The sequence below is a fragment of the Siphateles boraxobius genome, unplaced genomic scaffold (assembly GCF_051911475.1).
Source record: "Siphateles boraxobius isolate OS27281-9 unplaced genomic scaffold, OSU_SipBor_1 37, whole genome shotgun sequence".
In the NCBI taxonomy this organism is placed as follows: Eukaryota; Metazoa; Chordata; class Actinopteri; order Cypriniformes; family Leuciscidae; genus Siphateles; species Siphateles boraxobius.
The window spans coordinates 2,714,547-2,847,723 of record NW_027508997.1 but is presented as its reverse complement, the minus strand read 5'-3'; the positions used below and the strand labels follow the sequence as shown (position 1 = coordinate 2,847,723).

The 133,177-nt window shown below is 37.4% G+C and overlaps 3 protein-coding genes across 11 annotated transcripts; 1 reads left to right on the top strand and 2 right to left on the bottom strand.

The window, feature by feature from the left end:
• Nucleotides 1-12,964: 12,964 nt before the first annotated feature.
• On the bottom strand, nucleotides 12,965-28,052 carry pitx3 (paired-like homeodomain 3). Of its 2 annotated transcripts, none has more exons than XM_077196994.1 (4): nucleotides 27,956-28,052; nucleotides 20,775-20,901; nucleotides 18,215-18,420; nucleotides 12,965-14,320 (listed from the first exon to the last, which is right to left on the bottom strand). In XM_077196994.1, the coding sequence occupies exons 1-4, from the start codon at nucleotides 28,010-28,012 to the stop codon at nucleotides 13,754-13,756; spliced, it is 957 nt and encodes a 318-aa protein (XP_077053109.1). In that variant the 5' UTR covers nucleotides 28,013-28,052; the 3' UTR covers nucleotides 12,965-13,753. The 2 variants fall into 2 exon arrangements, with proteins under 2 accessions (XP_077053109.1, XP_077053110.1); XM_077196995.1 differs by lacking the exon at nucleotides 27,956-28,052 and adding an exon at nucleotides 27,006-27,347.
• Nucleotides 28,053-28,334: 282 nt separating this feature from the next.
• On the top strand, nucleotides 28,335-115,238 carry gbf1 (golgi brefeldin A resistant guanine nucleotide exchange factor 1). Of its 5 annotated transcripts, none has more exons than XM_077196993.1 (40): nucleotides 28,335-28,474; nucleotides 39,393-39,495; nucleotides 40,575-40,641; nucleotides 74,203-74,334; nucleotides 83,504-83,622; nucleotides 84,304-84,412; nucleotides 85,334-85,394; nucleotides 89,069-89,123; nucleotides 92,860-93,004; nucleotides 93,298-93,512; nucleotides 93,594-93,762; nucleotides 94,823-95,034; nucleotides 95,749-95,847; nucleotides 95,933-96,127; nucleotides 96,665-96,857; nucleotides 96,995-97,135; nucleotides 97,264-97,352; nucleotides 97,456-97,658; nucleotides 98,312-98,435; nucleotides 99,127-99,252; nucleotides 102,294-102,376; nucleotides 103,295-103,531; nucleotides 103,691-103,784; nucleotides 103,882-104,058; nucleotides 104,256-104,320; nucleotides 105,000-105,117; nucleotides 105,248-105,319; nucleotides 105,427-105,521; nucleotides 105,619-105,772; nucleotides 105,960-106,185; nucleotides 106,308-106,456; nucleotides 106,594-106,843; nucleotides 108,545-108,735; nucleotides 109,784-109,934; nucleotides 110,127-110,257; nucleotides 110,376-110,477; nucleotides 110,596-110,709; nucleotides 112,367-112,544; nucleotides 112,630-112,797; nucleotides 113,222-115,238. In XM_077196993.1, the coding sequence occupies exons 2-40, from the start codon at nucleotides 39,400-39,402 to the stop codon at nucleotides 113,452-113,454; spliced, it is 5,538 nt and encodes a 1,845-aa protein (XP_077053108.1). In that variant the 5' UTR covers nucleotides 28,335-28,474; nucleotides 39,393-39,399; the 3' UTR covers nucleotides 113,455-115,238. The 5 variants fall into 5 exon arrangements, with proteins under 5 accessions (XP_077053108.1, XP_077053107.1, XP_077053106.1 ...); XM_077196992.1 differs by having other exon boundaries at nucleotides 28,340-28,474; nucleotides 108,545-108,747; XM_077196991.1 differs by having other exon boundaries at nucleotides 28,340-28,474; nucleotides 94,763-95,034; nucleotides 108,545-108,747.
• Nucleotides 115,239-118,459: 3,221 nt separating this feature from the next.
• On the bottom strand, nucleotides 118,460-126,031 carry macroh2a2 (macroH2A.2 histone). 4 transcript variants are annotated; one of them, XM_077196986.1, is made up of 11 exons: nucleotides 125,811-126,027; nucleotides 124,662-124,720; nucleotides 122,908-122,942; nucleotides 122,618-122,799; nucleotides 122,050-122,156; nucleotides 121,566-121,754; nucleotides 121,386-121,493; nucleotides 120,855-120,954; nucleotides 120,049-120,138; nucleotides 119,367-119,541; nucleotides 118,460-119,135 (listed from the first exon to the last, which is right to left on the bottom strand). In XM_077196986.1, the coding sequence occupies exons 4-11, from the start codon at nucleotides 122,787-122,789 to the stop codon at nucleotides 118,970-118,972; spliced, it is 1,107 nt and encodes a 368-aa protein (XP_077053101.1). In that variant the 5' UTR covers nucleotides 122,790-122,799; nucleotides 122,908-122,942; nucleotides 124,662-124,720; nucleotides 125,811-126,027; the 3' UTR covers nucleotides 118,460-118,969. The 4 variants fall into 4 exon arrangements, with proteins under 4 accessions (XP_077053101.1, XP_077053102.1, XP_077053100.1 ...); XM_077196987.1 differs by having other exon boundaries at nucleotides 124,662-124,717; nucleotides 125,811-125,997; XM_077196985.1 differs by lacking the exon at nucleotides 124,662-124,720 and having other exon boundaries at nucleotides 125,811-126,031.
• Nucleotides 126,032-133,177: the final 7,146 nt, after the last annotated feature.

Below are 133,177 nucleotides of genomic sequence, written 5' to 3'. Positions count from 1 at the left end.
AGAAGAAATAGATGGAGGTGGAGGTCCAGTTCACAAACACCCAAAGGGCTTCCATCTCCTTTTTCATAATTGTGACTTTTTTCTGATAATTATGACATAAAATTTACTGTTTGTGCCATAATTTAGGCTCTTTTTGTCATAATTAGGACTTTTCATGTACTTTTAACTTTTTATGTCATAAATATGATTTACCTAGTATGTCATAATTATGATTTACCAAAGTATGATTTTATGTGGCAGAAATGGGCTTCCATGTGCCTATATTAGCACACTGTCTGTTCAAAGTGGAAGTGGTGATTTACCAGTCTTTACAGTGTCAAAGGCCCTTATAAGGCAAGTCATGTCACTCGTGGCTATTTCAGCAGGCTCTTTTAGACGCACATGGGTGTTTCTGAATGGTTAGTGGATACATGTTGTAGAGTTACATTGATTCTAGAACTGGTTACACTGTTGTCGCTTGCGAAAACCAAATGGTGTCGCCGCCGTTGGTGGAAACGTGCAGATTAAAGGGCGGTAATATTATAGTGAGATCTCCTTCCTACACCAGAAGGGGAGCGAAATCTGATCGGCTTAATTTATGATATGCTTGCAGAAAAATGCTTACCCTAGGTTGTCACTTTTCACGTTTTCTGGGTTGGTAGATGCACCGGGGACCCGATTATAGCACTTAATCGGAAAAAGTCAGATTTTCATGATATGTTCCCTTTTAAATTCTTCAAAGCTGTTCACCAAGCTTAGATTAAATTTCATTTTTAAAAACACCAATGAAATCTGAACCTCAGTGAAATTTCAGAACACAGAGCTTCTAAAGGCAGCGACCTATTGGTGATTGGCTCTTTTATATAGAAGGCGGGACTTATTCCTTCATATTGAGTGTTGTACTTTCACGCATTCATAGGAAAAAATGAGTGCGCTGTCTTTTCATATCTAGTCTTTGACAGTGTGGGAACAGCAGACTTTATAGGTGTGAGCTAGATTAAGCAATAACACCCAAAAGCGTTTATGAGGGGTGCAAAATGGAGTCAATGAAGTCATGCTCAGTATCTACTTCACAGTTTGATTGGGACGCCTCCCAAGCCGAGGATAACAGTATAATTAACAGGGACAGCTGCAGATACGGTCCCTCTGTCAGCAGCCACAGCAGACACCGTCCACTCGGCCTGGGCCCAAATCAACTTCTAAAACCATAGAAATCGTTCACAGCCATATCAGTGTCTTGTGCTACAACAGGTGGTCCCTGAAGTTCACAATTCAACCTCCCCCCTTGTCTCGAGTTTGCTGCCTACCGCTGTGGACACTCGCATTTGTTATCGAACAACTCACAAACATCCTCTGCTTGGTTTGTATTTTTCAGGCCAAGATAAAATCCCACTTACGGACCCAAACATGTCTCTGTCAGAGCAGCAGTATCACGTAAAACCTTTGGGGCTTTGGAAGCTGTCGCTGTAAGTGCTTATAGGCTCTCGGATGGTTGTCTCGGGTACCTGGTAAAGGAATGGAGTGAAAATAACAGGGAGAGGGAGATAAACAGAATGAAGGGATGAATGGAAAAGAGGAAGAAGGATCAGAGAATGGGTCAGTGGGATTTGTCTTGTTTTCTCACACCATGAGTTAACCAGCATGCGTCTAAAGAGCTTCAGCTATGTAGCTTTGGCTCCTTAAGTCTTTCTCATCGACCGGATCAAACAGAACAGATTCAGCTGTGGCCTCCAATCCCGTCCCGCTGGAACTGCACAAATGTTGCCACTTGAGCCGCGATGTCACTATCACCCCCATCCGCTAACCCTCTCCAGCTGATTTCAAAAGAAACCTGCTGTCTGTTTGAACCAGTGGTAGAGAACTCTCTGGTGTCCTGGTATCTTGCTAAAAATGATTCAGGCAGTTGTGTGCACATACGCATGACAGTGCTTGATCGTTGGTATTTAATGTTTGGGATAGAGTACAGTAGCCTATATAAAAGTACAGGGAACTTTCCTAAAGAGTCAATAAAGCTTATGTCATTTGGCAGTAAAATTCCACTGTGTTGTTAAGAATTGAATATATCTCTAATTGTTTTGTTTTACGTCCCTGTATCATAAATTATATTGCAGATTTTCTTAAAAGTCTTCTTAACCTCAAATAATTTTAGGCAAATGCTATTTGGGAGAACATGTTTTGTAATGTCCAAGTATATTCCTGTCCACAAGTCTAAATGTTGTGATGTTATTTCCATCAAGAGGTGCATCAATTTTTGCTCAAGATCTTGTATTGACAATGCAGGAGTCCAGCACTCTGTAAAGTCTCCTCCAGCATATCCCAAAGACTTTCAATAAATTCAAGGTCTGGACTCAGAGGTGCCAATTCTTGTGTGAAAATTATTCTTCATGCTCCCGCCAACCATTCCTTATAATTCCAGCCTGATAAATCTTGTCATTGTCATCCTGGAATATGGCCATGAAACATCTTTCTACATGGTTGTTTAAGAAATGAAAAGCTACACTCAACAATTAGGGTTAGAAGAACTGTTGCCAAACATGCTAGATTTGCTATAATAATGATTCAGGCAAAGACTCTTAAGAATTTGCCTATTTAAATGCAAGCAGCGACTTTATTTTTTTGGCAGTGTGAGTGTGCATATATATAGTATACAATCATGTCTTTTTTTAAAAGCATGCCAAGATGCACTACACAAAGTTGGTTGAGAGAACGAACGGAGCGAGCAGTGCTGGAATACAGATATGTAAATATAAAGTTATGTAAGTATATAATGATAATAAAGAATGAGTAGGTGAAAAAATAGAATAGAATGGACTAGATTAAATATGGCTTTATTTAATCAAGTGAAAGCTGTGTGTGAAGCCATTGTGTATTGCGACCTTGTGTGATGTGCTGTTTACTGTCTGTGAATTTCATTCTGATGACAGATGTTTCAATCTGAATGGTGTCTGCTATGGAAGCCCATAAATACTTCACAAGACTATATGATGTACGTCTACTGCCAAAACATTTGAAGGTATGATTTAATCATTCAACATGCAGCCATCCATTCATAGTGTAATTGTGAGGATGTCTAGTTTCAGCTTGTCTTAAATATTGAGATCATGTGAGTTTCATCTGCTGTCATGTTATAGGCTGTCTGAGTGTAGTGTCCGCCCACCAGTTTCCCAGTCCACGCAGATGTACAACCCCAAATCAGAAAAAGTTGGGACATTTTGTAAAATGCAATAAAATCAAGAATCTGTTATTTGCTCATTCTTTTTAACCTTTTATTAGCTGACAAAAGTACAAAGAAACGTTTTCCAATGTTTTCACTGACCAACATAATTGTGTTTTGTAAATATGAACACATTTTGATTTTGATGGCTGCAACACACCCCAAAAAAGTTGGGACAGAGACCAAATAAAAGTGAAAAGATTATCCAACTCTTTTGAAACAGTCCACAATGAGCAGGCAAATTGGTAATAGTTGAGGGTATCGTGTTTGGGTGTAAAAGTGCTTCTCAGTCTTTTTAAGCAAAGATGGGTCATGGCTCATCACTTTGTGCCAAATATCATGAGAGAATAGGATAGTTGCACGTGGCCGCCATGTTGGATTTACGATCAGCGAGTGTGCGGTTGGACACTTCCGGTCTCGCTTTACGCCGGTGCAGGGAGCCGGAGAAAGCCCAAAATGAATCAATTATATCACTTAAAATACCTTATATTACTATCACACGAGCAAATGGCAACTAAATGCAGGATGCATAGTCCGATTAATGAATGAAATACAACTGTTCACGAACAGAAGATTGTCTTGGACTCATGCTGCACGCAATGAGAATTATGCCTACTGTCAATATAGAGTTACAACTACGATTAGAGTTGTTTGAATAAAATACCGAATAAAGTTACCAAATAAAGTAATGCCGACTACAGATCCGGGTGTTTTGGGTCGGGTTGATTAACGTACGTCATCCGGATCTTCTGCCCGTACCGCAGCGGCAACGGGGAATGCATGAAAGCTGACTTTGTTGTAACGTGACGAAACGTAACGACACACAACAATGAAGTGCTGAGGCTGTCACCCTCAGAAAGGCAAGTCGCCTCTCTTGAATCCTAAAAATTGCGTGCAGCATGAGTCCAAGACAATCTTCTGCTCGTGAACAGTTGTATTTCATTCATTAATCTGACTATGCATCCGTGCATTTAATTGCCATTTGCTCGTGTAATAGTAATATATATCTTAGTAGTATTTTAAGTGATATAATTGAATCATTTTGGGCTTTCTCCGGCTCCCTGCACCGGCGTAAAGCGAGACCGGAAGTGTCCAACCGTACACTCGCTGATCGTAAATCCAACATGGCGGCCACGCGCAACTAGCCTATTGTCAAACAATTAAAAAATCACATTTCTCAATGCAAGATTGCAAAGCATTTATGCCTTTCATCATCTTCCATACATAATATTGTCAAAAGATTCAGGGAATCCAGAGAAATCTCAGTCCCTGTTGGGTAAGGCAGTAGACCTCTGTTGAATGTGCGTGACCTTTGAGCCCTCAGATGGCATTGCACAAGATACCATCATGCTACTCTGTCAAATACAGGCACATGTGCTCAGGAGTAATTTGGAAAACCGTTTTCACTGAACACAGTCTGACGCTGCATCAAGAAATGCCACTTGAATCTCTGTTACGCAAGGAGAAAGCTTTACATCAGTTCTATGTGGAGATGCCGGCGAGTTCTCTGGGCCTGAGCTCATCTCAGATGGTCTAGAAGAAAGTGGGAATGTGTGCTGTGGTCAGATGAGTCCATGTTTCAGCTTGTTTTGGGGAGAAAATGGACATCGAGTTCTCAGTCCCAAAGACGAAAGGGACCAACCAGACTTCCACCAGCGACAGGTGCAAAAGCAAACATCTGTGCTGGTATTGAGGTGCATCATTGCAAACGGTATGGATAACTTGCATTATTGTGAAGGTACCATTGACATGGAGGCATATATATATTTGGATTGTACAGAGACATAAACTGCCATCAAGATGACATCTTTCCTGGGAAGCAAGACAAGGCCAGGCCTCATTCTGCACGTGCTAAAACTGAGTTGTTTCTAGAAACTCTGCACCATAGAAGGGATGTGCGTGCCTGTTTACTGCAGTCCAGATATGTCTCTTATGGAAAATGTATGACCCATCATGAAAAGGAGAATCAGGCAACGATGACCACAGACTGTTGAGCGGCTGTCTTGTATCAGACAAGATTGGGCAAATATTCCACTAGCAAAACTCCAACAATTAGTATCCTCAACTCCCTAATGATTAAAAAGTGTAATTAAAAGGAAAGGTGAAGTGACACAGTGGTAAACATGTCTCTGTCCCAACTTTTTTGGGGGTGTGTTACAGCCATCAAAATCAAAATTTGTTCATATTTACAAAATACAATTATGTTGGTCAGTGAAAACATTGGAAAACTTTTCTTTGTACTTTTGTCAGTTAAAAAAAGGTTAAAAAGAATGAACAAATAACAGATTCTTGATTTTATTGCATTTTACAAAATGTCCCAACTTTTTCTGATTTGGGGTTGTAGTTCACATGCACATCTTAGGCTGTCAACATGAGCTGAGTGTCAGACGAGTGCATTTAAATACGAAAGCTCCCTGTCCAACGTAAGTCCATATACCTTAAAAATCCTCAGGCCAGTTCTCATCAACTTTTTCAATATTTCCATAGATTAGAAATCTGGTCCATCTGATTGGCCTGTAATTGAATGCATGGGTAAGTTGTTTGTCTGCTGAAATGTCCTAGAAATCACCTATAGAGTTCCTAGAAGTCATAAAAATGTTGTTGGATTGAAACAATGATTCCAACATAGGTTTTCTAATCCGAAAAAACTGCAGCCACTTCTGAAACAAAAGAACAATTTAGTTTCTTCAAGCAAAATCAACTAAAAAAAATCAAAAGTTGTATGTTAACATTAATTAATGCACTGTAATCTAACATGAACAATGAAAAGCTGAATTTTTATTTACTAACATTAACAAAGATTAATAAATGTTGTAAGACATGTATTGCTCATTGTTAGTTCATGTTTGTTAATGGAACAAATGAAACCTTATTGTAAAGTTTTACCAATTTTGTATTTAAACTGAACTTTAGAGTGCTTTTTGACCCACTTAAGTAGGTCTTACGTGCATAGTTATATGTAATTCCATAATTACTCTATTGTCTTTGAAATATGGTTAAATTGAATGCATGTATATAGTAAACTTTAATGTCATTTCTAGTGTAACTTCAAATTTAATATTGATGTGAATAACATAGGCTTTAAATTGTAATAATATTTAACAATATTTCTGCTTTTACTGTATTATATATTCTTGTATAATATACAGCCTTGGAGAGCAGAAAATAATTCTTTTAAAAAAAAAAAGCAAATATTACTAAAAAACAAACTTTTTAACAGTAGATATGTAGCCTACTTGAAAATGTATACTGCATGAGAATGCATTGTTTTAATGCATAAGTGTTATTTCCAAAAAAATCAATCAATGGCAAACTGCTGGATAATTCCTATATAATTACAGTATTACGAACTTGCAGCTATTTGAAAAGTTAGTATATGAAATGCTCACAACATTAACTATATGTGAGACTGGAGGAATGACTAGTAAAGCACACAGACAGAGTGTCATTAACTCTCATTACCAGTAGATGGCAGCAGAGTGCATTAAGCACACATGCTCTCTTTCTATAGCCTATCTCTCTGGACTTCTTGCGCATTTTTAAAATTAATAATTAATACAATAAAAAACATACACAACAGATGCGTGTGATTCATAAACAAATTATTGTTTATGACGCATAGTTTATAGAAAGTTTTCATTCTTGCACATGGGACTCATTTTTATTAGACGTCAGCAGGCTTAAATCATGTAGGCCAAATGAATGAAGATGGATGGCTTAATTATTATGTCTTTGTTATTGTAAGTGCCATAATGAATGTCTACACTCATATAACACTAATTATTAGCAAACTGACAATATTAAACCAAAGTAAAACAATTGAGGCGTAGGCTGTAATTTCTACTAGATTAGATGCCTAAATGGCTTTCTGTAATTGGTTCTCAAGCCCAAGATAATCCTATTTAAAAATGCCCTCAAGGTATTCTTGTCTCTGTGAGATGCCTGTGCAAGTACTGGTTTATGAAAGGTGTCTGCTGCATTGTAGGACAAATGGGTGAGGCCAATAACTCTGAAGAGACTCAGTGCTTTACCGGATGGATAGCCACAATAGATCTTGATGTTGGCATATTTTACTAGTTTGGAAGATGACAATACGCCAGTATTTAGGCCGTCACTCATATGTGTTTGTCTGTGTGTCTGTGTGTGTGTGTGTGTATATATATATATATATATATATATATATATATATATATATATATATATATATATATATATATATATAATACACTTTAGAGTGCTTTTTATACCCACATAAGTAGGCTAACTACTGTCTTTGTACTGTACTGACAAGCAATTATTATAAACTAAAATATTACGCTTATGTATTGAAATATATTTGTAATTATACATTTGAAACAATGAAGTATATTAACTTAAAATATAATAAGTTCAAATGGAATTTCGAATAACACAATACAGTTAAAATTATGATCACGTAAATGTACTTTATCCGTTTCAAGACATGAAAATAAGTTTACTTCTTTAAAACATGACAAAAGATTATTATACGTAAGGATTTAAAGGTGTACTTAAAGGAATAGTTCACCCAAAATCCTGTCATCATTTACTCACCCTCAAGTTGTTCTAAACCTGTATGAGTTTCTTTCTTCTCTGCTGAACACAAAAGAAGATATTTGGAGGAATGTCGGTAATCAAACAGTTGATGGACCTCATTGACTCCCATAGTATGGAAAACAAATCGGTTTGGTTACCCACAGCAGAGGAAAGAAACTCATACAGGTTTGGAACAACTTGAGGGTGATTAAATGATGGCAGAATTTATCCCTTGAAGTGTGTTAAGAATCATAGGCCTTAAAGTGTATTCTTAAGTACACTCAAATGGCCTTTTATTTGATTAATATTATATTATCTGCAACTGCAAGTATTGTTTTTTGAAAATATACTTTAAAGTTTTGAAGAACACCACAAGCGCACATTCAGTACAATTAAGCACACTTCTTCTTCACAGGGGGGCACTTATGCTAAAGGGAAGAGTGCAAGATAATAGCAGCTTCTTCAGGATTTACCTCTGGAATTTTAATCCTGCTAATGTATTACAGTGGGGGGTTTGGACTTCAGCACAGACGCGGTCTTGAGGGCAGAAAGGTTTTCTTATCTAGAGGAGGAGTGATTCGATCAGTACTTCAGCTGCTAATGATGCTTGTGTAATCCACATGTGTTTGTGTAATCCACACAAGATAAATCGCTGAATCAGGACAACTTTCAGTTCTTTTGTTGCATGCTTGAGTTTTGCAAAATTATTAGGTGTTTTTCGTCGTCGTCATGGAAACATCAGTAATGCTGCCTATTCAGATGGGACAGGAGGGAGAGTGAAACTGCTAGTTATTGTGAGGGAACAGATCTTTGCTGGTATCCTCCCTGGGTGTGAGACATTGTGTGGTCTGTGTGTTTACTCCTGCCTCAGGCATCGGTGTGTGGGGTTGCTCAGACTATTTCTTTTTTGTAACCATTTTCTAAGCTGTGTCTGATAAGATGCAAAAAGCAATTGCGACTAATCATGTAATGGCAGATTAGCACCTGCTAACACCGTCGTTAATTGGGATAAAATATTTTGGATGTGCTTTATAGACTAAATGAATTTAGGCTGGAAGAAAGATCAGTCTCGAGGGTTTTTTTATACAGTCTGAGATACGGTGTGAACATCAGTATTCATTTATGATATACAGTGGTAAGAGAGAATTGTGTAAGGGTTAAAGAGTTCACAAAAAAAGAAAACAAAATTCTGTCATCATTTAATCATCCTCATGTCGTTTCAAACTTGTATGACTGGAACAATTATTGGTTGAACTATACTTTGTTGTGAATTATGCTAGCACATTGTTATTTTTCAAAAGAGCACTATACTTTAAATATATCAGTATATATTAGTGTTAACTGAATGTAATGCTATTGTAATTAAATGAAAATTAATTATTGATTAAATTGATACTAAATGTAATAACCTTAGACAAAGGGATTTTTTGGGCCGTAAAAATATGCCTTAAATTAAGTACAATCAACTTGGATGTTTAAGTCATTTAAACTTAAATTACATTAAACTCTCATTAAATAATAAGTTGAATCTTGTATAACTTATAAAAAAGGTTGAAAATTGTAAAAAATTTAAATTAAAAAAAGTTGGAAAAGTTAAAGCAAATTGTAAAAACATGTTGTCATAACTTATTGATCATATAATTTTTTATAGTGTGTGCAATTTCACAATTCTCATTGAAGTGTACTGCCCAATGTATACCAAAATATACTTTGTTCGAATTTTCTGTCTTTAAACACATTTGTGATCATGTTGCAAATTAGTAGCCTACATTTAAAAATATAAACTTTAAAAGTAATATCATTATCAAATAATGTTCAAGTACTTTATATGTGTAGTACGTTAATAAACACATCAAAATAAGTTAAAGCACAACAAAACAACAAATGTACTTTAAAGTAAAACTTTTAATTTGACATTATTATAAAGTGCATTTTTTGTGTGAAAAGTGTGAAACACAGCCATGACAGTGTACTCTTTAAGTAAACATAAGTGTGATTTATTTAATTAACATTATATTATCTTCAAGTATAAGTTTTTAAAAATAGACTTTTAAGATATGAAATGCACATTCAGTACAATGAAGCACACTTTTTTTCAATTAAGTTTCCCTTTAAGTGTGAATGTAAAATGATTTATGTTCCAAATGAAAATACTTAGTTTATAGTTTTGTTTTTACTTCACAAAAGAAATGCTAAGATATCATTAGGATACACCAGATAATTTTAGAAAGATTCCCATGAGTAGAAGAGAGTGTTTTCTCATTTTCAATATCAAATTTTATTGATGAACTTTCACAATTACAGGCAGATTTCAAACGTTCATTACACTTCTCATTTGCCAAGTCGTGCAAACAGGTCATGAAACAAAGTATTATTGAGACAAGAGAGGCTCCGTCTGTCTTTGATAAATTTGTCTTGTTAATAAGTCTGGAGAGTGAGCCTGGCAGACTTTAATTTTTTTAATCCTCAGTTGGAACATAGTATAAAAAGACATGACATTTCTTCAGTCTATCTGTCTGTCTGTTTTTATTTTCAATACTAATTATTATAACAAAGGCAACCTGTTCAGGCTTCAAATACGTTTATCCAATTTTCAGTTTTAATTTCGTCTTAGTGCCCCATGACATGAATTCACTGTACCACAGACTGAAAAAATGATCAAAACCTAATTAAACCAGCGACCTCCAACAGTATGTGCAATTATCCAATTGGGGCCGCTGTTCTTGATATGCCCTAACATCCTGACTGTCTTTATGTAAGTGTGTTAATAATAAGCTTTTCATTATTTCAAAATTAGTCAGCCTTTGTGTTACAAGTTTAATGATTCTCTGTTGTTCTTTAATGGTAGTTCACACTCGAAGTTACAAAAGTATTCGGTTTTATGATCGACAACAGTTGTGTTAAATTTGTAAACCCACTCTATTTTCACAAGCTTCATTTATTCACCTTTGTCTACTTTTATGAAAATTATATAACATCAGAAAACTGAAGTAACTAATATTGAAAAGAAGTGTGATCTGTTAATCATTTCATTTAGCGAACTGTTGAAAAATTTGTGAATGAATCTTAAGAGACAAATAAGGAATATAACAATGCCTATCCGAATGTATCTGAAAGTATCCAAATGTGTCGTTGTTGTTTTTTTGTCTCACTTCAAGGTAATTGTCTCTGCTCTTTTGCATGGTGTCATGCTTGAATAAAGGTCACATGCTTCAACAAAGGTCACATGCTTCAACACTCTTTGAGTCATTATTTGGGTGCAGTGCTTGGTTGAAAATGGATTAAGATGGAGTCCGTGCCATAGGACTTTATGACAGAGATAAATACAGTAGTCAACATTTGAAGTGGATCAAAAAAGTTCAGCAAAGTTGTCCTAAGTCATGAACGGGTATTGTTTTCAAAATTCATGTATAAATTCATGTTTTTTGATCCACTTCAAATTTTGACTGCTGTAATTATCTCAAACGTAAAATACTGTAATAATATGATGCTGACGAAACAGATTTGGCAAAAGCTCTTTGTGTTTACACTAGAGAATGTCGAATGTTTCTATTTACAATGTGTTTTGCAGCGGTGAGCAATGTAATCAGACATGTTTGTTGATCTCTTGAACCAATCAGGCGCGTTTAGGCCTAATTCAGTCAGAATCCTCTCACTGGTCAAAACGTGTTTTTTTAGTATTGAGACAAGTGACGGCTTTTAGGGATTATAAAGGGAGCGGAATTTCTAGGCTATATAAATCATTTAGAATTTGAATAAAAACTTTTTTTTTCATGTTGCTTAGAGGACCGACTCTGCAAATTTTCGGAAGTGACATCAATGATCTTGCAATAAATAAGTGATACACACATCAGGGACAAAAATATCCTATGTCAAAATAGATACGCATAAAGCAATGTAAATGCCGACAGGTTAATATAAAAATATATGTTCATATCGATAATTTTAAAATTCTATTCTAATTATTTGTAAAAGTATCGACTTATCTTAAATGTCTTACTTTACATTGCCATTCTTGCTGCGGTGGAGCCGTTGCTCACACATTGCTGCACTTTATAGAGAACCCTCAATAATTTCAGAAGCACCCTCAGTGATTTGATTCTGAAACTTGAAGTAGCATTGGATTCTCAGATTTTGATAGCATATGGTTTTGGATTATTGCAGGTCAAGCCCATTGTAAATATTTTTTTTCAGTCCATATCTGTTTTGAGGGGTAAACATAAGGGATCAGAGGATATTTACCCTCCAGTGAGATATTGATTTGGAGTGCTGAGTGTGGATCATCAGTGTGAGCTCACACCATTACCTCACATGGACAGACTGCACTGCTTTTACTTTGAGAGAAGATTCATTTTAATAGGATGCCTCACCCAAATCCTGTTTCGATGCTGATCCATCATGCCAGAAAGCTGTAATTATATATAATTTTCTCACTATTGTTTAATTTCACTGCATTGTATGTTTTTATTACACTAAACAATCATATTTGCATGTATCCAAACTGGTTTTACTTTCACTGTATTCGATGGCAATACCAGAGATCATTTACATTTTTTGTCCAACAGCTTATAAATAATACAGAATTATGTTTTTTGAAAATGTAAAGTTTTCTGTGGTGGGTTGGTTTAGGGGGTATAAAAATAATTATGTTTATGGAAAGTCCACATAAACCCAACGTGTTTGTGTGTTTGTGTGTGCTATAATGTAGTGTAATGTAATTTTGTCAAAGAAAAGTTTTTGTCCTGTATTTCATATGATGCATGTCTATTTTTGCAGCACATGTATTTCCCTTTATGAAGGAGAATATTTAGTCATTGTTGTATATATAGACAGAGTTGTAAACCCGAGCAATATAGCCCATTGCGACTCTCTGGAGGGATTCCTCTCATACACTTATGTAATCTTGGCAGCATTCCCTCAGAAGTACAAGGCACTGCACCAAGAATCCCCCCCCCCCCCCGTTACGAGATAGTGAGTAGTGCTTGATGGAAGCCCCTCGAAGACTGTAGGTCAAACAGATCAGTGACAGGCCAAAAAGAACATCTATATCTCTCTGTCTCCCGCTCTCCCGCGCTGTCACTTCTGTTGTATAATGTTGCCATGGATCTGAGGTTGCGTTGCTATGGTGTCACGAGGACTTTGTGTTTTCCCCCTTGGCCAATGTCACGAGCGAATCATTCAGATAGCGACTCGTATTTTCTTTCAAAGCATGGGTTATTCATAAAAACAAATAATCATTTATTTTATTTTTAATGAGACAAAGCAGGCTACACCAGAAAAAGCTTGTTTTATAACAACTGCACTCTTACATACATTATATTACAGTCATAGACTCCATTTTTTTAGAACACCACACAAATCTATTTACTCAATGGCTTTTTAGTTAATTCTTTTTTTTTTAAGTCCTAATTTTCAGAGTTTTTTCTTCTGTACCTCTTTTTCTTTTCACCTGAAACTACTCACTGCTAGGTTTAGTCTTGTCATCTTACAACAACCTTTGACCTCTCACCTTAGGCGAATGGAATTCACAACAAAGATTAAAATTCCGCGAGGAGGTACATCCGCTCGTGAGGAACATGCTCCTCTCATCATTAAAATACTACATTTCCAAGATATGTTTGTCACATACAATACAGAGTCCGCTATGTACACCGCCTCGCCTGTACCAATGGTGAGAGCAGGTATTCTGTTCGCTTTTGCAAGGTCTTCCCGTGAGTGCAGTGGAAGTGGTTAGGTCCTCTTTTGTCTCTAATCATGCAGCGGACAAAAGCTTTTAAACAGTTGGTCGGTTCAGCGTCAAAGTCTCGACATGTTTTGCACGAGTTCTTTGAGGCCTGGTCCATTGTGAGGCTCCTTTCCTCTTGAAGCTTATTCCTATTCTGTCCTTTCAGCAACCATAACAAGTTCATTGCGGGGTGATAATGCCTTGGAGTCAGATGTGGGGTTGGCTAGACAAGGGCTTGAAGTTCGGGTCTGGTTTTTTTTCGAGCGCTGGACGCCGGGACTTCATACTGGCCGGTCCACAGCATATTGGCAGGGGCTTAAGTTGGACACAGGGTTCTGCACGGTCGGGTAAGCGAAGTTGGCGTGCTGTTTGGCCTTGAGCCGGAGGCTGGCCAGACTGGAGTTACAGGTGTCTCTGTACATGTACGGGCTGGCCGTGGTGGCATAAGGGCAGGCGGCTGCTGACACCGCCGCAGAATTGAGGGTGGGGCTGTTCAGGTTGTTCAGGTTTCCCAGGTTATTGAGGCCTGAGCCCGGCACCCCTGCCACTGCCGAGGGCACCATTGAGGAGGCCATGTTCATGGAAGGGATGGAGCTGGGCGGGGAGAACATTGGCTGGGAGGACAGCGGGCTTACATTCATGGAGTTAAAGAAAGGAAAGCTTTTGGCTGATAAAGGGCTGCTGGCCAGGCTCTTAGTTGCCCAGTTGTTATATGAATAGCCCGAGTACATGTCTTCGTACGGCTGCATGAGTCCGTTGAACTGGGCGCCAAAGCCATTCTTACACAGCTCGGCTTGCTGGTTCCTCTCTCGCTTTCTCCATTTGGCGCGGCGGTTTTTAAACCACACCTGTTTAAAAGACAACGAGGAAGAGTTAGCACTGTCCACAGTTTGGGACATCATTTGTCATTGTAATTCAGGGCAATGGGTTACGCTTTATTTTAAGGTGTCATTGTTACAGTGTAATTATATATTGAAGTATTGAGTAATATTAAGCAACTACATGTACTTACTATAGGGTTAGGATTAGGTTTCGACTTGGGGTTAGTTGCATGTAATTATGCATAATTTACTGTTAATAGTATTGTAAGTACATGTAACATATGTAACAAGGACACTGTAAAATAAAGTGTTACCCTTTATTTTACAGTGTCCTTGTTACACATGTTACATGTGGCTACTGTGGTAATAATGGATAACTACATGCAACTAACCCCAAGTCAAAACCTAATCCTAACCCTAACCGTTTAGTAAGTACATGTAGTTAATTATTATTACTCAGTGCTTAAATGTATACTTACACTGTAACACGGACACCTCAAAATAAAGTGTAACCCAAAAATGTAACTTGAATGCCATATTCTTTATCACTCTAACATAAAATATGTAGGAAAGAGCTCAACTGAACTTTAAACACTCCTTTTCGTGAGACTTAAACAATAAAAAAGTTCCGCCAGGCAGAATTTAAGTGCTTCATTTATTAAACTAATTTATTCTCTTATTATGAGTTTCCCCAGTGAGAAATGTCATTAAAGAGCTTCCCTCACATTTAGTCAATTTTATATCCTATTTTTAGGGGATATTGGATGGATTAAAGTTTTAATGTGAAAAATTTAAATGAATTTATATCATTTAGCTCTCTGAGAAATTATAACGCTGTTTTCTTGTCGATCTTTTCCCTGTGAACGTGTTCACCGACTGTAATTAGTAAAGGAAAATAAGAAAACAAGAGCTCCTTTTAAATATTAGGTTTTATTAATGTAAATAACGTCCTTTATATACAATATGTAAATCATTTCTTTTAAAAGTAACATCCATAAGAAGCAGAGACAAATTATTTCTCCTTCCTTATTACATATTGTTGAAGTTAATAAGTTAAAGAAATATGATAAATACAAGCAATCAGAGGTATTATGACTCAAGTTAATACTTTATCACTTCTGAGAAGGAGTGTCTCCACATATTTCAAAAATACTCTCACAGTGATCGTACATTGCCGTATTTGTGCTTGTGTTGTAGTTGTGTTTATTTGGGAATATTTAATGACATATTTTATCCAGCATACTGTAAATGATACCAGTTTATATTGGGAGAGAGGGAATACCCTTGTCTGTGAATGTTCCACTGACACTTTGGCAATGGTGTTTAAGGCCTTCCAAAATAACTGTATGTCAAATATAGTTCAATGATCGGTGTGTTCCTTCTCTATATTTTTGGCATACATGCATATTATGGTACGAAACTTGGTAAAGGTTTTGGCACATGCTATGTGAACCAAAACAAAAATCAATGACATGATTCGAGAAGGTTAAATGGTCCTGAGAAAAATAGTCACACTTTTACTCCTTGCGGTCAAAAATTACCACCCTGGAAATAAATGGGAAACAAATATTTATAGTAAAACATATTTTGGAGAATATACATTTCATATAAAAATGCAAAATATTTTAAATAAGTTTACATCTGTGCTTCAAAGCATTCAAAATGTATGACAGTTTAAGTTGGAAATTTCATTTTCAGGTCTATGCCCGAAAAAAGTGGCTAACGGGTAATAAATGGACTATAACATTCATTTTATTGAAAAAAACTGAGCGCTATGTATGGACCATATATATGTAAGAGGTTATTTTGTATTGTTATTGTGTATTGTTGCATTTATTGTTTATGGAGTCCAAGAAAAATTCCCCCTCGCAGATATTAAAATGTATTTCAATTCCATTTCAATTTCAAAACCAGCAGTGGCAGCATCAAATGGAGAAGAAACCTTCACAGTCATGGTGGTCCATTTTTGAAGTATTCTGGGTCAAGCTAGCATTAGGTCAGGGCCATGATTTAGGGTTTGTGTGTTTATTAGGAGCACATACTTTATCAATTGCGTAAATCAAAATGACAGCAGAAGCATGCGGAATATGTGACATAAGGTTCCAGCTGGGATTACTGACATACATGCACAATTCAGGAGGCCACTGATAGACATTAGGAAAGGAGTATCTCTACCTCTGTTGTTCTTTCAAAATAACAACCAAGACTGTATGCTATGTGACCTTTCCTCTGGCCAATGTGAATTTGATCCATTAGATGTGCGCCAGACAAGGAGGTAGCGATTGTATTGTCATCCATCAGAATGGAAGCCCACCTGCTCTCTTTGTGTGCTTCACCGATCAAACTTCTGCTTTTTGTTGGGACAGAAGGTCACAAACTTTTTAGGTTCTTCTAAACGAACTATTGTTCATGTTACATCACCGATCTCAATATAGCAGTTTGCTGGTAACAGAAAAAATGCCGCAGCCAATACCAAAGCCGATGTCTTGTGTTCCTGAAAATACTGGAATAACCCAGGCAAGTGTCTCCTGACTCCATTTTTAAAGAGCCATTTAAATGTCTTAACCCACTGATGCTCTTCAGACATTTTTGTCCAAAACATTTTACATTTTATTTTATTTACTTCATTTGAAAGGCACAACATATGGTAAAGTGTTGGCACTTAAAAAATGGGTTGAATGAACACCAGAGGGTTAAATGATTGCATTATACTAATCAATGTGAGTTATTTCATTTTTTTTACTGATAAAGTATGTTTATGAGCTGTTTAATTCAAATCAAACTATTAAAACTAAATTAATTAAAATCTGTATAACTATGATCCCATGATGTAAACCTCTAAGAGGTTCTATATATGAAGCACCTGACAGAACCTTATAACCTTTTCTTCTAAGGGTGTAACGTCTTATCTTTGTCAGTCAGCGTGTCCACTCACAGTCATTTTGATTATTACATCAACAATTGTTTTTGAACCTCATAGAGCCATATATGGATTAACCATAACTGGGCAAGTGCCCAGGGGCACCACGTCCAGAGGGGCACCGTGCAAATATTTTTTCTCTTTTAAAACAAGCGATTCATTTTCAAACGTATTTCTAGCCTAGGCCTATATATACCCTTTCATCAGAATGTTCCAAATTCCCCTAATGTTTTGTTGAAAGTTTATTATTTTCATTATTTTATAATTTTTTTGTTTTTTTCTACCGCCATATTCACACTACTTCACGAGTTTCATTTCAACACCCATATCACACTACCATGACCACTGGCACGGAGCAGAGCGAGTGCTTTTGCAGGATGCTTTGTTTCAATTTATATCGCATCTTGAAGTGAAACAGATGTTTATTATTATGCCTGTAACAGTTGGGTTCACTAGATCTAAAATGTTTAATGTTGCATACTTGCAGCAGGTTGTCTATAACATTTGCGTTCACAAGTAATTTATCATTTATAGAGTACATTGCAAAAAGTGGTACCCTGATTTTGTAAGACTTTTTTCTACTTGAGCTAACATTGATGTAACCTTCTGTTGTCATATAAGTTTATTAATATGAATTACTTTTGAGTATAGTAAAATAATAATAATAATAACTGAATGTAAATTTTCACACGAAACATATTTTATTTATTTATTCTTAGCGGTTATTGGGGGTGGGGGGCACTCTAGGTGTCAGTGCCGAAAGTTGGGTTGATTTTGGTTGAAAATGAAAGTTGGGTTGATGTCAGAACCCAACATCAGATTGACGTCAACATCCGACATCGGACAGACGTTGGATTTTGGTTGGAAATGAAAGTTGGGTTGATGTCAGAACCCTTGGGATCACTCTTGGTGTTAATGCCCAGGGGCACCAAAGAGTCTTAATCCGCCACTGCTAAGAGCCCTACCTATCCGCAGTGGTTTAGTTTGTCAGGGACACGTACCCGTACTCTTGCTTCTGTGAGGTTGGTCCACACAGCGATCTCTTCTCGCGTGCTCATGTCAGGATAACGGTTTCTCTGAAAGGTGGCTTCGAGTTCCTGGAGCTGCTGGCTAGTAAAGTGTGTCCTTTGCCGGCGCTGTTTTTTCTTTAGAGAGCCGTCCTCTGGGTTTGACTCATCTGTGTGGTTCTGATGGGACTTCTCTGTATCTGTATGGGTCAGAGGCAAAAGCATTAATGAAACCGATACATATATGGTTAAGTCCCACAATTATCATGCTTAATCTTAAACATTTTGATGTAACTGATTACCAATTTATTCGGGTTTACAGTGCTAAACACAAAGGTCCTTAGTTTCTGTTTGCCTTGAAAGCAAGATCAAGATAAACTGCAGGGCCCAAAGTGTTTTTGTATGTGTGATGAAAATCCTCCCTCTTTGGTGTTCTGCAAATTGCAAATGGAAGACCCCACAGAAAGGGCTAAATTAGCCGGACACATAATCCTGGGATCAGCTATTAGTGACAGGGCAGGTTTGGGGCTGTTTGGCAAGAGCTTAACTCTCTTGGAGCAGTTCTAACTAATCAGCAAGCTTTCCAGGGCCTCTAGGAAAACCAATAAGACATCATGCTGCCATCTGTTAGTGCACAGATACCCTTTAACTCCTACAAAACACAAGTCCCTCCAAAATAAAACTTGAGAGTAACAACATTATAATATTTTTTGTTCAAGATTAATTGAATAAGTTTTCAATTAAATGAATGTATTGTAATCAACGAAATTTGGGTTTGCATTGTGTCCTTTCAGTGGTAGGCCGTGTATAAGTTAATGAGAGGATCCCGATACCGCTCATTTTCATCAGTCGCTTTGTTGTATTACTGTCCACTCTTTAAATGCATAGATTTGTCGTCAGTTGTAATTAGGTTGCCGTTTAGTCTGAATATAATATCGCGGAAATATTTTTATCCATCAACGAGATATGGATTTAAGAGTGCCGTCAGAAACTGTTGACTGTAATTAAACGTTTAACATTCGTTCAACATTTTTGTGTGATTGTGAACATATGTAGTTTAACCCCCCCCCCCCCCCCCAAAAAAAAATCATTAAATTAAATATAGTAAAATTCATATCTTATTTAGTTTTTTTAATCCTCAATGTTGTTCAGAGTGACTTTAATTTCATGTTTGTAGCCATGTTTTTAAATGAACACATTTTCAAACAATAGATAATGGTGATAATAATAATATATTTTCCTACTATTCAATTAAATACAGTGTAATTATAGCCTATTAATGAAGATTTAACATCTTTTTCATTACAAAGCATGCACTTTTCAGAAATGCGATATAGGCTATAAGCCTACTGCTTCTGAAAGAGTTAAGAATAAGCCTAAATAAAACCCGCAACATAGTCTATAAATAATTTAACAGCTTAATATAGTGTGCGTGTGTGTTTTCATTTTTTTTATTGAATCGATAATAAGTGGAAAAATATATTTTCCCATTGGCGGTTAATTTTTTTCTTCTTCGTTGTTTAGGCTATATTATAGAACGTTGGCTATCCGTTTTATGAAATTTAGATTTCAAAAAAATATTAACTTTCCATAACCAAGCAACCTGGGGCGATTTTTCCGGTTAGTGATATTAAGGCCTATTATCTGCTGATGGAAATTGGAATAAAACTTAAAATGCTGTGCGAATACAGACACACGTTTGGCAGTTTTCAGTGTAATAGCTACAATTCCCCAATGGATATAGCTATAAAACATTGTAAAAAAAAAAAAAAAAAACACACACGAAAACAATCAAATCGCTTTACTCATAATGTTAATGAATGTTTATGTTACATTTAACCGAATTTTTGCAACTGCCTGCGCGCTGACACTATAAAACTCAAACGCGGCAAGCTTGATAAGCCTAAAAACTGTATTTACCTGTTTTAAAGCAACAATAGGCCTATATAGACGCTTTTTCAGTTTGTAGCCTATAGGATTAAGCATACTCTTCTGTCGTGCAATGATGTGCATATCGTCTTCAGACCTTTTGCTCTTTCCGCAGGTGTTTAGGTTTATTCGCATTGGCCTGACTGTCATTTGGATACCAAATATGAGGCACAGGAATTAATCATTTATGCACCGTTCCTTCAGCACGTGACTGGCTAGCCGGGATGTTCTCCTTCAAATGGCGACTGTCATCAGTATAGCTACACGGTGCACATAGAAAGACAGTCTGTAAAAGGTGGATTCAAATAACCCAAGATTATTCAAAACTACAACCAAAAGATGCGGAGCTGGTAGGCCTATTACTAGCCCAATTCAACCTGAACACAGTGTGACATAAATACCCAACAGAACGTGCTCATGGGTAAGCATTAAATCATGCACTAAATTTGGACTGTCTAGCACAAAACTGAAATATGAGGGTTATCGTTCCGATTAACAGAAAACACGATAGCAAATTCTGTGCATATTATATATAGGCTACTATTATATAAACAGATTTGACTTTAAAATTACGTAAGCGTTAATGGACTTTTGTGAATTTATGATTAAACATGTAGGTACTGACCACTGTTGTCCTGGCCTTTGCATGCCGGCTCGTGCTGAGGAGTCCCGGAGTCAGAAAGAGACAGTGCCGGGCTACGGGCCTCACTGTCCGCTAGAAGGTTAAAATCCATCACCTCGACTGCCAGGCTCTGTGAACAGCACAGGGTCATATTTACATGAATGCTGATACCCCATATAGCTACACAAGCTCAAGCTAATACACATGAGACTGCATTGTTTGCTCAGATTCACTGCATGGGACGCAGCTCATTCTGACTTGTGATAATGTAATAAAATACACAAATCTCATTATATTCTTACATTTGTAATGTGCTTGTTATCATTAGATTTCCTTAAACAGACCTATAGGCTATTTTCACGACTGATTGGTGTCGCTTAGGAATAGTCTATCAAAAACTATTGAGTGAAAATTAACGCAACAACATGTATACTTACTGTAGGGTTTGGTTTAGGGTTGGTTGCATGTAATTATGCCTAATTTATAGTTATTACTATAGTAAATACATATAGCCTAACGTGTAACAAGGGCATATAAAAATAAAGTGTTACCACAAAATGATACACGATGAACGTGATACAATTCATAATTTTAATAATGTAGCAATTCAAAAAGTTGAATTGCTGCATTAAACGTTATTGGTGGCAAAGTCACAACCTGCAATAAGTTCATTACAATGTTTCAACAACCTTGGATATTATTAATTATGAAGAAAAATTATTACGAACCAATTTAACAGAATAGAAATTATTGCAATGTATTGCAAAAAGATGGAAACAAAGATGTTTTTCAACGCTCTACGACATGATGAAAAATATTTTACACTCAGACTGCCCGTATACACATTTTAAACAAACGTTATAGGCTATTTTAAACAATGCTAACAACAAACTAAACAATGATTTTGTCAATGCTTTCGCTAAATAGCCAGGCCTTTTAGGCCAATTTTTATTGTTAATTGCTTTTGATAATATTTTCCTGTTCAAAAAGTAAGCGAAACAGAGATGAAAAAAAGCCCAATTAAATCTAACCCCTCAAGACATAAACCTAAATAAATAAACCCCCTGCTAGAATAAATCAAACCGAATGTGCAATAAGAAGTGAAAATGAACAATTATTTGCATGTTTCATCATATCAAATGAGATGTAGCCTAGTAATAAAAGCCAGCGCATTTGCTTTGTGTTGCAAATGTCCAGGTTGTCAGGTAGGGTTCATCCGTTTACAGTACTGTATATAGCCTACTCCTACTCCTTACGTCTGGAAACGTTTTGGACTAGACACCGATCAATCAAAGTTCAAAATTACGTGAACCAAAAGCTTTAAATAGCAGCCTCGTAATAGAGCCTAAAATAACATCTCGTTTATTTATGTAACAGCAGCTACACCCCAGAGATATAGAAACATAATCACTCTCTTTGGAATCTGTAATGTGACGAAGCCAACGGCGCCGAAACTCGCGCGCCTAGGAGAGTTTACGGAACTGAATGACAACAGTCTACAAAACATGTGATTCCCTCTCTTTTTATTTCCCGCTTTCACCTCTCTTGAAGGATTCATAGACTGTTGGAGGTGTGAAGGTTTGACTGAAAGGCTATAACCTCGTAAATGAAACGAGATTTAAACTTAAAATAAAAATAAAATAATAATTTTACAATAATAATTTTATAATAATTGTACATTCTCATTTTTCTTCACATCTTAGAACTCCAAAGTAGCCTATTCTCTTGATTGAATTATTTTCTGTTGCCGTTTTAAATTAATAATATCTAATGATGAACTCACACAAAACACATAGGCCTACTGAAACCTATAGTTTCTCATTTTCCAGCATCAATCAAATAGCATATCTCATGGAAAACATGTTACCAGTTAAAGATTACGCAAATATATATTAACATATAGTTTAGCCAATGAGTCACATACATTTTTTCCAAAAAGCGCGTAATTCTTAAATTTCTACGTTTCCGAAATTATCATCAAAACATTCGTAAATAAACGAACGCATCGGACAACTACACTTGACTTGTGCAACTTCAGCAGATCTTTCTCTTTGCTTTCACAGAGATGAAAGCGCAATAAATATACTTTCATTCAATTAGAATATGGTTAAACAACTATAGAACGATATCTGCGCATGCACATGATAAGACTGCATTTACATGGCAGATCACAATGCATAATGTGGGCCTACTTTGATTAACACAACTAATTGCTATAAAAAGATAATATACTCTTTAAAATAAGAGGTTTATTGATTTCACATTATTCTGACTCTGCGATAGGCCTATAATTTTTTTAATCAAAAGAATAACAAGCTAAATGAGAGCCCTTACATCGCCACATTGGTTTATGCCATCGTACCATGGTTTAATGATGTTTTTGAAAATAATAAATATGATTAATAACTTTTCAGATCCATATCCATAAACCTGCTGAGGGGTTTAGGGAAAGTTTTGACCTTCAGCACCATATAGATCCGACAGCTCCAGTGTACGGACAGGTTGGCAAATCAGGCATTTCTCAATGTTATAAAACGTGATTTGTTTGTGATGACCGACTTTTCCATCATTAGAACTTGTGAGTAATTAACAATAGCGTCTCATTACGTCCGGCCAGATTAATTTAATAAGTTAGTGGAATGTTATATATGCACTTTTTGCTAAATATAGGCTATTCGTGATTATAAATGGAATAGCATAAATTCATCCATCTTTCTTTCTTAAATAGTCATGTACAATCAATAAAGGGCTGGCTTGGAACCCTCCATCCATTAGAAGAAACAAACAAGTGCATAGTGAAAATTCAGGAAGTGATCAGTATTCATGAGGTGACAGACCCTGCTCTGGGGAGATTATCAGTGGTGATAAATAACAGACCAACATGTTAGTATCACTGATTATCAACCTTTTCTACCAAAACACTGTTTACTTAGAAGCCTTTTTCAGAGTCCCTAATTGGGTTTGGTTACCAGATAACAACTACTAGGCTTAGGTCTAGATATAATACAACAAATCCTTAAAGAAATAAACATTTGGATAACAAAACAGGGTGTCCTGTTAAAACATAATGATTTGTTCTAATGTGTACAGGACAGCATGCCATTTGATTTGACATATTTGTGTGCTGTCTGTGGTGTAATTTGGCCTAAATGAACCAATTAGCAATCATTCATTAATCAACATTCTAAATGCTATATGTTCTAGCATACACTTTTACTTTCTTACTGCACTTTATTTATCAAAGAAAAGGTCAATTTTTAAGATACAATATCCTCATAATCACTTTTATCTTTAATCTAAAAAACAATTTAACTTGCCTTGTAAATGCAGCAGGTTTGTGGGGAGGCTATCACGAGAAAGCAGAATTACAATCAGAAATATACTGGTAAATGCTGTTATCTGTCAGGCAGCTGCATACTCAGATGCTGTTTCTTTTGCTGTAGCCTTGTTCCCAATGCAATAGACCTAAGCTGGTTATTTCATCCAGAGAATGGTGTCAATGAAACCCCCCACCCCAGCCAGGACTTGTGACATTATTACATTTCAAACTCTATCAAGGGTCCGATTGTGGGCCAACAAGGCTGATAGATTTCTTAAATGTAAAAAAATAATTGAGTGACCAAATGGGAAAGTGACCTGGCTTTTCTGACCTTGTCTAGGCTATATAATCAATTGTTCTAAGTAATGTTCAAAAGTTGTGTTTTATTTTCAAATTGTTAAAAGGCTAAAATGCACTAATAATACTAATTTTATAGGCTACATTTTCTTTGAAATAAAGTTTGACAAACTTTGTGTATCTCTTCGGTGGCACACACACATTTGTTGGGAAATGTAGGCTATATGCTGTCTTTGAGATATTGGTACTGACATGGCTCAGGGAATTCTTGTCAGTGAGGAGGCAGTTTATTTATATACACGACATCGATCTCATTAAAATATATATATCTAATAAGAGAAGAGATAATAGAGGTAAATCCTCTCGTTTTTCAGAAGATTGCTGGGTCCATCTGTTGGTTCGACAGAGGCAGACAGCATACATTTCCACGGGCTGCTGCATTATCGCAGGAATTATTCATAAACGCGTTTAGAATTAATTCCTTGGATTAAGAGTTGATTAAGATGTGTGTCACTTTGCTGTCTGAGAACTTATTAAGGACCCACTCGAGCCGGCGGCAGATGGAATTTCTACCCAATGTTTGTAGATGTTAATTTCTCCCCTCCTAACACCCATTTGCATTTGGCTGTGTATGTCAAAGCGCGGCTTTTCCTGCACGCACAGCTCCGAATATCCGTGTAGGAGATGCTCATCTCACTCACTATAAGATCGGGCATGTTTATTAGGCTACATTACGCGGTCCGCACGCGCTATTCGACTGAGATATTAATGTTTTTGGTAATGAAATTATGAAACATCACATCCACAAATATTCTTGATATTTGTTTGTTAGCAAAATGTTAAGAAAGTGAAGGCTATATAATAAACTTGGATGTTTAAGTCGTTTCAGTTTAAAGTAGGCTAAACTGACTTAAAAATGCAATGTTATAACATAAAAAGTTGCAAACTGCGTAACTTATTTTGACGAATTAAAGCAATGTAATAACATAGGCTATGTTGTCATAACTTATTGATCATATATTTTTTTATTGATGGCCGCAGCTGAAGCCGAAGTACACAGTCTTGTTTGTGTTTGTGTTTTATATCCCCACTGAAAGCAACATGAGAAGACATGACCAAACACAAGCGTCACGCACTGTTCTGCCTGTGTGGTTTAACCACACACATATGAACTGTTTAGATTGTTTTTTAAAAATAGGCCTATTAGTTATTTTGTTTAAACGATATTTAGCGGTTATGATTGACTTTTGAACGCTTGTTGTAGCCTATATGATAGCCTATAGGGTATAGGCTATTTATCATTTCTAATAAAAACATATTAGATTCACACTTATAAACGTCATAAACAAGAGAACTAGGTCTATTTAAATAAGCTATACTGAAATAAAATACAACTTAGACTAAATAAATAGGCTAAACGAAATGGAGCCTATTCCGATTAGTTTTCGTATTTTGATACACTGGCAAAAATGTTTCGGTCAATCTTGTTTGCCTATTTTGCCTCATGTAAATTTAGATAAACAGGTGCGTTTACTTGAGTATTTTTATTTTACATTTTCAGAAATGCCCCCAAACATTGGCTGAAGCTAGTAGGCTAATGTAGCCTATACGTAGAAATTGTTGCATGTCATAGTTCCTTTATTCCAATTTTATAAAGCGAGCTGTTTTAAAATATTATCTGAATATTTTTTATTCGTTTTCACACGAAATAACTGAGCTCAGTGCGCGCGGGTATCTTGGCTTTGGAGCACATATTATCAGTTTGAATAGGCTATATTGCATTAACATTTTGACTAATACTATTTTGACTTATAGAGGCTATAGTCTATAACAATCCCGGAAAAACGTGGTAAAATGATATGCAGCAATATAAAAAGAGAAATTCAAAGATATCGAGGTTTTATTGTAGGCCTAGTTTTTGTAATACAATTCGAGTTAAACAAAAATTTTCAAATAAGATGTATAGGCTAACCAAAGGTTTTACTAACCACCGCCAATTCTTCAATTAAATTTATAGCTGAAGGCACAAATTGGCTAACTTAACTTACAATCAATTAGCTTTTAGTTTAACATACTCATTTAAAACAGTATCTAAAGCCTTCCAAAAGCCAGCGTTTAACCGAAAATAAATAATAATTCAACTAAAAAAACAGGGTTTAAATCAAAATGGTCCCGAATGCAGATATCATAGAAACTTATGATTTTTTTCTAATGCTATCAAGTTGCTTCTGATAATCTAGGGTTATTATTTAAAATATTGTCTAATAGGCTAAATCAATATAGCTACAACCGTAGGCTATAATATTTAATATTAGAATTAAGCATATTTTAAAGTTAAAGCATACACGTTGTAGGCTATACTGATGTTTGTACATTTCGGCACATCCGGACATCATCACATCAACTTTGTTTGTCCTAAGTCGCCGATCAAAACGGATCTTCATCTCTACGGCTTTGGAGAACCATGTCATATCAGCAAAATGTGCTGCGATCTAGTCTGACACGACAGGTAGGTTAGTCAGTATTTTTGAGAGACTGGAAGGAGACAACATCCCCACAGCTCCTCCATCGCACGAGATCATCAGCACCACAGTGATTTTTGTCGTGCATCTACTCACATGAATCCCGGTCTAGTGGAGGTAATCCTCGAAAAATGTAAAACTCTTGCGAACAACGCGTGTTAGCTGCTTTTCTGAAATGATGCAGTCGTCATGTAGAAAGTTCCTTAGGATGGGCAAATGAAAAGAGACAGTTTCCCCTTTCTCTCTCTCGGTGTTGCCTGTCATAAGTTTGTAGAGGAGAGTGAAGGCTCGATCCCCATGCAGAGGGGAACTGACTTTATGCTAAATATCTCGTGCGACAGGTCCGCGGCAGGAATCAATGCCCACCCCTTCTCTCTCTCTCTCTCTCTCTCTCTCTCTCTCTCTCTCTCTCTCTCTCTCTCTCTCTCTCTCTCTCTCACGCTATTTTTCAGTCTCTCACACATGCGCTCGCTAAACATACGCTCAGTAAATCAAGGCTTCAGTCAGTCACCCAGTCAAATTCATAGATTCGTTTATTCAGTTAGTTCTGTTGTCTTAATAGAATATTGTTCAGGGGGTTTAATCGACCCATAATTTTCGTCAGTTTTGCGTGCAACTCCACGACTAAGCTCACGACTAAGTTACTTTGCATTTTCGGAATGTTTCTTTATCACGCAAATGTAGCTACGTAGCCTAATGCACGTCTCTTTATATTCAAAGAGAAAACAGACCCCTCATAATTAAAAAAATAAAAACGATATGTTTCTCAGCACCTTGTGGCTACGACATTATAGAAAAGCTGATACTCTTTGACTCTGAAGATGTAGTCTATGTTTGTTGCATAGCCTATTTCTGCTGATGTTTCTTTGATACACAACTCGACGTTATAGATTATGGATAGATTTCATACACCTGCAGACAAACAATAGCTAGCCTACTGCCCTGCTTGAGCAAAGTATGTGGATATGACCTTTTGTGCATCATTCCTTATAATTGTTTTAATCACTAGGTGTATGCTATTCCTGTTAGCAAACACCTTCATATACCTTCTCAACTGGTTTGCAGCATTGACATAAGTTTCTGTATTGACGTGAATTGTTCATTTCTGTCCCGTGTTTATGAACTGAACGCCTCCGTCCTGCTGTTTCGTCATCAGTGTAATTCAACCAACCCTGTTCGGATGTGATTTCACCAAAGAGCAGCCCCATTTTAAACTTGAACCCGAGAATATTAATGTTACGACAATGATACACAGCTTTATTGGCTTTGAGATATATACATACGTAAAACTAGCCGTTTAAAAGTAAGCTAATGATGTGTGATTGCTTCGAAATAACGACATAATCTATTTTAAATACACGGGAAGTAAGACCCAAGAGTCAGAAGACCATTGGCTGAAACAGGTGTCAGTTGACAGGAAGTATCAAGTTAGTGTGCGCCTACACCATTTCCACGTCAGTAAGTTTGCCTGTGGTGGAGATTACCTACCGGTGACAGAATATCTGTCTAGTGATATAACAGAAAAACAGCAGGGCATGACAACTCTACGCGGAACTGTCTAAAATGTAAGCCTTTATTCAACGCAGTAATTGCTGCATTATTACTTGTCTGTACGCTTTTGGCAGCCTGCTAAACTAGTTAGCCAAACGAGTAGAAATGAGTCTGAACGCCATTTTGGATTCGCTGCCACAGAGTCAGTCAACAGAAGTGTTTGCATGTTTTTCTGTTTTCTGACAGACGCGTGTACGCAGAAAGAGACACGATCTCTTATAAAACACAACGAGGTCTCATTTTACAAGTTTATTTGTGCAGTTTAGCAGCAGTAGTCAGCATGACAAACCAGTTGCTAGCTTGTTGACAGGTTGGTTGGATGCATCATCTGCTCTGTTGATTATTCATAAGTCTTTTGTTTTTATCATTCATAGTCGCATCTCAAAGTAGAAGAAATGTGGAAGATATATGCTCATATTGTGGTCATTTGCAGGTCGCTTAACACGGTGCACTTTGCCATTGACAAGATTTGCTAGCAAGCAAGCTAAGCTTATTGGCCTACTGATCAATTCAGCTATAACGTTAATCAATTCCCACTCCTCGTCAACCTTTGTACATCGTACAGCACAGTGAGACAGACTGTTTGTTATCATAACATGTTGTTATTACTAATACTGTTCAAGATAACGGATCTATTGCTGTGTGTCGGATGGCTGTCATGAAGATGTGCTATAGCATCATGATGCTGGTTGTTAGTAACTTAACGTTACGTGGCCATCATCACTGAATGACCCGGGCCCTCTTGTAAGAGAGCATTCAAGTTGTGCTTAGATTTGTTGATATTTATGCTCAGATATTTTACTTTAGAGTTACATAACTTCTCTTCATTATGTGTAGGTTCAGAGGGGGGTGCTGTATGTACTAACTTACACTGTAGCTGAGTTTACAGACATTGAGCTTAAATGCTCTTTAACCCTGTAAAAGCCCTGTAAAGCTGTTTTTTTTATGTATCATATTTGATGTATCAGGATTTTGTAGCTCATGTGGTATGATATAAGAGAATATGAAACTCATTATGGAACCCTTTTTTTAATTCAAAGGCCCAAACTGAGCTAAAATATGCAATTTTGTGCACATGCTGTTATTTATGAGACTCAATTCTGATAGCTTGTAATGTAAAATCACTGAGATTTTTATAACCATGTAGAAGACTTCTTTCATAAATTGCCAATATCAGTTGACAGACTTGACACTAGATAATATTTAAATGCTTAGTTTGATCATAAAAGCTCTAGTTTTATTGTTGGGGAGAAAACATTCAGTACAATGATGATTCTGAGATGTACTAAAAAATGTTCCACAAAAGCCTAGTATTTGATAATCACATTTTAACATGACTTTTCTAAAAAAAAAAATATTTCTGGATAATTAAGTAAACCGAAGTTGCTTCAGTCAAGTGTTCATCTTGAAATATTATTAACAATGTTGAAGTTATTCTTGTATTTACTTAATAAAAATCAGTAAAGATTTCATTGCAAAAAGATGTGTAGGCCTAGGCTATACCATGACCTGAAGCTGGACAGTTTTAGAGTCATACAAAGAGGTCTTTTACTTGCAAAAATAAGATGAGAGAAAGCATGTAGAAGTTTTTGTATAGCAGGCTTTTCAGTAAAGTTCTGCTCATGTTTACCAGTGCTCTGTCGTGGCTTATTGTGTGTGTGAACGGTCAAATACACACACACACACACACACACACACACACACACACACACACACACACACACACACACACACACACACACACTAGAGCTGCTAAAGATTTGTCTAGTCTACTTGTAGACTGAGATGGCAGAAAGTGCACCCTGTTAGTTTTCTTCATTTTACAAAAGCACAACGTTTTGTTGTTGTTGTGACTGTACACAAATAAAAGTAGTCACTTTATAGTTTTGAATGTTATCTTATCCATATGACCAAAAAATAACAGAGTATTCTAAGTTCTTTCCGCTGTTATCAGGAGAAAAATTATTGCACCGGGATTACTCCGGGAACACTCGGATTTGTGCCAATAATAGCGCATATTTATGCAGGTTAACTTGCTAGTGTTAGGCTACTACTTACATGTCTCAAATGATTAGCCATAATTAGGTCCATTAATGATAGGCGAACGTTTGGATTTCCTGCGGCATAAGCACCACAAGGACCAGCCATGTTACGATCTGTCCACTTCACCACTTCATGTGGAATATTTTTTTCTGTGACTAACCAACTAATTAAAGGTGCAGTGTGTGATTTTTAGAGGCATCTAGTGGTGATGTTACGAATTGCAACCATCAAAAGTTACGGTGACCGACAGGAAAATGTGTCATCTTCTGAGACAGCAGAGTGTAGCCAGTTCAGCAATGAGGTTTCTTTACAAGGATAAATTAAGAAATTGTTTACTTAATTATTCAGTAAAACTATGTTATTGCGAATATTATTGTTACCTGTTCATCATTGTGTCAGTGTTTTATTCGCTGAACTAAGCTTGCTTCCTTGCACGAAGAGCAACATAGTAACGAAACGCGTTTGTCCATTTAGGGCTACTGTAGAAACATGTCGGCGCATTTCAATGTAAGGGGATTAGGGCTGTCAACGAATATTCTAAATTCGAATATATAGTCGAATAGTTTTAAAAAACAGAAATTCGAAGTTGAAAATTAATATTCGAATTTGGGGGGGAAAAACGCGGTAGCGGAGGCGCGCGAGCGCTGCCTGAAGGATCAGGAACAGGTCACAGGAGTCGCACTGGCACAGCGTCACTGCTGAAAGTTGATTTACATGTCAAGATGGCAGAAAGTGCAAAGCCCAACTCGACCAAGGCAGAGAAACTGATTTTAACCCCCCAAAATCTAAAAAGCCATGTCTGGAAGTACTTTGGATTTTGGTCGGTGGATGGTAACATTGTGGAGCCGCGAGATAAAGTTGTATTGCTAGCTATTTAAGTTTTTTTTTCTTCCTTTTTTTATTAAAAGCACCAAATAATGTAAGTTGCCTTTTTCGTTTGTAATAGCACTTTATTTTTTATGAACCTCAGGGTAAAAGTTCGTTGTCACTAGGGCTGCAACTAACGATTATTTTGATAATCGATTAATCGGACGATTATTTTTTCGATTAATCGATTAATCGGATAGAAATTAAATTAGATTTTTTTTATTATAACTAAATAAAACCGTAAATCAGGGTATTTATGTGTAAAAGTGTACTTTAAAAAGTGCAAAAGCCACACATTGAGTTTTACTAATATCAATATTTGCATTGTTTTTAATGATAATTGCTGATGGCAAGTTGACAAACATGATTATTGTTAAAAAAATGATATCCAACATATTATGTTTTAACACAATTTTTGTTAAAACAAATTTACACAGACATGTTGTTCAGATGTGAATATCTGAACTAAAAACAAACTAAAAACATCTAAAATATATAATTCATTTAATTTTTATTTAAAATTAATTATATATAAGGAATATAAGGATAAAGAATATAATATATTATATATAATATATAAAAGAATAATATATGGATAAATTGATTAAATAAATATAGAAAGACTGAAAACAATTGTGTGAATGTAGAGCCGCAGTAGATCGCGTTTGAAAAACAATTAAAACTTAGTAGACAAATGCTATAAAAAGAGAACGGAATGGAGGTAACGTTACCCAGCAAGCTAACAGGCTTGAGTAAAGGACAGGAGAAATTATGCATTAGTGCACAAGCATTCGCTGAAAACCACTGAGTACAGTGACTAAAAAACAATATTTTACTGCTGCTGTTATTAACTGCCTTTATATTTAGTGCTTCGCTTTGTAAAGACCGTTTTAATTTAACCTATTTCTGCGGTAGCGCTATTTTAATCCATCCCTTACGTTGCGAGCGAACTGATTGCGCAACCTGATGCTCGAGACAAAATACAGACATCCCGGAAGTCCCGGGAGTCTCCCGCATATTGATTGCGGCTCCTTGATGCCCGCGAATTAGTTCAAACTCCCGAAATCTAGAACGCGCAAGCAAGAGCGCGCATGCGAGACAGAGACTGCTCCAAACCGTGTAGCGCGCGCGCTCGGCAGAGCGCCTGAGGGAGAGAGACCTTGCGTGTGTGTGCGTACCAGTAAACGCTCCCCGTGACGTAAGCAGACCAACTAATCGATAATGACATTCGTTGACAACGATTTTCATAATCGATTATAATCGATTTTATCGATTAGTTGTTGCAGCCCTAGTTGTCACATTTCTCGGAATTGTATGCCTCATTTTATTTAATGTTAAACATTAGTGTACTGTACTGACTGATTAGATATTGCAAGCGAGAGTGAGGTCTGCGGTCTTTGCCATTAGTTGTTTTACTTGTTTTTGTGTAGGTAATACGTTGTTAAATGTGTTTAAATTTAAATAAACTACTTTTACAAGTAGTTATGTCTCTTTGTATTAATTTGTCCTGTTATTGACCTAATGCGCGTCATTGAAAAAATGCGCAACGAGATATTCGAATAGTTCGAATATATGTGTGTTTTTTAGAGGGAATATTCGAACTAGGGCTGCAACTAACGATTATTTAAATAATTGATTAATCTGTCGATTATTTTTTCGATTAATCGGATAAAAAAAAACAGAAGGAAAAAAAAGTATTAATTTCCAACCCTTTATTCAAAAACAGAACTGACAGTGCAAATTCACAGTGCAAAAGATCTTCAGAAAGTGCACAAACAGGTCACTCCTTCAACATCCCTGAGCTGTTAAAGTACTACTAATAATAAAAAAATGGACTAACACAAAAAACATACACATTTATGCTTTACATCTGCCAAATTTATAGGCTTTTTTAAAATAGTGAACAAAAAGATTTATATTTTTGTTAAAAGGGACCTGAGCTGTTAGAACAATAAATAATTTGATTTTAAAATGATTTGTTTGAACGTCAGAACTACACTCACAGACGCACACACTCACAAAGTCTCACACTCACAAAGTCTCACACTCACAAAGTCTCACACTCACAAAGTCTCACACTCACAAAGTCTCACACTCACAAACTCACACACTCACAGACTCTCACACTCACAGACACACACACTCACAAACTCTCACACTCACAGACGCACACATTCACAAACTCTCACACTCACAGACTCTCACACTCACAGACACACACACTCACAAACTCTCACACTCACAGACGCACACACTCACAAACTCGCACTCACAGACGCACATACTCAAACTCTCACACTCACAGACTCTCACACTCACAGACTCTCACACTCACAAACTCTCACACTCACAGACGCACACACTCACAGACGCACACACTCACAGACGCACACACTCACAGACGCACACACTCACAGACGCACACACTCACAGACGCACACACTCACAGACGCACACACTCACAGACGCACACACTCACAGACGCACACACTCACAGACGCACACTCACAGACGCACACACTCACAGACGCACACACTCACAAACTCTCTAAATCACAGACGCACACACTCACAAACTCTCTAACTCACAGACGCACACACTCACAAACTCTCTAACTCACAGACGCACACACTCACAAACTTGTGTGTTTTGTTTTTTGTCAAATATGTTGTAATCTTTAACAAAATGTTTGACATTATTTGACAAGCACATGCACACAAAACGCAAGTTTCGTACGGTCGGATAATAGGTAATAATAATAGCAACAATATTAATTACAACAGAAGATAATAACTCTAGTCTAACCTAATATTAATTATAAATACAATGTATATAAAATATAAATACAATGGATTGACCACCTCATATGGTGTGTAAGGCCTATTTTGCAGCTCATCCATTCGGAGCATATAGTGAAGTTTCTCGGAGTCATTTAGTATGAAAAATTCAGTGCTGCAAATTGTGGAAAAAATATTCCTCTTGTAGTGGTATTTGGGACAGACAAGAAAGTGTTTTCATCTTCTGTCTATCTGATTGAAATCACAGTCTGCTAATTCAGTGGTAAAAATTTTATTGGTTTTATTTATTGTTGTCCATTTATCGAACTTCCATGCCTCTTAATAATTACATTCCTATGTACCAATTTACTAATGCTCGGACACACTCGGTCTCTCTCGCGCGCAGACACACTCGGTATCTTTTACACACTGTTGCTCGCGCGCTGACACACTCGGTCTCCCTCGCGCGCAGACACACTCGGTATCTTTTGCACACTGTCGCTCGCGCGCAGACACACTCGGTCTCTCTCGCGCGCAGACACACTCGGTATCTTTCGCACACTGTTGCTCGCGCGCTGACACACCCGGTCTCTCTCGCGCGCAGCGTCCAGTCCGGCGCCTCATAGCTCTGCTCCGCGCTGAACACATTTTTTTATACTCAAACATCTCCGCGACTTATTGATAGTCGCGCGACACAACGAATCGATAATGAAATTCGTTGCCAACTATTTTAATAATTGATTTTAATAGATTTAATCGATTCGTTGTTGCAGCCCTAATTCGAACGTCATTTTTGAGCAATTTTGACAGCCCTAAAGGGGATCCGCGGTGTATGTAGATAGAAACTGCTTATTCTAAGGTAATACAAATATAACGGTTCATTAAATAAGGTCTTTATACACCTCTGAAAACTTATTTTTCAAGGCAGTGATGAAACGCGCTCTGTAGCGCTGTTTGTTCGCTGTCGGCTACTGTAGAAACATGACGACACAATATGTCCACCTCCATAGAAGGGGGTGCCCGTGGTTATGGAGATATAAATGTCTCATTCTAAGATAATTAAAACATAATGGTTCATTATGCAAGGTCTTTATACACCACTGAATACATAGTTATGGATCTTATATTGCATTTCTGTCAATAGATCCTCAGAAATATTACACATACACAATGCACCTTTAAACTAAGCCTTTTCTGCTCTTCGACTAATGTTTGGTCGACTATTAGGGGGCAGCCTTAACACTCACTAATTAGTTTTTTTTTAATTGAATTTTACGCCCACCATTTTATCGACCACCCCTTTTGACTAACATCTGTAGGCCTATAATTACTAGGCTTGCTGCAGTAGTCGGTGTTACATGGTTTTCGGCTGTACACCGATTACTTAGCCACTGCATCGGTTTGCTTTTTTATAGAAAGAAAAAACATTTAGTTCAGTTGGACAATAGACACTACAATAATAAACTGAAAGTCTGCTCTGCTGCATATAACACGAGCTGTAGAGTCGCAGCAGGAGTCAGATTTCACTTCAGATTTTCACACGTGACAAGAGTAAGGAGAGATGACTGACTGGACGATGGCAGAGGATTTGGTGCGCAACAGATCCTAAACGTCATTTTGACGCTCTAAATATCGAAAGAGCGAAACTTAAAACTGAGTGCATGTTCAAAAATGATTTCAATACCCCGCATATAGATAGCGTCTTTCTGATGCCCGCCAAATATAGGCCTATAGATAGTAGGGCTGGGTAAAAAAATATAGATTTCTCGATTTAATAGATTTTTATGAACCAATATCGATTCTTAAATCCCAAGAATCGATTAGGCTAATAGTCATCCTGATTTCAATTGATGAATGAATGGAACATTGTAGCGCGCATCCCATCCAATAAACGCAATAATCTTTGTGCTTTGTTACTATTGATATGAAACAAAGTCTCAGATTTCAAATTACATCCATTTTCTTACGAAATTCAAAAACATAAATACTGTTTTGGCGCTGTGGCGTGAGATCGTTCTGGCTCAGCTCAGCGGAGCGCACATGATCTTCTCTTCCACCTTAATAATACCAGTTACAGTGCAAAATAAACATGAATGAGCATCTGAAAGTGTGTTAAAAAGATAGAGTACAACTTATCGAGATCTTCATCGTCACATGGAATCGCTCAATCAGTGTTTCAACCATGGAAAGACGTCAGTGAAACAGCTTGTAAACAATGTCATGTAACGTCAAATTTACCTTTTCTAGTCAGCTAGAAAAATTTACTTAGAGAGGAGCATTTTGCTAAATATATGCACCATAATACATTATCATTTTTTTATGTTCTTCAATATTTAATGCATGTTTGAATAAATCTGGCAAGTTTTTATGACAGCCACCATTTAAACGTTTATATTACATATAACTTTATTATTAGAAAAATAAATAAGTGTAATTTAAGTGTTTGTATACAAATCAGTTAATGTTTACCTTCAATATTATAGTAGGCTAATGAAAGCCTAGTAGGCTACAACTGACTCTCATACTTAACAGCATTAGTTAAGAGATTTGTTTTCCTTGAGAAAATTTGCCATGTATTGTACCTGATATCCAAAATAATCAATATTGAATCGAATCGAAGCGCAAGCTTGTGAATCGAAATCAAATTGTGAAATTTGTGTCAATATACCCAGCCCTAATAGATAGTGCGTGGGCTTGCGAATTCAAAAGCGAATGTGAAATGTTATAAACTGTTATGTGTTATATCTAGTCATTATAGAGTGATGCAGGGATGATGTCAAAACTCAGAGTAATTCACTGGTGGTTCCCTCGAGATTTTCCTATGGGATTCTAAAATGTTTTTTTTCAATTTATTAATAAAATGAGGTCTGTGGTAAACATAACTTGACGATACTTGAACATTTTGCTCTGCGACATAAACTGCACACGTTCACATCCCAAACATTCTTATCTATATGATATCAAGGTGACCACTGGTGAATTCCTACTTCTGGGTTTTGATGTCATCCCTGCACCACTCTGTTCTGAATCCCATAATACCATGGGTTTAAGTTTAAACCTACCAGAACACGAGTCAAACATTTGCAAGTCTTTCTGCATAAACTAATATATTTTTTTAGAAGATATATTGGAAATACTTTCTGAAGTTTCTATAAGTAGCCTACATTTGCTTGGTCATACAGAGCTTCTTTTATCCTCAAAGTTGTAGGCTATGTATGGTCCGATTTCTAATAATATTGTTTTTTTTAGACGTATTCAAAAATTGTGTGATTTCTGTGCTGCCTTTTTTGCCCCCACAAGAGAGTATCTGGCATAATGAAGTCTGAGCTGATACTACCTGTCTGCTGCATTGTCTGATGCTTTACACAGAGATTAGCTACCGCTAGCTTAAAGGGTTAGTTCACCCAAAAATGAAAATGCTGTCAGTATTTACTCTCCCTCATGTTGCTCCAACCCCGTAAGACCTTCGTTCATCTTCGGAACACGAATTAAGATATTTTTGATGTAATCTGAGAGCTGGATCACTCCTCCATACTAGTCCATAGGCTTCTTCAGGGATTGAAACTGGCCAGCCTCTGAAAAGTTATTAAAGACATTGTTAAAATAGTCCAAGTGACTACAGTGGCTCAATCCTAAGTTTATCAAACGACGAGAATACTTTTTGTGCTCAAAAAAAAAAAAATAACGACTTTATTTCAACTATTCATTTCCTTCTCTGTGGGCCTCTAGTCAGTTCACTAGAGTAATAACGCAAGCTTCTGCTGTTGTACGTCACACGCAACACGCATGTGACCAGCGTCGGCCAATAGTTAGCCTACGTGTGACGTAGCTCTACGCAATCACACTACATTAACTGACTAGAGGCCCATAGAGAAGGAAATTATTAGTTGAAATATTCGTTTTTTTTGTTTGTTTTTGCGCACAAAAAGTATTCTTGTCGCTTGATAAACTTAAGATTGAGCCACTGTAGTCACTTGGACTATTTTAACGATGTCTTTAATAACTTTTTTTGGGCTGGCAAGTTTCAATCCCTGAAGAAGCCTATGGACTAGTATGGAGGAGTGATCCAGCTCTCAGATTTGATCAAAAATATCTTAATTCGTGTTCCGAAGATGAACGAAGGTCTTACGGGGTTGGAATCACATGAGGGTGAGTAAATACTGACAGAATTTTCATTTTTGGGTGAACTATCCCTTTAAGCTCTGGTCTAGAATCGCTGCTCTAGTTGAGCTGTCCGACTAGGATGATCATATATAACAGTGTTTCCCCTACCATTGTTTTCAAGGGACGACCCCCCTACCCCTAAAAGAATGACAAAAAATATATTCCAAAAAAAAAAAAAAAACGGACGCGCGAGCTCCATGAAGTAACTATAGCGGATGGCTATGATTTTTGCGATGCAGAAAACGCGGACGATTTTTTTTTAAAATGAATAAATACACTTGAAATCAAATCGTGATATAGACTAGTGTGTGTGTGTGTGAAATATTAAACCGCAAAAATACTATTTAAATACGAATCTTTAATGGATTGGTGAATGAACGGTGCAGACGAAGTGCAGTTTCATTTACCATACACTTACACACTGAAGCACGAATGACGCTCATCTTCAGTCTCTAGATCTGCTCTGAAAGTACCGTCATGTCATAAACACAGATACTTTTCGCGACAACCTGTCAAAATAAAAGTTCGGTTTACCTTGACAGAAATATATTACTGTTCTACAGTAGAATTTAGATATGTCTCAATGTAATAATTTATTTGTATTAGTATTATTCTCATCCAAACAAAATTTAAGGAATGATCACAAATTTTCTTTGATGTTTTAATTTTAACTGGAAAGCTCATTGTGCAGCATGTTGTTTGACAAAAAGTTTGTTTAATTTCATATGATTCAAATAAATGAATACTGTATGACTTCATTTGATTACCAGAAAAAAAAACAACATCGAATTTGTGTGGAAAAAAAACATTTCATAGATTTTTTTTAATGTTGTATAAGTTTAATAATTGTATAAGTTTCATGATTTCAGTTAATTATGCTTTTTGATTACTAAACATTTTACACCACGTATCCGTAACGCCCGCTCTGTGACACTAGTAGTTTCGGGGGTCTACCATCCCCCTTGTAAAAAATCCTAGGGGAAACTCTGTATAATGTGTATGTCTCTCTTGACATCAGTAAAATATGTATTTTTGAGATTATTACTTGTGTGTAATTGCATATCTCTAATTGCACTCTAGATTCACTATGGTGGACAAGAATATATACATCGTTCAGGGGGAGATTTCTGTTGTTGTTTCTGCTATCAAGAGGAACTCTAGATGGAGTACCCATACTCCTTTGGTAAGTGATCCAGTTTAGATTTATTTTACAAACATTGTAATTATCTGAAATGTAGGGCCTGATGTCCCATTATAGATATTTGAAGTGATATTTAGCCTGACCATATGCTGATCTTAGTCACTCTGTCCATGGTGATTTGTGATGTATAAAATCTGTTGTTATGAGGAGACATTTAATGGCCATAGGCCTATGTTTCTCAAAATTCTTGAATATTTAAGTTATTGGGATAGTAAAGTTATTGCTGAAATTGATAAGGCGATAAATATTTTCATGTTATAGCTGGTAACAGATAATTCTATAACTTTGTCTAAAAGAAAAGATTAAAATCAGTTGTTTAATGCTAAAAGTGAGTTTAGGCATCAGTTCAATTCACATTTATTTGTTTAGTGCTTTTCACAATACATATCGTTTCATAGCATCTTTACAGAAAATGCATGTCTACAGTACAATTTGTGATCAGTTATCAGAGGTGACTGTGTCCAAGTTATATATATCAGAACTGCTCATACGCTCTTCTGGAAAGTGAGTGAAACACACAAACACATTTTTATCAAATCATATGTCATTACTAGCGGTTCACTTCTGCAATTTAGTGCGATTGCGTTCATATCAGCAGTAAACTGTACCAGAATTCCCATGAACCGTACCCCAGACCACCCTTTTTAAGCGGACTCTGGTACTGTTCGCGAGTGTGCACTGCACTCGAGTTCGGAAAACAGCGTTCACATCATCCAAATGAACCAAACTCTAATGTCAATCAAACCCGGCTACACACCAAAAGTGCTAGTGTGAAAGCATCCGAAGATGAAGTTTAAGTGAGTGTTAAATGTTGGCAAAGGTAAATGTAATGGTAATAATAATAGGAGAAATTTGCATGCAAAGTTAAATATCCAATATCAACCCATAGATATCATATCACCAATCGATGAAACATCTCTAATATTGGTCAATAACTGATAAGGTATCCATGCATAATGCATCCCATATTTAAATAACCTATCAAATGATATTGTTAGTGAAATCATAATATGGCAAGTTGCTAGCTAGAATGCTAAAATGATTTTCTCATTCTCTGACAGGATGAAGAACAGGACCCACTACTCAACAGCTTCAGCCACTTGAAAGACACCCTCAATAACATAAAAGGTTAGACTTGATCAAACTCCGGATTGCAGTAAATGAGTAATTAACTAAGATGGTTACTGAAAAAGGTGTCTAGACAGTTTTCTGTCCTTTAGTAGTCCGTTTATCCAGACTCTTAATTTTGTAACAGTAGCAGGTGAAATGCCCTTCTCCCTCTAAATCCTCATCATACAGATTTTTGTTGACAAGTCGCAAACGCAAGCATTCTGCCACAGCACCATTTTTTCGTTTCCTTTATTTAAGACTAGACTGAACCACGCCAGAAGGCATCAAACTAAACGGACTCATTTATCATTCGCCAAAGTGCTTCTTTCCTGCTACAGAACGAAAGCATATTTAACCAGGTGTATGCTAAATTTCCTTTGAGAAAAGGCATGGCCTTTTCAAATCAGTCAATATTATCTTTCTCAATGTCTTATTATTGGGCTTTTATGCCACCTTATCATTTTTGGGGTCCCATGGAAACTATGTCAGTGTTTGTTCATTTAGTTATCCAAATACCTCTTAATGAATAGGACAGCTAAGGTAAATGTTATGCTATGTTTTTATGCAATTGTTCCTCTGTTCAAAAAGAAATGAAAATTCTTTCTTACTGTGATGCTCTGTTGTGGTATTATGTTACAACACTTACAGACTTAAATGAAAATTGATGCTATTTAACAGTAATAATCTCCTTATGACATTAAAAACACTGAAAGCTGATTGAAGAAGGCACCGGTAGTACCTATAACTTTTTATTTCCACAATTCCACTAATATATTATACTATAAAGTGCTCACTTATGTTCACAACAGTGACATCTATGGCTTGTTTACAGAATTACACTAGAATCTTAAGAGCTTTTGTGTTCAAGTAACATTAGTGTAACTTTAATGAGTGTGATGACTGATTAAAACAAGCCCTTTAGACTGTCTTTTAGGTAAGAGGGCACAAACTATCTCGACTAACATGACTTCCCTTTGGTTGCTAAAAGTCCTGCTTAAGCATGCCAGCCTGATTCATCATAGTGAATTTCTGTGTATTAATGGAGGGGTGTGAGTTGATGAGATGTGCAACAGCTCTCTACTCTGTCTGCATGTCGTCATGCCTCTGTAATGGAAGCCCTGGACAGGGAGTCCTCTCTCTGGAGACTACTGCTGCTCTGAGATGGACAGGAGCGGCTGTGTCTGGACCCAGGCAGAAATCTACCAAACTCCCCCTCTGACCCACAGCAAAGGCCTTGTTAGTTCTCTTGCATTGTTGAGCAAGTGTTGACTTTCATTCACCTACTTCATAGTGAATAAAATGGGTGATGTTAGCTTGTTTTTCAAGCCTAGGTACACTACTGTTTAAAAGTTTGGGGTGTGTAGTATTTGTTGTGCTCACCAAGGCTGCATTTATTTGATCAAAAATACAGTAAGAACAGTAATATTGTGAAATATTATTACAATTTAAAGTAATAGTTTTCTATTTTAATAGATTTTAAAATATAATTTATTCCTGTGATGGCAAAGTTGAATTTTTATCATCATTACTCCAGTCTTCAGTGTCACATGATCCTTCAGAAATCATTCTAATATGCTGGTTTCTTGGTTAATATAATGCGTCCTTGCTGAATATACACATCTTAATTTCTTTAAGAAAATGCTCACCCCTAACTTTTGAACAGTATTGTAGGATGCAAATTAATGAGTGCAGTTATTTCTGGAGGAATCAAACAAGTGGCTGTAAGTTATGTCCATCCTTTGATCACTAAAAATCTTGAAAGCTATAAGCAAATAACCAGCCTTAATCTCACTGATTGCCTTGTTTTACTAATTGTCTCTTAATAATAGATCTAAAACCGTAAGCTCTAAGAATTGCACAAATATTGCTCAATGCCTTTTCAAGAATGATAAAATGGGTTGATTGTGGTCTGGTCATATTATGTTGCCAGTGTTTTGGCTCAGTCTACTGTGAATTAAATGTATATATGTATCTCTTAAATAGCCCAGCTGTCTTCTTAATGAAAGCCTATAATTCCATTCACATTGTGGCCTTTTTATCTCAGCCAACAACAAAAGATACCGCCAAAGGAAATGTGGATTAGCTCCAAAGGTTTACTAGCCACTTTCGCTGACTTGATAAAGGTTTCATTCTCCTTCCTCTGCACCAGCCGTTTGATTGGCAGGCACATGTGCCGTATGGCGGTAGAATGCAGCTGGAAGTATATCATCTGCAGTTTAGTTTGGGTAAATATAGCAGGGAGTCTTGTCAACCCGAGAGATAGATTGTTCTGGGAAAGGAAGTGTTGTCTCTCCCTCCACAAAAAAAGTGTTCTCGTCTTGAATGAGGCCATTTATGTATTTGTGAAACAAAGAGTTTCCAGTCCTGAGTTAAGTACATCAGAAACATGTGTTGGTACTTAAGCTACCTCACCTAATATGTACACTACACTTGTTTGAAGTAGGCCAGTTTTGGGTAAGATGTGCTGAACAAGACAACAAAGTTTGCATATTGTGAAGTGTGCAACCTCCCCCCCACAATTTGGATTTGCATGTTGGCAAGTAGCAGATTAAATAAAAATGGACCTTTTTCAACACATATTTAGGTTACATATTGTTATAGATACCATAAGTACCCTACTTTTTTTTTGACTGACATACTGAAGTCATCGCTGAGTTTTCAATTTGTCTTTTGTCTTGGAATCTCAAGCATGAAGGTGGTGACAGCAATGATCTATTTCATCTGGTGTTATTTGCACAAGACTCTTGGAGTGAGCTGTGCTTAGTTTCTGATAAGCATGCCCAGACCAAATCGGCAGACTTTTGCATTTTCTGTCTTGATTTGAGGGAAAGTTTTATGGAATGATTTTAGCTGTTGTAAAATGTGTTAAAGGGACATGTCACTCAAAAATCTGACTAACTTTATTCTGTGGAAAAGAAGACAATGGTTGCCTTGTTCCAGAAGAAAAAGTCATAAAGGTTTGTAACGACATGAGGATGAGTAAATGAGAATGTTCTCTTTAAGAAGAGTTAAAAGCATTTTGCTTTTAAGTTTTAATTGAAAATGGATAGTTATTGCCTTCCAGGACAGTTATTTTAATATGTATTATTTACATTTTTGCCAATTTATAAAATAAACGTAAAGCACAATAGTCCTCTGTTGGCAGCAGAAGCCATTCAGATGGTCTTGTTAATCCGGAATACCTCTGGAATTACAAACAGGCAACTTGGGGTGACAAATGGATGTCAGTGCATTCTGGGGTTTGTGCTCTTAGACACTCCGTTTTTGAAATCCACAAACACACTGGTATTGGAGAGATGAGCTTTAGATCTTGTGTAGCTTGGTGGTCTATGAATCTATTGGTTTTGTAAGGGATATATTCTATCTATGAAATGTGGTCTGTTTAACATCAAATTGAGAACTAGGATTCAGTATGAGGTCAGGTAATTCTGTGGGATGTTTTTGATATCCACTCTACATCGAATAGCGTACCATTGAGGCAAAAAGGAGGGAAGGAAACGACTGTTGGAATGAAGATGTCTCACCTTCTCATAGTATTCCCTTTTTATTCACTAGTCAGCCCAAGCTTTAGTCCTTTAGAGCTTTGAATCTTCCTGAAACCATCCCCCCTCCCTTTGCGTCAAAGGTCAGGTTTTTGACAAGTCTGTAGAGGAAGCCGACAAACTAAATCCTCTCATTTTTATTCATACAAATACAGGTTTAAAGACGCCACCCGGTAGATCCAATTCCAAAGCTTTGTTTGACTGACAACTCTCTCACTTACCCTGTACCCATAGCATTTCCTCTCGTTTGGTTTTCAGGTACTAAAGAAATTCCTCCTCTAATAGGTCAGACCACACCATCCGATGATTGGATGTCGACTGAGTTTTGTAGTAAACATTACAGTGATACTTTGATCACTGGTTCTTTTCAGGCACTTTCTGTAATCTCTTCATCTCCTGAACAATGGGCTGTGGAGGAATCCTTTGACTGTGTCTTCTTGATTAAGAAATTTGCAATGCCTTTGCCAGGCCTTGAGTACAGTATTTGGTAGTTCTTGTCTCCATATGTATGTATATTTGAAACTATACTTGACATCTCATACATTATTTTTTACACATCATATTTAGTCATTTTAGTTTGGATGGTTGTGGACTTTCCCCCCCAAGGTTGCTAAGCAATTTGGGACAAAAAAAATGAACTGGATCAGTAGCAGGAAATTATTGTTTGCTTAAAGAAAAAAGATTGTTTTTTTTTAAGCATTGTGATATTGTTTTTATGACAGGGGATAAACATAGCCACTTTAAGAATGTGTCTTAAGAACAAATTATTTTATTACAACTTTGCTAATTGCTTGTTGGTCGTCTTTTCAGATTCAAATTAGACAATCTACCTTTTTATGTAACTGACTTTTTTAAAGTTTTGAAGTCTAGTCAAAGCAGTTTATGCAACTGGCTGCTGGTGTCCTCTGTTTCAGTCTTAACACACACATGTATAGTGAACTATAGCTCAAGGTCAAGTGTGAGCTGTCTCAGGCCAACAGCTGTGCCTGTGCTAGCGTCCCAACCAGGGTTTCTCCTGGGGCACGTGGGAATATCCTGCTCCTTCGAGGCCCTGTGGACTCTCTGCCATTTAATATGTGCTTGCATATCATACCTACATGATCTGCAAGAAAGTGATCTGTCAAACAAACAGAAACGAGCATAGTCATAAGTCTGATCAGACAGACACAAATGCAAATGTGTTTACTTATGATGGCAAATGGAGCAAATAAATTCCCTTTGCCCTTCAAGGGAAGTGAGGGGAAAAAACATGAGGGTCTGCCACTCATGTCCTTGGTAACATCATCTGAGATGGCAAACAAATAGAAAGTAGAGTGTGAGTGTTCTCGATATCAATGTGATGAATGCTCCTGAAGGGGAGTCACTTCTGGTTTAAAGTTACTGAATACGGACAGAAAGAACAGTAATGACTAATAGGACAGATATTAGAAAATCATTTTATCGCTTTATTTTTTTACACCTTGCTTTGCTTTTTTAACGATTGTCAAGTTCTGCTTGAGCTTTTGTTCTATATGCTCCATATTCGTCTCATTTTTAAATTTGAAGTTGCAATAGTCTTTTCTTCCCTATTTTGTGATGAATAATAAAAAAATGTATGATGGGACTTGGTTTTGTCCATTGGTAATTGATTGCATCATTGGATGGTTGTGGTTTGCTATTGCTGTGATGTTATGTTAGTGACAGGTTTCCCTGCCCTAGCGCCAGTAAACGCATCATCATAGAAGAAATATGACTGCAAGTGGGAGGGGAAGTTTGTTTTTGATTAAAGATTACATGATTTAAAAAAATAAAATAAATAAGAATGTGCACGGATAAATCAAATACTGCAATATTCCATAAAATAAGAATTGTCAAATTTGATTTCATGGTCAAGTTGTAGACACAGTCTACTTAAGGAAGTAATTTAAGCTCTAAAATGCTGCTTTTGCATTCATCTTACCATTGTGGGACGTTTCTCAGTGGTATTTTACACAAGACGTGTTCTTGCATTTCAGAGTAGTCCATGTATTACATGAAACAAAACATGCTATCAGTTAATTGAAGCAACAATAAATATTGATGCAAATAAGATGATAATTAGTCAACCTCACTGAATTCAGCATGAGGGATAGGTCACGATGGTTGGCTAGTCGACTAGTCCTCCAACAACCAGTCCTATAGTTAAAACGATGTGACAGACTGTCTTGGATCTGACAAATTGACTGTATTTGTTCACTAGAGCAGACTTGATATTTGCCTTGTGCTGACATTACACCATTTTGTGAAACATACGTAATGTCCAAACTACTATCATTAACCTTTAATGCGAAGCTGAATGTTTAAAGGTAGGGTTACTGTCCGATGTGAATGTCAAAGAGATGAGATAGGAGCCTAACCTGTTGAACAGCGAGAGGTTCACTTGAAGGAATCTACAACTGCTGTCCCCTGAGGAGGAAGGCCTTTTTCCATTACGCCCAATCTGCTGTCCTAGGTTTCCATCACACAACAATTCTCAACTGTCCCTGGATCCTCTTTGCCCTTTCTCGTCTTAATGAGAGATAAGAAGAGAATACTTGCTTATGTTTTAACCTTGTAACTGATACCGCACATTGCTAATTTCTTTGATTTGTTGACAAGTCTAAATTGTCATGTGTAAATATTTTTTTGATTATTTACATAGATTGAGGAACCTTGGGGTTAATTTCCCCAAAAAGTGCTAACATTGTGTTAACATTGCTAACACTTGTTTCATCATCTTGATTATTGGCTTAAGCAATGGCATAAGTTTGCATCTGACCAGTAGGCCTTATTCATGAAACTTTCGTAAATATGAGCAAATTTATTTAGAGTAATTTGCATGTAACATGGACCATCCCATAAATTCTTACACATTCACAAATGCATAATAAATCTTAGATTTGATTATTACACGTATGTATGTTTATGTATTCCAATTATTCGTAAAAAGGCTGCTTATGCATGCTCATTCACAATTTGCATAATCCCCGCCCATGAATTACATGTGCAGGAATGCGGTGGGATCTTCTGGACCCTTTGGCATAAAAGCAAAAGAGACTCCTTAGCCACATGCCTAACAAAAATTATGTAATGCGTTTAACTTCCAGACAAATACTACTGGTACTAATATAACTTTTTCACACTGAACTAATTGGTTAACTTATTAATTTTAGTATATTTATATGGTAAATAGCTTTATCAAAATGCAGTGTCATCGGTTTGCCTAAAAAAAACAAAACGTTTGGATGTTTTACTCACCATTTATGCATGTTGGGAGAAGGTGTAAAACAGTTTTTTCACACCAACTAACATTTTGAAAATGCAAACACTTTCATAAATCCAAAAAACTATGTCCGAACAGCTTTGCAAATGTTTTACACAAGTTAGTTTCACTAATGTGGCCCAATGTGAGACGGGGGAAGTTATGTTCATGTAACTTGTCTGAAAACAAAGTGTTAATTTTGCAATTTGGTGAGACTACTGTCTACTGATGTCACTTTTGATTCAGTACTGTTATCTAGAAGCCTGAAACAAACACCAGGAAAAAATATATTTTGGTTGTAACACATTACTGACCCCCCCCCCCCCCCCCCCCATTTCATTTTGAACATACTGTTCTGTAGCTAAAGCACTTGGGCTTGAATAATGAAATGCATTGCTTGAAGTCGTGCAGATGCTTTTCCGAAGGTGTGTTGAAGTGTTACTTTAGCTCTGTAAATCCAAAGTACATGCTTCATATGCAAGTCATCCGTCCCTCTGGTAAGTTTAACACCCAGAGCATTGTACTGGTGTCACTCGTGGTGGCAGCGCGCTCATCATGGCCTCTGTCCCGCTGTAATAAAACGCTCCATAAGTTGTGATGATGGATGCTTGTCTCCTCTTTGCCAAGCAGCAACCGAGCACTGGTTAGTAGCTGTAAATCTGGCCAGTTAACAGTGCTCTAACCAAGGACTGACAGTCAGGGCTTAGGCCCGGTGTTAGGTGGGGATGCAACTGTTGTCCTGTTTCAGAGCCTCTCAACAATGTGCTGAGTGCACGGAGGGGCCCAGCTCACAACTATTAATCATGCTCTGTGCTATGAAAGGCTTACGGGGCAGGGCTATGTGTATGGAGGAGTTGGAGGTGCCGTCGGTGCAGCGGTGATGTTGACAGGAACAGAGGACAAGAAGATGGAGCACAACAAGACGGCTGACTCCATGCAGCTCCACAACCCCATCCTAAACATCTAACCCCACCAACTTGTGCTTTAAAGAGGAAACTTTAAAAGGCGTGTGAGCAGCAAGGTTAAAACAATTATAGGGGCCAGAGAAATAAAATGAAATAACTCCACCTCTGTCTTTTTCTAGCTTACTTGCAGTGTGTTTTAGGTTAAAATCTATGATTGGGAGGTTTTGTTATACAATATAATTTTTATGCACAGTATGTCAGTACCTTAATCCGTAACATACCTTATCAGCCAGTGTAAGTTATTTATTTATTCAGTGTTTTTTTATTTGTGCAGTTTACCAGAATTGATTAAAATATATATTTAATTATGCATCCTAACTTTCACTTAATCTTTAAAAACACTAATTTAGATTAAGAACACTAATGTAGACACTTTTGAATGTAATCTTTAGCAAATTAATATCCATTTTTTACACTGTACTTTCATACTTGCTGATCAGGCCATAACATTTATTAATTATCAGCTTATCATTATCAGCTAGAATTTTAATATCAGTCTCTCTGTATTTTAAATGATGTAAAAGTAATCTCTCCATATCCACTATTCTTTAAAAGTTTCTTTTAAATTAGTTTTATGTAGCAAGGATGTATTCAATTAATCAAAATTCAAAGAGATTTTATTTATTGATTTTTTTAAAATCCTGTTCTTTTTAACTTTATCCGGAAAAAAAAACCTAGACAACATTGATAATGAGAACTTTTTTTAATCTTGAGCAGGACATCAGTATATTACAATGATTTCTGAAGTACTGATAAATGTAGTAATCATGCTTAAAATTCAGCTTTGCCATCTCAGGAATAAATTGTATTTGTAAAATATATTAAAATAGAAAACAGTTATTCTAATAATGTTTTTAATGTATTTTTGATTAAATAAATTCACCTTGATGAGCATAACACTGAAATTATCATTGTCATATTTGTATTTTGTTCCAGCTCTGACATTGCAGAATTAAAAACTGTTTCTAAAATAGAATCCGCTGTCGCTCGTCGCATATCGCCGTTGCGGCTAGTTAGGAGAAAAACTTTGATTAACTTTGATTAAATACAATTTATTGCATGTCACAATATTGCATTGTGTCTGATTATGACACTATGTAACAGACTTACATAAAATGTAAAATCGTTACTGACCCCAAACTTTGAATGGTGCTGTATTTGGAGCACATATACCTGGAGCAACAGACAAAAAAGAACAACGATGTGATGTGGTCATGTAATCAAAGTATTTAAATGGGATTCATACAACTACTTTTTATTTGCAAAGACACTGTCCACCCTGGAGGATCATAGTGATTTAAATTTTTAAATGTAGCATTTTATTAACAAAACCATTTTGGTCTGCCCATTTGTCTAATTTCCTGCTTCATTAAAAGATCCCGCCGTCACCTAAAATACTGTTGTTCTACATGGGACCGAAGAAAAATTGATTTGTACTCACGGCTCTCAAAATAGTCAAGCTCCTTCTGTAGAGATTGGCGAAGACATGCAAATTGACTCAAGTTACACTGGCAGCTTTTGTTGTGAGGTCTGCAGTAATCCCTCATCAGCACAGCAGATGATGATTAGCAAACAAGACTGCTTAATTACTTTCTGCCTTCTGAATTAATATTACTCTCATGTAAACAGACGTTCTGCTGATTTAAAAGCACTGTTTGTATGCAGCATAAAATGTCCTTCAAACTGGCTTTGAGGCATGATGGAGAGTTTTCTTCAGTGACGTGAAAGACAACATTTCGCTCAAAGAAAATGACGGCCCTATTAGGACCATTACAATTTTTATTCTCATTACCATCAGTGGTGATTCTCATTACACTCATTACTATAATGCAGTTTTATGTTACAGGTTGCAGTTCAGTCTGTTGTACCTTCCTAATGTGAGATGTCATCTGTAATTGACAGAAGGATTGAGTGTTTTTGTGCGGCTGGTTTGGATGGTTCTTTAATGTTCTGTTAAGCATATTCTTATGAGGTGGTAATTGGTTCAGGGTTGAGAGACTTGTGCTAGACGCCTGCTCACTTTGTTACCGCTGAAGGAGAGGGCACTGGCCCCTAATAACTCCACATTGAGAGCCGAAGACATTCTAAAACTGATGGGTATTAAGGTGGGTTTTGGGCCGTTTCAACACCTCTGCCTTCGTCCCGCAACCCTTTGTGTGGTGACATGTTGATGGGACAGTCTGCATTTCCAGGACTTACAAAATGACCAGGTATCTGCAGTTTCTGCAAGTGCCATGTGCTAGTTTTTGATGTGCAAATCGTACTGTTGCTATGTTTAACCAACAGGACGCCGGGTCAAATTTAGCAAAGGTTGGGTGGCTCAATTGTGTTTTTTATGGGTTATTTTTATCAGCTGTATTGCTGGTGTCTCCTGCCAGTGTGGTTTCACATCTGATCAATCATTTTGGAGAAAGCTTATTTATCATAACAGAGAATGTCCATCAGAAATGCTTTTGTATCCTCCTGAATCCCAGTAAACCAGTAAGGTGCCAAGTTAAGACTAAGAGAATTAAACCATTTGTTTGTCTTTTATTTTCTGTCTTTGAGTCAAGTCTAAAATTAGATGGCTGCTCCAAACAAATGAAGAGGTTCTCATTCAGAAATCTAGAAATTGTTGAAATCTAGAATATCTAGCATTTCAATTTTCAATTATCTCTTAACAATTTTCATAATTATTAAAGAATGGTTCTTCTATTCGTTTTATTGTAATGAAGTGACAAAGACTTTTACATCAAGATTATATTATTGAAAATAAATTGATTTAAGTTCCATTGATCTTTAAATTTCAACGAAGATTCCTGAAAAAAAGTCTGTTTTCACAAGAATATTAAACTGCACAACTGTTTTCAACTTAAAAAAAATGGTGTAACAACTTGATGCTCAAGCAACATTTCTTCTTATTTTTAATTTCTCCCCATTATCAAAGGAAACAAATGCCCTGAACAGTTTATCATATTTATTGCTGACTTGCTCTTTGTTACCACTGGCATTTTTTCAAGAAATGATGAACTAATTTGGTCATGTCAACAGCACTTTGTTGTCTGTTTTCAGTGAGTTTACCCGTCAATGACTGAGGTTAGGAAAAGATGCAAGTTACATGCAGCAGGAATAAATATATATGTGTCGGTCACACTGAATCTCACTAAATTTGGCTCATATATGTAGGCCTGACTAAATTAATAGAAAACCTCTCCGGTTCTGACTCAAGCTAATACCCTTTGATAGGTGTAAAAAGTATATCAGGTATTGTGCTTTCTGGATTCTTGCATCTGGTCAACGTAAAGCTAACCAAAATTATCTGTAATGCCAAAAGAGGAAATATGCACGATTACCACTTTCCGATTTCATTGAGGTTTGTAACATTAGAGCGAGTAGAGGTTACTCGGATTTTAATGACAATGGAGTGTCTTATGATGTTGAGAGAGTTCTCTTTTTTTTCAAGTCTGTTAGGGTGGAGAAATCAAAGCGCACAGCAGACCAGCAGTAGACTAAGCCCTGGTTGAGGGGGAATGGTCTGGGATGGGGGGTTTGCAGAAATAAGGGCCAATATTAGTATTTCAGAGGCAGCGCCTTGCTTGTGTGGCGTTCAGATCTTAAGCCCAGGGCGTCCCTGTGCGAATCCCAGACTGCCTTTATGGACTGAGCTAATAAACCTCTCCACACACACGCACACACCCTGAACACAGCTGCTTGTTATTTCATGCCCCATAAGGACCCTGTGACCACGAACATTCTAATACACATTTCTAATTAAATAGGCATGTGTGTGTGTTTGTGTGTGTGCATTCAAGTCCAACTGTCTTGTTTCGCTCCTTGCTCCACACACACACACACACACACACACACACACACACACACACACACACACACACACACACACACACACACACACACACACACACACACACACACACTTAGAGACACACAGATTGACAGGCTTATTGGCAAATAAAATTCAAACCACTCTTGCCTTGTCAATGCTAGGACAAACACTCCCTCAATGTCCCATATACAGCATACACGCAAAAAGCCATAGTTTTATGGGCAGATGAGATTTCATAGTGAATGTTGAGTCTGTGTCAGTTATTTACTACACTTTATCTAGGCCTTTCATGTTCTTTTTTATTTATTTCACATCACTATTTATTATTTCATGTGTCCTATAGTACTCCGTTTATTTATTTGAAACACAATTGAGTGAATCCCTGTTTTATTCTTACTCCTTTATTCAACATAATTTCTTGAAGAATTGTATATCATTGAAGTATTGTATCATTAAGCCAAAGCTATATTTGGATAGAGATTAAGTGCATGCAGAGGATACAGGAGAATCATGTGTATTATTCAGGACCGATCAAACACCCTATGCCCACATACACACTGCAGCTAAATGTGGCTGTCACTCATCTATTGAGTTGGTAATCCCATTCTGTAACAGTACTGGTTTGGATATTTAGAAGAGTGACAACCGCATTATACATTTGTGACAACTGCGTAAATATTAAATACAGTACATTTAGTGTGTACATAACTGAACAGAACATGCAACTCATTCACAGATTTTGATACAATTCTTGTATTTGCTCTCACCACCCATTTGTCTAGCTGTAATCTGTACATTATGGCATAGAGCAGTCGTTCTTAAGCAGGACACTGGGGTCCACTTGAGGGCCTCAGCAAACATCCAAATGACCCTCAAGGTGACTTAAAATTAGACAAAACAAACATTAACAACATTAATTAAAAATCAAGATATTTTTTATTGTAACTCGCCCCATCAAACAAAGTTTGTGTGTGTGTGTGTGTGTGTGTGTGTGTGTGTGTGTGTGTGTGTGTGTGTGTGTGTGTGTGTGTGTGTGTGTGTGTGTGTGTGTGTGTGAAGAAAACCTTGGTATGAGGAAGCCTAATTTTAAAAGTCTGACTTCTAGGAAAAAAACCTATAAAGAAAAACATGTTAATTAATAAAATTGTATAACTTTTTTAATTATTTTATAATTGTTTTATCCAGTAGAAATTGTAACTTTCTTAACCCTAATCCTTATCCTGTAAATTTTTATTCTCTAAATCATACAAAAAATGGAAAAGCAATAAGACTTAAGAATATTGTTGCTGACAATGTGTGGACTCGTGTGTGAAACAAAGTTAAGGACCACTAGTCTAGAGAGGAGCAGCTTAACAAATGTAAACATGTCGACATTGGTTTACTAAAAATTGCCGGATGTTAATGTCTCCGGTTGCTAATATTTATTTCATTAAAAATAGCTCTCACCATCAACATTGGTATCGGTGTTTCTTATTTACAGACATGAGACACCAAAACATGGTTATGCTGCGGTTATCACCATGTCAACCAGGACGGGCTCAAGAGCGAGTACTATTCCGTACACACAAAAACTCATTTAGGGCCTGTGGGGATTGTGAAGGCACTGGAGGGAGTCTTTGGAAGGTTTTTTAAAACATTTACTGTTATTATATTTCAATATTTTTTTTATATAGTTAAATGTTATAAAAAGGTTTGATTAGAATCAAATGTTTTAATGTTATGGTTCTTCTTTGCACTGGTTGGTTTGTTTTAAGGCTGAGAGGTCTTTATAGAATTATTTATTAAAAATACTTAAAAATACTTATTTTTTTAAGCATTAAATACTTAATACTTTATTAAAATGAATGGGGAAAAAATAGATCTCTACTCAAACAACAGAAATTGTTTGGATAAATTGCACATGTTTGGAGCTTTCCGTGCTAAAATGTTGAGCCTCTGAGTCTCTTATGTCAAGCTGTGGCTGTCACTCATTCCTTAAAGCATCTTCTCACTCTCTTCACCTAATGAAAATAACCGCTCTCTTTATCTGAAGGGGAGTGCATGTTTTTTTTCTTACTTTCAACTTGAGTTTCTTTAAAAAGACGAGTACTATTGTAAAATATACAACAGATGTATGGAATATGTCTGTGTTTGATGAGCCTGTGTGTTACCGTCACTTCATTAATCACTGTCCATGGAAGTTGTCCAGTGACGCCCATCACTCTCAATTACTCTTCATTGAAATGCTGTGACAAAGCTCAACCGTACGATTAAAGGCCTTATGCCCGCTGCCCACTGTCGGCAAAGAACAGAACGCTGGCAAAGTCAATAACATTCAAGTGGCCTGGCATTAAAAACCAGCTCCTATTTTAGGCCAGCAGCTGAGTTTAGAGCAGAGCTCGTCGTAAAGGTGACATGGGTCAGAACTTTTTTGTCGCCGTCGGGGGAGAAACAGACACTCTCAGATGATTAAACAACTGTCAGCCATTCGTTTGAGGGGGTGGCTGTATAAATATTCAATCGAGAGAGGTGACACGTGCGGCCATTCTTTCTAAACTTGTTGACGAGCCCTTCTTAAATAGAATCAGATCAGCGCCGCCGATTACAAATTTTGACAAAAGCCGTCATGCTGACAGGGACAGGAGACTGTGGCTCGGCCAGAAGACCCCACAGCTGACCGGGGGACATGCTAACAACCCAGGACAACAAGGAGGTGTTGACTGCTCTGGAAGCAAAATAGACCTGCTGGTACACTGGCGTGCCAACGGCCCTCCCCACGTGCTCATGCTTCTTTTACTGCCTTGCATGGTGCTATCCTGGCTTTGCAATTTAGCCTTCCACTCATAGACAAAGACTTAACAGCATTTGAAGATCTGGACATAATGCTGCAAATATGGGATGAGTGATATATAATGTTTATTATATACAATACCACATATATAGATTGTAGATGCATAGATAGACAGATATACTAGATCAATCAATCAATGTATATAAAGCACCATAAAAGTTTTTGCGCCCTATATTCCAAGTTTGCTTGAAGCCATTCGATTGCTTAAAGGAGAGCTCTGAAGCAAAATGAACCTGGGGTTTAATAACACATTGGTATTGGTATTGGTATTGTGGTATTGGTATTGGTACTGTCTTTATAAAGTATATTATTATTAAATTGTCTGTACACTGACAAAGTTCTTAGTGCTTCGGTTTGTATGTAGAGACCCTCATTAAGCTACTGTGTTAGTGTGGGGCTATTTTGAGCCTTGTTAGTGGTATTAACTAGCGATCTCTTTTTACTTATTATATGCCCCATATACTAGCTTTATAAGCTAAACAGTTTTTAGAGATAAAACTCTTTACACTCGATTATCATGAAAACAAATCCCAGAGAACAGTCGACTCGGTACCAATGCGTTATTACACCCCAGGTTCATTTTGCGCCGAAGTTCTCCTTTAAGGGGACAGACAAATATTCACATTCACAAAAGTTCACAGAAACTCTCCCCTCTCTGGTGGCTGTCAGTCATTCTAACACACACAGTGACTGGAATTTAAAACTGAAGAAAAAAAGCTTAATAAACTGTTGGATAGATCTAATACACTTGGATTTGTGTGTACAATATCTCTTTTTGTGCCATGAAGTTTTCAATGCGGCGCACTGATCTCTGTGAATCCATGTTGCTTTAAAGCTGCTCATTCTGTACCAGGGATGTGCATGAGCGATTTGTGTTGCTCTGTATTGGATCCTTTCGTATTATGATAGTTTGAAAAAGACTAAATTATCCACTTACCTATAATATATTAATATACGGTATTTTATAGTTTGATATATTTTTTTTATAGATTATAATAATTTACTTTTATTCATTTGTTGTTTTTCTATATGATAAAGAAATGTGTATTTAGTGAATTGTGCTCTAGGCAATAATGTACACATAAGAGTGATCATCAGTTCCACACACATAGAGGTATATAGATATTCTACAATGATCAAACAGCACTGGTATCAGATTGGTGTAGGCTGATACTCGGAATTTGTGTAGCGGAATCGATTTATTGAAATTAATAGTTTAAACTGATTAATACTGAACTTTTTTTCCCCCTGTTGTATTTATTGCCTTTTATGAATTGAATTTGAAATGTTGAAAGTATGAAATTGACAGTTTTGAGATTAAACTTAACCAGCTCAACTGGTAGGGTCATGGATCTGCTCCCAGTGAATTTATACCGATCCAATGTGCTCCTTGAAATAACTTAGGAAAGTCGCGTTTACCAAACGCACACGTGAAAATGCTTCATAGTATGTTTAGCACCAGTCCGTCTAGTTAAAAAATGGTGGTTGTTTTGACTGACATGGCTGTTCTCTCACGTACCCCCCAGCACCCCCCAACACCCCCCCCCCCCCCCCCCCCCCCCAGTGTTGAGCTGCTCCGGTATGTGCAGGTCAGTCTTTAGCCATCCCAGTTATGCACATAAGCCTGTGTTGGTTTTAAACTGTAAAAATTCCTGCTAAACTGCCAGTGCTGGCGGTGGTTATGAGTGATGAAATCTTGACCCGGAATTTATGACCTGGGAACATGCACCGCTGTCTTTTTCTTTAAAGTGGGCTCAGGGGTGATGGGGGAGGGAACAGTGGACTGAACTTGTGAACCAGTCGGCTGCCTTGTTACTGTTTAGTCAAGTTTAGGTTGGGCTAATCCTGGGCTCAATGCACAGATTCCATCAAGCTCAGCAGCACAGATATATGGGTCTGCTCTCAATATAGCAAGTCAATAAACAACACCCTTCTTTTTGCAGGGTTGGGGGTATTTGTGCACTGAATGATGTAGAAAATGGCCCAGACTACTCAATCTTTAAGGTTCTGTCATCATGTAGAATTTTTTTATGTACTCACTGACATTTTGGCATGAATCTCTTAATTGTCATTTAGGATGTTTACATTTGGCAAGTTTGGTTAGATTAAAACAAACTCTGATGCGACCAAACAAGCGAACCAATTCTTCTGAAAAGGTGGTCTGATGCGACCAAATAAGCGAACCAATTCTCCTGAAAAGGTGGTCTGTTTCCAATCGTACTCTGGTGCGGTTCCGTCACAATATTTTTTTTTATGTATCTTTAGGTTCTGTCTTAAAAATGACAGCATGAACGCTAAGTGAACCAGGACTAAATGTATAATTTTTCTTTTTACTCCAGACCAAAAGACCCTCAGTTAGGGCAAACTGTTAGATTAATCTTAATAAGTAGTTTATCTTATGTCAATGAAGAATCGCGAGGAACCGATCACCCATGGTAAAAGCCCCATGGCCATCTCTTCCCCAGCACGCTTTCGGCCATTTTCTTTTAAGGTGACAAAGGGGATAGCCAATTGTTTTTCTGTTTATCAGAGGTGACATGACCATTGGCGCAAGTGGGCGAGGAGGCCCACTGTTGCCATAGCTAAATATACATCCCTGACAGCTTCATAATAGGTTCCAGGAAGTTCAGTTGAAAATAAAAACAAAGCAACATTTCTAGCTGATTGGTTTTGAAAGGCCGTTTTTCCTTGCTGAATGGGAAAAATGTGGACTTCAGCATTCCATGGCAGTGATGCCAGTTGGATTGGATAGGCGCAGCCTTGCGTGTGCAGAACGAACGGGCTGAGATGGAGATGCAACAGACTGCTAAAACTCGATATATGGGAAAGTGTTCTGTCACAAGGCTCAAAAGAAACAAAACACAATAAATGCAAGGATTTGATGAGTTTGTTAAAGTATGGTGTAATTATTCACAGTCCTCTTTTCCGTAGTTCATCTAAAGAACAAACAATTAAATAATATAAAATATTCCATACGGAGTCGTTGAATTGTTAGTTAATAAATCCATTTCAATGTCACCCTTTTATCTTGGGACTGGCTAAAAAAAACTGGGCTACTTGACAAGTGTGAAAGGGAATGAGGGTCTCAATTATGCACTTATAAACTAAGCCTAGCAAAGCCTGTAATGTAAGCAACATTGTGTCAAGTTTAGTCTGAAATCTTCAGAGCATTGTTGGCATGTGGATTCTGATATCTTTTAAAAAGTGTGTTCTGGTAGCAAACTTTTTCAAATGCAGTTTTTCAGACAAATATGTCATAATTAGATAATTCTACAAAAGATTTAATTTTTTACAATGTGTTGGTCAATAACAAATAATAACTTTTTATGTTTAGATAATTTAGTGATTTTGCAAAGCAAGTTGACTGCCAGAGTTTGCTTGCGTCTTTTAAGGCATGACAGATTGCTTGCGTAGTACATAGATGTGTCAGCTTGATCTCCATTTCTTAGAGATGTTCTCATGTGAAAACGGAGCTTGAATGTTTACAAACACCTATCTCGCTGTTGCTATCTAAGAAGAATTTTGTCATGAATTCATAAAGATAATGCACTCCCTGGCCAGGGGCCCATGTGCTCAGCTGTCCCACATTACCACACAGTATGGTGGAAGAGCCACTTAACGCCGGACGGTTTAAAATTACCGCTCTGCTGGCAAACGGCTGCAGTATTCTGGTCCACCACCACTTCTGTAAATTGTGTTTGTATTTCTTTTTTGCTTCTCCGGTTTGGGGTAAATTATGTGCTGAGAGATGTTTTATGACAAACAGCAAGCCCTAGGGAAGTGCACTTTAGACATCACTAGAAAAGGTTGAGATGGGATGGGAATTTGGCTCGAGTACTTTTTCTTTTGCTCTTCAAACTCTCAGCCCATGAATGGAAACTAAGAGGGAGTTTAGGCCATGCACGAGTCTTCAAGTCCTTCCGTAATTTTTCTTCCCCGGAACGGCTCTCCCAGCTTTGTGTGTGTGAACGTCTCTGTGCGTTGAGGTTTGTTTTGAGGGCTATGGTAGTTGAACTGGGCATAGCTGATGCCAGTCTCGGCCTGTGGATATCACTCTGTAGTCTTTCACCCCTCTTTCCATGCAAGACTGCTTACAGTACTGCAGACATGCTGACCCACAGGGGAGTAATTTATGACAGTTGTCGCCTTGGTCTGCTAAGCTGCGCAGGGCATTGCCCGCCACTCTCAGCGTAGCATTTCAATATCCCGCTGGGAGTACACCCGATAGGCTTTAATGTTTGCCCACTGTGGAGACCCTGTGGTATCACTGCACAGAAATGTGGTCCCCGATCCTGTGTTGTTCAAAGCCACCAGCTGTTACCATGGAGAGAGATACTGGCACTAACAGAAGTTTAGTTTCTTTGGTCTGGGTGAATGATTACACTCTGATTGTTCCTGGCAGTTTGCTTTTGTTTTCCCAGTATTACAATGTCAATGGATAGTCATTGTTTTTTTGTTTTGTTTTTGTTAAATGACACTCATTCCTTTTTCCCCCATTTTTTTCAACTTTTTAAAACTTTTTTTTAATCAACAATATAACATTTTTGAAAGTATTTTTTAAAATTGTCGATTTGGCTCTAAGCCGATTAAGACAATACTCTGATTAAGAAAATTTCTGATTAGCCAGAGTAAGGTAAAGTCATACTTGAAGTAAACCCAAATCAAATTAAGATGAGGAGTATTTCTATTTTAGTCGCATTATCGAAGTGCATTATAGACATGTACACACCTTAATCACACTATTAAAGTCGTGTGGGAGTTTTCGCCGGATTTTGTGGCAGTGGCCGTTTGACGGCAAACGAGAGCATGGCTTCAGAATTTGTATCTGCCCCCATCATCTATTTGCACATATAGAATGACAAATAATTAACTGCACTTGAAGTTTTCGTAAAATTAAAAATGAAACCATATGGTACCATAACGATGAAAACTGTATGTTGGTAAGGAGGGAACGCTGGACGGTGTGGCATGGTGACGTAATGTTGTGTACCATTAATGTTCTATAACATGTAAAACGTGAACATGAAAGGTATGTTCTAAAAGCAACTCATGTAAACACCTTAACCAGAATATTGTCTTATTCTGAAAAAGGTCAATAATTAGATTACTGCCGTCCGTGTAAGCACAGTCAGTGTTGTTCTTTGAAACCATATGATTACTTGTTTTTGATACTTTATTTGAACCTAATATTATTGCCTCATTGTTTTTATATATCATTTGTGAAGACTAAGTGCTCTGTTTTTTTCCAACTTTTACAAAATCAAATATATTTTGCTGTTGCAGGTTACACACAGATCATAGACGGTGCAGTTTTCTTTCTGCAGTCGCCGTAAATGGAACAAACACGGCTGAAATATTCTGATTGACGACTAATCAACGCAGACCCCTAATATGTAAACACAGCCATTAACTCTCATATACTGTAGGAGTCCACACTGGACTGATCAGTTCAGACCCTTCAGAGCTCTTCATTAATGCTGTTCTGCTGTGTTTGGGTTGTTCCTCACTTGGTCCTCTGCCCTCTCACTTGCTCACACACAGCAAACTGAAACAGCTCAGATTAAGATTAATCCTCCTTAATGCACCGGCTCATAATATAGTCATTAGGTGACTTGAGCCTAATCCAACCCATCTAACCACCGTGCTTTATAAAACACACACGCAGGATTTGCTGTCAATGCTTGGAGGCTGGAAACACAGCATCACATAAATACTGGCCGGCCTGACACTTAATACTGATTAAGGCTTCATTGAATGGTAAATGTAAATGAAGCGCGTACGTGCAGAGTTTGAGTGTGAATGGACAGAGAGGCCTTCACTGCATCCATGTTACATTAGGTGACTTCATACTGACAAGAATAGTTCATCCAAAAAGGACAGTTCGCTCATGTACTCACCCTCATGTTGTTCAAACCCGTATGCTGTTATTTGCTGCAGTGGAGAATATGACTTAGCTGTTTCCCATCCAACAACACTTAATGGTGACCCAAAAATGATGACCAAAAAAAAAGAGAACTTCTAGCTATATTTTAGGTTTTATCAGTCTTATTTTTCAGTGATTTCAGTTGATCTGCTTCAGAACTTGGTGATCCATTTACAGCAGTTATTGATTTAATGGGGTAAATCAAGAGGGGTAAAACTCAGTGAATAACAAAAATGTTGGTCTGTTCACACTACTTTTATGGTATTTTATGGAACAGCCATGATCACAATGCCCTTTTATTGTACCTTTTTGCTCTACAAAAAAAGGAAGTCAAGGAAAGTTTGGAAATAAGAAAAGACGTGTAAGGAAGGACAATTTTAATTTTGGTTTGATTTGAACGGCTATGAATCCCTTGCGCTCTGGCTTATGGTAGTATGTAGACAGGCTGCGGAAAGCAGCAACACAGCTGGCTTCTGTTAAAGAGAGAGGCAGAGAGAGAGTTCAGCACCTTTGAGATTAATCAGCTGTACTCTGCCGCAGTGAAGAGCTCTGCTTCGGCCTTGTTGCCATTTTTATTCATAATGTATTTAAACACTCCGATTGACCAAGTAAATCAGTTGTTTACTTAAGAATTGACGAATTATAATTTGAGTATTTTCACGCCCTAATTATTATAGTACAGTGCTTTTAGCAAATGTATCTGTGAAAAAAACAAAACCAAAGGACCAAGCAATCAAAAGTTTGTCAGTGTTATAGGGATATATGTGCTTACTCACAAAGCAAGCGACAGGAGTTCACAAATTTATATACTACCATTCAAAAGTTTGTGGTCATTATTTTTTTTTTTAAATCTTATTTTAAGAAAAGAATAATTTATGAATCAAAAAATTATTATATATGCTACAATGTTACAAAAGCGTTCTATTTCAAATAAATTCTGTTCTTTTCCTGTTCATCAAGAAATCCTGGATTTTGTTTTAATCACAAATCAGCATATTAGAATGATTTCTGAAGGATCATGTGACACTGCAATGTAATGATGCCGAAAATGAATCTTTGCACTCAGAAATAAATTACATTTTAAAATATAAAAAAAACGGACAGGCTATTTATAATTGTTATACTATTTCACAAAATACTGTTTTTACTGTATTCTAATAAAAAAATGCAGCCTTGTTGAGCATAAGAGAGTCAAAAGGAATTTACCCCAACCCCAAAGTTTTAAGCGGTTTTATAAATCATGATTATGAAATATTGGCATATTGTTGAACACTTTTTATTTACTTTTTTTATTTACTTTTTTTTTTTTTACTGAAGCACACCTTTGTTCCCCCCCTTGTTCCACCTCAAACCGTGGTCTAATTGTAGGCAGGGCTTGTTTTAGCATGCTTCACAGTGTCTTGTTAACACAGTAGCCGGGGCCTGTGGTCTAAGTCTGCAGTGCGTGGTTGCAGGATATGCTCTCTCACCCCATGGGAATGCAATAAGTGTGGAACTGAAGGAACACAGCAGGTGAAACAAATAAGACCCAGATTCCCCCTCCCCCTCTCCCTCTTGTCACCTTGCTTTTTTCCTTTTCTCTTTCCCTTGTTCTTTTTTCTCTTTCCTCTTTCAGTCTGCCCTTTCTCCTTCCCTCATTCTTTCCATGCAGTTGTGGATGATAGTAGTCATCAGGAGTGGTGTGAAATTAACTGGGAGCCAGAGCATGTGTGGTGATTTATCCTGCCGAGCTGACCGCTCTCCCAGGCTTAACCCCATGCTGTACACCAGTCAAACCCGCTGCGGACACCCATACCCTCACTCAAGACACACAGGAGGGTATCTGCAAGGGTACACGTTCAAAGGATGCGACGGAAACAGCGAGTCTCATATTGGCTGTTAGTTTTTCCTCTAAATAGAGGTGCTAATTTGGGGCTGCCTCGGCTGAAGGACACACTGAGAGGATGTCTGAGCTCTCTATTTCTAAATAAAAAGAATAAGGATTGAATTTAATTAGAAAACCAAGCGGGAGTGGATTTAAATTATTATTGGGCAAAGAATGTTTTATCTGTAAATTGTTAACAGTGATCATGTAGCCCTTCCTGTTGTCTGATAATGTTTCAGAGCTCTGGTTTGTGGCTAAAATGGTTGCAAAAACATAACTTAAAATTAGGGCTGCACAATGTATCGAAATTATCGAAATATCGCAAATGTATATATCGCGATATGCATATCGCAACGGCTTGCAATAACTGGGGTCATGAACTAAAGACAAAGAGAAAATCACTCACTGCTCTTGGTTGAATGGCTTTTGTAGCTTTAATAAGAATCAGTGTATAGTATACATTTAATTCATAGAGTGAAAACTAAGCCGTGTTTTATTTTTACATTTGATTATTCAGTTTCTGTTGTTAAATAAATCTGAAGGTGTAGGGATGTTTTCTTGTCACAAAAAGAATGTGAAACATGTATGTAGGTTATATAATAAATAATTTAAGTTTATTTTACACACTTTAAGCATCATCGTATCGCATATCACATTTTTCTTCAATATCGTGCGGTCCTACTTAAAATGTAGTTCCATTGGTGGCAGTCATGAAAACTGGTGTGAGTCCACATGTGGCTTCATCAGACATCATAGAGTGCATGTAACAACAAACACAGCGAGCCGTGATGTCTGATTCAGTTTAAGTCAGTCAAAAATATTTACTTTCAGATTCACAACTGACTCCCTTGCTGAATCGTGATTCATGTTCTTAGAAGTCAGAGTGATATTTATAAGGATTTTTGTTTTGTTTGGAGCGCTGTGGTTTTGTGAAAGGGTATTCCTAGTAAGTGTTAAGACACATGGATGTTATCAATTTTATATCGTCATACACTGAATTGCATCAGAAGAAAATAATCTCCATGTCTAGATACATCAGGCAAGTGACATTGTACAATTTGTGGCAGCTTTGTATGATTAGTAATGTATCAGAACTGAAACTCTTGCCACATTGTGATGGCCACATCATTCTGCCACCATGTCACACGATAAATCAACTCTGAACGCTACTGGGATACTTCCTAAAGACTTCCCACCACAGACTTATGGAACCCAGGAAGGAAACCTTCAGCAACACATTCCTTAGGAAGCGCTCGGTGGAGAACACTCACACACGCACGCACGGCGGAACTGGAATCCGTATGCTTGCCATCTCTCAAATGTTTTAATTCAGCATGATAAAACATCCGTTATTTATAAGGTGATTGAGCGTAAAGTATTTTGGAGCACAAGTCCATCCATCATGAGCAGACAGCAAGCTGTGAAACTCATTACTGTACGCTCCGGCCTGCTCTTCACTGCCCGGCTCCACTCCGCTCTGTGGTCAGCCGGAATAATGTGACTTCTGTTCAAAATATGCAGCATAAAAAATACATTTTATTTGCTGGATAACAGGTGCTGGCTAGGCAGGGAATGTGTACTAATGAAGTCATGGTTTATGAATGCATCATGTTTGGACTGGGGCCTATTGTTGTTTCCCAGTAATAATAATAATATAAAACTAATATAAAATTATTCAAATATTAAAATATTAAAAAAAGTTCAGTCTTGTAAGAGACACTGAAAGGAGTCTCTTACACTCACCAAGGCTACATTATTTTATCAAAAATACAGTAAACGGTAATATTGTGAAATATTAAAATAAATAAAAAATATTCCTGTGAGGACAAAGCTGAATTTTCAGCATAATTACTCTAGTCTTTAGTGTCACATGATCCTTTAGAAATCATTCTAATATGCTGATTTGCTTATTATTTTTGACTAATTGCTGATTCTCATTATTATTATTATTATCTGTTAAACTGTGAAAACTGTGATGGATATTTTCTTTTTTCTTTTTTTTAATTGAAAGAAGTTTTTTAAAGTTTATAAATGTACTGTCATTTGACCATTTAATGCATTTTTGTCGAATTTAAAGTAACACTATGTAGTTTTTCAACCTTCGTTATATATTTCCAAGACCCTTGTGATGGTACATCGACTTACAATAGGTTGAATGACACGTCTGCCATAGCCTGACAGTGTCTGTATCGCTTTTACTGGCACTATGTTACTTTCGGGTTTCGGTTAGGAACCCGAGCACAAAAAAAACTACAAAATTCGACTGCTTTACGGCATACGTCGTATATGCCGTATGCTATACGCCACATGCTATACGCCACTTCCTCAGATCCTGACGTGAGAGCCCAACTAGCGTTTGATACCCGTCTCCGGCTTATGTTGTTGTCATGACCGAAGCAACAAGTAAAAGGAAAAAGGCAAAGGTTTTGTCAGAGGAAACTAAAAGAAGAAAAAGGGAGAGTGACAAATTAAAAGACCGGACGAGGATCACTATTGGAGGGAGAGCAAGACAGTTTGAAGACTGTGAGAGTGTGCGCGCGCGACCGGCTCTCTCTCTATGCCCGTTCTTTCAGTAACATGCACCCTGTCACAAGCGCAGCAGTCAGTCATCTGTAAAGTGTTTATACATTTATAAATAAATCAGGGAGTCAGGGAGCTGACTATCGCGCAAAATGTAAAAGGCTGAATACGGAATGTTACGGAATCTATCTGGTCCTCCATTTATCTTCATGAATCAAGTAATGCTAGTAGAGCAGCGAATTATCAATCTGGTAGCTACACTAACATGCTAGTTTACGATGGTTATAATAAATAATCTTTCAGGATAACTATCCTAATGTCTGCAGGCTGATATGTTTGTGTATTTATTTTTCTGGTGAATGTGTCTTGACGTTTGAAAAAAATAAAACCCATGAAATTATATTCATATGACATGCTGAAATATATGCCAATGTACCTGGGATGAAGACATTTCACACGCAACGCTGGCAGTCTGCCCGCGAGAACTCAAGACAGTATTGGCTTGTCAACAAATGCACACGTATATCGCCTGGTGTAACCATGACAGATTTTACGACAGTAGTAGAAGACAATACTGTTTCCCAACTGTAGGGGGACCCCGAAAGCAAAAACCGTAAAAAACGACATAGTGTTGCTTTAAGTATTTGTTTCTTAAAGTATCTGTATAATACCTGTATACTGTTTTTTTCGGCACCTTTAGATTTAAAAATGACATGTTTTGCTGCATGCAGAACCCTTAAATTCTTTATCATCTCTCCCACTCCCACTTTTCCACTTTTAACCTCCCCCTTCAAAGTAGAGTTCATTCTCACACAAGCAGCATTTCACCTCTGTCAAAACGAACAGCATTTGAATCTGCTCAAAATGACTGGAGGGTGATTTAAACGAAGCCCCCCAGGTCAAAGGTCGCCTTTAGCCCTGCTGTTTATTTGTTTGCCTTTGTCACTCAAAATCTCTTCTGCACTTTATTTTTTTTTTAATATCGGCCTCAAGGTGCAGCAAACAAATCCCCGGCTGCCCCTCGAGTGCAGGGGAGAGTGATGAGGTGGAGGAGAAAGAAGAAAGGCCGGGATTAGGGGTGAGGGCTAGCTAAACAGGCCAGTTGTTTATCTTTGTGCAGTGAAGGTAGTGCTGTGCTGTCACTTTCTCATTCCTCACATAAAAAACGGGCTCTTCCTCTTGCTCTGTGCTCCCGGTCAGTAGTGCTTTAATGTAAGACCACTTCTCCTGAACCCCTTCTCATTACCTTACCTAATGTTAAGAGCTTTGATCTTCAAGAACAGGCCTCTTGATGCATCACAACAATTAACATTATTTATGATGGCCTACCCTCTCTCTCACTCTTTCCCTCTTTTATGCCTTTTGTTTTTAGTTTTTGCTTGTACACATTGAAAAGGTGTGTGTTTTTTTTGTTGTTGTTGAAAAGTGTTTAATGCTCACCAGTGCTGGATTTATTTGATTAAAAATACAGTAAATCAAGAATTTTTATTTTAATGTTGTTACAAAAGAAAACCAGAAAAGGTAATTTAATTTTCTACCAGGATATTATCTGTTTATTTTACTGACATTTACTTCAACCCTAAAACACAACACAGTGCAATGTGAAAAATGTATTCAAAATGAGAGTAAAATTCCTTCATATTACCACAATGCATTGGGCCCTATTTTTTACAGGCTTTACTTAGTGGATTATTATGCTTATTTGGTGCTCAAGAAACATTTATTATCATTAATGTTAAAAACTGTTGTGCTGCTTAATATTCTTATGGAAACCATGATATATATTTATGTTAAAGCTGCAGTCCGTAGTTTTTCCTCTTTGTCGCAACTTTACGTGAGTTGTGCCTCGGCACGGCACAGCGCGGATGAATCCAATGTTTTGAGGAGAATGTGCGGCTGTCAGTCACCGCACTTGGTGTGGTTACTGTCATTCGGAATCAAAGATTTTACTTTTTGGAAGTACGTTATGACCAACATAAGAATTTTTACTTGAAAATGTCATCTGAACAATTAAGTAACATCCACTCTTATTCTGACCAACTAAGGGGAAAAAAAGCATTGCAGTAAATCGCGCTGATTAAATCTAACCGTAAATTAATACTGTAAATCAAATTATACTTTGTTCTCAAATTGTTAATGTTAACAACATCAATATTGCCTGACTACATTTAATGCCCTTCCGATATTTATCCTGGTTTTCGCATGGGCCCGGTTGGAGTCTCTTTTTTTCTGTAGCCACTCCAAAGTCTTTTGCATTTTTTTCAAAAGGTCAATCTGCAGTTTTCACTGGTGATTGTGGTTTGAACCTTTCTGGATCCGCCATCAAATTGATAAGTTTAATTATATCAAGTGCTGTGAGAAAAGGCTATAAATCTCCACCTCCAGCATCCTCACACGTAATATAGCCAACTAGCCGAGACGCAAAGACATGTTCGAATTTCCTGCGGAAATCCACCAGTTCCACTGGAATTAAAAACATTATTACAAGCTTACCTTTTGAAATCGCGCTAAGGCAAGCAGTTAGTTTTGAACACTGGCTAGTTATGTACTTGATCAAATTTATTTTGGATAATTTTTAACCCAAAGAAGTGACGGAATGCAGATTTAAGAATTATTTGATGAATAGAAAGTTCTATATAAAAATTTATTTGAAATAGAAATCTTTTGTACTGTCACTTTTGATCGAAGTATAATGTATCTTTGCTAAATAAAACAATTAATCCCCTTAAAAAAAGTACCTAAAACTTTTGAATAGTACCGTAGTTAGTAATAAACTAAAGTTGTTTAAGAGTTTTTTTAGTTTTTTTTTAAATGTAAAGCTATTTTTTCCAAGGCAAAATCAGAAATACATTGAGATCCTGTGCATTATAAATGCAAACAATATTTCATCCCTTCATTCTAAAATACAGCTTTAATATCACACTGTAAGGGGAAAAATTGTCAATGAGTTACTTTGGAAGCTTTTAGAAAAGTTTTAATTTCTCTGGGGCTTTCAAATTGGCTGTTTAGGTTGTGGCGAGCATTGTTCGGCGCATTTATAAAACACCACTGTGGGTTGTACTGAACGACCGTATGGAGTTCCATAACATTGTTACAACCTAATTGCCCTCTTCGACAAGTGCCAATTTTCTTCAAGAGGCAGGAGAGAAAAGAGCGGACGGGTGAGAAGTGAGTTGACATGCGTCAAACTCCTCCCCGTAGATGGATCAGGCTGTGGTTGGGGCCTGAGATGAGAAGTCTCCCTGGGTTTGCTTTAGCCGTGCTGGCCTTGTTAGTTCGTCCCATCTCTTGCAGCATTAGAGCAGGCTACTGGAAAGACTCTCTAATTCCGGCTAGCAGATCAATAACCATCAGTGTTTGGTTTTGGGCTGCTGGCTTGGTCACGGGATGCTCCACCCCCCCACCTCCCCTGCTCGCCCCCATTCGCAACCCTTGTAGGCTGAGGGTCGTTTTGTTTGGAGGTAATTTGCACTGTGAGCTTGTGAACTGTGTCTCAATTGAGTCTCAATTGGCGCTTGTCTGTATGGAGTGAGTGGGCCAGGAAGGTTTGATGCACATACATTTATTTTTCCTTTCATTCAAAGAGTATATATTATGCAATTTCCAAACATTTTGATACGGTGAAATAGTTTGATAAATCCTTATTAATTTTATTCATTATTAGGGATGACCAAAATCTTTTATGACGATATGAGTATTTTTATTTCACGATAAAGTTATTATTGCTTTAAATCTCTCAGACAGTGCTCAGAAACCATCTCTTAGGCGAATGTGCACATATGCGGAAATGAGTTCTCTTTCACTGCTTATTGCACTTCAGAGGTTTAAAATCACTTATTTTTAAATGGGTAGTATACAAATCACAAGCTTTCATGACAGTGCAGCACGACAACTTTATATGAGAGCATAACTGCGATAGAGACTTTTTACTCCAAAATTTCTACCGGGTCTGCCGGTATATTGCCTACCCCTATTCATTATACTCTTGTAAATAGGGTTGATAAATGTATTGGTACCAGTCGGTACTAAAATAAAAAGTTGATGGTACCAGCATTTCTGCTTTACCAGTAGTACAGAGTACCCGGTATATTTGGAACCCGCTGATAGACATTGTTTCAAACGCTCTCATTCGTGTTTGTTTGAGCGCTCTCTGAACATCAATGGTTTCTATTTAAAATTTGTGTTTTTATAAGCATGAAGCATTGTAGCCAATCACAATCATATCTGTTGAGGGCGTGAACGTTATACCCTAAAAAATACCCTGAAACTTTACAAGTAGGGTTGTTATGGTAGTAAAGGAAAGAGCATAGCTGTTTTCAGTCTGACAGAAGACACTTGGCCTGTATAATTGTCTAAAATATGTGACATAGCGGTCTGACAAATTAAGTTATTCATTCTTTTGTGATTAGATTAAACAAACACAAAGGCCCAGCGGGTCTAGTACTGAGAGTCAGCCACTGTTTGTATTACTGCTGCTGTAGCCTGATCATTTGCTTCTCTGAATAGCTGTCCTACACACGCGCACACACACATTGGTCTATAAAGCCTGGTGGAAAAATGCCGCCTCTTGTTTGTGTGGTGTAATGTTGCTCCTATGGAATTCTGATCTGTCAGTGATGCTTTAGTTACATTTACTACAGGGGGGAAATCTCAAACAGTTTAGGAAACTGGATACTGGATAATTTGGGTAGTTTTGATCTCTATGTTTATAGTTATGTCCTCTTTTATTTTAAATTCCCCTGAGTTTAGAGGAATATTCAAAGTAATCACCTACTAATACTGTATAGGGGTAGGTGGCATACCAAAATGTTAATGTTTTCACTATCACTTTTATATCATGGTACAAATCATGGTAATATCTTTTTTGTTATAATCCTCTCTAGTACTTTTATTTGGAGCTTGATGGATTGATAATATACCTTAGAATGATAAATAAAAATAAAATTGAATTAAAAATACAATTAAAAACAAGGCATGTTATTTAGATAAAAATTAAAATATCTTATTTTAAGCTATTATTCACGTCTGCCGCCTTGTAAGAAACACTGACTGAACTGTATTTTCTGTAAACTCATATTCTCCTCAGTAACAGTTTAGAGAGTTTGATAAGTGATTTTATTTTCTTTTATTCATTATGTGTAGTATTATGGGTCTTAAAAGCAAAGGGCAGCATAAAACAAAGGACCTTACGTCACAGTGAAATGGAAGTAGCAATAGGAACGTTTTGAATAAACATTACAAGTTCAAATTATTTTTTTAAACTGGAACACATGCATGAATGAATTGTTCACAATTAGATCTATAACATGTATTTAGAAAATAGATAGGGTTAATTTTCATTTCTTCAAATATATATAGTTTATATATAAACCTGCTTTTGGTGCTCATCAGGATGCATTTGTATCAGTGTAACACAGTTTTAATGTGCTTTCGTAATGCTGTTCTCGACATTGCTCTGCTATGTACATTTATAGCTCAGACCCTCAACCTCTTAAACTGTGCTCTGTTTTAAGCTCTTTCTGCACCAGTGCCAATTGATGTGCATGTGTAATGTGTGGCAGCGGCATCTCCTTTAGGTGCTCCCAGGGGCCCCAGGGTCCGAGGATATTTGCGGAGGTACCAGTCACACTCGACTGCACAGGCGGCTGTTAAACCAGACTTGGTCCATTCATCAGAGTTTAGACTTACAGCGAGCACAACAGAACAGACCATTGTGCAGTTTCCAATGCGGTTGGAAAAGTTGATATTTTGCGAAACTTGAAATACAATGATAATGCCGTATTTGTGCATTATGAAGCAGTATATAATATCATGGAGATGAGCCATAGTCTCTGTTTTTGCTAACAGCTTCTCTGCTAGTTATACACAGGCACAATTGAATCTTAAGGGAGATTGTTAGGAGCCGTACTGTGCTGTACCGTTGCTCAATTTTCGGAGCTTGTTCTCCAAGGACACGCACATACTTGGAGACTCAAAACCCTTAACCGTAGCATACATGGATGGGTGACCGACTTTAATCCCTTTTTTATTTTGGTCAATGTCACACAGAGGTCACCCTGGTTACTGTGTGATTGCCTCACCATCATGGGCCAACACCTCAATTTCTTTATTTCCCTGCGTGGCCCCGGAGATTGCACTGAAGTACCGAGTCATATTTAGCCTTTATTTAAGAAGATTGGCGCACATGGGGGTAGGCAGTACGACGGGCCGCCGATGGTCGGCTGGATCAATACAACACAATTGAGTTCTCCAATCTGAGAGACTAGCTGCAGTGAAGGTGGCACTTATGGGGTGATCGCTTCTGATGAAGACTTTATTAGCTTCTATTGACAGATTCATTTGAGATCCCTCTCCCTTCATCGCTACCACCTCACTCCAGACTCTCCTCCACTGTAAAGTAATATAGTCTAAGCCCACCTTTAAAAGTTTTTGGGTTTGAAGAAATGCGTTAACAGCAGAGTTGTTTGGTCCTGTGTTTTCGAAGCTTCGCGACTGTTTCTTCGACTTGATTTCAAAGTAACATTTGTTATCCTTCTGCCGTCCCCAATTTCTTTGGCTTTTCGTGAACTTGGGTTAAGTGCTAAGCACTTGAGACCCTTGTTATCAGATACTGCAGCACCGTCAAAGAGTTTTCACTGTAGGAATGGAGCATTACTGAGCTTTTCCCCCACGAGAATACAAAGAAAACATCAAGTTCCCCAAAGAAACTGCGCAACAGAAGATTTGCTTTTGGAAGAGAGTCTAGAAGCAACCTGGCTGCGGATAAGACAAAGTGTGGAAATTTTCAAATGATTTAATATTTTATCTCCAAACAAGCTGCAGGCGTATTAGATATCACAAGCTAATACTCAGCAGTCATATGTGCGCTCTGTAAAATTGGCTGAGGCTAGACTCGGGCTTTGAAGTCACGAGTTGTTTTTTTGCGTCAAAGTAGCTGTTCGGGGGAACCCTAATCCGCCCCGTATTGCTATGGCAAGCTGCGCCTCGGCTCGACACTCGCAGCAGGTTTTCGTGACTCCACTAATTTTTCCATTGTTGTTTTACCTGGTTTGTATTTTGTAACCCTCGCCCCCCTCTTGCCGGCGTTCTCAGAGGGGCTGTTCCCCGCGCTCGGGTGGATTGGCCCGAGGTGCTTTCCCATCCACAAATAAAGAGCTCGGCGAAGATAATGAAGTATGTTGCATCCTCGGCTGCAGCTGTGTTTTGTTGGCTCTGTTAGATTAAGGCTTTATGTGTGGTGCTTATTTCTTATAAAAGCTCATCAATAAACTCAGACCTGCAGGCCTAAATTTGTATCATGCAACTGGCCGTTTGTTTCTTGGCCTCTGCTGTTCTCATCAGGAATGTTTGTATGGGACGCACTGTGTAGAATTCATCTGATTTTCCAACTTAAATGTAAGCAAAGTGTATGCCCTTTTAGTATAGTATCAGTAGGTCTGCACAACTATATAATCTGGTAGTATCTGTAATGGATCTGATTGGTGTAATGTTTTTGTGCTAAACCCAATGCCATGCTTCATACATACAAATGCATTATTAATGGTAATTTATCAATATTACCATGTTGTTTGTAATGTGAGTTTTTGTTTTCCAAATGGCTCTTTCTCTTTTGTTTTGTCTTTCTTTTTTTTTTTACAAATTGAACTGTTTATTAAACCTAATCTTAAAAAAAGTTTGCATATTTTTTTTGTTCACATTTGATACATCAAGCTTTTGTCTCATAGTATAATATAGGATAAAATTGGAGCTTATACTTGAGGATAGGTACAATCATTCAGAGGTCCAAACTGAGCAAAATTAACCTATTTGGTGCAGTTGCTGATATTTATGACAGTTGTCACACTATATCTCCCAATAATATTTATTTGTAAGATGGTATAAGTTTATATTCAAAACTCAAAGTATATGCATTTTCAAAGTAGTTTTTAATGTGGGCGAAAAATATGTAATGTGATACAATGGTGATTGAGAGATGCAGAAATAAATGTTCATCAAAGCCTGATATTTGATACTTAAATTTAACATGAGTTTTCTAAAAATATGATGCATGGTTAACCAAGTAAATCTAAGTTGCTCAACAACATAAGATCCTGTCCCCCCCCCCCCCCCCCCCCCTCCCATTTGGAAAAAAACTATTTATTTTGCATTTTAGTATTTGCATGTACTGCACCATCCATTGTTCATCCTTGGTAATGGTGACCCAGAACAAATCTCTTATGTGAGAGTTGATTCATGAAAATATTAAGTATTCTACCCTCAAATCATCAATTTTATTTTACCTAAAAATTGTAGCATTACTAAAACTAATATGTATCGATACTGGGAAATACAGAAAAAAAAGTACTACTCTTACTCCGTTTCTAAAAAGCGGTATCATCCCTAATGATGAGAGAGAGGCTTTAATTTTCCCAGCAGCTGTTACTTCAGCGGGCTAGCAGCAGAGTCCTCCCACCCTAACGAGTTCAGTCATTTTCATTAATGCTAAATCCTACATCCTACACAGCTGCTTTAAACAAGAGCTTTTGGAAACAGAGTTGTAATAAGATACTTCACTCTGCCAAGGTGAATAAGAAACAGCCCTCTCTTTACCCGCTCCATTGCTGTACCTTTCTGCCCTGTTGCATCTTTACATGTATGCAACACAGGTTCGTAATTTCAGTCATGACACACGTCTTATAAATCATTGTTCATGTATATGCCGATGATTTATAGAGAACGTAATTATTTTTAGCAATTGAACAATTTGTTCTACAAGCTGAAAATAGTAACTGACTAGTATCTTATTCATCATGTGTTTGTCAGTAGGTTGAATTGCTCTCCTCTGACCTAGAGACTTGTCTTTTGTAATTCTAGATCTTTCCGATGTGGAACCCAATGTGTTTCTTAGACCTTTCCTGGAGGTGATCCGCTCAGAGGACACAACTGGACCAATCACAGGCTTGGCTCTCACATCGGTCAACAAGTTCTTGTCATATGAACTTATAGGTGAGTTTTTATTGTGCCTGAGAGAAAAAAAGACTCAGGTTTTGGTTTTTTGGGGGGGGGGTTTGCTCCAGACTATTAGATGCTAAATCAAATGTAATTAAGCATGTTTTCCATATTCTTTAGGTCATCAGAGATTATCCAAGTGTTAATGTAGAAATATGAATACATTTAATATACAAAGACTAGCACTTACATTTGGGGTCAGTACAATATTTTTTTAAGTATATTTTTTATTCAGCAAAGATGCATTAAATTGATCAAAAGTGACCGTAAATACATTTTTAATGTTTCGCAGCATAGCCGTGTTTAACATTAATACTTAGGAATGTTTCAGTTATTTAAAATTGAAGTAATTTACAATATTAATGTTTTTTACTATATTTTTGATCAACGTTTCACTAATTTGTTTACTAACTAAAACAAGGGAACAAATTATATCTACGTGGTGATTTAGTAAAACGAGGGAACGAATTCGTAAAAGATGCTGATGTATTAGTAAGTCATGGGAAGGAATTGTAGGCCTATATTGTGGGCCTACAATTGTAAAAAAAATAATCAATTTATATCATGTTTGGGGCTCCGTAAATGAGAGACTTTTTTCAAAAAACAATCAAAAACCTTACTGACCCCAAACTTTTGAATAGTAGTGTATATTATCATCATTAATAAATATTAACACAGACATTGATCATATTAAATGAATAGTTTTTAATTAAATTGAATATAAAAATTCAGTCTTTATTTGTCCTTCTAAACCTGTCTAATGTTCTTTCATCTGTGAAACACTAAAGAGAAGTTCAACAGCTGCTTCATACAATGAAAGTGAATGGTGACCAAGGGCTGTCGAGCTTTAAAAAAATGACAAAATTATTATTTATTTGTTGTAACGTAATCATAAATATGTGCATCATTTAAAAAAATATTTTAACAACATATTTGGTTTAGAACAACATTAGGGTGAGAGGGTGAAGTATTCATTTTTGGTTGAATTATCCCTTTAATGGTCTTTTAGTTTTTTGGTCGCATCTTAGCCCACCAGTCAGATAATCTTCAAAGAGTAGCTCATTGGTCAACGTCATCTTTGAATGCACTTCTCAGCAGAAGTCTTGATGGATGGACTGTATTTTCTCATTGACGCAGGAGAGCTTGTTTTTCAGCAGTTGTGATCGGCACAGACTGTCCTCTTCCTTGTTAGGGAAATATGGCCAGATGCTGCTAGTGTCGGTTCAAAGTGTGAAACCAGCACCCTGTTCAGGATACAAGCCGTCTCTAGTTTTCTCCCCTCTCCCATAACTAGTCAGCTGTTTGAAAAAACTACAATGAGAGCACTTGTCAAGCAGCTGTATGTTTTGCAAAACTAAAGGATGGTTTTACTGATGTTACCAGTGCTCTAAGCCATAACATGATACAGTACTGAGTAGATACCTGGAATGTAAATCTTTTGCATGTATTTTTTTTCTACATTAAACATTAATTCTATTAATAAAAATCTGATTTAAACCTGGGAATAAATAATTTTTTTAGCATTTTTAAAAATCTAAAACACAAGTAAAATTATGCCTTAAAATCAATGAAGACATTTTCAAGATTCTATAATATTCTTTGGTTCACGAACATTAAACATTAATTCTATGAATAAAAATCTAATTTAAACCTGGAAATAAATAAAATTTCAGCATTTTTAAAAATTTAAAACACAAGTAAAATTATGCCCTAAAATCAATGAAGACATTTTCAAGCTTCTATAATATTCTTTGGTTCACGAACATTAAACATTAATTATATGAATAAAAATCTAATTTAAACCTGGAAATAAATACAATTTCAGCATTTTTAAAAATCTAAAACACAATTAAAATTATGCCTTAAAATCAATGAAGACATTTTCAAGATTCTATAATATTCTTTGCTTCACTAAACACACACACTATACATGCATACTACGGGGCTGTTGAATGCTTGAATCTGATTGGTTGACGTGCAACGTGTGCAGTTGTTTTCAGGGAAACGCACGACTAAAGTAGTTCCAGGCAGGTCTTGACCGCATTACAGTTCCATATCACTTCACCAAATGATGATTCACAAATTATTTCCATGTTTTTGCCACAAAATTACGTATATATGTACGGTAAGCACATACACTCTTTCTCCCACTCTATCTCCCACTCAAACGCACATACATACAGTACGGACACACACTCGCACAGAAACATGTTGTCAGCGCTGCTCTGACGATTCTATCAGTAAAATAGTTTAGCAACTTAAAAGCTTCATGAATTTCTCACTAGTGAGGTAATAAAGGCACTGTTCTTGAGGCAGATAAACGTAGTTTCGCTATTAGTAGAGACGCTGCTGCCAAACACTGTTTAGAGGAGACGGAGTCCTACACACAAGAACATGTTAAGGACAAAAACCTGACAAATGTCTTGAAATACATCATCTGAAGAATGTTTTGAGGTGTGGTAACTGTAGTATAAGCGGAATAATTGACTCCGGGCCATTGAATTATTAGAAAAACAATGCACACTCGAGTGTGTGTGTGTGTAGCCTATATAAAAACAGAAGTACATTCACTATTGGAATGCAATAGACAGATACAGATGAACTAAACTAATTCTGGACACCCTGCGAGCTGCTGTCACCCCAGATGCACCCTTGTTCCCAATCCCCCATGATGCCAGCATCTCATCAGGATAGGTTGCTATGGCAACCTGCGCTGTAGATCTCCACACCTCGGCCCCCTTTACTTGTAGGATAAGGGTTAGTAGTTGCACATGCATATGTTCCTGGAGTACAAGTGTCATTTTGTCAAAAAGTACCAGCTCCAGCACACCTGGCTGTAAATGTGTCATTTTTTCAAGCAATTTATTTTTTTTAGAAGTTATTGGCCTAATATGGGCTAATACTGTATAAATTGAAATACAATGCACTGCAGCATGTATTCCGCTGTCTGTTTTTGTTCTTTTCTTTTTTTTTACTTAACTTTTTCCTGAGTAACATACAGAAATTACTCGTAGAGCTTCAACACTCTTTCTCTTTTTTCTTCTCTCTCTCACACACACAGAGCTGTGCTAATCCCAGGTGAGCACTCCTGACGAGCGTGACATATTAATGCACTCGTATGAGTGTGTGATTAAATGACCTTTAGGTATGTGAGAGGCTGTGTGCTGACTGATGGGTTATGCTCATTCAGACTGCTCTAATCTGCCATGAAGAGTGACATTATCATTACTCCCAATTAGCATTCCATAGACATACAGTATGGCCACACATTATAGGTCTTACATTAACAGCTCTGATTGATTCACAACTCACTGTGATGCAGGGGTCTTAACTTCGGATTTTGGTTATAGACTCTAATTGATCACTGACTCTTCATATATGTCAGATATGGTTTTATAGTATGGTTTGTATGGGTGAGAAGTCTAACCATACACTCCTGAGAACACTAAAAAAATTAAAATAATAATATGTGGAGTGTGGACTAATAATTTATTTATTTTGTTTAATTTGTATTTTAGTGTCACCTATAGAGGACATTGAGACTTAAGTCACAATTTAAGTCTGTAAAACTAATATCATAAATGTTGGAAATGTTTTCTCCTTTCCTTCAAATCAATATACATGAACCATGAGTTTATTTAGGCAAGCTATTATTTTGATCTCTCCATTTCGCAGGTGTTGCTGGTGTTGTCCCAAAATTAGCTTTTCTTACACACACGTTTTTGATCTTGTAAAGTTGCACCATAACAATTACACAAGTTTATAAAGCACATTTCATACACAATAGTAATTCAAAGTGCTTTACATAAAAATATATATTTTTAAAGAATCATACAATAATCACAAGTGCATAGAAAATAAGAATGACAATAAAAACAAAGAATAAGACATTGTTTAAATTTTTTTTTTTTAAATGTATTAAAACAGAAAAGAATTAAAAGAATGAAAAAAGGACACTGCTAAAATAAAGTCGGACGTACAGTAGCACAGTGCTTATTTAGTAAATGCACAGCTAAACGTATTTTGAGTCTGGATTTGAATGTCTACTGTTGGAACACACTGATCTCTTCTGGAAGCTGGTTCCAGCTATTGGTGGCGTAATAGCTCAAAGCGGACTCACCGTGCTCTGAGTGAACCCTTGGTATTTCTAACTGATTTCTACTAATGATCTGAGTGATCTGTTGGGTTTAAATCTGCAATCTATTGAGGACTTAGTCCATTGAGTGAATTATAAACTAGTAATTGTGCTTTAAAGTCAATTCTAAATGTAACCAGAAGCCAGTGTAAAGACTTGGACAGGTGTGTAATGTTCTGATTTTCTGGTTCTGCTCAGAATCCTGGCAAACTATTCACATATGTTCTCAAAGACATTACATAATATTTATTTTTGTTCACATATAATATTTTCTTGCTGCTATGTTTGTAAATTGACATGATGTGTGTTGTCATTCACATACTATATTTATTACAATATTGTATTGATGAGTTTTGGAGGAAACTTGTTAATGCAAAAAAAAAATAAAAAAAATAATGATACTAGTAACCCATAGGAATATTATTATTTTGTTACCCCTTTTAACCTGTATTGTTTGCTCTGCAGCTTTGAATCATTCTTCAGATGTGTATTTTCAAGTCAAAATTTGAAACTCATCATATACCAACCGGTGGCTTTTCTTCTCTTAAAATTAGTTGTGGAATTTTTTTTATAAACCAATTAAAATAGTTATCTCTGAAAAGCCTAGTATGTCATCTTGTATAGTCTTGAAAACCCAAATCTCCTCTTCAGTGGGCTGAAGAGATTTTTTTTTTTTCATATATGGTTAAACTTTACAAATAGGCAGAAGAGAGTATGCTGGTCCCGGAAATTATATTGGTCTTTGGGAGAGTGACAGTTTAACTCACTGCCGTTTCAGTACAGAGACAGAATACTGACATCTATTGGCCAGAAACATAAATGCAGTGATCTTTGGTACACTTCCCCATAAGGAATTCGTAGTCATTCACCTGTCCTATGTCAGTATTGTGAAGTGGGGACAATCTCTGCTGCTTGTAATTTTGTTTTAGGCTAACACCAAACACTGTTTCTTTTCTTTCTTTCTTTTCTTTTTTAAGCGGAGGAGCACTTTAGCTTTGTTCACCAAGAGTCACAACATGTGATTTTTATCAGCCAAATGCACCAGGACTTCCCTGCTGTTGTTCCCCCTTATTGCTGTACAGTGAGACCTGAGCCCTTACGGCACACTGGGGGGTCTCCCTGTAAACACACACACACACACACACACACACACACACACACACACACACACACACACACACACACACACACACACACACACACACACACACACACACTGTGAATTTGTTTGGTGAGGGCTAATTCCCCTCAATCTCAGGCCTGAGGTCGGTGGGCTCGGGGGGACGGACGTATTGACAGATATCCAGATCCCACTTTTCCCACTCTCCCTTTCCCACTCTTCTTTTTCCCAGGCCGGTACTCAAACCAAAGGCTCACTTACACAGCCACTTATCCCTCTAAAAACTATGACAGCCAGCACACACAAACCCATGTACGTGGAGTGTTTGGAAATGTGCATTTCAGATCGTACCTTGTTTGTTAAGTTAGGAAGTTGGCACTAATTTAAAAACAAGTTACAGTTTGTGATGCGATACAAGATGGAGTGAACATATTCTATTCTATTTATTTATTTTTGTCTGAAAGAGCCAGATCGGCGCCCATGCACGCCTGCTTTCAGGGTTAACACACGCACCCTTTTCTGCATTGAGCAGTTCTTTCACTTAAGGGACACCCTGGTGTCTGAATGTACTTTTACTTAACCTTTTAGTACACGACAGCTGTTTGAACCTCTTTGATACTCTCATACACATGCACAAAGACCCTCCAGCCCCACCCAGACTTCAGTTATTTCAACAATGACTCTCCCGCTCGGCTGTGTAGACCTTGCCAAGTGAGGATTAGTATTTTAGATGACTTCTGATGTTGTGCTGAATAGACTATGGCTCTTGTTTCCGTGGAGATGGGCTGTTTGGAAGGTGGTCCTGTTTATTATGGGCTTGCCTGATCATTACTGTTCAGTTCACTCGCAGATTTTCACTTGAAATTTAGTTGCTCAGTCATTGTGCCGTGTCAGCAAGTTATCCAACTCTTTGAACAGTCATTTGTATGAAAGGATCTTGATCTAAATCTGGGAAAGTTAAAAGCATTTGAATGCTTTTATTTTAAAGAGCTCTTTTATTGTCATGTCGCACATACCTGGTGTTCCAATTAAGCAATAAGGTGTGCTATTGTGAAATATAGTTCAAATTAAAATATTTTAATTTATTATATATGAATATTAAAAATGCACAGCAAGTCTGCATTAATGTGATCAAAATACAGTAAAACAGTAATATTGTGAAATATTACAATTTAATTTATTTTCTATTTCTATTTGAATATATTTTAAAACGCAATTTATTCCTGTTATGTAAAGTTGAATTTTCAGCATTATTACGCCAGTCTTCACTCACATGATCCTGATTTCTTGGGTCAGTGATTTCATGTCAGAAATCATTCTAATATGCTGATTCGGTGCATAAGAAACAGTTCTTATAATCAATTATCAAATTGAAAACAGTTATTTGAAAGCAGTATTTAAAAAAAAAAAAATTGTATTGGAATATCTATTTATCCGTCTTAGGGTTGGGCGGTAATACGGTAATAAGGTATACCGTGGGGTCTTAAAATAGCAACGGTATCAGTTTCAATACCATCATAAAAAAAAAAAAATATATATATATATATATAAATGCAATGCACTTATATAGGAGACAAGGATTAAATATAATTTATTTAATGCCTAAAAATGCTTATGTGTGGTTGTCATCACATGACAATGTGGAGGAGAAAGAGAGAGAGAGGGGGGGAAAGATGGCAAGATGTGCTCCGAGTGACCTGGTCTCGAAGAAGAACACGACTTCTGCAGTTTGGCAGTATTTCGGGTTCAGACCTAATGAAAAGGCACTAGGGATGGGCATTTAAAGCAAAAATAATATTCAAAGATCACAAATTGCCTGGATTAATAAATAAGAAGCAAATATAGTACAGAATATAATCAGGACACGAAGGCGAACTGGAACTGGAGCGCGTCTCATAAATCAACCGAAACTTAGCGTATAAGATACTTGTCTCAGACCTGAGAAGTAGGCTATATAAATATATATATATATAAAGCTTGAAATGTCTACTTTTAAACAAAACAATTAAAAACCACAAGAAATGAGCTTCTCTCTGCTTATGTAGGCTAATTCGTATGAAGTGTGCATTTCTCTATAGGCGCGTTCACTACTGCGAAGATGGCGAGTCAGCATCGTCAACTTTATCTTTGCAGTCGACACTGACAGAAAACACTAGTTTATTAATAAACAATTCAAATGTTTCATGCATAATTACTTTTGCCGGTTCTTTGTGGCAAGCTTTATGCGTGCGTTGAGATGCGGAATAAGCAATATATCATGAAAACGCTCATTATGGTTTAGCATTCTCTCCCATATATATTTATGTAATTAAATCAATATAAAAATGTGATTAGACTGATGGCTTAACTGAACTACTACTAGTCGACTACAAAAAAAACTTTAGTCGTGCACGGGCAGCCCTACTTATTTCACATATTATCTAACCAGTGTGTCACTGCGGGCATTCTGAGCGAGCGGCGCGTGATCTCCAGAAATGCGCTCTATCTCTGGAGGAAATATTACCACTCCGCTCACATGCTCCAGTGTGAGACAATGTGTATCTTCTTCTGCTATCTGAGAGTTGATTGACAGCTTTTAGATGCATTACTGGCATCGCCACCCTCTGGTTACATGAACGTCTCACCGCATCAACCGAAAACATGGGGATTTTTCATAGACAATAATCGCACATCCTATTCGATATGCACCTATTCTATTCTATAATAAATATTCTATTCTATTATATAATACCTTTTCTATAATAAAATCAATTAATCGAATATTCGAAAATCGTGACTCATCCCTAGTAGGCACAAGCCAACAGTTTGGTGACGCCGTCTGAGCCTTATGTGATAATTTTTAATTAGTCACGCGGTAATACCGTATACCGTGGTAAAATAGGGAGGAGGTTTGACGGTATCAAATTTTGGATACCGCCCAAGTCTAATCTGTCTGTTTGTTTGTCTCATACATAAACCACAAATAGGTGTGTGTGTATATATTTAATTAAATATAAGCGCACATTGTCCTTTAATTAGTTCCTAAGTTAATCTATTTAATCCAGTTGTTTCTCTTTCTGTGTTTGGCAGTGGCGAAACAGGTTTTCATAGGAAAGCATTAGTATCAGTAACAAGAGGGCGGGGTTTAGTGGAGCCTCAGCATCACACAAGCTATTCCTCCATCTTTCTTCTGAATATCACATGGTGGTAAAGCTTAAAATGATTGGAATAAATGTACAACTATGTGGCAACATTTAGCATAATGGGGATAGAGATGATCCTTAGATTTCTTCAACCAGTGTATTGCCCGTCTATTCATTAACTGGGTTATTATTAAAGAGTTTGGCGATTTGAAGCCCTTCTCTAGACCTTAATAAGCATGCTGGCGCTCACTCAGAGTTCAGAGTAAAGGCTGTCCTGTGTCTCAGTGTCTCTCTCCCTCTCTCTGTGTGTTATTTGCCTGCTAATAAGTGGAATGCACTCTTGTGTCAAGGCTTTACCTGCAGTCACAGCCCCGGCGTCCTCCCCAGGCAGCCTGCGCTTATTAGTTAATGAAATGCTCTTTAAAGGCGATGGGAAAGAAAAAGCAGCCTGGCTCCAGCCTGCTATCTGGCCCTGCTTGGGTTTCAAAACATCGTTGCCTAGACAGCCAATTTACCAGGCCGTCCACAAAAGCGCACACATCTGGTGATTAGATGTCGGATGGCTGTTTGCCGCGCTTCACATGGAGCGTGGTCAGTTGATAGCGATGTGGGGGCTGAACTGGTGACCAGGTTAATTGTGTAAGATTAATCATGTAACCATGGTCATGTCATAATGACCCACGTACAACTTATCTGGCTGAGAATCAGGATCATTAATGAGAGAGTGAGGGGGAATATATTAGGATATTTTTAGTTTGTTTTAAATTTAACCGTCCCTGTCCTCCACAGATGCCAATCATGAAGGGGCAGCAGAGGGCATCGAGAACATGGCCGACGCCGTCACACATGCGAGATTCGTGGGCACCGACCCCGCTAGTGATGAGGTTGTACTGATGAAAATCCTCCAGGTAACACATTCTCAATCACACAAACTGGTGGTGCTTACAAATGGCTAATTTAAAAAAAAAAAAATTTTAATTATAAATAAATGTTTATTAAAATAATTAAATTATAAATATCGGGTCATAATATAAATAATGTTTTTGAAAAAGTCTCTTCTGTTCACCAAGGCTGCATGTATTTGATCAAAAATGCAATAAAAACAGTAATATTGTGAATTATTATTATTATTATTATTATTTTTATTATTATTATTATTACAATTTAAAAGTGTTTTCTATTGTAATATGTTTTAAAATGTAATTTATTCCTGTGATGGCAAAGCGGAATTTTCATCATTACTCCAGTCTTCAGCATCACATGATCCCTGAGAAATCATTCTGATATTTTGATTTGCTGCTCAAGAAACATTTCCTTATAAATTTTGAAAACATTTGTGGAAACCGTGATAGTTTAACCAGGATTCTTTGAATAGAATTTAAAAAAAATAATCTTTTGTAATATTGTAAATGTTTTTTACTGTCACACTTGAGCAATTTATTGCATCCTTGCTGGATAAAAGTATTAATTTCTTTGAAAAAAAAAAAGTCTTACTGACCCCAGACTTTTAAACAGGAGTCTATGCATAATAAATAATTGTCTAAAATGCTTTCAGATATGTTAGGTACAAGATTTGGTCTTATTTCCAGGTTTTAAGGAGTTTGCTGCTAACTCCAGTTGGAGCCCATCTTACCAATGAGTCCGTTTGTGAGATCATGCAGTCCTGTTTCCGAATATGCTTTGAAATGAGATTAAGTGGTAAGTGAAATTAAGTGAAATTTCCAGGGAGAAATGTATACTTTAAGTGCACTGCAGTGTTGGTGGTTAATTTTTTTTTTTTCAAGTAACAAGTAAAGTAATGCATTACATTTAAATTGACAAAATGGTTACTTCTTCCAAAATAATTTACTTTGTTTTCCCATATATTGACTGACACCTCTCATGTCCCCACGTTGTGAGAAATCAAGTGTTGAAGCATTGTGTGTGCTGTGTAAACATGATTGTTACTGTAGTTCTTGACTAAATGTGAGCATGCATTTACTCATCTCACTTGCACAAAAACAGATTCAGTATTCCTCAAAATGGATAAAAACAGTAAAATGCAAACTCATAATATTACACAAGCATGCAATTATTAAATAATACAAATATTCTTTGTGTGTAATCTCACTTTATTAACCAATGTTTTTGCCGCTGACCTTGGATGATCCGATTCAACCAACCATTTGGTCTAAAATTGCCTTTACATTTGCCAAAAGTTTTCTTTTATTAAAAAAACAATTAAGCCCAGCCCAGGTGAAGAAAAATGCAACGCAAAAGTAACGTAATGCATAATTTTCCAAAAAAAGTAATTAGGTAACGCAATTATTTACTTTTTTTAACAATATTGTAACGCATTACTTTTAAAAGTAACTTTCCCGAACACTGGTGCACTGTAAAACGCTTTGGATAAAAGCATTTTCTGTAAATCTAAATTTTGTTGTATATCCTAACTCTTGAAATGCTCAATATGTGAATCTGCCTCCTGCGCTCTCAGGGCTGTGATAAACCCTGCGCTAATCCTGACCAAACAGAGTCTGGACTCTGAGCCCCAGAGGTGCTGCTCTTGTCCTCTGGACTAACATTTCCTTCTCTTTCTCTCTATTGTTTTTTTCTGGTTTTGCTCTTTTCTCATCACAGAGCTGCTGAGAAAGTCAGCTGAGCACACGCTGTTGGACATGGTGCAGCTGCTCTTTTCCAGGTAACTAGAGAGAGAATGGAAGAGGCGATGTAGAGATGGGGATTAGGAACTGAGTCGTGTTCTTGCTGTTCACATAATCAAACCAAACCTGAGACCAAATACAACAGGAACTGGGTCTGTCTCCGTAACGGGCTCCGATTTCACTCTCAGGCCTCTCTCAATTACCTCCGGAGGTTTCCGACTTCCCCCTCGCACGCAGACAGGGACAGGTGAAAGCATCAGTCTCTGACAATGTAAAGCAAGGCTAATTACCAGGCCCACACAGAAACTGGTGCTGTAGTGCCTTTTTTCTGGACCTCAATGAATGGGGTGTGGTGGAGAAAAACATTACATTTGCAAAGGAAAAGAGATATGTACCTGCATTTCTGTGATTATTTCTTTACATTACGGTTCAAAAGTTTGGCGCCAATAAGATTTCTTTCTGATTCTTAGTCGCTCACTTATTTAATCAAATTTTATTTTTACTTATTTAATCAGATTTATTTAATCAAAAATACAGAAACATTTTTTAATATTACAATTTAAAATAACAATTTTCTATTTGAATATATTTAAAATTGCAATTTCTTCCTGTGATGCAACACTGAAATTATAGCATCACTATTTCGGTCTTCAGTGTCACATGATCCTTCAGATATCATTCTAATATTCTGATTTGTTATCAATATATCAATGTTGACAAGTTGTGCTGCTTAATTTTTTTTTGTGGGAACCCTTTCTTAAAGTCAGCATGAATTCAAAATTGACCCTATTTACTTTGTTAGCACACATTACTAGTCTTGTGGTAAACTAGTCCTCCGCACAGGTTAATCCACAAAAAAAATCAAAAAACAATTTTTTATCTTTAATCAAAATTTCAAAATGTACTTCCCTTCTGGAATCGCCTGCCTTCTCTGATGACGTCAGTTTGACGGCTTTGGTAGAACGTCCCCTCCAACTCTCAGTATGCTGTGAACTTTGACAGTGAGCTGAAAGAAACGCATACTTTTCTAGATCCAATTAGTTCCCAGTGGGAAAAAAACAAGCCGCATCCTTTTTCTCATTCAGTATTCCATTTCACTCGCAACTTCCGGTTCACACAGACTTTAAGGATTCTTTGATGAATAGACCGTTTTTGGAAATATTTAAAAAAAAAATAATGTGACAGTATTTACCTAAATTATTCATAATATAATTTTTATTAGAGTATTAAGGCTATTCAATTCCAAAGTGTGCAAAACTCAAAAAGTTCTTGGTCAAAAATGTCTAGATAAGAATATTAAGTGCAGAGTGTAGATATAGTTCACTGATTAACATTATTTACTTGAAATGGCACATATTGTGACATGAACATTTGAATGATGAGCAATTTAGAAATATGTACTTTTAAATTTTAGTTTTGACTAGTTAATATCTAACATGCAGTTCTATGATTGTGGTGCAATTGTGAGCGGAAGCCCTTAGTCGTCTTGTGCAGGTCATAGTTTACTGCTTCTCTAATGCAATAACATGATTATATGGTGGCATTTATCAGAGGTGCGTATCCACTCACATTAGACTTCCAGTCACATCTCGCACAGACGAGAGGATGAGACCGCAGAGCACATCTCACTCTACCCATCTGCATATAGATTAGGGACACACGCACACACACACACACACACACATACGGATGTACGTGGAACAAAGACATAATGACAAAATTTCGTCTCATGAAAAGCTCCATCAAAGAGGAACAGATAAATGTTTTGCATAAAAGAGAAGTGTGAATAATATTACAGCATTTTGATCTGGTTTTCAAAACCATGTAAACATCCTCTGTTTGTTTTTATAATTTCATGCACTGTAAACGTCCTTCAGATGAGTATAGCATTCATTAATGATTTTTAATTATAGCTGATAACACCTTTTAATCTTAGATGCACGCGCACACACACTCTCAAAAATCTCACAACCTGAGTTTGCTGTTCCCATTGTGCACGTTCTTATTGCCCAGACCCTCTTGTCCGCGTCGCTTTCACAATGAGGGTGTGAAAGACCTTAATAATGAGTGTGTGTGCCTAAGGGTAATAAGCAGTGAATGTAGTGTGTGTGTGTGTGGTCGAGAGAGCCAGAGTAATGAACAGCGGATCTTATTGAGTGCTCAGAAGGAGGCTTAAGCAGCCTGCTGAAAGCATTAGGGATGTTAATCTGTTGGACTCACAGATCATCCCATAATCAAGCCGGCAAGACAACACTCCATTAACGCGGAGCAGAGTTAACATCAGGAGCCGTTTCTCCCAGCCTGCCTGTGCGAGCGCTGACATCTCACTCGAGGAAAAGCCGCAGTGTCCACACAACACGCACACATGCAGACAATGCGTTCGGGCTGAGAACATCATCCATCTAATTCAGCTAATGAATCGGCACAGGGGGTCGAAAGTCACGCCCTAGGAACAAAAATGCTGACTCTTCGGACATATTGCCGCTCCTCTCCTCCTCAGAATGATAATTCCAAATGTGTTAATTAAATTGCAGTTTGGGGAACTAGATGTGACTCCTAAGAACATTTGAGCTTTCTCTTTGCTTAACCGTTCCATTCCATGGCGATCTGGCCCAGCTGGCACGGGTGTGGTTAAATTTCCCACTGTGGAGCTGATAACGGAGCTCTATGGAATGTAATACAAATGCAAAGTCGTTGCCTTGTTAACTCAAGAGTTTACAGATGATATGAGATGTAAATATTGACTGCGTTATGGAGGATGATCAGATATTTCTTAACTTTTTTTGTGTTTAGGTCGCTCAAATTTCGAGCTTAGCCAGCTACCGAGAAACTGGTTGCCACTATACTCGCATTTTACGAGCACAGTTCATCGTGGGTAGCCAACCATGCTGAGAACAGTTTGTAATTGTGCTGTGCCGTACCACGTGGGAAAGCAGCTTATGATAAAACCCTTGCACGGAACCCCATTTCTAAAACATAATGGCATCTATATAATTTCATTAATAATGACCCATTTATACTGTAAATCTTTTAAATAAAATAATTATTTTTGATTAACCTCATGATTGCCATATAGCATCTTCCATCAATTAGAAAGCAAATTGAAACATATATTTAATATCTTTCCTATTTTTTAACACTTTTTTTACAGAAATTCTTACCTTTCTTACATTTACTTTAACAGCCATAAAAATACATAGTGAGAAGTTTTTTTTTTTCCTTTAGCACCCCCTTTCATCCCCCTAATTCGTATTTTTTATTTATATAGCACTTTATACGATATGATTTCTTTCAAAGCAGCTAAACAGCAATAAACACGAAAATAAGTTCATTTTGAAAAGTTCATCAATTATGAAACCACTTCATGGTCCAAATTCTAAGTGTGCCTGGAGTTAAAAAATCCCAGACTTGTACATTGTGTGTTTTAGAAAGGCATTGACCTTTTGAAGCTGAATGGTGTTTATTCTGCACAGCTAGTTCCACCAAACAAATTTGTGAATGTTAGAGCTAACTGTCATTGGTCATTCGGTAGTCTTGGTCCAAACTACTATTGTTGGTTACATATTATGTCACACCCACTTGGCCCACTTAAACAGATTGCGTTTCTGTTTTGGTGCCACTAGTAGTTCACACGTCCCCTGCAAAATATTGATATAAAAATGTTGCCATAAATGCACGGATGGAAATAACCTTAATATTTGTTTTTGGGCAGATTGCCACAGTTCAAAGAGGAGGCCAAGAGTTATGTCGGCACAAACATGAAGAAGGTAAATATAAAATCCACCCAGATCTCCATTCTCCATCCAGACCCTTTACACCTGTTTCCCATCTGCCTTCTTTATTTCTCATTTACTTTGAGCTTTGTTACATAGATGTCTCCATACCCATAAGTGAGGTCAGTTGCTGTTGCATAATTATGATACCTGTGTATGTGTGTCTTCCATCAGGTCAGGAGATGGAAAATAGTATCTAGTGAGAGTAAACTGTGTTTTTCAGCCACAGTTGGTTCTGTATTTAAAAAAAACCTCTGCTCCTGTTCATTGCAATTATTCAGGGATCATAGACACTCTCTTCTCCTGTCTTTTCATACCTGATTGTTGTTGAGTTCATCTTTTGCCCGTTTACCTGTTCCAACTCGCAGATCCCAGGCTGTATTCTGGACACACAGGATTTTATTTATGCAGAGCAGCCTAGAAACACCAATCAAACGGGCTTAGAGAGGGTATAGCACATTTACATGCATTAAAACAGCAGTTTTATTGGGTTGGAGCTAGTGCATTTAAATACGCCGGGACGCATGGCTTTATGTTTGAATGCATGATGGGGACATTCGCTAATGAATTAAAGCGACCATTTATCACAGCAACAAAACATGTCGTTTTAAAGGGATTTAAATGGATGTTCCAGGTCTAATACAATTTAAGCTATTTTGACAGTCTGCAGCATGTAGTTTTGTCTTGTTCCATCAGTTCAATCACATTGATTGCATTTATTTGCATTTAATGTGATTGAACAAGATTGGATTTATTTGATAAAACATATTTAAAACAGGAAGATCCCAAAATATTGTTGCACTTTCAGAGAAATGTTTTCTATTTAAATATCTGTTGAAATGTAAAAGATGGCAAAGCTGAAAATTACATTTTAAAATATATTAAATTAGAAAATAGTTATTTTAAATTGTAATAATAATCCACAATATTGCTAAGCATTCTAGAGACTTTGCAGGCAGAAGTGTTTTAGCTAAAATGCTTCAATACATTATTGTAGGCAAAAATAGTGCTGGAAAAACTAAATACTAGTCACAGACAAGTTTAGTAAACAGTTTATACTTTTGAATCTATGTGAAACTTTTATTCAAGAGCAGTTTTTTGCCAAATACACATCCATTATAAGTCTATTACATGCAGTAAAACTCTTATATAATTTGATCTAAATTATTGTCTGTGATAATTAACATTGCCACAGATGCAGTCAACAGAGCTTAACTTGTGCTAAACCCAAAACATCCATTCAAAAAAGGAAGTAGCTATTTCTATCTATTCTTAGCCAAACCTGTTAATAATGAATCTATTATAAATATGTAATTGTAAATATGGAAATAATCGGGTTTGTGAATAAAACTTCAATCAAGTGTGTGAAAGTGAAATTAAAGAGATTTCTCAGTCTAAAGGCGGAGTATTAGATGAACAGTCATGGGTAAACAATGTAACATAGTTTAGGTCTAGCTTTATACTTTATGCAAATTAGTTGAGCTGAGGTGAAACCACATCAGGACCTTTATTTTCATATTTTCATTTTGGTTCCATAGTTTCATTTGAATGTTACTTTCTATATTTGAATTTATATTCATTCGAATGGGTCTTTTTTGTCAATTCTTTAAAGACCAGACATCCTATTTGACTGCCATTTTGCATGCTCTGTGTGTTCCTGATCTGTTCATTGCACCCATTATCTTTATCCTTGGTTAGTAACACATGTTTATTTGTAGTGTATGCTGAGGTGCCACTTCCCCGCGTTTCCTCTCGGAGATGCATTGGGTTACTGTCGTTGAATGGGTGTTGTTGAGTTACAGATAATGAGTGTGTGTGTGTGTGTGTGTGTGTGTGTGTGTGTGCATGAATGTTGTCCTGGTATGTGTGTTGGTTTCTCCCACAAATACCCCATGCATGTAGTTGTATATGTGCTCCCATGTCATGTGTGTCTCTCTGAGCTTGAGACATGTCCATCACTAATCCCGGGGCCTGCCCCTTCTCTCCTGAGGCTTACAATATCTTATGGAAAAACAAACGAGTGCAGGTAAGGAAGAAGAGATCATCACGATCAGCCTCACTTTAACCTTGTACAACCCCCATGTATTTAACCTATTATAGTGTTTGACAGTATTACACTTCCAGGTTTAATGTTATTACACTTCCAGGTTTAATGTTATAATTCATTGAATAGTTTTTTTTTTGGAAGGATTTTAAAGGCAGTAGAACCAACTGAGACAAGTATTAGCATGATTACACTGTGATACATTTTAATGCAATTAATACACCTAGAACTGCCGTTCTAAATAGAGTTGGGAAATTGTAAATTCTTTTCTAGAAGTTTGGTTCCATTGATGGTTATTGAACCACTGCATTCTTCTGCCAACGTGTATGAAACACACCGCTTAAAATACTATGACACTGCTTTTTGCACCACAATATCATATTCAAATAGTTTCATATGGTAATTGATTTTTAACATTAACTTTTATAGACAGCCCTACTGTGAGCTGGTTGTTAATTGATGGTATATGCTTTTGTTGAAGCCATCAGTGCATTGTCAACTTATTTTTAAATAATCGTTTTATTACCCATGATTCTGCAAAGAACTCTTCAATCAGAGAATCGTGACTGGTGAGGAAACTTTTAAGTGCCTGCCCACTCCCATTCTGCACTGAAATCGGCGTAATAGTCAGACCTCCCTTTACCGTGTAAGTGCATTTATTCAGCAACCACAATCACAAAGATTCGTGTTTGGATTTATCACAGTTCACTATTAATATTTAGACACAAATAGCACAAACGGCCTTGTGAAGGAACACTAACTGGCTGTATTAAACTTTCGTTTGAGCAAATAGGTAATAGAGATCGTTAAACTAAAACTTGCATGGTTTCAGCCCCCCTTGTTTTTATTTGTATTTATTTGTATTGTTTTTTTGCAGTGCAGACATGCACATGGTTGCCAGGTTGGGAAGATTAAGTAAAATACTGGGCAGAAAATATTTAAGATAAAAGATTAATTTAAGATAAAAGCTCTGATTGGGGGATTTAAACTCTTGACATCTGCTTGTTACCAATTCAAAATAATGGAAATGGAAATGAGAAAAAAAAAAAATCTGCTTAAAGACCCTGCAGGCTAATAACACAAAATGGTACTTCTGTTCACCATGGTGACATTTAGTTGAAAATGCAGTGCAACATAATGCTGACAATCCCTATTTTCAACAGCCATTATTATCGCAAACATTCTAGTTTGTTACTATAAAAAACTTTTTTGAGTGTGGAAGTTGGGTTACTGTAAAGCCAAAGTTAGGTTAAAAAATTGTCTAGAACCTCATCACTCTGTTGTTTTGCTATATTATTGCATCAAAAATAGTCAAATAAATTTTAATGCAGTTGTTAAGGAACTGGAACAAGGATAGTTACATTCCGTTCACTTCCCAAGCATCGCTATACAGATAATAAAATATAAGAATCAAGTAAATCGGATTAATATTGCTGACTTTGGTCTTTGTAAATGTATATACCAATAAACACTATCACCTCAGCTAACATACAGACTCAAAAGGTTTTCTACAAAAATGACATGCCTGTATATGAGTGTTTATGCATCTTTTGGTGTGTTGGCATTTTTTTAATGATAATTTGAGGTATCATGAGATTTTGTTTTTGTCTTTTCCTCCTGTGTTGTTCTTTGTGCGGTGATCTGCAGCATTTGGCTTGATTTAACAAGTCCATGTATGTTTTGAAGCTAAAGATGAGAGCCGGGGGAATAAGCGAGTCGTCCAAGTGGAAGAAACAGAAGCGTTCTCCCCGCCCCCCTCGTCACATGGTGCGCAGTCCCTCAGGACAGATGGATCCAGCCCAGTCCAGTACCCTCACCAACAACCTTTCAGGTATACCGACATGTTAAAGTGAGCTGAGCAATATAGCTTCATTTTCTTGATACTGTTCAGTCTTTAAATTGCATTTGACAATCTGTAAAGTATCAATATTTATGCATTTGCTCTAAAATGGCTTGAAACTGTAATATTTTTTTTTTCAAGCCAATTAGATTCAAAATGTTTAAGGGTCATGAAATTGAGAATCGAACCCCTTTGGATTACCAGTCTGACTCTCTAACCATTAGGCCACGACTTTGATGTAAAGAAAAGCATGTGCGGTCACTCTGTCCTCATGTCTATTTCAGGTGGAGTTCCCTTCATAGAGCAGCACAGTGGAGGCTCTTCTCTTCCTGGTTCAGACAGTGCAGTTTCCTCCATCTCCAGCCCCACCACTGACAGTGGCTTAGACGCTGGCTCTAAAACCACCTCAAAGGAAGATCTCACAGACCTGGAGCAGAGCAGCTCAACGGCCACCACTCCCATGACACCCTCCACAGAGCCAGGCAGACTAGATTCACAGGTAACCCTCAAACCATCAATAAACTATCCAAGTACATGTGTTCTGAGCTTGATGGTATGGTATGGTGTGTGGTGTCATCAGTATGAGGGCAGGGAAGTGGAGCGTGCCCAGTCAGCCTCAGTGGAGTCCATTCCTGAAGTCCTGGAAGACAGAGACTTGCTGGCTGACCAGTCTGATTCGGCATCGGTTCACGACATGGACTACGTGAACCCCAGAGGAGTGCGCTTCACCCAGTCCACCCAGAGAGAGGGTAAGAGAAATAGTGTTCCCAAAATTCAGTACTTTAAGGCCCTGATATACTCGCACCTCGCGGTGAAGTCTTTTTCCCGTTCTTCATTTGGATGTAAAAAGAACTGTTAGCCCACATCCCAATGCCATCCATGCTACTGAGAGAAGCTTTTAGATTAATTTTAATATGTGCTTTGGGCTTTCTTTTCAATAACAAAATAAACACAAGGAAAATGGCAAAGGTGAGAAAGCCTACAGATAAGAAAGCAGCTTATCGTAGCATTATGGATATGTTTGCACCAACTCTCCAATTTGGCCCTCAAGTCAAGTCACGTCATGTCATATTTATTTATATACCACTTTATATAATAGATTGCTTTAAAGCAAGAAAAAACTGAAATCATTATAAACATGACTGGCAGTCTTATTTAAATAAAGCAAGGCACCCCTGAGACAAATTAGTACTAAAAACTACCTAGTACATGAATAAAATTCCTTGATACGAAAAAATCAAATATAAAACTGTTAAATAAAAGGAAAATAAATGAACAATAGGACAAATACAATAGATTAAATATACAAATAAAATAATCTTTTTCAGGTACAGTAGCCTCGTTTTATTTATCATGCCTTAAGAAATACTACAGAATTTTTAGTATGAATTTCTTCACTGTATGAATTAAACATAAATTGATACTCCACACTGTGCATTTTGACGTAATTGTGTGTGTATTTGATTATTCTAGTGCAATAAGCTGTGAGAGAAAACTGAATTCAGGATTGCATGCATCTGATAGGCGGCATTTGTGCTCGTGCTTCGGCTGTGTGTTTGCAGCGCGAGCACCGCATTGTTCTTTTTCGTGGCATATTGTGATTAATAGCACTCTAACATCAATAACTTTAAGAAGTACCGCAAAGTTTAAAAAATGTAACACTTTAAAATATCGATTTTCGAAATTTGTGAAGCAATGCGGCAGAAGATAGAATTACGATTCATATGTGAAATAATTTTTTTCCCCCAGCCCTAGCCTTTACACTCAAGCTTCCTGAAGTGCGATTGGAGTCCCATTGTGTTTGTCCAGGTGCTGCTTTAATCCCGTATGGTCTCCCGTGTCTGAGAGAGCTCTTCCGGTTCCTCATCTCTCTCACCAACCCACATGACCGCCATAACTCTGATGTGATGATGCACATGGGCCTCCAGTTGTTGAACGTGGCCCTAGAAGCCGCACACATCGCTCCCTACCAGTCGTTGCTCTGTCTGGTCAAAGATGAGCTCTGTAGACACCTCATACAGGTAAAACTTTGTTCTTCTCTAACCTAACTATTAGGTTTCCGAAGGGCTTTTCACACTTGAAATAGTTAACCCTGGATCATTCTAAATCCTGGGTAAATGGAATCCTGGGTTATCTAGCTTATGAATCCTGGGTCGTTTCACACTGTACATTCTAAAACCCTTGGTTAACTTTCTTATTTGCATGTTTGCGGTGTCTTTGGCATTGATTAGTCGAACGCAGCATGCGAGCCGTTTACATAAAGGCTCTAACATTGCACATCCTCATATGCTGACTGTACTGTCAATTTTATACTGAATGGACTTTTAGCACTATAAAAGTAAAAATTAAATGATCTCTTCACTTCAATTGACATGTTTGCTGTCACCATTTGACATTTTTCTATGGAAGCTTGTTTCCGCCACAGAATAAAAAATAAAGTTAATTGCGACTTTTTATCTCACAATTCTGACTTTTTTTCTCACAATTGCGAGTTTACCTCTCACAATTCAGACTTTTATCTCAGAATTGCGAGATACAAACTCGCAATTGCGTGTTATAAAGTCAGAATAGCGAAAAGCGGTGCTATCCTGCTCTGGAGTAACCGCTGGTAAAGCACAGTGCTTTTTAATTACAAGTGTGAAATGTTCCTTTACATGGGTTTTAAAGTGGGGTTTAGAACGACAAGCTCTTCGATATTTTCAGCTGTACTGAATGTTCTACGTGTCTCTTTCTAGTTGTTAAGTGTTGACCGAATGAATCTGTATGCCGCCTCCATACGTGTGTGCTTTCTTCTCTTTGAAAGTATGCGAGAACATCTCAAGTTCCAGCTTGAGGTATGTGACTGAATGATGATCTTTCTGTGGTGTGAGATATATGCCATCTCAGATGCAGGGCGTCACTCTTTATATGCCTCCACAGATGTACCTGAAGAAGCTAATGGACATCATTACCTCGGAGAACCCTAAAATGGCCTATGAGATGAAGGAGATGGCCCTGGAGGCCATTGTACAGATCTGGAGAATTCCCAGCTTTGTCACAGAGCTCTATATAAACTATGACTGTGACTTTTACAGCTCCAACCTGTTTGAGGACCTCACTAAACTGCTCTCTAAGGTGAGCCACTCCAACTCTAGACATCCCTCTAGCAGGAACTTATGAGAAAGAAATGGATCTAAAGTTTGAAAACAGTCCTTGGGTACTATTTGGTGCCTTTAGATATGCAAAAATGCATTTTGTCACCCTTAAATGAATATTTCACAATCTACTAGAGTTGGATGACTCTGGATAAATTGAGAATCACAATTTTTGTTTTGTTTAAAAGATCACAATTCTCCCACGATTCTGAATAGACAACTAATCAAAATAACATGTAATTTTACTAATCAGTGGTTCTGACAAAATGTTAATTGCAGCAGTCTTTAAAAATAATAATAATAATAATTTGAATGATTTTTTTTCTGGGAATTAGCAGAGTAACAGTTTCATTTTTCATGATTCAGTTTGTATTATGGTTCTGTGGTCACAGGTTATAGCTACATTCTTATGAGTGGTTAAACAGTTATACATTTTGAGGCATATACTGATATTTAAAAAAAAACTTTTAAGCATGTGTTTTACAAGCATTAAACCACATTCTTCTACTGTTTGCAGAATGCCTTTCCAGTGTCTGGGCAGCTCTACACTACGCATCTCCTCTCGCTTGAAGCCCTGCTGACAGTGATTGACAGCACAGAGGCTCATTGTCAGGCCAAAGTGCTCAACAGTGCTTCACAGCTGGACCAATCAGAATCATCAACAGTAGAAGGAGACAGTTCAGTCAATACAATCACAGATTCAACAATAGGTGGGCAGAATCAAGAGTCCCACGATGGGCACTAACTGAAGTGCTGTAGTAAATAAAGAGAACTAAGTAAACTACAGTTAACGAAGGAGTTTAATTGTTTCTCAATGGCAAAATCTTCTTTTTTTTGCTACTTACAGAGACTGGCAAATCTGTACCAGGTTCTAATGGGCAGAATGCTGTGGTGTCAGAGACGAGGGCTGCCTGTCCTCCCACCAGCGGTCATCTGATGGCAGAGAAGATGAGATTTGGCAGACAGGACCAGGAGGAGACGGACACAGGTGCTTAACTGATGTTTTGCCTATGAAATTCAACAAACAACTTGGACAACATACTCATTGATTTACTGTAAACATTTGATGATTTTAGAGTAATCAAATTTAGAGTAATCTTATTTGTCTTAATCCAGCGGAGAAGAAAAGCTTGAAGAAGCCTCAGCGTTTCACCAGCTGTCTTCCAAATTCTCAGGAACTTTTGGAGATCAAGAACAAGAAGAAGGTGACCATTCTTTCATCTGCAGTTCTTTGCTATTTATTTTTGTGAATATTAAAACCTTACGAATTTGCACTTTGATGACATTTTCTTTTTTTGTGCTTCAAAGCTTCTGATCACGGGTACAGAGCAATTTAATCAGAAACCCAAGAAGGGCATTCAGATCCTGCAGGAGAAAGGCCTGCTCAGCAGCCCCATGGACGATAATGAGGTGGCCCAGTGGCTGAGAGATAACCCCCGCCTGGACAAGAAGATGATCGGAGAGTTTATCAGCGACCGCAGGAACACCGACCTGCTGGACAGTTTTGTCAAGTAAACCTTTTCTTTTTAGCACATTTTTGATGCAAGGGTTATTAGGCTAGCTGCATATTGCCAACTTGAATTTTATGAAAACTATCAAAAAAAGCTTAAAAAAATTCATAAAGGAATCCATGTGAATCAAGCGGTTTAATCCAAGTCTTCTGAAGAGACATCATGTGTCATGATGATATGTAAATGACTTTACTGTTACTTCTGACCAATTTAATGCATCCTTGATAAAAAAAAAAATATTAATTTCTTACAACAAAACAATCTTACTAAGGAACGTATTAGAGTACTGTAAAAAAGTATAGAATAATGACAATATGGGAAATGCAGTAAAAACTAGGTGAAAATATGCATACTTAACATGAAAATGTTTTCATGGTTGTAAGTACTAAAGTTCTTGGTGTCTTAAAGAGAGTTGGTAGGGTTTTAACTGAAGTTGAAGTTGAGTTGATTGTTCTGTTAACGTTCATCGACACCAACAACTTGTTTTTCAAACACTCATGTAATCAAGTCTTAACGCCTGAAAATCGGATGTGGTCTTCTAGCTTTAGATTTTCTTCTCACTAGATTAATATCAGCCTCAAAATGACTCAGTATGGAGGTTGAGATAATTATAACTTAAAGTTATTTTAAGGCCATCTCTATCTCTTCCTCAGCACGTTCGGCTTCCAGGGCCTGCGCATAGACGAGGCGCTCCGCTTGTATCTGGAGGCATTCCGTCTTCCTGGCGAAGCGCCTGTCATTCATCGGCTTTTGGAAACCTTCACTGACAACTGGCATGTAAGTCAGCTGCCACACACACAAGCACAGACTGACATGAATATATTTACACACACACATATATATATTCTTTAAATAGGCTGTAGGTTCGCTGCAGTCACAGACACAAGCATTCTTACAGTTCTTCCATTACCACACTCCAAGGCAATCCTGGCCACCAACTGGCCCCATCATCAGGTAATTAGGGACAGTGGAACAGCAGTTCACTCAGGATCAAGGACGGGGTCATTAGTCACGCAGGTAATCGGGGAAGAGGAAAATGTTGCACTTGGAAGTGAGACACATCCATCTGCCCTGCAGTAAGCAGCTCAGGCGATCTGAGAACATTTCGAACACGCTCACTTACGTGCATGTTAAAGGCAGCTCTCTGTGTGTCAACTGGAAAGTATTCGTAGTAATTTCTTTTCTTAGTCACCATTCTCAATCACGAAGAATGAGCTCATCTGATTATGCCACCTAGACATGGGGGTTGTGCCCTCCCCGATGAAGGAATGTATCGAAACGGGAATGGAGTCAGTGTCTGACATTTACACTGGCAGGAGATCCCGGAAGAATTACTATGCCCTTTTATATTTTTTTCTTGTGGTGAATGATCCTTCAAAACGTGCCTGTAAAGATGAGCGTACATATTAGGTGATTTGACGATGCTATTCTCGCAGTCAATTGAATGGCCTTGTTCTCTTGTGTGCAGAAAGTGAATGGTAATCCCTTCCTGACAAACGACGCTGGCTTCGCCCTGGCTTATGCCGTCATCATGCTAAACACCGATCAGCACAACCATAACGTTCGAAAGCAGAACATCCCCATGACACTGGAGGTGAGCGACACATGTTTCTGTTACCAATGGGAATATCCAGAAGTCATTCACATGTTTAGGGCCACACACGCAATCTCTCTGAGAGGTCAGTTTCAGCTCTTTGACTTAACAGCATAAGATAAGTGTATTACATGTTATGCGTGCAAGTGTGTTATAAAACCATCTGTCTAGATTTGCCACACATACAGATTACTGTTATGCAGCCATGCCTCACTTTTATGTGCTTCAAACAACTGGCCTCAATTTAGTGGGGCTTTAAGGGTCAAATGAAATACAAAGATGTCAGCCACAGCAGTCACACATGTACATATTATTAACTCTTTCCCCGCTATTGACAGACATTTTCGGCTTTTTGTGTTTTCACTGTTGTAAGGTAGGGAGCACTAATACACATATTCTAAAAGAGTACTGAATCTCCTGGTCAAAACAGGCGATGGCATATGTAAGCAGATGCATATGTAAAATAACGTGATCATCAACATTAAACATCATATAAAACAAAACTGCCTAATGTTACCGAATGAAATGTCGTTTTTTATGTTGATAAAAAAAGAATACATCAAGCTAGAATAAAACGTTATTTATTATTTTTTAAGCAGAGACTCTTCTTTCTTTTGATATATAATTCATACAGCAAAATATTCTTGGGGCCATGAAAATTGTGAAAATGATTTTAAAAAATGCTGGCGGGGAAAGTGTTAATGACTTGACTTGCATCGTTTGAAGAAAGAACACTTGAATGTATCTAAAGGTGAAGCATGGATTTTAAATTTTTGCTTTTTGTTGTCGTACTGTATATCACTCTTACCCACGTTTTAATCTTTCATGCTTTACCAAAACTGAAATCCTCTAATTCTAAAAACTTAACAACTACGTTACAAGTACAGTAAGCAAGTACCAAAATCAAAAGAAAAATATATAAATTACTGTCTCATTAGGGAATCAAAAAATCCCATCATTACCATAATGCAAAAATCAATTGCTCTCATTGTTGTAAATCCAATTGTCATTACCATAATGCATAATAAATCAATCTGAAAATTCAGAAAATCTATTTAAAAGTTTGGGGTCGGTAAGATTTCTTTGTTTTTGCTTTTGAAAGAAGGCTTACTAAAGCTGCATTTATTTTATCAGACATACAGTAAAGACAGTAATATTGTGAAATATTATTACAAAGCTGAATTTTCAGCAGTCTTCAGTGTCACATGATCCTGCTTCAAACATTCTAATATTCTGACTGGCAGCTCAGGAATTTTTTTTTTTTTAAATGATTTAAAAGAAAGTTATATAGAAAAAAAATATATTTTATTAACAGAAATCTTTAAATACTATTATAAATGTCTTTACTGTCACTTTTGTACGGTGGCCGAGAGAGCTCAACGCACTGCAACACTGAGTAAAACATGCAAATAGAAAAAACACCCGCAAATTAAGAAAACCGCTTCATCAGTTTCACAACAAACGTGTGCTCCAAATACTCACAACACAACCAAAAACAGAAACGCGCTGCAAATGTTCACAACACAACCAAATACAGAAACGCGCTGCAAATAGCACAGACCACAACGGAAATGTTTCCAGGGGACCCCGATAAGTGACGAACCCGGCTGGGACACGCTTATAGCTCGAAGTCTACTTTTAATTTTTATTTATTTTTTAAACTTATTTTTTGTGCAAAACATACAGAGATGACATGTTTAGGGCATAATTTGTATACAATATACAAAATATATTACCGTGCTGCGTTGTCATGGGAACATCCCAGGTGAAAATAATAAGGAAATTGCGTCGTCTTTCGTTGCTCTCTTCCCCAAGTGCTATCCGAATGGCCACAAGTGCACTGCTCAGTCCAAAGTCCCCACTTCAAGGGGTCTGCCCTTCGAAGGGAGACGGGCATAGAGCAATAAGCATGTCCCTGCCGGGTTCGTCACTTATCGGGGTCCCCTGGAAACATTTCCGTTGTGGTCTATACTATTTGCAGCACGTTTCTGTATTTGGTTGTGTTGTGAACATTTGCAGTGCGTTTTTGTATTTGTGGGTGTCTTTGTATTTGCATGGGTTTTCTTCAGTTGCAGCACGTTGAGGTCTCTCGGCCACTGTACTTTTGACCAATTTTACCTGTCATTGCAAAGTAAAAGTATAAATGTAAAAAATATATATATATTTCTGGCCCCAAACTTTTAAACAATAGTGTATATATTTGTGTGTGTATTTTAACGGCAGAATATTTGAAGCATTGTAGGTATTGACATAAGTACAGTACGTTTTCATGGTCCTAAAAATTCGAGTAAAACATAGGCTTTCTTTGTTGCACAATTTCTTTCTTTTCTATTTTATTTTGGTAGGAAATTCACCCTTAGAAACTAGGCTGCAGCTGGTGGCATCTTTACTTCAGCAACCACGGAAACCTTGAGTTTTCCATGCATTAGCACCAGATCCAATTAAACCGATGATCACACAAACCTTCCTGCTAAAAGCACTGGTGTTGTATAGGAATACAGGGAGCAGAGGGAATGGTAATCAGCAGGTATTCAGCCTGAACACAGAGGGGATAAACGGCCGAGGAGTGAAAGTCGAGCAGCAGGAGACGAGGCAGGACTGGGCTTTTGGCAGACGGCGTGTCCAGCTGTCTTGTCTCTGTGTCAGCTAGCGCGTGTGTGTCTACTCTCCAGCCATGGAAAATGAAGTCCTGGAAAGACCCTCTGTTTACTCCTCTGTTTATTTCTCCTTCTGTTCATCTCTCTCTCTCGGGGGGAGCTCAGGTTTCCCTTGCTTTACCTGCCATTAAGAAAGTATGCAGTAAAACAGTGGCCTAACGCCATCACTCAGCAGCGGACGTCTGTGTGTTTATTTGAGCTGAGGTTGGCCTTAGACCAGCCTGCTTAACACTAACACCTATTAAGTGACACCAGCAGTAATAAACCGAGACCAATTATTGGATTTGAAAGGTGATAGTTGGAGGATGTCGCTGTAATTGGATGGAATGAAGGCATTTTAATCAGTTTCCTGCTCCTGTTTGTTGTTTTATTTTATTTGTCTAGCAATTTAAGAAGAATCTCAAAGGTGTGAATGGAGGAAACGACTTTGATCAAGACATGCTGGAAGACATCTACAATGCCATCAAGTTAGTGCTTATGTGTAGTTTTCATTACCTCTTACTTGTTGATTTTTTTTAAATATAATTATATAAAATATGCCATAGGTGAAACGTTTACAAAATATGTTTTCATTGGTAACTTGTAAATAAAACCACATTCAAAATTAAGGATGGCCCACCCACCCAGGGCCAGTGTGAGAGAGTTTTGGGCCTGTGGACGCAACAGTCACTTGTTATATCAGGCTATTTATATCCAGTCACTATATCTTACATTTGTTGGTAATGGATAAATGGCTCACAAACTTAAACATTTGATTTTCTGTGATGCATTACATTTTGCTGATGCAAATTCTGATATAAAGTTGACACTAAGGTAAATTTATCAGTCTGGCTGACATACAGTACAGCACTGTATACGAGAAGGTTGACATTATGAGAATGACTTTCAATAGTCTTAGACACATCAGTTAGATTGGGTTGAAAATGATAAAGCCTAGTATGCCACTGTTTGCCAGCAAAAGCGTATTTATCAGTTTGAATTTATAGCTGCAACATTAAAGCTGTATAATTTCCAATAATAATAATAAATCATTTGCTGCTACGTTCCGGGCACGTGTTTTGGTTTCAGTGTAAAACAGTTGATGAATAGAAGGTTATAGAATAGAAGGAATAGCATTCTTTTTAACAATGTAACTTTTTGAATGGTTGTGTGTGTGTAAACATGTATTGCAGATATATGTATGTGTGTATATATACATACACAAATAAGTACGAATCGAAACTGCTATATAGCTGAAAAGGTCAATGTTGAGCTCTGATGTTTACTATCTTTTTTATAAACCTCATGTCTCTGGTCTTTACATGTGTGGATATAATAGCTCTTGCTAATGATGTATACAATGGTTTAGATGGGATAAGCTGAGATAAACGTATGTGGTCCTGCAGGAACGAGGAGATTGTGATGCCCGACGAGCAGACGGGGCTGGTGAAGGAGAACTATGTGTGGAGTGTTCTGCTGCACAGAGGAGCCTCTTCTGAAGGGATTTTCCTGCATGTGCCTGGCAGCAGTTACGACCGCGACCTCTTCACTATGACCTGGGGACCGACTATTGCCGCCCTTTCCTACGTTTTTGACAAGAGCCTGGATGACACAATCATTCAGAAGGCCATCACTGGGTTCAGGTAAGACTCGCAGACAGGTTTCAGACACAGCCTTTGAATCATTCAAATTTATTAGAGCACTCATTGCTAAGTAGTTTGTGTATTTAGTGATTGTCAGAATTTTGTTTCTGCAAAAAATTACGATTTTGATTATGATGTCCCTCTCCTTTATCCTTTCAGGAAATGTGCCATGATCTCTGCACACTACGGCTTCAGTGACGTCTTTGATAACTTAATCATTTCGCTCTGCAAGTTTACTACTCTCAGCTCTGAGGTAAGACGTGAAGCACTCCTGACCAGATGCATTCAGATTCCTGCAGCAGCTTGAGGTCATGAGTGAAAATATCTGATTGGGGTTTGTGTGTCTTTAGTCTGTAGAGAACCTGCCCACTGTATTTGGCAGTAACAGGAAGGCTCAAGTCGCTGCCAAGACTATGTTCAGCCTGGCCCATCATCATGGTGACATTTTACGAGAAGGATGGAAGAACATCATGGACTCAATGTTGCAGCTTTTCAGGGCTGAGCTCTTACCCAAGTCCATGGTTGAGGTAAGACGGGAGTGCCAACGTATCACTTGAAAACCCCTAACAAACACATCTTGTTTAGAACAAACCAACTGCATATAGCAAGCACATTGCTCCTAGATATTTATTAGATCAGGCAATAGTGCCACCTACTGTCACAAAGGAAGATTTGTTAAATTATTTAATGTAAATTTGACAAAATATTTAATTCTTGTTAAAAGGTTGAAGACTTTCTAGACCCTAATGAGAAGATTTCCTTACAGCGTGAAGAGACACCATCAAACAGGTATGTTATATAGATAATATTTTGATTTTGTTTTTTAATTATACACACTTCCAGGTTGAAACAAGCTGCTTTTAGTGATTGACATTAGGCGGTGCTATGGCTCTAATGATCTGTTTTTCTGATGTTATATTATATAATGTGTTGTTTGTAAATTTTAGGTATTACATAATTATTATATGGTAATTACTTAGTTATTGTACCTCTGGCTTCTAGTGCAGTAATACATGCACTTTCTGGAACTTGAGAGTTTTTTTATTTATCAGGCATGCTGTTGAAAACATATTTGTTTTGGGAAATTTGACATTTATATGTTAAACTGTTTATTTAAACATCTTGCACATTTGACACCACAAGGACTAAAACATTCAAAATAAATGTAAAGATGTATATTATCTGTATTGCATGGTTTTATTACAGTATCTTTTGACCAGACCTGTTTCTACCATGATGCAGCGATTGAGATCTGTTATATATAATTTTGATCCCCCGATTAGGAATTTTAAATCCTGCTCAAAAGCCAAAATTTAAACCACACAGTCATTTGTCATTTTCAACTCAATTTGTTTTTTAAAATTTAATTTAAAACAATCCCTTTTGAGGTGCGTTAAAATGGAAGTGGAAGTGTTTGTTTTTCAACAATAATTTAATCCATCCCTTTCTACCACTGTACTTCTGTCAGGGGTGAGTCTGCTGTATTGAGTTTTGTGAGCTGGTTAACATTGAGTGAACAGTCTGGGCACAGAGGCCCCTCCACTGAGAACCAGGAGGTCAAACAAGCTGCCCTGCTCTGCATAAAGGTACAGTCTATACATTTTGCTAACAAAAGACATTGTGGGAGAAGGTCAATCTGACTCATTGCTCCATGTATAAAATGCAATCACATGTGAATCAAAGATTTTTCTCACATTTCTTCTCCATTTATGTCAGCACTGTGACCCAGAGAAGCTGATTACAGAGAGCAAGTTTCTCCAGTTGGAGTCTTTACAGGAGCTCATGAAGGTGAGGTCCACATTTACAGACTGGGTGTATACAGAAACCATTTTCTTTGGTATGTTTCTTACAGTATTACTTAGGTTTGCTCATTATGTAATTTTTTATATTTCCAGGCTCTCATCTCAGTGACCCCTGACGAGGAAACCTATGATGAAGAAGATGCTGCCTTTTGTCTGGAAATGCTGCTACGTATTATTCTTGAAAACAGGTACTGCATGTATGATCATGCTGCATTATCGGATTGAAAATTACTAGTTGGAAAAAGATATGGTGGTTTTTATAGAGAGATGACTGTGTGTTTGCAGGGACAGAGTATCATGTGTATGGCAAACGGTACGGGATCACCTGTACCAGTTATGCGTCCATGCTAATGAGAGCTGCTTCCTGGTTGAGAGATCAGTGGTGGGATTGCTCAGACTTGCTATACGCTTATTACGCAGAGAGGACATTGGCTCACAGGTACACACAAAGCACAAACTGTCGTTGTGTTAGCTGTTACACAACACTGATTAACAGACCTGAACAGAAAAGTAGATTACGTGTTAATGACAAGTGTTACAGAGTATTAAAGCGTAAGAAAACAAAAAGTGGACCGCAAGGGCAGCTGAATTAGACCCTAAGCAGTTTCCTCCCTCTCTCTGGATAGGTTCTCCTCTCTCTTCGCTTGCTGTTGATGATGAAGCCTCATGTCCTGTCCAGAGTCTGTCGAGAGGTGGCATACGGCTTGCACGAGCTGCTTAAAACCAATGCTGCAAACATCCACTGCACTGATGACTGGTACACACTCTTTTCCCTTCTGGAGTGCATCGGGGCTGGGGTCAAACCTCCTGCTGCCATGCAGGTCACCAGCACCAACCCAGAAAATGACACGGGTGATTCAGTCATTTCCACTTTTTCAACCATTTTATCTGTTAACATACCTCAAGACACTGTTGAGAGTGGAGTGAAGTCCGTTTCCAGATTTGTCTTATCTTGTGTAATCCTTTTGTTCCAGGTGCTCAGTCAGATAGTGAACTGAGCTCATACCATCATAGTGAAGTTAGTCTTGACCGGGGATACACGTCTGACTCTGAGGTTTACACCGAGCACGGCAAATCCAGAATACCCCGTTCAGCTACCGATGTGGATGTGGGCTGGCTAGTGGTGAGTGTTCACACCATACCCTAGACAGGAAGCCTATCTGAGACAAATCCACTGTCACTAATGGCAATGTATCATAATTAGGAATTTTGCTTTGAATAGACGTGTCCCCTTATATAACTTCTTTCTGTTTTGGGCAGGTTGGTAAAGATGACTTGGATGGATCTAAGGCCACAGTGATCCCAACTTCAAAGCCCCTGACCCATCCTCTCATTAACCAGTATAGTTTAACTCTTGGGCAGGACGTGGGTCTCCATGACACCAAATCCCTCATCAAGTGTGTGGATTCGCTGTCCTTCATCGTCCGCGATGCTGCCCACGTCACTCCAGAAAACTTTGAGCTTTGTGTTAAAGCCATACGAGTGTTTGTGGAGGCTAGCCTTAATGGAGGTATGTATCTCTTATACAGCAAAGAACCAGGATTCGAAATTAACAGGGGGTTGCCTCCTAAATTAATAAAAATCCCCCAAAATTCAAGATATGGTGGCAAAAAAGTGCCCGTTTGAGTTCTTGTTTGTTATATTTATAACATATGATTTGATCTGTTTTTCCAATATATGATGTTTGTGAAATGTGTTTTTCAAACAAATGGATTGAGTGAATAATTCAACGAATTCCTGAATGAATCAGCCATTTTGAATGCATTTTTTGAAAGACTCACTCATTAAGGCTTATTGCTACCTACTGCCAGATATAGCCCCATCATTTCATATTTTTATATTCGAAATGTAATGTTTAGAACGTGAATCTCACAGCATTATTTATGCAATTGTAAGTCCAGTGTAAATGCATTTATGCCACCTCTGAACTGCATCAAACGGTCTGTGTAAATGCATCTTCAGATGCCACCTTGGCTTTTGTTAATACTGATTTCATTTGATTGGTAACAACCCTATAGTATCTTATTATTCCAATTGAATTTATTTAAGTCAAGTCACCTTTATTTATATAGCGCTTTTTAACAATGCAGATTGTTTCAAAGCAGCTTTACATTGATAACAGGAAATTAATGCAACAAAGATTGTTTTGGCAGTACAGCAGCTCTAGAAGAAAGTCATTGTTCAGTTTATGAAATGTAAGAATTTGACAAAAGATGACAAACATTTAATAAGATTAGAAGTAATTGCCCTTTCAAAGGGTAAAAATGCTTGTGTGCGATGTGAAACAGGCATTTCTCGCATGCTTTCATTATTGAATATGCTGTGCGATCTTCAACACTGAAACCTGCCCTTGTTGTGTAAAACAAACGAATGATCTTGTCTCATCCTTGCACAACCACATGACACACATCCATTGCTCTAGTTTGCATGCTGCCTCAATAACAAAATATTCAATGTTGCCACGATACAATTTTACATTTTATTTTATGATTGGTTTCATTCCAAACAAACCTTTTGGAGGTTATTTTATTCAAACATCTTGGAAGTTTGACTCCTTGAGGGATTAGAATGTCTGCTTCACTTCCGTGGCTTTGTAATTGGATGTGTCAGTGCCTGTAATCTCTTTAGTGCTGTATCTTGAGCTGTGCTCCTCTGGTGAGTCATTTAACTCGGGGGCAATTCAACTGTCTTGTGCCCTCTCCATTTATCCTTCACTCTGCCTCTCAGTCCCTCTATCCGGGGTGGTCGGTGATCTACAGTAGGCTTAGTCAAGACTCATTCAGCACTTTATAGCTCTGCCAATCAGCATGTTCTTTTCATGAGCTAGAGGCCTCTGTTTATTTGGGAAGATACCTGCTGTCATCAGGGGGCTTACATGCTCACTTTGAGAGCGGCAGATCAAAGTTTTAAGATCTAATAGGTCTTTTCATTGGAAACAGAACACAATATTTTTGATGCAATCCCAAAATTGACCGAGATATGTCTGAGACACGTTCTTCTAACCAGCAAATAAAAGGGTGTGAAGATGGGAGAAAAGCTTGCTAGAAAATAGCACCTGTGATTCATTCTCATAGCTTTGTTTGCAGTCATTAACAAACGGCACAGGCTTTTACCATGCTTGACGGACGTGAGAATGGGGGGCGTGCGCTTGAAAGCATAATTCGATTTCCCTTGTTAGTCACTCTGTTGATTGTTTCCACGCCCTCCGCAGGGTACCGCACCCACGAGAAGAAAAAGAGTCACAAATACGACTCCAAATCCAGCCGGCTCCGAAAGAAGCCACGCGAGAAGGATGGCGCATCGCGGAGAGCCAAACCGTCCAGTCAGAGGCTCGCCCGTTCCCATAGCGACGATGAAGAAGATGAGGGCGTGCCGGCCAGTTACCACACGGTGTCTTTTCAGGTTAGTCTGGACGTAAGTACAACAGCCCTTTCCCTAATTCCTAAATCTGTCCATCACGTTTGCAGATCTGTTTGGTGAGGGACGGCCATGAGATTATTTCACATTTGAAACATAGAAATATTAATGCTTTGCTTTCAGGTTTTAGTTTCTGACGTCATTTCTGATTTAGAGCTTTTACAATATAAAAAAAAATTAAGTTGTCAATACTAATACCAGTAAAATTTTGCATTTACTGAAATAAGTTTTGATGCCACAAAAATGAAAATGCTAAGCACATCTTTCATTAGAAAGTTAAATAATAATAATTTACAATAAGTGCACATTGCATTAGTAATTTTTTTAATATAAATTCAGACAAAATACAAAAAAGACAAAATTATGAACTCTAGTTTTAAGTAAAAGAAATAAAAATAATTAAGTATATACACTGTACTTTTAACTATTACTGTATTTTATTTATTATACATTTCCATATTTTGCTTAATGAAATTAAGGCCTGTTTTATATTACTTACATGAAATATTGTGAATTATTTAAATCTATGAAGTACTTTTGTTAAATCCAATTTTCCTTATAGTATTTGTTGTACTGCTGTAGATTTTCACATTAATGACAGTTCGTTTTTTTAATTATTAAATATTGATAGTAATAGGCTCTTAGTTATAATTTTAAAAAGTCATATACAGTGTGTGTTTGTATATGTGTATATATATATATATATATATAAACATTATTATTATTATTTTTTTATTAAACAAAATGTAGTTTGTTTTGTCTCCATATTTGCATGGAAATATGACCCAGACATTTATTTGTGATATTTTCACGATGCTTTCCCATCTTCATAACCTGAATGGTGCACATCAAAATCAATATCATGTTGTCATTTTCTTTCCACGTGTTTACCTGCCATATGTCAGTATAACAATAATTTCTTTTGTCCCCATTAATAAGATGAATGTCTGTAAGGAAAGCAAATATTCATTTAATAGGCCAGATATTCCCTTAGTGTTAAGTGATTATTAAAACAACCTGTTTGTCCATATAGTTGTTAGACCTGATGCATACACTGCACACGCGAGCAGCCGGAATCTACAGCTCTTGGGCAGAGGAACAGCGCCATCTTGAGGATACTGGGAGAAAGATTGAGGCAGACGCTCAAACACTGTGGTCCAGCTGCTGGTGTCCACTCCTTCAAGGTCAGAGACTAGCCAACAGCATATTTGCAAGCCTCAGTGTCAATCAAAAATTCATACATATTTTACAACACTGAAATATTTTAAGCATAAGTAAAACCTCCTACTTGTAATATCTGATGTAATATTATTGAATGTATAAAATAAAGTGGATGTTCAGAGATGTGCTATAACGTATGCGTTTTGGCCTTGTAGGTATGGCTTGGTTGTGCTGTGATGCACGGAGGCAAGTCCGCATGCAAGCTCTCACTTACCTACAGAGAGCACTTCTTGTACACGATCTACAAACTCTGGACGCGGTGGAGTGGGAGTCCTGCTTCAACAAGGTGAACTAGCTCTGTTTGTCTCTGTAGTTGAGGAGTTTAACATGCATTTTCATTTTTGGAAAACAATTCCTTCAATAAAAAGAACTGAGAAATGATGGTGAGGTCTGTCTTTATTCAGGTCCTGTTTCCTCTGCTGACAAAACTCCTGGACAACATCAGTCCAGCGGATGTGGGCGGCATGGAAGAGACCAGGATGAGGGCCTGCACACTGCTTTCTAAGGTCTGGCCTAGGATTTCTTTGCTCATTTATCCTAACTTAAACCTACATTAATTGAAAGGTGATTATGCTGATTTTCATTTGTTGAAGTGATTTTGATAAGTGTTTTTGGTCTCCCCAGGTGTTCCTGCAGCATCTCTCTCCTCTGCTCTCTCTGCCCACTTTTGCTGCCCTCTGGCTCACCATTCTAGACTTCATGGACAAGTACATGCATGCTGGCTCCAGTGACCTTCTGGTGAGATCTCAAATGAGCATAACAATCACCTGTGTACTGACTTGAAAGAAATGCATTTAGAACTACATGGGATTTTTTAAAATAATGTCAAATTATTATAATTGTTTTATAAATGAGGCCCGTTTATGTGTGAAAGATTCCTTTTTCAGGTTAAGGGTGTCTGATATTGATGATATTAGATTGTGAATGATTAAAATGTCTCCACAATCTGCCTTTACAGAGAGATTGGTAATATCGTGTTACAGTATGCATTCTATCATATGCAGTTCAAAGCCTGTTTTTTTTTTATCTCTATTGTGGTTACGCTCATGTCACATTGCATTTCATTGTCATCACGGAAGTTTATTTGCATGCATTTTTAAAGCCTTTGCAGTTCAAAGGATTATACACGCATGCTGTTCTGTTCTGATTTTTCTGAGTGCACATATCCAAAGCATGCACAGAAAGCCAGTGTGTGAGTACTGAACTAAGTTCTTTCATATCTTGCTGTGCTTAAACTGTCAAATACACACAAGGTTCAGAAACACAATCGGTTGTTTTAACGAAGTAAAAATATGGATCAATATATTGGATCTGCGCATTATCTGTCTTAAAGTTACAGCAGCCCAATATTCCTACTGCTGTCTGTGTCCTAAAGGTGCAGTAAGTGGTTTCTGAGAAACACTGTTGATATTTGAAATCAACCCAAACAAAAACACTCCTCCCTTCATTGCTCCACCCTCAAAATGCATAAAACACACAATGCAAGAGTGGAAGTCTCTGTCATAGCTGAAGCAAAGCAATATAATACTTTGCAAAAAAAATAAAGCGAAGATGACGCACAAAAAACAAGGATAAACAAAATAGAACACCGTACACGAGTATATAAAAGCAAATATATTAAAGCAGCTCCAGACTATGACGCTCAACTGTCCTGTTACAATAGCTAACATTCAACAACAGCATTTCTTGATTCTGTAAACAGCAAAATCGTAATTCTTCTGTTGTAATGTCTCTCAGCCATCACTCTTTCTACAGTCTTTCTTCAAATCTCCCTCTTGCTCACTCTCTCTCCTCCCACATCATGAGTGTATACCCCCTACTGCTGATTGGCTACAAGTGTGTTGTGGTTCCTGGTCCGTTCCACTTTCAGCAGCTTTTTTCAGAGATTGCTTACAGCACGTTTAATGTTAAACAAACACCACAAGAAAAAGAGAAAATCAATCACTGTTCTTGACTGAAGAACTTTTGTAGCTTTAAGAATCAATGTATATTTAATTCATACAGTGAAGACTATGCAGTGTTTTATTTTTTCATTTGATGTTGCAATTTTTTGCTTGAATGCTAGTTAAATAGACCTACTGTAGCAGTTTATTTTTATTCTTTCTTATATTGTATTTGTCCTATTGTTTGTCATTTTTGTCATTACCTTGTTTTGTTATCTTGTACGGCTATATATTTAAAGGAAGGGAATTAGTTTGGCTGTACTGCTCAGTAACTTGCAAAATAATTTTAAAAACCTAAATGAAAAATAGAGATACGATCGTGGATTGTGATTCTGCCTGAAACAAATGTGGTGTGTTATTTCTGCCCACCCCTAGTTCAGGTGTACAAGATTTACAGCAGAAAAGTTCTTAAATCCTGAATGCTGATGAGTGTGTCTGACTTTGGTGCACAGCTGGAGGCGATCCCCGAGTCTCTGAAGAACATGCTGTTGGTGATGGACACAGCAGGGATCTTTCACAGTGCAGACTCTCGTACTGGCTACTCTGACCTGTGGGAAATAACCTGGGAAAGAATTGACTGTTTCCTGCCCCGGCTAAAGGAGGAGCTCTTCAAACAGGCTGTCATCCCAGGCAATGATCATTCAAATATCCATTTACCATTTAATCGAGTTCAACCACATAACACGTTAACTGATACCTTTTGGTTTTTGTACAGAACCAGTGTGTAATGTTCCTGTGGAGGCCGTCCCACAGCCTGTTGCTGTTACTCCAGCCTCTCCTGTGCCAGTCACCTCACCAGTGCCAGTTGCCCCTGCAGAGCCAAATATTCCCGGCAGACCCTCGTCCCCTCGGGATATGCAGACACCTAGTGCCAACGGTGAGCGTAAGTGTTATTTGTTATATACTGAAGTAGAAAAGTGATTTTAAATTGTGATCTTTAATTCATTTACAATATTATTTTTTTACTGTATTTTTTGATCGAATAACTGCAGCCTTGGTGAGCAGAACAGACTTTTCAAAAGATTTTTAAAAAAAAAAATCTTAATTTCAAACTTTTTTCTAGTAGTGTATGTTGAAACAGTAATGCATTTATGATACTTTAATGAATAGAAAGTTCAAAAGATCAGTATTTATTTGAAATATAAATCTTTTATTTGTTTCTTTATAAATGTCTTTACTGTTAATATTGATTTAATGCATCCTTGCTGAATAAAAGCATTCATTCCTTTTTTGTTTTTTTCTTGATCAAAACGTGGATAATTTTCAAAGCACAACTTTTTTTTTAAACTTCCTTTTTCTGTGTGCAGGAACAGATAGATCATCTCCAGTTCCTCCCTCAACACCTCCAATGCCCACTCCAACAAAGATGAGTCCTCCAGTGTCCCCGCCCCCTCTCGGCCAGTCTCCACTCATCCTGCAGCCCCTCGCCTCTCCGCTGCAAGTGGGCGTTCCCCCGATGTCCCTGCCAATCATTCTGAACCCGGCTCTCATAGAGGCTACCTCACCTGTGCCCCTGCTCCCCCGCCCCTCCGCTGACTGACCCGCCCACCCGTCAAACAGAAGCCGACAGAGTGCCGCGGCGTTTGAAGGAGAAACCGTGGAAGAAGCATCTGATTTCACTGTTCTCCTCCAGGCAAACACTCTCCACATCTGTAGCCCACACTATTCAATTATGTAACAGCAGGACCTGGAATAAGAGTGCATGAGAGGACATTGACATGCATGGTTGCCTCTCTTCGTTTCAAACATCAAAGCAAACTGCTCGGACTCGAATGTCCTTCAGTAAGAGATGTTACATAGATGATCATATTTATTCAAAACAGGAAGATGCCACCATGGAGGACCGTTCATTATTGATGAGACTACATTTATTTCAGTCAGGGGAATCGGGTAGGTTAGCAGGTTTTAATGTACTAGTGCTCAGTTGTTACTCGTGAGATTTAGTCAGTGATGACAGAATGGCTGAATGGTAGAGGTATCGCACACTGGGTCCAGCTAATGATACCATAATAACTACACTGCTCAAGCTAATTGAACCTGTACAGTATGATGAAGAAAACTTAATTTATTTTGATTCTTATTGTGGCTTTTACACTTTAATTACATTGCTTTGCCGTAAATTGGTCCAAAGAACACCGTCACAGAGAAGTTGCCACTTATTGTTTGCCATACATGGTTCCTTAGTGGGTTAATTCACCCAAAAAATTACATTCTGTCATCATTTACTCACCCTCGTGTCTTTCCAAGCCTGTATGACTGACTTTCTTCTGTAGAACACAAAAGAATGTTGATTTTCCATTGTATGGACCATTGTACTTTTCAAAATATATTTTTTGTTCCACAGAAGAAAGTCATACATATTTGATTTGACATGATGGTGATTAAATGATGACAATGTTAATTTTTGGATGAACTGTCACTAAGTCTACAAGTTATTTTGGTTGATAACAAAATATGGCTTGGTCCCACTAGACTTGTTTTGATGACGCCACATAATTCATTATCGTGCACCTCTACAACATTCCAGACACATCATTAAAGTTGACTAAATGAAACTAAATGAACCAGATGAACTCTGAATGTCAGGTTTTATTTTATTTTGATTGGTATTTTTTATTCGCAAGTTGTCTTAAAGAGAGAGTTTTGTTGCTCAGGTTTATGCTGTATGGCTGTGGCACTTCTGCTCTTTAAAAGTTTCCCTTTCAAGAATTTCTCCTGGCCATTATCATGATGACATTGATCAGTTCTTTCAAATATACGTTTCTGCTGTTCTTTCTATCAACCATATCCCTTTATTGTGGTGATCTCGACTCTGGAAGTTTAGTAACCACTTAGTTTTGTATGAATTAATAAATGCTTCATACAAAGTTGATGCCAGAAGAGAGCTGTTAAATTCACTCATATAAAAGTATAATCGTTCTCAGACCCGCACCTCCGCTTGCATCAGCCAAGAGCACCCGAGAACAGCTCAAGTTCATGTAGAAATCAGTGTATGACCTGAGACTCGTGGTTTCTCCTCTCAGCATGTATGTTTGGATCAGTACAGAAACTGTAGGTGCTTTAAGGAATTGTACTGTAATTTAATGTAGATTGTCACTGCTGTATTTCAGTGACAGCAGATCAATGAAACCAACACAAACCTAAGAGGTGGCTGTGGACAGATGGACATTTTCTTTTGTATGTGCACTTGTTGTACTGCATTCTTAGATACATCAGGAACTAATTCTGTAGTCAACAGGTAACTCAATGAAAATAATCTGTATATATATGAATAAAAGTTAATGTACTTTTTACAATGTAATAAATCTATGGTAAATATCCTAATCATGTGTTACTGTGTTCCTCTTACATGTCAATTTTATTTAATTGTTTTCTTTTAATTTAAGTCTTTTAACAAGCTGAGACCCAGTCATTTACTTAGTGACACTTTCAATAAAACTTGGCTGCCTATATGGTAGAAAGGCGAAACATTTTTTGAAATCTGTGCTACTGTACCTGACTAGAGAGAAAGCAGAGAAGAAAAAAGGCTATTGTCTTACCCTTTGCAAAATAGGTGGGAAAACGTCAACCCATAATGCACTGGGCATGTTGCGTCAAAGGCCACTTCCACCAATCTGCAGTGAATAGACTTACCAGAGTCAAATATAAGTTCTTTACCAGAGTCAGGTGGACTACTTGCACAACTGCTTCCGCTTTCTACTTATTACAACTCTGGAGTTTCTGGTAACAGCGTTCAGCGCACCTACAAACATGAGAACGCAGATTATTACGTTTTATGGCCGTCAATTGATTAAAACAATGAATCATGTTCTCTGCGTTAACATGAATTATCTTGAACCTGCTTAAATGTTACAATAAATTGATTTTCTTTCCAGCTGTGCATTCTGAATAATAAATCAATATATTTCCCCATAACCTGCAGCAGTCCAGGGCTCGTCATCTTATCCGTGTTTTCTCTTACTGATCATATTTCATACCTGTTGAGTTTACATTTATAAATGAATTTGACTGATAAAAATAATTGCTTGTGTGTTCTGGTGCTCTTAGTCCAGTCTTTTAAAATATTTGAATAAAATAAATTCACGATGTTACATATTTAATTACTCTTTTAATATTTAATTTAACCGTAACACATACTGCATACAGTAGAATGACAGTAAACTACTTTGAATATTAATTAAGAATTTTGGGCATAAACGTGTAAATTACATAAAGTAAAATGATTGACAGTAAAAAAATGGCAATGATTCAAATATTTAATGCAAATAAATAAAGGTTCGTATACATCAGGTAGGCTATATATCTGGGATATTTACGTTTACCAGCAGCTGCATAAAAGCTGCAGTCGTAGGTTTTCCTCTTTGTCGCCATCTCTGTTCGAAATCTGCAATATGAAGGACCAGGAGTGCCACTTAAAAATAAAATGAAGATTCAATATATCAATTTAATAATTCAAACATAAAAATGTATATAAATAAATCATTTTTAAATGGACAAATAGACTGCAATTGCAGTTATTCGCGGAATTATCAACTTTACGTGAGTTGTGCCGCGGCACGGCACAGCACGGATGAATCCAATGTTTTTAGGAGAATGTGTGCGGCTGTCAGTCACCGCGCTGGTGTGGTTACAGTCAAATCACATAAAACAGTGGAACCATCCTCGAACTCTTCTGTCTTCCCCAGTAGTATGTTCCTGCACAACCGGAGGCTGCAGTTTCAGGACCCCAGTTTTAGGACCGCAGTTTCAGGACCCTAGTTTTTTGTGACAGCACCACCTACCTATCTTCCCTGCACTCGAGACGGTGACGTAAGCTCCACTGAAAAGGCTTCTTTCCTATTGGTTGTCGCTCGCGAAAATCGCTTCTCATTTGCATAAAGTTGAAATTTCTCAACTTTTGTCGCTTGTCTCTTGACACGCCCACATTCTGTCGCCAACGGTCGATGTCGCCGGAAGTCGCCAGCGCTCCATTGAAATGAATGGGATCATGCCGCTTTGTCGCTGGCGGTGTGAACGGGGCTTCATTCGGAATCAGATTCTACTTTTCGGAAGTAGACTACGTTATGACCAACATAAGAATTTTCAGTTGAAAATGTCATCTGAACAAGTATGTAACATCCACTTTTGTTCTGACCAACTAAAGGAAAAAATCATTGCAGTAAATCGCGCTGATATCACGTCAAACCGTGCAAATTATACTTTGTTCTCAAATTGTTAATGTTAACAACATCAGCATTGCGTGACTACATTTAATGTGTATTCGGGCTACCTGTAGTTCAGTTTCCATTTCTGTGCAGTCCAATTTCTAATTGTCATACCAACAAATGAATGTTCCTTAGAACTGGTTCTTCCCTTTTACAGTCTATGGTTCTTACCTGTCCAGCAGAAGAAAAAAAGCCGTCTCTGCGTCCGTTTTGAACCCCTTCAAAAAACAGAGTTCACGACACCTTTCAAAAGCCCTTCCGATATTTATCGTTGTTTTCGCATGGGCCCGGTTGGAGTCTCTTTTTCTCTGTTGCCACTCCAAAGTCTTTTGCATTTTTTTTCAACGGGTGAATCTGCAGTTTTCACTTGTGATTGTGGTTTGAACCTTTCTGGATACGCCATCAAATTGCTAAGTTTAATTATAACAAGTGCTGTGTGAGAAAAGGCTATAAATCTCCACCTCCAACATCCTCACACGCAATATAGCCAACTAGCCGAGACTCCTTTATGTGTACAGATGTGATGTAATGACGCAAAGACATGCTCGAATTTCCCGCGGAAATCCACCAGTACTGGATTTAAAAACTTTATTACAAGCTTACCGTTTTGAATCGAGCTAAGTAATTAAACCCTCAGTCTTCAACCCTGTTACCCTAGTCTCAACCCTGTCACACCTACATTTTTTTAATTATTGTTTTTACGTTTTTGAAAAAGTAATTTAATGTTTGTTGAACTCAGTCTGAAATGTTCAGAGCAATCATGAGAATACTGATTTTAGTTCAAATTCTGAAGTTAATCCACATCTTTGATCAAAAATGATGAGGTTGCTGTCACAAAAAGTGCCCATTTCAGGCTTTAGTATAGCATAAGTGTGAAATTATATGTACATTTTACATTTGCAATTAATGAATTAGTGTGAGGGACATCTGATTAATAGGAAAATGTTGATTTCATTACAAATATATTTTATAATTATATTCAGAGAGCTCCCATAGTGTCCATAACAGGGTTGAAGACTAATAGCGCCCATATCTTAAAATAATTACCAATAATAATAAGTATTTAATGCCTGAGGTGGGAAAATATGTTTTTCTGGAAGTTAAATATGTCATTAATGTTGTGGGGTGTTCAGAAAAGTAATACATATTGGTAAAAAATCCAAAAATGTGTAAGTCCAAATCGTACCGGCTTCGTGGAATGACTAATTTCCCATTCGATAAAAGTGGATGCTGATTAATCTGCTTGTTACTTGTAATGTGTTACTACCCCAACACTGGTTGTGACTGAGTAAATGTTCTGAGCAAACTTGCATTTAGTGGCATATAAATGGAAGCTCATCCTGTGGTGTAAAACATTTTTTTATTTCAAAGCTGAACAAGAAACACTTTTTTTTGATAAACCAAAACGGTCAGAAACCACACTTGATATCTAGCCAAAAACAACGCTCAAAAGTTCAACTTGAACATGGAATGTAAAAACAAGTTCAGTCTAAGGATAAAAATGGCAAACAATGAAGATTAAGTTGATCTAGTCTAAATGAATGTCTTTTCTTTAAAAGGAGAACAGTGAAACATAAATGTGTACAGTACATCACTCACAAATATCCTTGTTTAAACACCTTCAAATAATCTGCTGTCAAAAACATATACCTACAACATCTTTCACCAAGCTGCACTACACTTCACTTAGAATGCTCTTACTAGCCTAGATGGCCTCTCTGCTAAAGCTCATGTTCAACTCATTTTACCTTCCCTCAATGTCGAGGCCGACAAAACCAGTCAAAGCAAAGCTAAAACAGAGCTGCATCGAGGCTGTTACACTTTCAAAGAAATCAAACCCATGACTGAACATCACTTGGTGTCCATCTTGGCCATCTCCTGCAGGTATATCCCAATGCTCTCGCTGTCAAACAGAACAAAGTAAATGTTCTTCAGAGAGGAAGTGGTTGCTGAGACAAAATGGTTTGAAATGGCCTTCAGTATTAGCTGGGCTGCTGTCTGCTTTGGGAAACCATTTCTGCGGGAACAAACATTAAAAAAGAGAGATGATTTAAATTTTCTGGGAACTATTTCTGGCCTTAACTGCATCGAAACAACCACACAATGAATGAGCTTGAAATCTAGTTGACTACTGATCTGTAAGCCTATGCGTACTCGCAGTCGCCACTATCTTCAATGGCTTGTAGACGCGTTTGATTTTGAAGAGTGAAGTTTAGGTCATTTTAAGTCCCATGATTCTGGTGCTCACCGTCCAGCGGGTAGTGAAGGGAAAGCCACCGATTTGAGCTTTTTCTCCTCGGCAGCAGACAAACAGTTCTTGACTGTTTTCTCGAGCTGATCTTCGCACTTCTCTGAACCCCACTGAGGGACGTGACAATGGATGATGAAACGTGCTGCCATCCCATTGGCTTGACTCACAGCCACTGCAAAGCAGAGGGAATAAGAAATACTCCAGTCACAACAACAACACACAGAAACGTGTTTTTTTTTAATAACCTACAGTGGATTTCTTCTCTTTCTTGTTTTACTTTTAAACACTTTTTGACACAAAACAGTTTGGGCTGATTTTTCATCTTTGTATAATACTTATTAGTACTTCAAAAAGACCCCCAACAGACAATCCAATGTTTCAAGTTGACTCGTTAACTTTTACTTGTTACTTGTTAAGCCTATCTAGCCGATTAAATATTTTAGTACTACAGAACTGCTCATTCAGTACTGACTTTTTTTAGATTGTGCACACTTTTCCAGGCCTGTAAATGATCATTGTATTATTACTGATATTTCCAGGTTTTCCATGCCGGCTGTACTTTTTTCTGTATTAAAATATTTAACAAGGTCATTTCCTGCCCCTTTGAACATTTCTAGAACACACACTAATTTGAGTCTGCTTTCTGTCTGCTTGTGTCAAGTGTGTGTGTGTGTTTAACCTGATGCAACCTCCAAAGGGCCCTGGCTTTTTCTCAGCTCCTTTACGGTCTCTAAGAAATCTTTTCCTCCTGCTTTCTCCAGAGCGTTACCTGTATCAAAGGAAAACTTAATAGCTTTTGACACATTTCAAAAATAGGTCTCTTTGACAATTTTATATTAGCTAACAACAATAGCTCTGCTTCCATCCACCCATTTTTATGCACATTTTGGGATATCGCAATAAAAAACGCTGAACGGAAATGCCAAGATGCGCAAAGAAAAACCCTAAAAATTCGCTCAATTGAGGTGGTTAATATTTGTATCCACTAAAAACATATGCGCATAAACTACAATGGAAACAAATTTACTGAATAAATCCCTCAATGCGTGATTGGATTGGATGTGATTGGATAACTGGACTAACCAGCGGACCAATCGCATCGCACAGCATCTCAAATGTTGGTTTGATCATTCTGAAATGCCTGAGCCAAAGTCTGTCATCAGAATGATTTGGTTTAATTCCCTCCAAGAAGCGTCTCACATGATTGCATTCCCAAACATCAGGCATCTAAACGCAAGATCACATTACGGCGTACACTGCATTTCGTCAGTGCGCTCCGAGACTCAAGTCATTTATGATGGAGGATAATAGAGCCACAGTGGCTTCCCCGATTGCAGCAACTTCCATTTTTATTACAGATATTTTGTGCCAATTTCCCAGGAAATGTCAATTTTGTTCTCTTGAACAAAATGGGATTAGAAATGGTTAATTTTGCAACTTTAAATGGAAGCATAGCTAATGTTAATAATCTTGAAGTGTACTGACCGATTCCCTCTTTCAGATCAATTTCTGCGTTTGTGGGATTGATGATTCCCTCCACTTTGATCGTTCCGATTTTACTGATTTCACTCTCTGTAAGGGACAGCTGATAAAGAAACCAGAGTTAACTCCTTATGGCATAAGGCTTAGATCGCCAGGGTATTAGCTTTGCTACCATCAATTTCTGCAGAAATATATTCACAATGCATGATTTTACAGCCAATATAAAATGTATCAAAAATATTGTGATGATTTTAAAGTGCCTTTTCTTTTGCCGTTAAGATTGGTGGTGGAGTTTGTTCCATTAAGTGATTTTGAAATTTTTTGTAAATATTTACTAGATAGCATGATATCATATAATAGCTTAATATTGGCCATGATGACAAATCAAAAGTTATATATGCTAGTAATATGTAGTTATATTCCTAAATGTACCTTGCATTCAAAGGTATACAACGTTTATAATGTGCTCTATAAGCGTTAAAACAACTTAAAATGACATTCTTGATAATGTGCGATAAGCACAGCTATTTTCACCTTTTGTCCAAGGAACAAGCTTTTCGCAGAGAGAATAGTAAATCCCTCTCCTGGTCCGTCTTCCACTGTTGTGTTGGCATCTGCTTCTTTGTCATTCTCTGTGCTTTTCTGCAACAAGAAACATTTGTTGTATTCTCACAGACAAACATAGTACCATCGCAACCTATGTCCTGCACGTACTTTGGGTTTGCGGCCTGGTTTTCCTTTGCTCTTTTTGCTGGGTTTCTTGATGGGTTTCCTGTTCGCCCTCTTCTCTGGAACGGTCACCTGAGTCTCTACCTTCACCTTGCCGCCTCTCTTCTTGGAGAGCAGCTCAGGATGGATGCGAGGCAGAACTCCACCATTTGATATAGTCACCCCTCTGAGCAACTATTCAATAATACATCAAAACAATGTAATTATTTTTTTTAAAGATTATTAGAAATATTAAAACAAAAGTAAAAATTCTGCTCTAAAACATTTTGCTTCGCTGTATACGTTTAATTAGCCTTTCTAGTGTAGAAGTGGGCTACTCAAACAAAGATGGCAAATGTATTCTTTTTAGTTCTCTACCTCCATGATAGACTACAGCGAAAAAAAGTGTACTGTGAGTTGTTTTTGGACAAGACTGGGCCAAATATTAACTCTAACCGCCCTCAGTCCATTTTAACATGTAATTCATTACCTGGTTGAGTTCTTCGTCATTGGCCACTGCCAGCTTGATGTGTCGTGGAGTGATTCTCCCCTTCTTGTTGTCTCTTGCTGCATTTCCAGCCAACTCCAAAATCTCAGCTACAAAAACATCAGAGCAATAAGAACCATTTTTAATAATTGAGCACCAATAATAGAGCAGCAAATCAGCATATTAGATTGATTTCTGAAAGATTATGTGACATAGAAGACTGGAGTAATGATGCTGAAAATCAGCTTTATCATCACAGGAATAACATTACATTATAAAATACATTACAATAGAAAACAGTTATTTTAAAATGTAATACAATTTCACAATTTTACCGTTTTTACTGTATTTTTGATCAAATACATACAGCCTTGGTGAACATAAGAGATTTTTTTATACATGAAAAAATAAAGAAGTCCCTTATGGTTCTTAATAAAGACTTTTTTTAAAAACATTCAAACATATTTCAATCTTTTGACGGCCAGTGTAATTAAATGATTCATAATGAAAATGGAATAAAAATTTTAGGTGAAAAGAAAAAATGATTTGTGCTTGCTTTCTTGATTCCCACCTGCTAAGTACTCAATGACAGCTGCCATATAGACGGGGGCGCCCATGCCAATGCGATACTTATGGGTTCCTGTGCGCAAGTAACGCATCATCCTCCCGACAGGAAAAATGACTCCTGCTCGGGCTGAGCGAGACAGCTTGGTGATCTTTTTCTTTCCTCCTCTGGCTGACATCCTGCCGTTGCTGTGGTGAAAAATTAAAACCTTTCTTCCATAATTATCTTTTGATCAAGTGAACAATCCATTCAGCAACATCAAAACATCAATCATGTGAGTGACAGAGCAGACCCACCTCCTCTTGAATCACAGTGCCACTGGATGGGGTACCTACAGATAAATCAAGACAAAATGATTCATTAACATCCTGAATGTGACTGAACTCAACAGTCTCCATCTGCTTCAACAGATAATGATCCGACACTCTCTTATCCATGTTAAAAAGTTACAGCTTGGGTTGCTTTTATCTGTTGAACCCAAAAGATGTTTTGAAGAATGCGGGTAACCAAACAGTTGCTGGTCCTCATTGACTTCCATAATATGAAAAAAAAAAACCCACCATGGAAGTCAACGGGGACCAGAAACGGTTTGGTTACCCCATATATCGTCTTTTCGGTTCATCAGACCAAAGAAACTCGGACAGGTTTAGAACAATTTGAGCATGAGTTAATGATGATAGAATTGTAATTTTTGGGTGAACTATTCCTTTAAAGAGACGATTGTAGGAGACTTTTCCCTGATAAGCATACAATCAAAAAAAAAAAGGTTGGTTAACTCCGATCTGCAAATTTGAGTGATGAGAAGATGTGTGAGAAAAAAGACCATCTAAACGTCTTTTAAAGAGAACACAAACCTGAAAGTTGCAGGTGTGCACTGGTTCAGAAAAGTGGAGAAGATGGTATATTTCCACATGTTGTATTATGTATTAAAACCCGAAGCCTTAGGGTGACGTCATATCCTGTTCATTGCGATATCCGAAGAAAATTATCAAAGTCTCAGTTTAGTTGGAAATTAAGGTGGGACTTAAGTAAAAGGGTAATTGGTACTATTTTGCGAATAAAAACGGGTATGAATATTTAAGGCTAAAGTATACAGTTTTGACGCAAACATTTAGCATATGTCTACAGCCGAACGCGTTGCCTTTCAAAGTGTATTAAATTTGATTGCGTACTCAAACACAGGTTATCGTCGAATGCACAGTGTAAAGTTCCAGTCTTGTTCAGTGTCTGCGCTATTTCTCTCCAGAAGTTATGAGCAGTAAAACTGTCTTTGTACTCATTTAAACACGCATGTCTATAGATGTTGCATCTATATTAGTTAGTTATTTTTCGTCTCATCTGTTTGTTTTTCGGCTTTGAACCAACGGCCCGGGCAGTGTGGCCACCTTGTGAACAAATGAATTAGTGCAAAAACATTCAAGGTTTTTTGTATGCTAAACCTGAGTATGCACAGGTAGAAACATTGTACAGAATTTGTAATACGCGTGTACAGAACACACGTATTATGTTGATGATCTGTACGTAGACCCAAATGTAATCTTTGGGCTTTAGAAAACGTACTATGCTGATGATGAAATTTACATCTGTATACGTACGCTATTATGCAAGTAAAAAAAATGAAGTATACTTTGTGCAACACTTTATTATTATTATTGTAAGCATAGAATCCTGAAAGGCTAAAAGGACACAAGCCAACAGTTAAAAACGGCAAAGAACAGCTAAGAAATACAAAGCCGTATTACATACATTGCTTAAATTAATGTTACATTAGTTAATTAGTAGGGATGCGCAATATATCGAAATATCACAAATGTACACACGATATGCATATCGCAGCGGCTTGCAATAACTGGGGTCATGAACAAAAGACAGAGAAAATCACTCGCAGCTCTTGACTGAATGACTTCTGTAGCTTTAATAAGAATCAGTGTATATTTAATTCATACAGTTTTATTTTTTACATTTGATTTAGTTTCTGTTGTTAAAGCTAATGCAGGCCAGCCTGAAACCTAAACCCCCTTGTTTACACTGATGTTAAAATGACACTTACTACTTATGCTATAGTAAAACACTGCTGTTCACTTCCAGAAGTTGTAGGGATGCTTTCTTCTGACAAAAAAACAAACAAACAAAAAAAATGTATGTAGGTTAGATCATTTTAAATATAATTTAAGTTTATTTTACACACTTTAAGCCTTATCATATAGCACATAGAATATTGCATTAGGTAATGGGTTAGGCTTTCGCAAATCACATTTTCTTCAATATTGTGCAGCCCTATTAATTATTAACTAACTACTCCATATAAACTGTAACCTGGATTCCTGATTAATAATAAAAATAATACAATTTGTACCAATGCTGTTTGTCTTGCAGCTAGGCAGATTTTCACGACTAATCAATATTTCATGTCATATTTATTTAAGTATCTGTGTAATAAGCAGGATAATGATTATTTATCCATCTATCATAAAGTATTATTTATTTATTTTTGCAAAAATGTGACCCGGGGTCTGTGAATGGCAGACTGTGAACTACCGCGTCAGACAAGGGCTTTTCTCTCGGCACAGCCTGCAGCGACCCCGCACTGCCATACCAAATTAAAGGCGCAGCGCATGTTTTAAGATAAACAGCGAACATTTATAAACATAGAGCGCGATTCCTCCTCGCAATGAAAAGTTTCGCCACAAATGTATGTAATGAAAGACCCGCCTCCTAACAGCGACAGCACGTTAACACCATTATATTCATTCGGGATGCGGTACGTGATCGAGAGGCCGTCGCCGAATCCGCGATTCAAAGCGTGTTATCAAAGGCCTCGCCTACGCTTCACGGTTTTCTATCAAATGCACATGCAAACCCGGACAGGTTTGTTTTCAAACCACATTAGGTCGTGCAAAAATACCTATTCTTGTTTTTTAACCCTGCTCCTCCCACATTAACTCACCCCCATTTTGTTTTTACCTCGTTGCATTTATGTAGATTAAACACCCGATCTACATTGCAAGCGAGTGATGCGTTTCGACGCGACGCGACTGGAGCGTTGTTATTATCATCGCATCTGCAAGCGAGCTGCGTTCAGCTTCATTTTTATATGTCGTATCGTCGCGCGCGTCGTGTAAGTTACATTGAGCTCGAGCTGCGTTCGCATGCATCGCATCTCGCGCTTTTCAACACAATATATCGTGCCAATATTTACCTGTTTGTTCTCTACAAATGCGTCATGTACGAAATATATCTGTCCTCTGACAGGCGCAAATAAGGAGTTCCTGGTATTCCTAATCCCTGTCCTTGTGTGCTGAGCCTCTGCTGTTCCTTAAAAAAAAATTGAGAGGGAGAGACCGCGAAAAACTACAGCAGCCAGTACCACCGTACTGTCGATGGAGGCAGGCTTTAGGCTACTGCTGCTGCTTCTCATTTAAAAAACATTACATTCAGGATATATCAAATACAGCAACGCACCCAATGCAATGCAAAATGCATATATAGGCAAATAAGGGATATTGTGCGGATATAATGCATTATCAAGCCATAATTTCTCATCTAAGAGGTAGTTGAGAGCAGCATGCAAAAATAATTCGTCACAGACAGCTGCAGGTGTCTGGGAGATTGATGCTTACTGTAAAAAAAAAAAATCTCTCTTCACCTGGTCTCTACTCGAGTGAGTGGTGATCTTCATTCGTTTTCACATGAATAGACTCTCCTGACGCCTGATGAACTCGATCTGATATGCACTTTTAAAAACGAACCTTACGCAGACACGAATAATGGCTTGTTTCAATTGCGTTCAGTGTCTGTGAAATCTGTGCTAGACTAAACTGGTTCCACAGAGGGCAGTGTTAGATCAGAGTTAAAATATACTTGTTTGGTTGTTGTGGTCCGATAGTGGGCGGAATTGTATTATATTTTTTTTACAAGGACAGGCATTGCTCAGGGACGAACAATATTAAAATATTTGATGTATTTGAATGTACATTTCAAGCATATTGTTTAAAATCCGTGTTAATTAACGTGTTTAATTTCACCCAAAATATCCCTCAGGCTACTGCAGTTTTTTTTTAAAAAACGTTTACATGCCACCTACCCCAAATATGATCCTCCTCATGTTAGGGACCCATCATAAAATTAAAAAGTCAGCTATATATTTATTAAAGTTTAATGACATGCTGCGTAACACACAAGAATGAACATCATTGGTTCTTGCAGAAGCTCAAACATGATGCGTAACACACAAAAATGAACCTCAATGGTTCTTGTACGTCAAGTGAACATGTTTGAGCTGATGTGTGAGTTGATGAATGTTTATGTGAATAAAAGCCTAAATTCAATCTGATCATTATATGAAGTGATCGAGTCTCTTCAGAAAATTTGGACTGAAGCGCCAAAATGGTAGTTGCGTATCTGCTTAAAGAAAGTCTTTGGAATGACTTGAGGGTAAGAAAATGATGACAGAATTTTAATTTTTCAGTGAACAATTACTTATCGTATATAAACTCCAAACTCTTGGCTGATTTAAGCAAACCTTTCGCTAAGAAGCGTTCCACTCTTGTTTTGTTCCAGTGAAAAGGAGCAATTTTAGACAAAAGAATACTCTATGTTTGAGGAATATGAATGCATTTATTTATTTTATTATTTGAGTTTTGTGAATTGTTAAAAGATAATTGCACCTCGGATGCCTTGTAGGTAAAAAGGATATTCCACTATATTTTTTACATGAATATTTTCTTGCCCACTATTTTACATACATATGTGTTTGATTATTTATTGTAATTGATTTTCAATCATTTTACATAATTAAAAATAGCCACATTTATTAAAGTGCTTCTTTAAAAGAGAATACAGGATTTTGTGTGAACATGCTTACGAACAAATACATATCCTATACACAGAAATGTATTTTGCATCTGTGTTAAATGTTTAGATGGTAAGTGACAGTAAAAACAGCAAAATGTAGTTGTGATTCCTTAATAAAGCCCAGCCTGTACCATTGTGGGACCCAGTTATGTGGAATGTGGATAGAAAGAGTCTGCAATACCCATTGTGTAGCAGATTCCTTAAGCTACCACAGTGAGACTCTGAAAATGATTTCCCCAGCCCTGCATGCTCTTTTTGGGCATTTTCAGAGATAAAGCAAGCCCTGCCTTTAGAACGGTCCCAGGAGTATGCTGGGAAGAGTGACATGCGTGCTCTTAGCCAGACTGAATTGTCTAAACACCTGGTTCCAGCAATCTAAACACAGAGCTTGTGATGACTGGTCCTGGTCTACAGGGGCCCTCGGCTCCAGCATCTCTATGATATTACGCTCACATAGAAGTATGAGCTCAATTAAATGTGATTTTTCGAAAAATGCCGTCCGACTAAAATTATGTGATCGTGCCAAAAATAATTTTATTTTAATACTGCAAACTGAATGTCAATACAGACAGTATGCTTATTTGTGATGAAATCTGATTTCTCAAAATATACATACGGGGTAGAACATAACCAAACCTGCGTTTCATGCGAAATTAAGCTATTTTTGTATGATTTCCATCTGTGTTTTGTTTTCTTATAGCTGTGTTTGGTGTCTTGACTGAATAAATTTTCCCTACTTGCTTATTTTAGCTCTACTCCAAGTAATACGCCACTGATATATATACCTTGTTATACTCTCTAGATGTTTGAGCAAGTTATTATGGGAACCTGTCAATTTATTTATTTTTAATGTATTGCCCATTATACATTTATTTTTTAGATTATATTTTAAATGGAAAACTTGAGGCTTCAGTTTCATAAATTTGAGCCTGGTTTCCATTGATGTTAGCTTGTTGTCTTAGTTGTTGTCAAGTTGAGATGTTTTGAGAGTTTAGAAAGATCGCCTGTGAATATTGAGATTTGAATCTAAATTTGGCCATATTCTGATTATGTAAGAAGCACCCTGATTACTGTAACCAGTTTAAAGCCGGTGACACACTTAACGACTAGCTGAAACATTCTAAGACTGAACTGAACACACTTAGGAGCAGATTGTAAACCAACTGATCTCAACTGTCTCTGACTCGGCGCATTTGGGCATGATCAGTCTTATCAAATTACATTCATAATCAGCCTTACAGTTGTTAAAGGGTTAGTTCGGCGTTTTACAAGTAAAGCCCTGTTTTAAGATCGTTTCTGATGAAATCGAACAGTTGAAATAAAAATTTGGACAAATGCTGCTGTCCGAGAATTTTATGTTTTTGTGTTAGCACCCCCCCACCTATACAATGGTTTCATAGGGGCACTGGAACAATCATTCATATAAACGCATTAAACTTTAGTTTACAAAGACGTGAAACTCACCGAGTGGTCTGGGGTGTTCACTGATATGCTCAAACAAAAATCTTTTTTTTTTTTATAAAGAAATTTTATAAAGTTGACATATGCCTGTATTGATTTAAATTTTGGTTCACCTTATTAGGAATATTTTCTTGACTAATGTCGATATGTGGCCACAGTCTTTTTATGATGTCGTCAAGACTTTATATATCAAAACAAGTGCACAAGTTGTTTGAGGAGTCCTTAACAGGAACAAGCTGTCCTGCCAGTGGCATGATTAAAAAACCCAGCAGCAAAATAACCCCCATCACGCAGCTCCAGCATGGCTACCTTTGACAGGTATTTTTAGGCCTCAGACAAGTAGGCGATGGTGTGTCTCCCAGACCAGAATCCACAAAAAGAGAGCACCCTTGGGGATGCTGTGAATAGGCTCTGTTCTGTTTAACCCGTCCCTCTAAGGTCTAGTGTCATTGCAGAAAGAGCTTTAAAAAGAAAGAGAAAGATAGAGAGGGTAACAGAGGAAGGGTTTCAGATTACACTCAAAGGGGGCTGTCGGGTCAAAATAGGCCTTCAGAGTGGCGACAAACCATGGGCCACCGACCTTACCCCTTTGCCAAGCCGAACATTCCTGCTGGATATTTTTAGAGATGGCATTTAAAGTTGGCAGAGTATCAACTCCCAGGCAATCTGCAGTATTTCCTGTTCCTGTAAAAGAGGGAGGTCTGCTATACAAAAACGCCCACCCTGACATGGCCTGTCTAAAAATAGATGATTTACCTCAATTTTATAACTCTTTCAATTTGATTTACAAACCAGCACACAATAGAGCATTGTTCATTATTGAAAGTGATTAATTGTCTTCCTCCAACCGAAACTAAGGTGACGTACACACACACAGGCGGTGGGCGGTTGCTTTGATCACTGTTTATGTGGATGGATGCAGGATGACCAACACGTCATCTGTCCAACTTAGCTAGTTAAAGGCAGTGTTTTTCATAAACACTTATACTGGTTGAAACTCTCTTCACATCTTGATAGCAATCGAGAAGTGTTCTAAATATAAAAAAATGTACATATATCTTCTGTGGAGTCTCAAGGCCAAAATATTTTCCTACAATCATTGCATTCAATCTGAATGCAATTATAGGATGCCCAACCGGCCTGTCAACTTATGTATTTGCATACCTTCGCAAACCCTGCTCGCAATGATATCACGTCATCAGCGTGTTCGAGGCTAAGCAGAGTTGTAGACAGACAGTCACAGAGCACCACAAAAAAACAGCAGCCACCTTTTACAGTGCCTCCTGAACCAAAGCAACAAGCTTATGCTCATAATTATCGTAATTAAGAGATGACAGCCCGGGACGTTCTACTCGGTGCTGTTCACGTCCTCGAACTCTGAATTATGCGTTTCTTTGGTAACACTATCAACGCCTAAATGAGATTTAACGTGTTTTGAAGGAAACGTGAACATTACATTAGGATTTCATGTAGTCCCATTATTTCCCCTCATAGAGCACTGGATTTGAGCCATCTCTGTTTGTATCTGCTCTGTAGAGAACAAGCTGTCACTTATCTGACACTTAATGTTTGCTCTGCATTAAAAGAATACCCTTGACTCTGCCCACAGGGAGACATAGATCATTGGAAGTGTGTGAAATGAACAAGACAGCTTCCCTGTTAACAAGGGCAGCGGTAGTGAAATCAGCCCTAGTGACACAGATGCTTGAATAAGTGCCTACTTTTTTGTTGGAGCTGGGATAGACAGGATGGTGATGACAGCATGTTTCCTAAAGATAGTGTTTTCCGTGACACGGGCTAATTGGCGACGAAAGGCTGAACGGAACTGGCATTGTCGGATCCTCTGTTTATGATCCTCTGACAAACTGAGAGTTTTATTGTACTCTTCCTTGATGTTATGAGTAAAATCCATGCGTAAATTCTTTAATTGTTTCCAAAGCGTAAAATCTATACTCAAGATTGTCTTTTCCATGAACTCACACTTACAGAATAAGGTTGAAGAGTTTGAGTTTGTCAACGTGTGACTAGGTTTGCCAACAGCAATATAATATAATAAAAATATATATTTTTTAATACTATTTCAGTAAACAATCGGTGGCAGACTTGTGTATAAAAATATGAATTTGGTGGTTAAATGCATTTTGTCTTACTGAAATATGAGTTGTAATGACCGACCAAAGTGTCACACACCATTATACACATACCAATTTAGCTTCTACTTTGGAAAATGATAACACTATAGACATAGTAACAAATCCCTTCCCCGTGTACCACCTGATGTGCCGTTCAATATAGTAACAGCAAAAGTTAAGCACAATTTGCAGTTGGCCACCCCTGTGTGAAATGCAAACCATTTGACATCTTTTGATGTTTGTATAAGTAAAACAGCTTATAGGTCAGGACTTGATTTTATTCAGTTGATTAGAGTGACAAATGTGGATTAGAGACCAGAATATCAGGCAAGGGGTCAAGGTTTGATGGGTTAGCATGGTCCAATTAGCCCCTGCTGGCAGATGCCATAACTACATCATTTTGGTAGCCAAAAATAAATTAAATTCTGTCTCCTTGACAGACATTCAAAAGTACCAGCGTATTATAACAATATTTAGGGGTCAGACACCATATATTGTAGAGACCCCAAACTCGACAGGATGGTCCCAATTGTACGCCTTTTTTTGATAAAGTTCTGACTAGGTGGCACTATAATAAGGCAATTTGCATTTTGGATTGTAATTTTGAAACCCTAAGGGCTAGAAACAATCCCCTCAATCCACGAGTCCGTCTCTACAAAATGTATATCTCCAATTTCATTTCCACCTATAGAATTTTTGGATTTTCTACAAAACATACTTCTCCAACCCCTCCTAGGCCGTTTGGTCCGATCTTCATTGAAATAGGCAAACAGCAGCTGGAGACAGTGCTGGCAAAAAAGTTTTCAAAAGAATTTTGATTTGTCAAACCATTGCAAAGATATAAGTTAATTGGCCTGACAATAACCATTTTTATGAGTTTGCCTATAATGCAATTTCCAAGGGTAGTGAAACTTGACACACAGGACAATCTGAGGACGCAAGTTTCAGTAGGGGGTTTCAGCCAATAGGGGGCGCCATACCTAAAAAACATTATGACTCCACAACTGTATGATTCATTAAGTTGAAAATTGGTTTGCATTTTCTGTGGTGGACATCCATACATATCTAATATAAATTGAATACTTCAAAAAAACATGGCCACCTGCAGCCAGGTAAATTTCATCACATATGAATGGCCTACTGTTACAAAAATGGATATATTTGTACATTCCATTAATATCCTGTTACAAAGATTGCTGAGCCAATAGAACGTTTCTCATTGTTATGTCATTACTATGAGAAATTTTTAATTGATAAATATTTGCCAAAGCTCACTAGTTCACCCAGAAATAAAAATTGCCATTTACTCCCCCTCCTGCCATTGCGAAAGCTTATAACTTTCTTTCATTTGTGTAACACAAAAGAAGATATTTAGCAGAATGTTTTACCTGTTTTTGTCCAAACAATGAAATTCAAAGGGGCCCAAAACAGGACCCTGCTGCCTTTTTAAAAAAATTGTATAAGGACAAAAATTATTTCTCTAAATAACACTACTTAAAGCCTTTAAGTATTATAATGCTTTTGAATTTTACAATTATTTATGAAATGTTTAATGCATTGTAATGTACATTATGAATAACTTTATAATGCTTATAACGGTATTCATAATGTACAATGCATTATATATTTCATAAATAATAGCAAAATTCAAAAACATTATAATATTTGCAGATTTGTTGTTGCACAGATTGCACTTGTTACATCTAAAAATGGTGGTTTTTCATGCGTTTAATGCATTATACGTTCTAAAGGCGTAACGTATTATAATGTGGTTACAATAATTCATGAGACCATACAATGCATTATATGGTGCATTTTAAGGAATAATTAAAGCATTAAAAATGCTTTTTTAATGCATTATATATAAAGGCTTTAATGTTACTACTTTTGTGATTCACCGAAGAAAGTCAGTCATACAGGCTCGCAACGACATACGGGTGAGTGAATGATGACAGAAGTTACAGTGAACTATCCCTTTTTACTGTCTTAGTGGTTTGACACATAGAGGTGCAGACCCTTCTCTAACACTCACTCGGTACCTGGAGGAGTGTGTCATGCAGCATATGTCAGACCTGGAGAAGACTTTGGATCTGGCCAGCGCCCTAGCTTTGCATCCATC

Coding starts and splice junctions, on each gene's coding strand:
- gbf1 (XM_077196989.1), top strand. CDS start 39,400: ATGGTGGACAAGAATATATACATCGTTCAGGGGGAGATTTCTGTTGTT. Junction 83,623..84,303: donor TACTGATGAAAATCCTCCAG/GTAACACATTCT, acceptor TCTTATTTCCAG/GTTTTAAGGAGTTTGCTGCT. Junction 98,436..99,126: donor CCTTCACTGACAACTGGCAT/GTAAGTCAGCTG, acceptor TCTTGTGTGCAG/AAAGTGAATGGTAATCCCTT.
- macroh2a2 (XM_077196985.1), bottom strand. CDS start 122,789: ATGTCAGCCAGAGGAGGAAAGAAAAAGATCACCAAGCTGTCTCGCTCA. Junction 122,157..122,617: donor TGTCATTGAGTACTTAGCAG/GTGGGAATCAAG, acceptor ATGTTTTTGTAG/CTGAGATTTTGGAGTTGGCT. Junction 121,755..122,049: donor ATGACGAAGAACTCAACCAG/GTAATGAATTAC, acceptor ATTATTGAATAG/TTGCTCAGAGGGGTGACTAT.
- pitx3 (XM_077196994.1), bottom strand. CDS start 28,012: ATGAACAATTCACGTCAATACAGAAACTTATGTCAATGCTGCAAACCA. Junction 18,421..20,774: donor CAAAGGCCAGGACAACAGTG/GTCAGTACCTAC, acceptor TGACCCATACAG/ATACAGAGAAGTCCCATCAG. Junction 14,321..18,214: donor TCACAGAAGCAAGAGTACGG/GTACGTGTCCCT, acceptor TCTTTTAAACAG/GTGTGGTTTAAAAACCGCCG.